This window comes from Trifolium pratense, linkage group LG7 (genome assembly GCF_020283565.1).
Source record: "Trifolium pratense cultivar HEN17-A07 linkage group LG7, ARS_RC_1.1, whole genome shotgun sequence".
Classification (NCBI taxonomy): Eukaryota; Viridiplantae; Streptophyta; class Magnoliopsida; order Fabales; family Fabaceae; genus Trifolium; species Trifolium pratense.
In genome coordinates this window covers 47,177,458-47,317,627 of record NC_060065.1, presented here as the reverse complement: position 1 = coordinate 47,317,627, position 140,170 = coordinate 47,177,458, and the positions used below count along the sequence as shown (strand labels likewise).

General features: G+C 31.3%; 10 protein-coding genes, 3 long non-coding RNA genes and 3 other non-coding genes across 19 annotated transcripts; 10 read left to right on the top strand and 6 right to left on the bottom strand.

The window, feature by feature from the left end:
- The first annotated feature begins 16,856 nt into the window (after positions 1-16,856).
- LOC123895493 lies at positions 16,857-19,769 on the top strand. The gene is made up of 4 exons (XM_045945854.1): positions 16,857-17,261; positions 17,987-18,097; positions 19,240-19,320; positions 19,440-19,769. Exons 1-4 carry the CDS (start codon positions 17,019-17,021, stop codon positions 19,512-19,514), a joined length of 510 nt encoding a protein of 169 aa, XP_045801810.1. The 5' UTR covers positions 16,857-17,018; the 3' UTR covers positions 19,515-19,769.
- A 3,500-nt stretch (positions 19,770-23,269) lies between these two features.
- On the top strand, positions 23,270-23,899 carry LOC123896527 (dehydration-responsive element-binding protein 1B-like). Its single transcript, XM_045946903.1, has one exon. The coding sequence runs from the start codon at positions 23,270-23,272 to the stop codon at positions 23,897-23,899; it is 630 nt and encodes a 209-aa protein (XP_045802859.1).
- Positions 23,900-25,129: 1,230 nt separating this feature from the next.
- On the bottom strand, positions 25,130-25,202 carry TRNAR-UCU. The gene has a single exon. It is a non-coding gene; the product is annotated as a tRNA-Arg (tRNA).
- A 5,149-nt stretch (positions 25,203-30,351) lies between these two features.
- On the top strand, positions 30,352-31,375 carry LOC123895492 (stress-response A/B barrel domain-containing protein At5g22580-like). Its single transcript, XM_045945853.1, has 2 exons — positions 30,352-30,514; positions 30,971-31,375. Exons 1-2 carry the CDS (start codon positions 30,387-30,389, stop codon positions 31,191-31,193), a joined length of 351 nt encoding a protein of 116 aa, XP_045801809.1. The 5' UTR covers positions 30,352-30,386; the 3' UTR covers positions 31,194-31,375.
- Positions 31,376-39,206: 7,831 nt separating this feature from the next.
- On the bottom strand, positions 39,207-40,429 carry LOC123895491. Its single transcript, XM_045945852.1, has one exon. It carries the CDS (start codon positions 40,150-40,152, stop codon positions 39,232-39,234), a length of 921 nt encoding a protein of 306 aa, XP_045801808.1. The 5' UTR covers positions 40,153-40,429; the 3' UTR covers positions 39,207-39,231.
- A 5,612-nt stretch (positions 40,430-46,041) lies between these two features.
- On the top strand, positions 46,042-46,115 carry TRNAN-GUU. The gene has a single exon. It is a non-coding gene; the product is annotated as a tRNA-Asn (tRNA).
- Positions 46,116-46,493: 378 nt separating this feature from the next.
- On the bottom strand, positions 46,494-48,609 carry LOC123895490 (probable ribosome biogenesis protein RLP24). The gene is made up of 5 exons (XM_045945851.1): positions 48,484-48,609; positions 48,046-48,154; positions 47,220-47,333; positions 46,991-47,127; positions 46,494-46,881 (listed from the first exon to the last, which is right to left on the bottom strand). Exons 2-5 carry the CDS (start codon positions 48,124-48,126, stop codon positions 46,725-46,727), a joined length of 489 nt encoding a protein of 162 aa, XP_045801807.1. The 5' UTR covers positions 48,127-48,154; positions 48,484-48,609; the 3' UTR covers positions 46,494-46,724.
- A 7,653-nt stretch (positions 48,610-56,262) lies between these two features.
- Positions 56,263-64,503, top strand: LOC123895489 (nucleobase-ascorbate transporter 12-like). The gene is made up of 10 exons (XM_045945850.1): positions 56,263-56,933; positions 57,062-57,159; positions 57,283-57,453; positions 58,047-58,147; positions 59,490-59,625; positions 59,714-59,764; positions 59,881-60,168; positions 60,522-60,756; positions 62,384-62,670; positions 63,948-64,503. The coding sequence occupies exons 1-10, from the start codon at positions 56,444-56,446 to the stop codon at positions 64,167-64,169; spliced, it is 2,079 nt and encodes a 692-aa protein (XP_045801806.1). The 5' UTR covers positions 56,263-56,443; the 3' UTR covers positions 64,170-64,503.
- A 9,015-nt stretch (positions 64,504-73,518) lies between these two features.
- LOC123895488 (arogenate dehydratase 3-like) lies at positions 73,519-75,794 on the top strand. The gene has a single exon (XM_045945849.1). It carries the CDS (start codon positions 74,391-74,393, stop codon positions 75,678-75,680), a length of 1,290 nt encoding a protein of 429 aa, XP_045801805.1. The 5' UTR covers positions 73,519-74,390; the 3' UTR covers positions 75,681-75,794.
- Positions 75,795-85,993: 10,199 nt separating this feature from the next.
- On the bottom strand, positions 85,994-86,074 carry TRNAL-AAG. The gene has a single exon. It is a non-coding gene; the product is annotated as a tRNA-Leu (tRNA).
- A 7,558-nt stretch (positions 86,075-93,632) lies between these two features.
- LOC123895487 lies at positions 93,633-95,989 on the top strand. Of its 2 annotated transcripts, XR_006804389.1 has the most exons (4): positions 93,647-94,027; positions 94,244-95,214; positions 95,340-95,416; positions 95,499-95,989. It is a non-coding gene; the product is annotated as an uncharacterized LOC123895487 (long non-coding RNA). The 2 variants fall into 2 exon arrangements; XR_006804388.1 differs by having other exon boundaries at positions 93,633-95,214.
- A 1,869-nt stretch (positions 95,990-97,858) lies between these two features.
- LOC123895486 (putative phytosulfokines 6) lies at positions 97,859-99,152 on the top strand. Its single transcript, XM_045945848.1, has 3 exons — positions 97,859-98,021; positions 98,108-98,181; positions 98,899-99,152. The coding sequence occupies exons 1-3, from the start codon at positions 97,925-97,927 to the stop codon at positions 99,004-99,006; spliced, it is 279 nt and encodes a 92-aa protein (XP_045801804.1). The 5' UTR covers positions 97,859-97,924; the 3' UTR covers positions 99,007-99,152.
- A 1,705-nt stretch (positions 99,153-100,857) lies between these two features.
- On the bottom strand, positions 100,858-109,245 carry LOC123895485 (protein ROS1A-like). Its single transcript, XM_045945847.1, has 18 exons — positions 108,606-109,245; positions 106,789-107,673; positions 106,390-106,480; positions 105,551-106,313; positions 105,372-105,451; positions 105,172-105,256; positions 104,994-105,085; positions 104,845-104,913; positions 104,717-104,753; positions 104,554-104,636; positions 103,802-104,230; positions 103,439-103,475; positions 103,305-103,362; positions 102,902-102,990; positions 102,748-102,813; positions 102,552-102,666; positions 101,976-102,014; positions 100,858-101,890 (listed from the first exon to the last, which is right to left on the bottom strand). The coding sequence occupies exons 1-18, from the start codon at positions 108,742-108,744 to the stop codon at positions 101,763-101,765; spliced, it is 3,285 nt and encodes a 1,094-aa protein (XP_045801803.1). The 5' UTR covers positions 108,745-109,245; the 3' UTR covers positions 100,858-101,762.
- A 7,371-nt stretch (positions 109,246-116,616) lies between these two features.
- Positions 116,617-123,316, top strand: LOC123895484 (protein TIC 100-like). Its single transcript, XM_045945846.1, has 11 exons — positions 116,617-117,337; positions 118,145-118,216; positions 119,005-119,094; positions 119,190-119,363; positions 119,556-119,646; positions 119,849-119,911; positions 120,008-120,074; positions 120,728-120,831; positions 120,921-121,047; positions 121,464-122,293; positions 122,749-123,316. The coding sequence occupies exons 1-11, from the start codon at positions 116,709-116,711 to the stop codon at positions 123,175-123,177; spliced, it is 2,676 nt and encodes an 891-aa protein (XP_045801802.1). The 5' UTR covers positions 116,617-116,708; the 3' UTR covers positions 123,178-123,316.
- A 3,972-nt stretch (positions 123,317-127,288) lies between these two features.
- On the top strand, positions 127,289-130,726 carry LOC123895483. 3 transcript variants are annotated; one of them, XR_006804387.1, is made up of 7 exons: positions 127,289-127,532; positions 127,639-127,747; positions 128,338-128,402; positions 128,501-128,653; positions 129,404-129,459; positions 130,073-130,142; positions 130,302-130,726. It is a non-coding gene; the product is annotated as an uncharacterized LOC123895483 (long non-coding RNA). The 3 variants fall into 3 exon arrangements; XR_006804386.1 differs by lacking the exon at positions 128,338-128,402 and having other exon boundaries at positions 127,295-127,532; positions 129,404-129,498; XR_006804385.1 differs by lacking the exon at positions 128,338-128,402 and having other exon boundaries at positions 127,299-127,532.
- Positions 130,727-132,341: 1,615 nt separating this feature from the next.
- LOC123895482 lies at positions 132,342-133,167 on the bottom strand. The gene is made up of 2 exons (XR_006804384.1): positions 132,680-133,167; positions 132,342-132,578 (listed from the first exon to the last, which is right to left on the bottom strand). It is a non-coding gene; the product is annotated as an uncharacterized LOC123895482 (long non-coding RNA).
- Positions 133,168-140,170: the final 7,003 nt, after the last annotated feature.

The following is a 140,170-nucleotide window of genomic DNA, read 5'->3' as shown; positions in this document are numbered from 1 at the left end:
TGCTCGTTTGAAACTAGGGGGACCAAAATCGCACAATTAGGAAACGTGATATGCCAAAACTGCAATTTAGCTTTATTTATATTAAGAGATTTGGAATCTATTTGGTAACAAATATCGGATAACGAATAAACTCAAATTTTGATATTGTCAAATAGAATCTTGGATGGTCATCTTATGCTCTCAACTCAAGTTTTATTTTTGTAAAGTTAAAAAAAAAATGCTACAAACCTTTACTTGGACCTTGAACGAGCAGGCAGTTAGTCTTGCGGAGACACAGTGTGGAAGACACTTCATAGTAGCCAATGATAGGCTTGAACAATAGTAAAAAAATGGTTGGATTATTTTTTAATTGTTGTTTTAAAACTATGATTAAATTATATTTTTGGCCTCTTAACCGTTTAATTTTTATAATAATATTTTTTTCTCATAACTTTAACCCATTTTACAAGATGTTCCCTATTGATTTTGCCCCATATCTATTTAGTAACATAACATGTGACTTGAAATAGGCTTGAAATTAGAGAATACATTGATGTGTGATTTGCGAGAAGATCGTGTTGTGATTTGTGATGAGAGTTGAGATGTGATCTAATATTTGTGATGATTTGTGATAAACCAGTTACTAAACAAATATTGCATGAGTATACCAGTTTAAGCTTTTTTTAATATTTAAATGGGTTGATTTTGTTATTTTTAAAATGGTTCGGACTATTAAAATTGGATAAGGTTTGGTTATCTGTAGATGTAAGATGTTGGTACTAGGTTGATCCAAAGTTTTTTAGGTCAACCTAGCCATATCCAACTTTTTATTCGGTCTGATTGGATTGAAACTTTTTTTTTTTTGCTATTTTTTACGGCATAAATTATGATAAAATAACGGCCAATTTGCCCATCTTGGCCACTGGGTCCAACCTATTTTGACAACACTCATTCTAACTAATTGATTAGACTTTTGTGACAAATTAGTTCTCTTTAAAAATTAATCTTTTAGAAAAATTTGAGTTCAATTTTTAAAAGCGATAATTCTTAATCATGCTTTAATTACTCTTGTTTAAACTCCAAATTATCATGACTCCATTCTCTTGTTCAATTTTATCTCTATTGTAATTTATTTGTGACTTTAAATCAACTTGATTTTATAAAAGTTGATTTAGTTAAAATTTACCAGTGTGATCTATATCCTTAGATTTTTTTACACTAAAAGCAAGCTTGATTTATAATTAATGTAAAGTTTGCAACCTGATACGAGACTACATTTATCAATTTTTTTATGAGCACATTTTATAATGATATTCATACTATAGTAGATCATTCTCTTTTATCATCCATCACTCATAATTAAAATAAACTTTGTACAAAATCGTAAATTCTTTCTCCGTTTCATTATGCTATATTCATTATTGGCAATCTGTGGCAGGTGGGCCGATTATGATTATTATGCAATCAAAGTCACACTACTTACATACAGTAATGCAGACGGATCTTTATGTCATATAGTTGCCACTAACCAAAACTACTCTACTCCCAATTGATATACATTCATTAGTTCATCGTTTGTTGTTTGTATTCTTAGGATAGTTAAAGTTAGTTTACACCTCATTCTTAGTTGACAGCTGCAATCGAGAAAAGATTGAAAACACTTGATGTTAGAACTGATCTCTGATTCAAATTAGACGGTTCAATGACCATATATTGGTGGTGAAAAAAAGAAGTTAGTTTACATCTTCCCGTCACTGTTATAACCAAAAAACTATTTTTTTAGGTTCATTAAAAAATTATTGTATCCAAAATCTATATTATAGATCAGACGTATTAACTTTCTAATGAGTTTAAAAAGTGATTTTTCGCTTAGTGTTAGTAACATGCTTTATTAGTGTTAGTAAAATTTCAATATTAATATAAACAGTATTTTTTTTTTGGTCTTTAACACTTTAGTTTCGGAGAAATAAACTTTAGGAATTTGAAATATAGGCGAAAAATAAGTATAACTAATCAATAATTATTTTAGTTAAGGTTTGACCTTAAACTCTCACAAGTTACAAACTATTTGTTATTAAGCGAAACTCATCAAACACTTGAATTCAATAACTTAGATTAATAAACTAAGGCATCTTGTTTATTTCTCACATATCTGACCAACTTTATCCTCAATTCTCAAATTATTTATGTGAAAGAGACCCAAAAGCTATTAGGCCATCATGAACTACACCTAAATTCAAGACCCCTTCTCTATTTTATGTCAATTGGAAATTCAAGACATCAACAAATCATCACCATAAAAGACAACCACTTAAAACCACTTACTCAATTCCAACTAAAAAATTGGACCAAGTACACCCAAAGGGTCAACAAGGGCATCACCATTCACCACTACCGTATTTGTTGCAATTAATATCTAATAAAAAATTGTTTATAACAAGCAACATCATCTAATGGATTTTATTTTATTTTATTTTTGTTTGGGTTCATTTAGCCGTTTTCTTTTATCATGAAAGAAACACAATAGAAGCTGCCAATTGTTAAACATGATTTTCTCTAAATTTTGTTTTGTTGATTTGTTTGCATGTCTTAATAGTCAATTTGTGCAATAATCAAGAATTTGTTACACCATCACTTTCTAGTTCCTAGTACTTACAAGGCAAATCGCACAAACATATGAAATCCACATGAAGATGTCACATATTAGGAATAGTTATTACTATTTGAGGGTGGGGGGTAGCCCAAAAAGCATATGCCACAATTAACTTGGTCCGGTGAAGGAGCTTGAGATATACTAGTTGTTAGATAATAAAATAATAGTCTATGTTATTGGGCCTATTAGGCCTATTAGTTTAGAGTCCATTAGGTTTTATTATATATTCTCTCCAGTAACCTTTTTGTAATGTTAAAGCAATGCAATAATATTCTATTGAAACCCTAGCCGTCTCTTTCTCTTTTCCTATTTGTATATCTCTAATTCTAACATTATATCTCTAATTCTAACATGGTATCGAGAGCATGGTTCGATCCGCCTTGAATCACTTATGGCTTCCGCCGTTGAATTCCCATAAGTGTTTGGGAATGTATAGCTGTTTTGTTCTTGGATTATTGTTGTGCTCTGCTGCTAAGAAGAAACGCATGTCATGGTGTGGTGGATTATTGAAGGTTTGCATCTTTGGGTTTTACACTTTTGCAAGGAAATCTTCTGTTTGTTTGAACTTTTTCAATTAGTTACCGAAAGCATGAACTTTATTGGCTTTGTCGCTGGAAGCCTGGAAGTAATCCTTGTTGATGGTTTGGAAAAGATTCCCTTTATGCAATTTATTATTTTGCAACCCATTTATTTGACTGCAGTTCGGTTGATTTGAGTTTGTTTTGTATTGTTTGATTCAGTTTGGTTGAGTTCTATTTGGTTTGGTTTTGTTTCTTTGATTGATTGTATTTTTTTGATTGATTGCACTTCTTTCTGTTTAATTCTTCTGATTGATTGCATTGCACTTCTCCCTATTGCACTTCTATCGTATTGCACTTCTCCCCCAATTGCACTTCTCTTCTGATTGTATTGCACTTCTCCCTATTGCACTTCTCTTCTGATTGCATTGCACTTCTCCCCCAATTGCACTTCTCTTCTGATTGTATTGCACTTCTCCCCCAATTGCACTTCTCTTCTGATTGTATTGCACTTCTCCCCCAATTGCACTTCCCCCTATTGCACTTCTCTTCTGATTGCATTGCACTTCTCCCTATTGCACTTCTTCTGATTGATTGCACTTCTCCCTATTGATTCTTATGATTGGTTTAGTTTGAATTTGTTCGATTGATTTGGTTTTTGGTTATCTTGGACTGCATTGGATTGGATGTTGGATTAATTTGATTTGGTTCTCCCCTCCTTGATGGTAAATGGCTGCTCTTAGTTGATCGTGATCTTAATTGGGTTGATTTGTTGTCAGGGCTAATTTGTAACAAGCTTAAGGCTTAGTAAGCTTTAGCTTGAGGGGTGATGTTAGAAGTTTATTTTATTTGGTAGTTTATTTTATTTTCGTATTTTGTTTGACAAACTCATAATGCTTCTTGTTGATGCATCATGAGTTTGAGAGTAGGTGTTAGATAATAAAATAATAGTCTATGTTATTGGGCCTATTAGACATATTAGTTTAGAGTCCATTAGGTTTTATTATATATTCTCTCCAGTAACCTTTTTGTAATGTTAAAGCAATGCAATAATATTCTATTGAAACCCTAGCCGTCTCTTTCTCTTTTCCTATTTGTATATCTCTAATTCTAACACTAGTAACTAGGAAATAGTCGCTGTTGATGGTTATGATGTGTGTAGACTCAACAAAATATAGTGATTAGGCAGACAGCTAATAAGTCTTAGACCATCCTTCAATAACATTGCACGTAGCATCAACACTTTCTACGCATTTCATCGGTAAAAAGAACAGGTTTCATTTCCTATTTCCACATCTCCGGTAGTAATCTATCAAGTACGAACACAATTATGTACGTTGTTAGGTGATTTCATATTATTAGGCTAAATTAACATAAATGAAAAGTCCTATCCAATAGGAGCTATGGTCGGTCCTTTCCCTCTCCTTAATCCGTTTCTATTCACATGCTTTGATCTTTTAACTAGGATTAAATTAGAAAGGAAGGAAAAACTTTTAGAAGATTGATACTTTTATCTTCACATAAGCTCTCAAGATTAACATAAAATTTTCCATACCTTTATCGGGTCTAATAGACCTTATGAAACCTAATATAATATATTGAGAAGGAATTGGGCCTATAGTTACACCACCAGAATAGAAGCATTGTTCAATCAATTAAGAATTCTCTATCCCTCCCTTCAACACTCTTACTCCCCGAAATTATATTTTTATCTATGTAAATAAAGTTATTTTTTAAACTTTTTCAGTAGTTAAAAATAATATTTAAATTTAAAACATTTCAAAAAATATATTCCGAACTTTATTCCCAATGATAAAAATATAATTTTAGGGAGAAGGGTGGGGATAAAAGAGTGTTGGTGGGGGAGAGAATTTTTCTCAATTAATGAGTACTTTTCCCAATTTAATTGATGTAGCTTTTGTTTGTATAACCCATTGGATTTAGCCTTAAACCATTTGAGTTGGACTTTTGGATATTATAGACAGAAGAACTACAAAAGAGAACAGATTGGTAGCTAGATGAAAGTAGTAAAAATGAGAAATAAAAGTAGAATGGTAGGCACTAGTCAGAGCGAAAATATAATATAAGAAAAAATATATGTTGTTTAAAATATCATATTGCCCTAACACTTTTTTAGCTGCATGAAACTGAGAAAGAAGTGGAAGAGTGTAACACTGAACGATCTTTTGCTGTATTTACATTGCATGTTACATCTTTGTTATATTTGTTTGCACAAGAAATCATAAAACTCCTTTTTACTTTCTCTTTCTTATTCATTTCTTATTCTTCCACAATCTCATTTCATATAAAAAAAAATCTCTCTTTCAGGAGAATCCAAAAAAGAAGGGGTGACATCTTCTTCTCTTGTAACATCTTCTTTTTCTCTTGTACCTTTCTTTTGCATTTTGAGTTTGAAGACTCTTTCACAAAGTATGAAGGGAGTGAAGAAGTACATTTTATTCAAGAATAACATTTTATTCAAGAATAGCTTGAAGTTGAATGGACCTTCCCTTGGTTTTGGATTAAAAAAAGAATCATCTTCTTCTTTTATAGGAAACACACTGCTATCAGATCCGAAGAAAAAAAGTTACTTTTTACCTCCATTAATGCAAACTTTTTAATATACTACAACCTTTGTTTGTGTTTCCTGTTTATGATCAACAATCATCTTCTTAAACTTTTTTTTTAGCTTCCTTTTGTTTGTGTTGCTTTGGATCTTCTTTCATCATTTTGTTTGTGTTGCTTTAGATGTGTTTAACATATTTATTTAGCTAAATAAACTTATTTTTCTTCAACTGTCTCTGTATTTGCTATCAACCTATTTATCTCATATTCTGTTTCTTTTTTCTTCAAAACAATTTTTTTGTGTTTAATATTTCTACTTTTTGTGATTATCTAACTATTTTACATGTTTATCTCCTATTTTGTTAATTTCTTTTTTATCAAACTATTCTTGGTTTACATATTTTACTATTTCTACTTTTTGAGTTTAGCTAACTATTTTACAAGTTTATCTCCTATTTTGTTAATTTCTTTTTTATCAAACTATTCTTGGTTTACATTTTTTACTATTTCTAATTTTTGAGTTTATCAAACTATTTAACAAATTTATCTATATTTTGTTAATTTTTTTATCAAACTATTTTTGGTTACATCTTTTACTATTTCTACTTTTTTTAGTTTATCAAACTATTTTATAAGTTTATTAACTCATATTCTGTTCATTGTTTTTATCAAACTATTTTTGTTTACAGTTTTTACTATTTCTACTTTTTTTATTTATTTTATCGAAGGACTTTACAAGTTTATTTTAAACATTGCACAATTAACATCCTCACCAAAGATTCAATTTAGTTCATAATCAGAACTTTTTTTAAATTAATTTAATTGATAAGTTCTTATTGATAATAAGGGGAACACGTTCTTATTGATAAAAAAAATGTAAATAAACTACTATATACAAAAAATAAGTTATTGTTGATAAAAAAAATTATTTAACTATCGTATACAGGAAACTGATAAATAAAATAAATAATACGAAGAACAAGTTGTTGCTGATGAAATTTTTTAATTAACAATTGTGCACAGGAAAGTTGATGAAAAATTAAATAATAAGGGGAACAAGTAGTAGTTGATAAAAAAATTTAAATTAACTTACTATATACAAAAAACAAGTTTTTGTTGATAAAAAAAATTAACTATTGTATATGGGGAAACTGATAAAAAATCAAATAATACAGGGAATAAGTTGTTGCTGATGAAATTTTTTAATCAAATATTATATACAAATAACAAGTTGTTGTTGAAGAAATTTTTTAATTGACTATTGTATACGGGGAAGTAGATGAAAAATTAAATAATAATAAAGGGAATAAGTTGTTGTTGATAAAAAATATTTTCTATTTTTCAATTGATATAAAAACAAATCATTTTAAAATACGCACGACACGCGTCGAAGGCGCGTCTCGTGAGGCAGGACGGGTATCCCCTAGTTATAAGAAAATGTGAAAGACGAATCTCATGTTCCTGGATAATAGATAGGCACACATTAAATAGGTGCACTGGCTCAACCTAAGAAGCATGGCAACGGTTGAACGCTCTCTCCAAGTCATTGTAATTTTTTAACCACAAGTCATTGTAATTTTTGGGTGGGAAAGGCACTGCCTTTGGCCCATCTTCATCCGCCGATCAATTCAACACTCCAGATCTTACCACGTGTCATTTTTTAATTTCTTTAAAAAAATCATAAAATAAAATTAATTCCTCCTTACTTGAGATCTTGCAGTTATCTAAATTTATATTGTACTATTTTTTGGTCCTCCTTGCTATAATTTTTTGGATCATCTATGTGCATTCCTTATAAATATCTTGAGATTTGCCATCCATGGTGATCTTTATCTCACTTAATATTAATTTATACAATTATAAATAAATGATATCTAATTCACACAAAAAAGAAGATAGATGTCAAATTTATTACGGATATTCCTCCGCATATTTCCAAAAAACAATAAAAGTACTCCTCTATTTTTAATAATTTAAAAATTGGTTCCCCACAAAGTATATTGATAGAGAATCTCCCACTTATTCATCTTAGAGGTGAATTTATAACCTTTAGATTATTTGTCAAAAAAAAAAATAATAACAAAAATCTTTGAAAAAAATTTGAAGAGCCATTCATACATTTGACAATCTATTTTAAATATTAAGTCACCATTCATAATTATTTTTAAGAAACCATTCATAAATTTGAAGAGTCAAATTCTGTCAATATTTTTTAAGAGCCAAATTACTAATTACCACAATTTTTAAGAATAAAAAATAAATATTTTTTTGGTTACCTTTTTTAATTTAAATTTACTTTTCAATAGAGTCAACAAGGATGACAAGATCTCATTCACACAACTCAAACCCATTCAATAAAAAAGATTAAAGTTGTCTAAAAGAGAAAAACTAAAAAGATTAAATTAAATAATAGGAGTGAAAATCAAAAGATAATAGAGGCATATATAAAAAAGCGAATCTAAAGAAGAATCTAGGAAGCACACAAACAATCGACGACCCATTTTATCTGCAACAATCCTCGCCTAATCCTTCGTTCAAAGTAAGCTTCTACTCTCTACACTCCACTTAATCTTACTATTCTTTCAATAACAAATTAATATCTCCTATTTTTTTAGCGTTTTATTGTTCTATCAAAGTTATCTATAAGTTTTAGCTATAAAATATTAGAGTATGCAGATTAGGTTGACATTAGATATATGCTATCGGCATAGATTTAAGCTATGTAGCTTCGACACTTCTGATAGAAGGCGTGTCTGACACGGGTTAGTGTCCAGTGTGGGACACTGACACGATGCAAACACACGTGATTATATTGAATTATGTCATTTTATCAAAATTTTATCGGTGTTTGTGTCTGTGACCGACACAGGATGCAAGAGAGACTTAGAAATCTCTGGCGATGTTAATCAACTAGTTTCAGAGACAAGGATATGTTTAAATATAGAAATAAATTATCAAACTAGGATTTGTTTGGATAAAAAACTCAATGTGCAGCTTATTGCATAAGTGCTTACATGATAAGCGTTTATGTTTAAGTTATCTCTATAACAGAAGATTAAATAAAGTTTTTTTTGAACAAGATTAAATAAAGTTAAATTGTTTTTGTATATGTTATAAGCTGTTTTCATAATCTATCATGGAGAATTTATGAAAATAAGCTGAAAACAGCTTATGAACATATCATACGTTGTTTTCATAAGTAGTTTTCCCAAATAGTCTTTCAAATACTCATACTCATACCATTAAATAAGTTCAAATAAGTCAATCCAAACAGGCCGCTAGTTTGTTACTATGTTGAACAAAACTGATTTTGTTAAGTGAATTACCAATTTAGTTATGAAATTGTAAGGGACAACAACTTGGTTATTCAAGTTAAAGAAATTTCAAAATGATATCTCAAATTGAAATTCCTTGATCACACCCGTCCCTTCGAGACAACGTCAAGGATAAATTGACGACCCAAACAGACTCATATGGTCAATCGTCAATGATTTTCAATCTCAGGAATCTTAATTTTAGGATCATTTTGGAATCTTAATTTTAGGAACTAAAATGATGATTCATTCCTAGTTCATTGTATATATAAAGCTTTTCTAAGATAATGTAATAAGTCACATAATAGGGTGAGGGAGGGTAAAATGTGGATTGCAGTAGTCATTGATCGGAAATTCAATAAGTGTGTCATAACTAACTTTATAGGTTATTAATATTCTACATAGTTCTTCAATTAATGGGTACAACTCTTCACTGCACCTTCTCGAGTGCACCCTTCACTTTAGAGGAGTGAAGTTTTGTCACAATATTTTGATAGCAAACTGGGGAAAAAAGAGTTCGCTTTCTAGATAGCAAACAACAAACTGAGTTCGCTACTTGGAAAGCGAGTGTGTAAATAGCAAAAATTGGGGATCTATCAAAGTTATCTATAAGTTTTAGCTATAAAATATTAGAGTATGCAGATTAGGGTGACATTAGATATATGCTATAGCCTATAGGTATAGATTCATTTAAGCTTTGTAGCATTGACACTTCCGATAGAAGGTGTGTCTGACACATGTTAGTATCCAGTGTCGGACACTGGCACGACACAAATGCATGTGATTACGTTGAATTATGTCATTTTATCAGTATTTGCGTCTGTGTCCGTGGTTAACAGGATGCAAGAGAGACTTAGAATTCTCTGTCAATGCTTATCAACTAGTTTCAGAGACAAGGATATGTTTAAATATAGAAATAAATTATCAAACTATGATTTGTTTGGATAAAAAAACTCAATTTGCAGCTTATTGCATAAGTGCTCACATGATAAGTTTTATGTATTCATAGCGGAATTTGAACAAATTGCTATTGTTCTGCAATACGCTATTTTGAACAAAATGTTGTCAAATAGCGGCTATGGCGGTGTTATAGCACTGTTGCATAGCAGAATTTGAACAAACTGCTATTTTCCGCAATTGGCTATTAATAACATTGTGCAGTAGTAGTAAGAGCTACATTTGTGTGTTTATTGTAATGACTAATGAGCCCTTTTCAACTTTGTTGTTTTTCCGCTTATTTTATGTCTGATTTGGCTTCAACAATGTATTTCAATGTTGTTATGTTTGTAAAGTATAGACGATTTATTTATGTATTGGGGTGAACATTTTTGTTTGTTTTCATGCCATATCTCAATAATTTTTTCCCTATGTCGGGAAAAAGCATTAGAAAGTTGTCAACTATAAACTAGATTATGCAGGATGTCGGATTTGGAACCACCCTTTAGACCACGAGAGAAGATTGTTGAGAAGCAAAAGTATTTCCAGAATATCCCGAAACACACATACCTGAAAGGGCGATTTGATAAGGTCACATCTGTAGCAATACCAGCTGCTCTGGCAGCAACTTCATTGTTTCTGATTGTAAGTTATAAATCTTTATAGGATCTATATTGTTTCTGATTGTTTCTCATGATGTATCTTTGTAACATTGTTCTATTCCTTTGTTTCAGGGTCGAGGGATCTACAATATGTCACTTGGAATAGGAAAGAAAGAATAACTAGTGAGTTCCTGATCGAGTAGATGGTTGTTTTGTGGATCATAAAAACTGAAGCGAACTTCCTCAATATGTAACATGTATTTTCTTTGCTTTTATATTTGGTGCCGTAATAAATGTGCTTAGTTACTGAGTTTGATCTCAAATGGAGGTTTAGAACGTGAATGAATATGGTTTGCTGTATGTTTTCTGTAACTGGTTGATGATTTAGTACTTGTGTGTTATGACTGAATGTTCAAATTCATGTTATATGATTAGCATCTTCAAATTCAAGTAAAAACTATGCAATATGATATGATATATGTTATATGCTACATTTAGTTGATTGCGTAGTTGAATGTGTCTCTTGTTTTGTGTTATAGTCCTTTCCAATGTTCAAACATTAAACCAAAGTTTAGCTATGAATTATTTTTACTGTTGATCTGCTCAATGACATCAACTGTGATTCAAATTGAAGTTTCTGGTTGAGATGTATTGTATGTTAAGCCTCGACACTATGAGGAGTATTTTATAGTTGTGATCCTGGTTGAATATGCAAGCGCATCATTCTGAGAGACAACTTTTCGAAGGAGATGAGTATTATACATACTCCTATTTCCCTCCCCCCCTCCCTCTCAAACTCAGGGATGTGGTGAAGTAGGCACTCTGATTATTTCTTGAATAGACTAGACTAGAATTTGAAGCTAGAAAGTTACTTTGTGAGGATGTTAATACTGGTTTTTGTGCCCTCCAAAAGTATATTTTTGGATAAAAACAATTTTTTTTTCTCAGTCTCAGTATATTTCTGGGCACATGTGTGGTTTTTTTAGAAACGTAGGGGGTGGGGAAAAAAGTTCTCATCAACTGTTTGTTCAATGGATGGAACATGAGTAACACTACTCAGCAAAATGCAAATCAAGGTCCAAGTGTTTGGTCCTTGATAGAAGAATAGCGTCGTGCTTGGATAGTATTGCACCTTGGTTGTCACAAAACGATCAATGGGGCAATGAAAAAAGTTGTAGAGACAAACTAAACTGCGATATTATTTGTTTCTCGCAATTGGATCTAGCAACACAAAGTTTAATTCTGCGGCTACGATGAAATCAAATTCAGATCAAGAAAGATACAAGATCTAGAAGTTGAGATTCCATGTCCTGAGACCTAGTTAGCATCACACAATGCTTGAAGCACAGTCTGTGCTGCACAGGGAGTACAAAAAATGGATGGATGCAGAATGCTACAGTCCTTAAAATCCTATTTTATTCATTTTAGTGTTCAAGAGAAGATTGAGTATAAATTAGCTCAACTTATTCCAGAAAAACAATTTTTAGTATGGTTTTAGTGACATACTGTACATCCTCCACAATGGATCTATACAGTTTCTATTATAACTTATTGGTTATCAATATTTTTAGTGTTAACCCTTCTGTTCCTAGGGAAATGAGTCCTAGTAATCTGTAGTTCGGCAAGCCTCACCTAGATTTTTTTTTTTTTTGAGAAATTGTTAGTTGTTAATATATTACAATGTTATGTTAGTTTTTCTCCTTGTCATGACTTGAACTCTAGACCTCCAACTTCTTAACCCTTAGTTCAACTAGTTTCCAGTTGAGCTACACATCCCACCCCGCCTGACCATGAATTTTTTTTATCCAAGAAACAAATTCGGATTCTCTCGAACGATCCGTCCTTTGGCGAATCTCGTTAATTTGCCTGGCCAATAATTTACCCTATTTTTCTTTAGGTCAAAAAGCAGATCAAAGTTTAATTATGACCCACTACAACCATTTGGTATGGCAATGCTGTCTAAATTGCAGCAGTTAGAGCTTTTACTTTTTGACACAAGTAGTTATAGCTTAGATATGTTTGTTGTGTATGGTAAATGCTACCTACTGACCTTGAAACTATTTTCTCTGAATCTCTACTATTGGAAATTGGAATACTTACAATTTTGCCTAATAAAGTACAAATATCGTACGCTAGCTATATTTGAATGCACCTCTACCTAATATCAAAGATTGCAACTTTAATTTAAGGGTCATAGTAACCGGTGCTTCGAGAAGAGAGTTTCATGCCTCCTTTATTCATAGATGGAACAATTCTCATGACAGCTCAAAAGCGGATCAGTACAAACCCATGTGATCCATATTTGTTTACATACCAGGCGTGCTTCATCATACCCTAACTACTCCTCCTTTACTGGCTTTTGCTTGTCTTTTACCGGCTTATTCATACCCAACTTCATAATTGACGTCGTACATTAGCTACATTTGACTGCAACTCTCAGTAATATCAAAGATTGCAGCATAATTGCAACCTTAGCTTAAAACATTGTTCTATAAACTGGAATCAAGGCTGTTTATTATCATGAGATGATTTAGTCAATATTTTTTATTTATTTATTTTTTATCATGAGATGTTTTTACAACATCTGGAGGCTCCTTACTAACACTTTCAACATAGCAGGTCTTATGCTACCAATTTGTGCTATTTTCAACAATTTTTTTGGTGGTTGGACCAAAAAAGGAGTTTATAATATTTAAATATTAACAAATCAGAAAAGATTTTTTGAATCATACATGGACACACAAAATTGCATTTGGTGTTGTAACTGGGTTGAATCATTCGATTTCAATCAAACAGCTGAGATTCTTTAAATGTATTAAATTGATCCGTAATTTAATTTGTTTGATTTCAAATTAAAGGTTGAGATTAAAAGCAACTGCAAATTGCATGAGAGATTACAGCAAATCTAGATCCATGGACCCACCTCTCTCTCTTGACACAGCTAATTTAACCTTTTAAAGCTATTTACAAAGAACTTAGGCCTCTTAAGAAACGTATCAACTGCATGATTAACCAAAAGAAATATACAAATGTAAAGTTTTATTCAAACTTAGAGGATCATTTGTCAGTCTGGAAAGTCATCATTACTAACTCCTTCATGCATTGACATGTGTTGTACTTATATCATTACTTAGATCGTTATGGTTAAGGTTATTTTCATTATTGGCTTATATCATTAAATCAAGATTAAAAATGGTTCACCTTAAAATATGCTTTCACAACCATTTTCTTTTATTCCTATGTATGATAATGCTTTGTGTTTCATTCTTCAATTCCTTAAGGTTATATTTGGGAGTTTGGATTTTAAAGATAAATACATATTTTTTATTTGTAAAATTAAATATATTATAAAATATTTCTTTTTTCTTTGACAAATATTATAAAATATTTCTAAAATCAATTAAAATGGTGTTATACTGCACATTCACTTTCATGAAAATTATTTCGGTTCAGTCTACCTTTTTAATCACCTCGAATAAACAACTAATTAGGATTTTACCGAGCAATATAAAAGATGACCACTTATCTTATACTATTAAAAAAATTAAAGCTAGACTATTTAATTTGCACCATATCTTAATCTCTCCTACAATGTACCAATTTCATGATAATTTTATTTTTTTGGTGATATGATAGTACATGTGTTGAGCAACCCTAGATCCTAATTTTTTCTTCTTCTTACATTGCCAAGTTGTAAGGCTACTTGCTTTCTGCTATCTACATTGTGTGTGTGACCTGGTCCTCATATGGGGTAATAATTTGTCATAAAGGCAACATGCTTGGTTGCTACCAATTCTCCTACTCTGTCTTGTTTCTTAAGGTTCTTCCACAAACATGCTTTTGTAGGTGAGCCCCTTTTGTCCACTATCCAACCATAACTTCTCCTTCAAGCACCTTTCCATTTTCATGAAAGCACATTCTATGATTACCAACTATGAAGTACATACTCAAATACTCGTCGACACTACTAATGTCAAAAACATAGAACGCCCACATGAATTGGTCTGGTGAAGACTTGAGATTTTGCAGTGTACTCTGCTTTTAATTAGGCCCATGCTAATAGACGATGGGTTCATTCATCAAATTTAATGTCTTTTAACCCACTCATTGATCATCATTGCTTCGACAAATTTGTATCCCACGGATACGTGCCGAAGGAGTGTATATAAGATGCGTCGAAACAGAGATTTTTTTGAAACATTTATTTGAGTTGTCGGATACATGTTGTAACTTGCACGATCGTTGTACACTGACCGATGTAGAATACGGAGACACGTCTAATCCGAGCCATGCTTGAGATTTATAAGTTTACCAACACTGCTTAGTCTTTAGGAACCTTAAAAGTATTTTACTCGTGTATTCCAACTGAATTTACTTAAGGAATTGTCAAATAAAATGGCAAAAGGTGTTCTGATTATATGAATTTTAAGTCATTAGTAAAAGTTTTGGTCCTTAGTTATTTATTTCATAAAAAAAGTAATGGTATGGTGAGAAGCCGTAGTAGCTTAACTTGCCACTATACCAAACCAATTTAAGAAAATTGCTATCTAACCAAAGCAGGCCCATCATGATTCTTAGTTAAGTATACTGACATTAAAATAATAGGAAAAGGGTATGGAAGGATTTAATTAAAATTTAGTAATTAGTACTCACTACGTATAATTACACTACTCATAACAAATAATTAAAATTTCAAAGGTGTGTGTAAGCCATACTTAAGTTGGCTTTTGAGTAAAGGAGGCAGGAAATATTTGTTTAGTTAAAAGATAAACCGTTGAGTTTAATATTCATACAATGACACTATAAACTTTTTTTTGTATGACATCCAATCATAACTTATTAAGTCATAATGTAAATTTTTTATTTTGAAATATCTGTACAAATATTTTGTACTCTCTTTCACCTTTTATATATAAAATATTTGTTTTCTGTTCATTTTTTTTTTTGTAAATTATGATTTGACATTTGTATGAGAAATGGATTATCTGCAGTTATAAAGGACCGCGAGAGTAATCTCAACTCTTGAAATTTTTTTGAAGATTTAGATCTCGAAATTTTATTTTCACCGTTGAACCATTTAATTTTTACACCACGTCAATGAAAAGTAAATGATGTTTTCTATAAAGTGACATAAAAGAAGGCATTGATGCATAATCATCAATAATAATTTAAGAAATTGAAAATAATTGGCTAAATTACACTTTTGGCCCCTTAAGTTTCAGAAAGTTGCGATTTTGGTCCCCTATATTTCAAAATAGCACTTTTGGCCCTCTAAGTTTCAGGAAGTTGCAATTTTGACCCCCTATGTTTCAAAATAGCACTTTTGGCCCCCTAAATTTCAAAAAGTTGCTATTTTGGCCTCCTATGTTTCAAAATAGCAATTTTGGCCCCCTATGTTTACCCCTTTTGCAAAATGAAAGTTCAAGACACTTTTCTAAATGGAAGTTCAAGACACTTTTCTAAATCAAAATGACATAACAAATCAAGTCATTACATATATGAAGTCATTACATAATTAAAAAGACATAACAAAAAGCACGAATAGTTTTCAATTTCCATTGTTTCCTATTTTTGGATTTGGAATTAGGTTTGTTTTTTTTTTTACGTATAGTGAAAAATCATTTTGAATAAACGTCACGAAGTATTTGGTTAATTCTTTAGGATTTGAAATTATATATGTGTGTTAGTGAAAAAATAATTTTTTTTTTTTTTTAACGTAGTGAAAGAATAAATTTAAAGCATGTGACTTCTTCCTTTTATTTTTTTATTCTTTTAGTTTTTTTAATTATAAGATGACAAAAAAATGTTGACGTGGCAGCTGAGTCACTTAAGTGACTTGCCACATCAACTTTGACTCGATCAAAATTGACCTTTTGCAAAAGGGGTACAGATAGGGGCTAAAAGTGCTATTTTGAAACATAGGTGGCCAAAATCGCAACTACTGAAACTTAGGGGGCCAAAATTGCTATTTTGAAACATAGGGGGCCAAAATCGCAACTTTTTGAAACTTAGGGGGCTATAAGTGCTATTTTGAAACATAAGGGGCCAAAATTGCAAGTTTCTGAAACTTAGGGGGCCAAAAGTGCAATTTAGCCAAAATAATTAAATGTGATTACATGTGTCAATGACATTAATTTAATATGTGTGTAAGACATCAGACACAACTTCAATCTGAAATATCATTATCAATGCTAATTTCCAAGTATATAATCTTCATTTTTGTAACAACTATTTATGTGATGTTTTCTATTCTATAATTCACTACTATGATAAAGAAAAAAAAATTATTCATACTATTAAAATAAGATACTTGGCTTAAAAGCTAGTTTTGTTTTATAAGCACCTAAGGCAGAGGAAAGACAGAGTTATCATTTCAAAGAAAAGAGAAAACAAGTAAGAACAGTTAGATAAAGAAAAAAGTGTCTTGTGACTTGAAATTTGTGGAGCAACAATGGCAACACCAAAAAGATCCTATGATCAACAACATCAACAAGTGAAGAACTCAGGAATGATTAGCAACATGCAAAGTCCAAGAAGAGATGAAAGGGAAGAGGAAATGTCAAGATCAGTTCTAGCAATGTTCAAATCAAAGGAAGAAGAAATTGAGAGGAGAAAATTGGAGGTTAGAGATAAGGTTCATGCTCATCTCGGTCGAGTCGAAAAGGAAACACAGCGATTGGCTGAGATAAGACAAGTAAGTTCAACAACAAATACTGAATTTGAGCAAAGTTAATTTCTTTAGTTTATACATATTTAAAACTTTGAGCAAAGTTTCAAATCACAGTCAAAGTCACGGTCGCACTGTAATTTTTGATATTGTAGAAAATTCCGGTTAAAGACCGGCCGTGTTGCTGCAATAGCGACCACCAATGTGACCACCAATGTGGTTGCCTTGACATCGCGGCCATAATTGCAAGCCGTTTTTTTAAAAACTTGAACAAAATTTAAGGATTAGCTACATTTGATCCGTAGTTAAGGAAGATTCTATTCACATGTCCATGGTAGTGTTGTATTTGTATGAAACTATTGAAGTTGTTCGAAGTTTGTTTGGAGTCTCATTTCCCTCAAGTTCTCATATTTGGGTTGTTGAGTGTATAAATGTGTTTGGGCATCTGAGTTAGCGTTTGGCGTGAGGGCGGATGTTGAAATTGTCTCCGGTTTGTTTGGAGTCTTACATTATTTGCGAGCTGTTAAGTCACTTTAGTGTATAAATTTGTTTGGGCAGCTTGCTACCCTCACATTTGAGCTAACTTTTGGGATAAGATTCAAACTCATTTAACATAAACAAGCTGGTTAGAAACAATTTGAAAAGAGAAAAAAAATGAAATATGTGGTTTTTATGCAAAATTATTAACATTTGTTATATTTAAGATTTTTTTTCATCTATTAAAAATCATCTTTGTTTGAGAAATTGATTAGGAGATTGAGGGATTCACAGATCCAATGAGGAAGGATGTTGCAATGGTTAGAAAGAAGATAGACATGGTTAACAAAGAGTTGAAGCCATTGGGTCAAACATGCCAGAAAAAGGTGAGATTTTTTAACTGTTTTAATTAATTTTTTAATTTCTATAGTTTCTTTACAAGTAGAAACATAGGATTTGATCAAGGAGACAAAGTGATCCCAATATGTTTTGCTTTTGATACAACCACTCAAGTTATGCTTATAATTTAGTCAATTGACCACCTTAATTATCTGCTTTAATTTTTTGTTCCCATATATTCTGTCATCAAAAGTGGGCTACAATATAAGATTATCTAGTTGTGAAAGGGGATTATTCATAATAATTGTGTTTGATAATTTGCATGTAGAAAATTGCTATTGAGCTATTCAAAATTCCTCATGCATCCTTTTTTTAATAAGCTAAGTTTTTTTTTTTAACCCTCTATTACCAAGCGAGCTACGATAATTTAGAGTTTGATCGCGAGATAAATAAAATTTAATCAAGAATCGTTTTCATTAGAGATCGAACTCATATTCTGTCGAACAGTTCATCTTAGAGGAGTTTATTAACCACCTGAGCTTAATGTTTTGGTTTCAATCAATTTTAGTTTTAAAGTATCACTCTCTCTTCAATTTACTTAGGCTCTGTTTGGTCAAAAATAGCGGATAGCTGATAAGCTAGCTTATAGCGGATAGCTGATAAGCTAGCTTATAGCGGATAGCTTATAAGCTAGTTTTTAGCTTATAACGAATAAGCTAACTGATTGAATTTGTAGTGTTTGGTAAAATTAACGGTTGAACTAGTTTATACGTATGAAATATCATAAAAAAGATATGTTTAATTAATATTTAATTTTTTTCAAGTAAGATGATAGGGGTAAAGTTGGAAGAAAAAATAATAAACTATAAGCTCATAAGCTACTTGAAATAACATTTGAATAATAAGCTATAAGCTAGAAAAATAAATTATAAGCTCTTTTTAAAAATTATTACCAAACAGAGTTTTTAATTTAGTTTATAAAGTATATTAAAATTTATCATGTTAGTCTCTAACATCTTAATAACAAAAACTAAATTATCAGAGTTTATAATTGATAGTTTATTCTTCTTTTTTTTTTTTTTCCATCATTATGCCCTTAAGTTAAAAACAAGACAAAAAGAAAACACTTAAATTAAAAAAAGTTTTGTGAAGCTTTTTTGTGAAACTATATATATTTTTGGCATCACAGGAGAGAGAATACAATGAAGCTCTTGAGGCTTTCAATGAGAAAAACAAAGAAAAGGCTCAACTTGTTACAAAATTAGTGGAGGTTAGTAATTATTTATTGAATTGCATGTTTAATTAAGTACACTCATAATTTCATACTATTTTTCTTCCTATCTAACTTTTTTTTTTCTTTCTATTTGCATTATGTGAACTTTGAATTAGCTTGTGACTGAAAGTGAGAGAATAAGGATGAAGAAGCTGGAAGATCTAAGCAAAAATATAGATACACTTCACTAAGATATGCTAGTGAAAGTAACCTTGTGGGTTCAGTGTGCTGTTGACTAGAATCCTTATCATTTAATGTTGTAGAGTTTGTGATTTCAATGTATTTTAATTTTTCTGACTTAGGGAAAAATTGTCTAATAAAAGTGTGTACTAAACACCTGAATTGCAAAATTTTTTTTCTTAAATTCGCCGTAATTAGGATATTTGACTCTTTGCGAAAACTATATACTTTGAATAGCTCTTTATATTATACTATTGTTTAATTGACTTGATTTAGTACACGGTTGATGCAAAAGATTTAAAATCATAGTTGCTTATGGTTAGAAGTATCCTCTTATCGGGAAATTATCCTTTCATGTTAGCTTATGTTTTAAATTTCCACCTTTAACCATTTTTTTTTCTTTTTTATCTTCAAGATCTCTCTTTACATTTGTTGGGAAATGATCCTTTCATGTTATCTTAATTATGTTTTAATTTTCGCCTTTAACCAATTTTTTTTTCTTCTTTTTTATCCTTCGAGACCTCTCTTTATATTTTAAGGGTCAAGATCTTCGCATTATTTTCTCATGTTAATTTTCACACAAAAAGATATCTTAATTTATTCTGTGATAAACATACACAAATGAAAATGACATTTTTTTGACATTGTTAGCATTGCTTGATCAACTTACATTAACATTCTATACATATTGGTACAATTCAAAATAGGAATCAATCTTTATTTTTTTTTGTAAATATATTTGTGCTCCAATGATAATTTGATACGACGTAATGAGAATGTCTAGGCACCAATATAAAAAATAGTTTACTAGACAGTCCTCTGTATCATTCATAAACTCTTATATCAGCATACACTCTATATTTTTATTTTTGTTACATACTTACTTGTTACAACTTAGTTGTTGCATACTTCCTCTGGTAATACAGATTAGATAAATTAATTATCCAATAAACCTGAAAAAAATATTTTTATTTATATATAATATAAGGTTGGAGGGAGTATTCTGATTTTATAGTGGGTAAAATATCACACTTTTTAAAAATAATAAAAGACTACGGTCAGAAAAAATAAAAAAATATTAAGAGACTAACTTTCAAAAAAAATAAAATAAGAGACTAATGGGCCTGGGCCAAAGTTGGAGTCCAAGTAGAGTGAACCCAAGAAGCCACCCCAGGAGGTTCATTAGGAATAAGAGAGGTTCTTTTTTTGTAGAATCCCCAGTGATTCATAAAATTCATACCAAAATTGTCCAGCTGAACAAAAAAAAATTTATCCATTCGAATGCGTGTTTTAATTTCCTTCGTTCGGTGGTGTAAAATTTGGAGGTAAGGGATAAGAATCGCTCTCGAGAAATATTAATGCACATGTTGTAGCCAAAACCAACAATATACTCCCTCGCCTCCGCCTTATGGGGTCAAGAGCCGAGCCAAGCCAAGCCGTATTGGTTGCATGACTTCAAGTGGATTAGGTTTAAGGTGACAAAAATTAATTTTGAATTCTCGTGCAAATTCAATTGTCCCTTGCTAGTTTAAATAAAAGTTTTTAGAGTATGTTAACTAGTATATCTAGAGCATTAGTTGTGAAAATATAAATAAAAAAAGATTTATATTGTTATGAAACTAAAAATAAAAATAAAAATAAAAATAATATTAAAAGTAATATTTTTTTAATATTGTTTAAAGGTTAACTACAAAAATTTCAAAACAATTTGATTATATTTGTACCTTAACTAATACTGCAGCACTAGTTAACATTTTTCGAATTTTTATTTTCTTCTTAGAAAGATCCAAAATGAAAATAATACTAGTCAAACTGAACACGTTCAAAAGCCCATACAAATATCTCCTTAATTTCTAAAAAAGAAAAAACACACGTGCACCGGTGTACGGTTTAATTCTTAGCCGGAATATTTATTTCCCTTTTTAGATATTTAGGACGTTATACAATACTACATTGACTTGACTATTTTTGGGTGTGTGCATAAGCATAACCGACCTCAATTGTTGATTAATTGGCATTGTTGTTACTAATCTTCTCAAAGATGATGATTCATATATTTTGGACACAAAAGAATTTTTTTTTTTATACTAAAAATAAGATGTTCATTCATTCCAATAATTGATAGAATACATCAGATGTAGATGTAAATATAAATTCAACTTCGCTAAAAACAATAAAATATGAATCTGCGAACAAACTCACAACATCAAGTTAATAGGATACAACGGCAAAATGCCTACAAGTAATATGATAAATTTAAAGTCACCAGAATGTCCATGCTTTCGGATCTGTAACGTTGACATCCAAATCATTGATTGAATCTGCAATTGATTGAAATTGATCTTTCAATATGAACTAAACAAACACCGTAAGACGACGGATAATCCAAAACGCCGCACCAATCGGACGACGACCAACATACTGCCGCACTTAGACGACTAAAATCACAACAAAAGAAAAAAACTAAAAAATTTGGTTATGTAAAAATCACTTATTAAGATTAAACGGGAGGAAAATAAAATGCGGAGGAGGTGATTTTAGGCCAAAAAAGACCTAAAATCACCCCTCACCACTCAAGAAAGAAGGAGGAGGAGACTTGAAGAGAAGAAGAATTAAGGCCGCCGCAGAGAACGAGAGAAAAGAACTAGGTGGACACAAAGAAAGTTGTTGTTTTAAAAGTATATCCACATTGCTTAAAAAAAATATTTATATCCACATATAATAAAAAAAAAACACATTATAATACTATAATACTATTAACTAGTATTTTATTTCACATATTTCTTTATTTGTAATAAATAGTCCAGCAATAATTTCAGTAAAAATTTCTATTTTCTATTTATCTTATATTCTTTCTATATAATTTTTTAAAAAAAATTTAAGTAATATTACAATGAAGGATATAAAACTTGCAACGTGGTTGAATTGAATAAGGATAATTTAGTAACTTTGATGGTAATAAATTTTAATATATTAGTAATAGATATAAATAAAAATAAATAAATATATAGATGTGGGTATGGGGCGATGTGGGTACTAAGGTACCTGTACCCGCTCATTTTTGTGGGTAATTACCCATACCCGTACCAAAATATGGGTTTTTACTCTACCAGTTATGGGTATTTTTCGTGGGTACCCACTGAGTATAAGTCAAATTGTCATCTCTAATTGGATTTTGGTTCAAAAAATATAAATGGGGCGAGTTCATGGTAGGTATCAATGTCCCTATTACCCGCCTCAACCCTGTCTTTTGAAATCGAAGAAAACTCAAACTCAGCCAACTCGAGTTTTCTCTGTCAAAGCGGGTAGGGTTTGGACGGGTACCCACATATATGAGTTTTATTATCATGCCTACGTCCATCTTCATATATAATGCAATGTTCTGCCAATTGAGTTAAGTTGACTAGATATTTTAAGTGCATATTTGCATTTCATCAATCAAACTAAGAACATAAAATAGAAAATGTCGTAAGCATTTTGTCTCAATAAAACGTGCCTAAACATAAAAAAAAAAGCTGGCCTACCAATTCCATTACATCATGTGTGGCACGTGTGATTTCCACTCCGACAATTCCTTCTCAAACTTTTTAAGACATCAAAATCAAATCTATATTCCATTCCATTTTTTCCTATAACATACTTTATAGTTTATACTATAAATATCACTAGCTATAAACAAATTAATAACACATTCAAGTATATTCAACAATTTCTTAGCCAAACACATTATTCTTCATTAGCTATATATTTGTTAACGTATCTAACAATGAACTTGGAGAATGAATCTACTACTAATTCTCATGCAAACACAAAAGCAAATCCATACACTCACAATCACAAGAAAAAAACAGGAAGAAAGAAATTCAAGCAAACAAGGCACCCAATTTATAGAGGAATTCGTCAAAGAAATGGAAAAAAATGGGTGTCTGAAATTCGTGAACCAAACAAGAAAAAATCAAGAATATGGCTTGGAACTTACGCTACACCTGAAATGGCAGCTATCGCACATGATATAGCTGTCCTAGCATTTAAGGGCACTTCAGCAATATTCAATTTTCCTAATTCTATTTCTCTTCTTCCAGTTTTGAAATCAACTTCAGCTAAAGATATAAGAGAAGCTGCAAAGACTTTTACAAACACTAGAGATGAGACTAAGTCTTGTTTGGTGGAATGTAAGAGCCAAGAAAGTGTTTTTAAGGGTGATAATATTGAGATTATGAATAATGATATTGATGAGTCTAAAACAATGTTTTTTGATGAGGAGGTTTTGTTTAATATGCCTTGTTTTTTAGATAATATGGCTGAGGGTTTGCTTATTACACCACCCTCTATGAAGAGTGCATTGGATTGGGACAATCTTGATTGTGAAATGGATTTGACATTGTGGGCAGATTGAATATAATTTGGCTACATTTTTTTTTTCAATTGATTTGTAGTGAATTTTTCTCTTCTCACCCCTCGTGTTTCTTTTCCACCCCTCCATTTTCCATTTTTGTCTTTGAATAAACACGGGGGTGGGTGGGAAGAGAAAAATTCATTTGTAGTTAGATGAGGAATTAGACTCTTCTTTGAGAAATTTTTGTTAAATATATATTTCACCGAAAATTTCAACAATTCAATTCCTACGAAAAGAAATGAGTGGTTGAGATTCTACTATATAAATTTACACAAGCAACTCTCTTTACATTTGGTATGTTTAAAAGGTTAAATTGATTTTTTTTTGGTTGACGCGAAAGATTAAATTGGTCAACTATTACAATTTGAAGGACTAAAATCAAGGGCGGATTTGGGTATTATCGTGCCCTGGCCCTGCCACGATTTGGGTATTATCGTGCCCTGGCCCTGCTTATCGCTTCATATCAAAATAATACTCATAATGTTTCTATTTCTTTATTGGGTTTGTTAACAAAAACATCATTGATGTACAAAAAAAAATAGCATCGTTGAAATTCACCCACAATTTTGAGGTCTTAATATATAAAGATCAATTAGAAATAGCTATCGACCAAATACCAAGACTATGACTACATATCAATCTCCCAATTTAGATTTTAGAATTCGAACAGTAAGATACACACTTCAAATTCTAAAACTGAAACGGATATTTATGAAAAAGTGGGAGACACGAACGATTTACCAAGAAAATAAAAACACCAATTTCAATAAATAGTTCATGTAAACAAAAACAAAAATGGTGGCTCTTCGCCCCCGAATTTCTCACACAAAAATACTCTAACAAAAGATATCTCCCAGTTCCCAATAAGATTTATACTACCGAAAAATATATTCCGATAAAATTTGAACTACCTAAAATATATCCGGGTAAAATTTATACTACAAAAAGATATCCCTCGATAGATAAAGGAACATAAGAACAATTCTGAACAATTTAAGGGAATGAAGAGCAACCATAAAAAAAAAAAAAAAAATTGGACAGCCCAATTCAACCCATATATATTGCTGGCCTATTGAACCAGCCCATTGACAACTCTAATTAAGATGTGATAATATAAGTGAGAATTTTCGGTAAAAAAGATGATAATGAAAAATAATTGAATATTTGTACAACTTATCAATGCAATCCGATTAACTTTCTAAAAAACAGTTCTTGAAAAAGATTAAGAAGCACGCCCAGTGGGACTCGAACCCACAATCGCTTGATTAGAAGTCAAGCGCCTTATCCATTAGGCCATGGGCGCCTTGTTGAAACTTCTACTCTTTGTAACTATAAAATAGTATATCCATTCATAAGCAATCAACAAAGCTGTATGTTGTATAAAATATTAGAAGCAGATTTTTGTAAACATTAAGAAATTACTTGCCTATTTCTCAAGAATTTATTTAATGTGCTCAACTAAAATAACTTGCACTATACATAATCATGTTTCTTACGATTGGATTAGAAAATCTCATGTTATTTCATTTAATTTAATGATGATTTTTGTTTTTTATTTAGGTCTCGTTTGACCCTACTTATTTTTTACTTTTTTTCATCTCCTTAAAAGTAGTAAAGAAGTAAAAAATTATGTTTGACTTAATTTCTCCTTATTTTTTACTTCTTTACTTTATTTCTCTAATTCTTTTAAGGAGAAATATGACAAAATATAATTTTTTTCTACTTCTCTATTTCTTTTAAGGAGAAGTAGAAAAGTAAAAAACAAGTAGAGTCAAACGGAATCTTAGTAGTGAAAATTAACTTCTACACGTAAGACATATTATCACACGTATGGATAAATCAACATTCTACGAATGGAATATTTTTTAATAAAGTTGGAGTTCGAAATCAAAATTTCTTATTATCCAAATTAAGAGAACTAGACTATTTGTCAAAAGAAAAAAAAATTGTGATATACATTTTGTTAAAAAAATATAGATGGAATTTGTGATATATAAAGTTGTGATTCCATTATTTCCTAAGGATGGAGTTTGTCCGGTTTGTCGTAAAGTGTGTCTTGACACTTTTGGGGACCATGCAGCACATTGTAGGGAGCTCTCAGATTTCAAATACAGGCATGACTTAGTCAGATATGTGCTTTTTGATATATTTAGGTGTGCGGGAATCTCTGTGAAGAAAGAGGCACCTGTGAACTTCTTGACCGACCCACAAGAAGGGAGATCGACACTTCGCCTAACGGATGTTCTCGTGTTTGGATGGGTAGGTGGGAAACATGCTTGTGTGGATTTGATTGAAGTTTCCCCACTTGTACGACTAGGGGTTGCAGATTTTACTGTAGGACAGACAACCCTCAAAGCTGCTTCAAGCAAAATGTCCAAACATGAGAAAACATGTTCTGACAATCAACACATTTTTATACCGTTTATATTTGACACTTTTGGCTTTCTAGCATCAGAGGTTGTACACCTTTTAAACAGAGTTCAAAAGGTCATGCATAGTAATGTTGTGTCGCCTAGGTCGATAAATGTAGTTTTTCAAAGATTGAGTTTTGCTATCCAAAAAGGTTTAGCGGCGCAGCTTGTTGTCCATCTACCTTCTGTTCATATGTAATTATTATAATTATAATATATATTACTAAAAATATATATATATATATATATATATATATATATATAGAGAAAAAATAGTAAAATAATAATTCAAATTTGAAATATAATCTCTCTTTCTACATTTCGCGTTGTTACGTGTCTGTTGTAACAAATCTAAATAGTCTGATTTCAAATAAACAGATAAAATACGATACTATTTTTGCAATAGAATCTGATACATCTTTCTACTAATTATATGTTCATGACAATATTAATGTTGTATCAAATTAGAATTTGTATCCTTTAACGTTAACAATAGTAAAGTATAAAGTGAAAAATTAATGGTTGTTATTGTAACAATCACGTGATTTGTTAAAACGAGTCATTCACTTTGAAAAATCGAATCATCAGATCACTGTTGGAAAAAGAAAAAAACTTGACTTTGCGCATAAGCAAAGCCTGTACCCGTCAAATATAGGTTGCTTGTGCCATTTTTCCAACATGATCTTTCATTTCTCCAAGTAAAAAAAATCTACTAACCCTTCACAGTGGAATTCATGTACCTATTCTTTGCAAACCTAAATTCACGCACACTCACAGTGTATTGTAGTACAACCTTCTATGATTGATTTAAGAAACACAAACATGTTGCCATGTTGGGCTTTTTAAGAAATAAACCAATTATGAGCAACTTTATCACCGATTGTTTTTCCTAGACTATGAAGGGGAGTTTCGCTATGTTAGATCCATATATTGGATTAGAGAGAGTAATTATATAAGTGAAGTGGAACACTATATTTTTCCTTCAAAACTTTAAAATATTAAGTTTAAGAATTTTCTCACTTGTTCAACTTCAACTCTTTTATTTAATGCGAGACTTTAACTCGTATTTGAGATATCACAACAACTTCTTGATTGCTTCTTAGTCGGACATTATTTATCTCGCGGTCGAATTCTAGATTATTGGACCCTCTTTTCCTGATAACTAGAGAGTTAATAAGAAAAAAAACTTCTTGATTGCTTAACCATAAGGTGTGTTGGCTATTTTGAGTTTGTTGTTGAAGTTGGCTTACTTGGCAAATCGTGGTTGCTTGAAATTAAGGGATGTTAGCAAAAAGAAGCAGCAACAACAATTTGACTGCTTACCATTAAAAGATTAATTTGCATAAAAGATTGAACTATTTTGTTCAAAATGGCACATAAAGTTGAGGGAGAAATATACTGTCAAATTTCATATTTGGATTGCTAATTAATATGCGTATGAATCTTTATTTTAAAAGTTAATGAGTTTTTTTTAGGACGAATCGTTCGAGAGAATTTAAGTTCAATTTCTTAGAACAATTATTAGTCAGACTTTACTTAATTCACAATCAAACTCTGAATTATCAAGACCACCTTACCATGGAAACCAGAGAGTTAATACCCAAAAAGAAAAATTAGTTTAAGAGATGAAGATTTTCAAACACATTTAAAAATCTAACATTCTAAAACCCAAACAATGTCGGACTCAAATACAACTTTAATGTTCACCCTCACGTCTGGTGTGGGTCTTGAGTCCAAATTTCACATTATATAATTCTTAACATAACTCTAATACTATCTTAAATGAATTTGAATCTTATTCTAAAAATTAATTCAAAAGATGAGTGTCTAAACATTTATACATCAGCAATCCAAGATCAGACACAAACAATGTAACACTTCAATTCAACTTCAACATGTTCAATTTATAGAGGAATTCATCAAAGAAATGAAAACAAATGGATTTAGATTTAACGCAGTTACTGCGTGGACGTGGTAACTGTTGTTGACTGTTTTATAAAAAATAAATGATTAAGATTAAACACAGTACTATCAAATTAGACTGAATAAATTTGAACTATTTGATCAAAAATCTTCGGTTGAGATCAACTACTGCATGAAAACAGTATATCAACCAATCATGATCCGAAACAAATGGGTGTGTCAAATTTGTGAGAAACTAAATTGTATCTTTATTTTATTTCAAATTTCAAACATGGCCTTATTTTATTTTTAGAAACTGGAATAACCTATCACACTTAAGTCTCTAAATTTAGAGCTTAGATAACACAACTACAGTAACTTTTAAGTCTTTAAATTTAGAGCTTAGCTACCACAACTAACTTAATTGGTTGACTTTACTATTCACCACACCCGATTGAGTAAGCAACAAGCAATAACCTCTGCATCCTTGTTCTGTCACATGGTGAGAATGATCTAAAGTGAGGACCAACAGTAAAGCTATCTTGTTTCAAGTTTTTGGGAGAGAAAAAAAAATTAAAATAGAGAATTAATTTTTATTTTAAGGTAATATATAAACTTTGAGAAAATATGAGCATTTAAATTATGAAAAGTGGAGTATTTTGTTTGGTAACTGGTGATTAGATCGGTTACCTAACCTTACTAGAGCGTTCAAAATAAGTTATAGACTTCCCACCACTATCAAGAGAGGCCCAAATTTAGGTTATATCTATGACAAAGCTACTACTATCTCTCGGGAACTTATACGATTTTATACTCATTGATTTTATTAAACACTGCAAATTAAATGTACTACAAATTATCCGCTATAAGTCCATCACCTATATCTTCAATGTTAGTATTCTAATGGGAATTGGATCATCTATTGCCTCATTTGTTCATCCCTTCTTCATGCTCTTCATCCAACTGTTGATAAAATTAGTTAATTAAAAGAAACAATTTTGAAGAGAAAGAGATAAAAACATTAATGAACGGATGAAATGATGACACCACTAATAACATAAAAGAACGAGTCGAAGAGGACCCATATCCATTATAATGACTACTCAACACAATTACTATTGATGTTTCAATTTTTTTGTGTGAAAGCTAAATCAGTCTATACACAATATGAAAGTTTCTTAGATACAAGTCTGAGCCTACAAGGTATGTAAAGATTCTTTACAATAGGTACATGTATAGCATGTCCATCCAACTATTGAATTCCAATAATTTAGAGATCCAAATTGCATGTAGGCAAAATTGCATTTAGTATTGCAGTCATAATAGATCTGATCGTCTAATCATGATCAGACGTTCTACATTGGAAAAAATTGATCAAACTGTATAACTACTATATATCTAGAGCGTCCGATCTTAATCAAACGATCATATATATGTCCTAACACCATGATTGCATGCAGTGTTGAGTGTGCATCCGATCCAAAACCATAATTTAGTGCACATGGTTAGGACATGGAGAAAAAGTCCAGCCACACACCCACAAATCTAATCACTTCTTTTATTCACATAGCCCAAAGGAAAAAGCAAGTGAAGGAAGAATAAAGGTTCTTCCATATATGATCATTATGTTTTCTGATTCATACATAATGAGGCCAAATATCACACTCAAATTTCTATAGGTAAAAATAAAACAAACAAGGACGCTCCATTCATGTGCCACAAGACAATGGAATTAGACAGTTTTTTTTACTGTTTGATATAAAGAAGTTGGTCCATGGTGGGTCAATAAAATGAAATGATGTAGTACCTTTCCTAAGATTAAGCTGTGGATACTGTCCCCTACAACTTTTTTTTTCTTATAATTGATTATCTCTAAAACACGTAAACATATATGATACAGACACTGACATGTTCATATCGGTAATTATAATGTAATAATCAAATGTAACTATACCTATCAGTGTCATGTCGGTGTCTGAGACTGATAAGTATTAGAAATCACGCCTCAATCTGAAGTGTCGGTGTTACATAGTTGATTATTTGCCAACATAGCAATGAAATGAGTCGTGGGGTTCTGACATTTGACAGATAAGACAGTGAGGTAATTTAAAGTTTGAACCATAAATTTTGCATATATAAATTAGGCTCCTAGTAACAAGCTTTACTTCACAAAAATGGTAGTCATGGAGGAATTCAAGCACTTTGTGATTGTTAAGTTCAAAGAAGATGTAGTAGTGGAAGAGCTCACAAAAGGGATGGAAAAATTGGTCTCAGAGATTGATCTTGTCAAATCCTTTGAATGGTATGTTTTATGCATTTACCTTATATCTCACCTTGCACTCTAGATCAATATTTTACTCTAGTAAATATAACTATATAAGATATTGCGCCCGTGACAATGCTTCGGTCACACTATGATCTTAGATATTACGGAGAATTGCAGTCAAATATTGTTGATGCAACATTTAATCTTGGTGGCGATGCAATTTTGGTAATATAAAAAGGACAAAACTTATATGTATTTCCTTAAAAAAAACATAATGTCGCGACTTAGATCGCAGTCGCAGACCTTTTTTTAAAACCCTGGTCACGGTCACGTGCACGGTTTCATTGTAATCTGTGATATTTTATAGAGTTATAGTTAAATATGGTCTCGGTTGCAGTTGAATCATCAAAAAGTTGTTTTTGTGGCTGAGATCTTGGTCTCGGTGTAATTATTTTACACTGACGGTGTATATGAATTACTCCTTATTAACAGGGGACAGGATGTTGAAAGCCTAGATGTATTGAGACAAGGATTCACTCATGCTTTCTTGATGACATTCAACAAGAAAGAAGACTATGCTGCATTTCAGAGCCATCCAAATCATGTTGAATTTTCTGAAAAATTTTCAACAGCTATTGAAAAGATTGTGCTTCTGGATTTTCCTTCCACCCTTGTCAAGCCAGTCAAGGAAGCAGAAGCAGAAGCAGCAGCATAATCTTGAAGAATGAAGATATTTCTGCAATAAAAATTTCATCTTCAAAGTTGAAAACATGTTATTATGTTAAGTGTGTGTGAATGTGGTTCCTTTTGCTCTCTGTGTTTGTAGTATTGTGGCTTTTGAATGGCTAAAGAAACTATTTTTGTCTTTTAATCAATGGATGGTTTTGACTTTTGAGAGTTGGTATTTGGTAATGCTAACTTTCACTAGATTATGCTTTATGCAAATATGTATAATTAGTACATTTTATGGGGACTTGGACAGTAAAAAAATTCTAAAAAGCACATAAATTGTAACATCAAAATGCATACTTTTAGACCAATGTAGGTTTTGATCCAATTGATAAGATTCAACTCAAATTCTACAAGGACCTAAGTTTAAACCCCGTTATAAATTTAAATGCATTTTGAGTCTTGAAACATTATCCGGCCTAGTGAGTCATCCGAACCAAATTCACCGGTTAAAAAAACTTACTTTTGTGCAATACAAGTGAGAAATATCATACTCACTTTTCAAACTACATAAATAGGCCCACTCCGAGGTAAGTTATACTAACGGCTCACCGGTATTTAAATTGTTCGAAATTTTAACGATGAATGACGTTGGTCATTGAAAATAGTTCATGATATTCCTTTTTGTAGTGTTTGAGATAGTGACCTAATTAGGGTCGATTTGACAAAAACAATAGAAAATTGGTGATGTCCTTTTATTAACCTCAAGAGAATATCATCATCGCTTGCTTGCCTTGCCTAAAAGTGAGAAAACAGAAAAAGCAACTTTAACAAGGAAGATAGATAACATCAATGTTGTGGAACATGCATAATATGATGAAAAACAATATTTTATGAAGGATGGCTCCAAGTATAAATCCACGAATTCATACAAAAGGATAGTGCACAAAAAAGGTATTTAACCAAACTTTTTAAATATTTTTTCCTGTGTATCTTTGCGCACAATTGTATAGAGTATAGACTAATCTTTTGAATTTTATGAAAACCAAATTTGACGATAAATTCTCCATAAAAATTTTAATACTGATGCATGTCCAAATCAAAAATCGAACTTAAAACCTTAATTATTTAGAAGACACTTGTGTTATCTCATTTAAATGATCTTCGATGTAATTAACCAACCTTGATGCCAACTTGGAATTTCAAATATGACCATCCAAATTTGAAATTTCCAAACAGTGTTGTCTTGTTCATATCATATCTATGATTTTTTTTTTATAAGCAAAAGTTGTATTAATAAGTAATACAAGGAGTACTCAAAATCTTACAATACAACACAACAGCTCTTAGAGTTTTTTAAGACACTTTAAAGATTGTGTGAGCCAATCTATAAACACAAAGTTACTATATCTACCAGAGCAACCTATAAACCAAAGCCAAGATTGAATTTGATTTGGCCAATTAACTGTCAACATTAGGTACTCCCCCTAAAAACAATATTATTCCTTAGCCTCCAAATACACCAAGTTGTAGCTAACCAAATCAAATGTTTTACCTTAGGATCCTTATTCAAATGAATTAAGTTACCAAATGAAAGAAAATATTTTCAACCTTCATCCTCATAATCTAACTGAATGCCTAGCCAATTGAAGATTTTATTCCAAACTTGTTTCACGAAAGTGCAGGAAAAGAAAATATGAGTGCAGTCCTCATCCTCTATGAAGCAGAACACACTTGATAAATCATGTGAATTGGTGAGGATACCTTTGGAAGCAAGACTGACTCTTGTTGGAAGTATCATGAGAAGTAGTCGCAAACCAAAAACACCTACTTTTGAGGGGATATCATTCTTCCATAATTTGTGCAAAGCTTCCAATAACTGGTTTGAATATTCATTGCTGCTCTCTCATATTGCAGAAGCATCTAAGTAGATTTAACAGAAAAGTTACCTTCCTCACCCGGAATTCAACGCCATTTATCGCCATCGTCTCCCGTTATCATAATACCATTCAACAAAATTTGCAGCTCTTCCACTTCTTTCATCTCAAATTCGCTCAATTCCACACTCCAAAACCAATTTCACTGACCATTATCCGAAAATCTGTCTGCTACAACAACATTTTTAAAACATTCTATTGCAAATAGATTCGGATAAAACTCCATAAGTGACACGTCTCCAACCCACTTCTCTTTCCAAAAGCTGATCGACTTACCATCTCCCAACACACCTAATATTCTTAGGAAACCAGCATCAGTTGAGTCACCCACCCTCGCCACATCACGCCACCAAATAGAATCAAAAGGTCCCATCTTGTTTGTTTCCCAACTCAACAGATTATCAAAACTAACCTCATACCAAAACTGCAATAGACCAGTCCATAAGGCATCAGGATATATATGAGAAGCACATTGATCATTGAATGTCATCCATTGAGTACTGTATCCATCTTGTAACTAGATATATCTATAACTGAAATTTACTTTCCATAAATATAAGACATATAATTACGCATAAATAAAAGATAAACGGACAATAAGTTATATTGCTAATCTTTTTTTGAAATATTAACTTAAGTCAAATTTAAAGTGTTAGAAAATATATTTATCATCAACATCTCTACATATTACAACCAAGACATCAAATTCGAGTGTTTTTTTTAACAAGTCAAAATGATATATATATATATATATATATATATATATATATATATATATATATATATATATATATATATATATATATATATATATATAATGAACTTAATGAAGCTTAGAATCAAAAGGTCTCATCTTGATTGTTTCCCATCTCTACATTTTGTACTTCATTGTCTTCAAGAATATTTTCACCCAAGACAATAATCCCTCAAAAATTTACAACTCTAACTGAAGCAATAATATGAGAAATGGGACCGATTCAACCGTATGCGCCTCGTGGCTACCAAGAAGTTCGTTGAAAGGGAATACATGATGGAAATGTCTAATCTCGCATCAAAATTCAAGGTATTAAGTTAGAGTTTCCAGAAATTTTGAATTATGCACTTGTCTTTGATTTCTCATAAGGATAAGTGGTTCCTCAATCATGAGTTTATATTGCATTTGTGCAAATGAAGAGAGGTTCTAGAGGGATATGATTGAAATAAAAGTCAAGTGCTCAATTAAAATTTATAATTCATTGAAATGACCTTAGACAAAGTATTGTTTATCTCAACCTTATCATTCTTGACAAATAATTGGCACTTTCGCTCTCAATAATTGAGCCCTTACTCACTTCATGTAGGAATAGCTTGATAATTTGATACACGTACATTTGGATCGGTTCCATTTTTCAATTTTTTGCTTCATTTGGGTTATAAGCAACAATGGTAGTAGAGTGTTTTTTTGCCCTTATATTAATGATAAGAAGAGTGTTAAAGCTAATTAAGTTTATTTAGTGCCAGTTTGGCCTTCTTATTTTTTACTTTTCTTCTTTTTTTTAAGGAAAAGTAGGGTCAAACACAATTTTAATAAAGTTATTAAAATAAGAAGTGTCTTTTTTGATGAAAAAACACAATATAAGTGACTTAAAAAAAGAATTTATTTTTATAAAAAAAAAATTATGATAATTATCTTTTTTAAGTTGTTATTATTAGTATCTTTTTTTAAGTTTGTTATATTATTAGGATAATTATCTTTTAAATTTAGATGATCATGAATTTATGATAAGTTAGTTATTAATCTATTTTACCAAACAGATTTAACTTAAGAGTGATAATTAAGTTCAAAAAAATAATAAATACCAAATAATTTTAACTTTAAGTTTAAAGCTTTTATTTCCAACTTTTTTGTTAAAGTAATTTTTAAGGCTTAAATAAGGGAGTCAAACGGACACTTATTATTTAGGCTGTGTTTTACCTACTTATATTTTCTACTTCTCTACTTATGGGTCAAACAAAATTTTGATAAAATTCTTAAAATGAAATTTTATTTTTTATTTTTTATTTTGTAAGGAAGAAAACACAATATAAGTGAATTTTTTTTTTAAAGAAAGAGTTTATAATAATTATCTTTTTTTAAGTTGTTATTATCTTTTTTAAATTTGTTATTATTAGGATAATTATTTGTTATTATATTTTTTATCTTTGTTATTATTATTTTTTTATGTTTATCCAAATATTGTTTACATCGTTTTTTAAATTTGTTATTAATAAGAGTTTGTTATCAATAATAAGATAATTATCTTTTAAAAATATATCTCTAAATAGTAGTATATATTTTTTTATTAAAAAAACATAATTTCATAAGTCTATTATTTATGATAAATTTATATTAAAATATTAAAACTTTTATAAAAATATTTCATCAAACAGATGTTATGTACAAAAAAAAATTATATTTTTCAAAATATATAAAATTAATTAGTTTTATTGAAAAGATAAGAGTAATTGAGGAGAGTATAATTAACAAATCGTACCCTTAAAATAGTAAAATAAAAACATTAAATTTGACGTGAAAAAACATTTAAAAAGGAACATTTTTAGTGGGAGTGGTTATGGTGCATAAGCTTTTTCCTTATACACCATGCATAAATAATGAAAATTGCTTAACGCACTCCCCAGATTGCTTAGCGCACCCCCATATGCTTAGCGCGCCCCCCAATTTTTTTCGCCCCCCAGTTTTTTCCTAGCACGCCCCCCATATTTTCTCGTGTGCCCCCAGTCCCCCCCCCCAAATTTCTAGCGCTCCCCCATTTTTTTTTCTCCCACAGATTTCTAGCGCACCCCCTAATTTTTTTTTCCTCCCCTAGATTTCTAGCACGCTCCCATTTCCAATTAAATAATTACTTTTGTTCCTTTGAAGTACATACTATAAAAACCCATTTTAAATTAATTGTGTTGGATGATTATATAGCCATATTTTAATTTAAAATTGCATACTAAAACATGTACTGTAATTATGGTTTAATTTATCACAATTAACATAAAAACTATTAAGTACATCTAATGATTTTGGATTACAACCTTCTGAAATCATTCCACCACAAAATTGTTTTGGCATGATTAAGTACATCTAATGGTTTTGGAGTACATATCTCTGAAACCATTCCATAGCAAAATGGTTTTGGAGTACAGATCTCTGAAACCATTCCACAGCAAAATGGTTTTGGTATGATTTTAGTTTAAAACTAACTACTAAAACATTTAACCATACATAATACTCTGAAAATTATCCTTGATCAATAAACTAAAATTCAATTAATCAAAATTAAAAAAAAAATAAAAAATCAGGGGAGCGCTAAAAATCTAGGGGGGTGCGCTAAGCAATCTAGGGGGACGCGCTAAGCAATATGATGATGCGCTAAGCAATCTGGGGGACGCGCTAAACAATCTGGTGTGTTTATGCATGGTGCATAAGCACCATAACTTTGCCCCTTTTTAATCCGAGGTATGTACTCAATCCCTTTAATTATTTTTTTTGTTTTTGTTTTCAAGGCCAGTTCAATCTGGTTCGGGGTCAATTCTAATATCAAGTGTAGTTCTAGCCCATTCCGATCGCAGTTGCGGGGAATCGAACTGTGATACTCCCTACCATGTTCAGCGCCAATCACAACTGAACCAACTAACACCTTCATACGGATCTATATATTATATACTAATTTTTGCTTTTTATTTAGTTGGTCGAATTAAAACTTAAAAATCAACATATATCTCTTATTGAGGTAGCAAATTTAGATAGAAAACTTATTAACCTTTGATTAATAAAAATAGACGGTTGAAATTTGATATCTCAACTCATGTAAATATATGCAGGTACCAGTATAGTGACAAAGAGAGGTTTAAGCAAAGTACTTGTTCACTCGCTGGTGTTGTGCTTGCTATTGGCTATCTTACTACCGGTATTAAAGATGATACCATCATTTCATAGTAAATTCATAGCAAAATATGGCACAATGATGATGGACTCAGGGACGGATCCAGAAACTAATTAAATAGGGAACTGACCATTTTTTTATAAGAAATATTACATAAAATTTAATTGTAATTTATATGAATAGGGATCAAATTATACCGATATAAAATTATTTTACACTGATTTATTTATTGGAATTAATTTAGACTATAAGTATACATACAAATTAATAATAATTATATATAAAAAACAACTTTGAAGATATAATATATACACCATTGGGGTGGGAGGGAGGGGCCGAAGCCCACCCTTGCCACCCCTTAAATCCGTACCTGACTGTCTCATTATTCCTGTTTTCTTCTTTCAATTGGTCGTGGGTGGCATTGCAATAGATCACCCTGTTAACAGCACCATCTATTCAATCTTATACATTCTACTGCTATCAAGTGATTCAAGTGTAATATCGGTCGTAGAAGTGAGTTTTGTTTCATGGAAAGCTGCTATCGCCATTTTGATCTTTTGGGTTATTGTGATCGCAAAAATTGCCAATTATAACAGGGAAGAGATCTATAATATATAGATATTGTAGTTTCAAACAGAATTAAGACATTGATATCAATTATTATGAGCCTTAACATAGTCTACACTGGTTATTTCATAATCCGTAGTATACTTAAGATTGTGAACTGAAGTCTGGCTCAAGTACGTCAATTGCTCAACCGCCCCTTAGTCTAGTGCTCGTGACGTGCTACGGGACCTCCACCGTATCGGGGGAGATCTTTAATCCTACACCGGTTAATGATACGATGGTTTACGGTATTTATAATTTCATTTTGAATTCTTTTGTATGGATCAAACCAGCTTTGAATTATTTTTATTAACAATATATAGTAGCTAGCTAATCTTGTTTATTTTTATTCATTTGTTTCATAAATGTGAGTCTCTTGATATTATGGGTGTTCTTTGCAAATTGTTCATCCCACTTTAATCATTTGTTAGTAGTTAATCTCTGTAGTTATAATTTTCTTGAGCTCTTTTTAGCCCTCTTTGCAATAAAAAAAATTATGTAATTTCTCTAATTTATTTTGCATTCTCATCTTTGTTGGTGAAAAAAAACTACAATTTAAGTATTTAACCAAAACATTACTACTCATGACTACACTATTTTGAAGTACCGACCATAACCAACCAACAATATTTGTTTAGTGGATTCTTATGATGTACAGTTATTTTTAGTCACTTTTGAAAAGAGCATAGAAGAATAATGTGGTCAAGATATTGCTCATTAGCAAGATTCTCACTCAACTTTATTCTCCTGTAAAGGCCAAAAGTTATTCAACTACTACCACCACAGCAGAATCCCTCAAAGTTGATAATAATTTAAAAAATAATATCGTTTAATGTAATAGTATCAATGTCAAATATTGATATGTGACCAATACACTAACACACCTAATTCTAATTCGAGAAATATTTGGGGTTAAGATATTTATAGTACTTTTTCCTTTCATATGACAAAATGTTTGGCAGAAATTTCGAGTGAATAAAACACAAACAAATGGAAAATAGATCCCGAATGGGGTTTACACACTAACAAGGGTTTATAGTAGAGAGTGCCCAGTTTAAATCTCCGCCCTTCATTTTTTCTTAACTTTATCTGTTACTAGTATAAACTAGTGTTCAAGATTTCGTTGGACCTCCACCGTCACTTGAGAGGATCCCGTCTCACACAAGCACAACAACCAACTAGTATTTTGTAATTAATTATTCAAATTTCTGTCGGCTAATAATTTATTGTATGTTTTCTGTTGTTGAAAAGGTCATCCAACTTGTGCATTACAAATACAGTACATGTTAAGGAATTTAAAAATGAAAAAACATGTTTTAAATTTTTCTTATATATGAAACTTTAGCAAATATTTAGTACTATGACAAAGATGATGTTAGAAGAGTTGGTAATAATATTATTCTCTCTAAGAAGAATTTTTATTTGAGTTTCATATCATATTCAAATAGCCTAAGTCATGATATACTTTAGGTGATAGAAGTCAAAATTCTAACTACAATAGCTTAAAAAAAAAAAAAAAATTAGCATGTAATATCCTTTCAAAAAGAAAGGTAATTAAGAAAGAAAGAGTCAAGGCAATAATGAAGAGAAAAACAAAACAACATGAAATAAAAAATCAAGTTCCATTATATTATGTGGTTTTACAAGCATAAATCAACAAGGAAAATTCAACACTATCTTTATCTTTCACTTCCAATTTCTCCTCTAACCATAATCTATTATCCAAACCACTCCTAGTCCTAAACATAAACACAGCATAACCATTAACACCTTTAAAAAACCAATTATGAACATCCCATAATAAATCCACTAATAACCCATCAACAAAAATTGTTTGATTCCCCCTAAAATTCCACTTCAACCTCTTCACACTAATCACAATCTTCTTATCAATAAAAACATTCAAAACATGTGATTTATTATTAAACCCTTCATTTTCATCAATACATTTAATCAAAATATCATGCAAATTTCCACTCACACAAAACTTAGCCTTAGTTGAAAAATAAAGTGTGTTACCTGAAAAATATTCACTTCTTGAAAAAAGTGAAACTTTAGCCAAAATGGTTTTTTTTTTCACCTTCTTTATTAAATTTTCTTCACTTATATTGTCACCTAAAATAAGACCAATTTCTGAATCTACTAAAATTGCAACATAAAATCCATCAATAGGTTCAGGACTAGTTTCATATCTTGCATTTGAAAGATCCCAAAAGATTTCAACTTTTGAATCATGAAAATGTTCCATTTCCATAAATTTGCTTCCTTTTTTCTTTCTGAAAAGCCTTGAGTTTGTGTTGAGTATGAATGTTCTTGAAGCTAGTGAATCTTCTTCATTGAAGATTATTTTGAGTCCTTGATTTGATTGGCTTTTACACCATGTGACTTTGATCAAAATTTGTTTTTTGTTGGAGAGGATTGTTTTGTAGATTGATGAGATTGAGTTTAGTGTTGAAGGTATGAGATTTTGAGATATGCAAGATTTTGATGAAGAATGTGACACATTTACTGCATTTTCACTAAAACAAGAGATTATGTTTGATATATTCATGTTGGAGATGAAAAAATGATATGCAAGGTTTTAAATTGCAGCTGTGTCGTGATTCTCAATATTGCATAGAATTGAAGATATTAAAGGTTAATTGGTCTCGATCACGGTCATGTGGCCGTGATAGAAACGTTACGACAAATAAAAAACTTTGATGCCACGGATCAAATTGTGCTCGGAGGATTTTGGAGACATTCAAGTGTTTGGTTTTATGGAAGAGAATGAAAATGAATGAGAGGAGGCAGGGTAAGACAATCTTGTTTTGTGATAGGACTATTACATTATCATTTGTATTTAACATGACACTCTCGTATCTCTTTCATACCTTATAAATTATGGGATTTAGATTTAACACGGTTACTGCGTCACACAATAATTGTTGTTGGCCGTCTGATCAGAAATGAAGATCCGAGATCAAATATATTATGTAAAAATAAAAAAAAACTGAGCTGTTGGATCACAATTCGATGACTGAGATCAACTACTACATGCAATTGTGTGTAATTGTTACAGCAGCTGATCCAAATCCTAAATTATATAATTTTAATAATGGTCCAAAATTATATAAACTCTAGCCGGCCCTATTTTCTTTTTCTCTGAGTTTCTTCTTCCTCTACTAGTTAGGGGTGATTTTAGGTCATATTTGGCCTAAAATCACCCCTCTTCACATTTTTTCTTGTTGTTTTTAATCTAAATAAGTGATTTTTTACATAGATTAAGTTTTTTAGTTGTTTTTCTTTTTTATTTGTGTGATATCGTCGTCTGAGTGCGGCGTTTGTGTTGATCGTCGTCTTGGTACGACGTTGTTGAATTCTCCGTCTTGTTACGGTGTTCGTTTAGTTCATATTGAAAGATCATCTTCAATCAATCATTTGGGCATCAACGTTGCAGATCCGGAAGCATGGATATTTCGGTGACTTTAGTTTTATCATATTATTATTTGTAGGCATTTTGCCGTTGTATGCTATTAACATGGATGCTGTGAGTTTGTTCGCAGATTCATCCTTTTTGTTTTTAGCGATGTTGAATGTGTATTTTGATCTGATGTACTATATCAATTATTGGAATGAATGAATATCGTTATCTTTTTAGTCAAAAAAAATAATGGTCCTTACCTTAATTATACTAATATTGAGGCAGAAACTAGGTAGTGTGTTTTTTAAATCTGTTTTGACAGTTAATTACTAGTACATGATTTAAAAATACAATGATGTAGAAATTGAAAAAGAAAAAGAAATAAAAGGCTTTATTACCGGAAAAAGTTGGTCCTCCACCTACCCTATACTATCTTTTAGGTACTGTTTGTGACATGATCATATGTTGCTTTAATTTCTTCACCAAAAAAACATGCTGCTTTAACTTTGTACCATGGTTGGGTGATTATGAAGAATCATAAATAAGGAGAAAGTGCTGAGTAATTTATGAGAAGAGAGACCAATATGGGAGAAGGTTGTCTCATGTGACATTTTCTCACAGTTAAATCTTGACCATTGCTTTATTTTGACAATTTTAATTTTAATTTAAATAAGAAAAATAAAAGGTGGATGTATCCACTGGACACCCTCCAGTTTTTTTCTCACTGGAGACAATCCATCTCCAGACCAATATATCATTCTTCAAATACTAAATATGAAATCTTATACACCCTCCATCACTATTATAAGTAAATAATCATATTTTAGGTTCATTGGAAAAATTGATGTATTTGGTCTATATCGGTCTATATCAATTTTGCAATGAATTTAAAAAGTAATTTTTTGCTTATAGTAGTGATCGAAAAGAGTAGTAAGTAATGATTGTTATCTCAATAAACATCATTTGGAATTTGAATAACAAAATTCAATAATTACACAATAAATTGGGACAACACCTCCTCAACCAAAAATATTTACTAATACAAAATTTTCACCACCATATGATAGTGATTATTTTCAGGGGCAAAGATAGAATAGACTAATAGAGGTTACGGTTCTTTAAAAAAAAAAATACTTTTTATACTAATATATTATTATATTATTCATTTAATTTCACGTTTGATTTTTCTACTTTATTAAACTCGTAAAGGTAGTCTCCTTTTTTTAATTTATAATTTTGAGCCTTTATTTTTATACCCCTTTTATCTCACTATTTTTTATTAATTATTTGGTTCTCAAGGTAAAGGGATTTCAGTAATCTATATTTCAGATGCGAGATAAATAAATGGTCAAAAATTATTTTTACCAGGAATTAAACTAAGTTCTCTCGAATGATTCGTCTTAGGTTAAGTGTTGTGGCAATTGTGAGGTAAATTAAGTCTCGCGTTGTTTAGAAAAATGAAGGTTAAACACTTTATAAAACCTAATGCCTTAAGGTTTTTGGTTAAGATGTGGTGTCTAACTCACTTGCATAGTTCAATTGAGAACAATGTGAATGATCTTCGGCTACCTTCTTCTGACCCAACAGGAAGTTCATTAACCACTTTACGTGATTAGATCCCACAATTTTGTTCTTCTTTATCTTTTGATGCAAATTTAGTGTTAGTTGAAAGAAGATTTAAACGTGAAAGTGACAATTCAGAAGTTATATGTAGAATCAAACAGCAAAGGGATTAATTCTTGTGTCTTGGCCTTATATAGTTCCAATAAATTCACTTCCTCCAAAAGAACATAAAGACCGGGTCATCTTTTACTAGAAAATTTGCATAGTTCCATTTGAAATTCTTTTATTACATACATACATATTTTTTTTTTGGTTATCGCGTTATTGTCAATTAGATATACATCATTTTATTGGAACTCAAATAAATATTGAGTGTGTACATAAATTAAAACAAAGTTGTGTTTAAAAAAAAAAAAAATCAGGATTGTTGTTGTCAAGACGGTGCACAGTCTCACAATGTTTTCAATCTCAATCGTTGATTTATAATTAGACGGTTTAAATTACACATCAACAAAATCAACCTCTCTTAAAATTAGATATTGGGTCTAACTCAACCTTACAAAATCGGCTTGTAAGGTGAGAATTGTCACTTACTTATAAATGTTGGTTTCAAATGGCATTCTCTAGTTTATTCATCACATAACAAGTCCTTATATAGGAGTACATCACACACAAGCAAGTACACACACTTACAAGTACTTAACTTGTTAGCCAAGCCACTTCAGGCCAAGCCAGGCCAAGCCTGCTTGCCTTGCGCGCGCGCCTAACCTTGCTCATTGGCACGGCCTAAGCCTGCTGAGCCTAACCACAAGCTAACAACACTAACAAACACTCCCCTAAACTGAACACATGTGAACAGTTTATACAAAAACAATAACAAACAATCATTCTAGGCTATGACCATCACATACACCTAGCTTATCCCTAAGAATACAAAAAGTTTCAAGCTTCAATGGCTTGGTCATGATATCAGCAAGTTGCTCCATTGTGCTGCAGTGGCTGAGCTCTACCACTCCTTCTCTAGTCAAGTCCCTCAAAAAATGATACCTCACATCTATGTGCTTACACCTCCCATGCATCACTGGATTCTTTGACAGCTTAATTGATGAGCTGTTATCACACTTTATTATAGTACACTCTTGCAGCTGGCCAAGCTCTGCAAGAATCCTCCTCAACCAGATACCTTGGCAAGCACAAGAAGCAGCTGCTACAAACTCTGCTTCAGTGGTCGATAGAGTGACAATGGCTTGCTTCTTTGAAGACCATGATACTGCACTTGAGCCAAGCATATACACATATCCAGATGTAGATTTTCTATCATCTAGATCACCTGCATAATCACTATCAGACCATCCAACCAATGTCAACTTCTCATTCCTTCTGTACCAAATGCCAAGTTCTAATGTCCCTTTGAGATACCTCATTATTCTTTTGACTGCAGCCAAGTGAATCTCAGTAGGCCTCTCCATATATCTAGCCACCAAACACACAGAAAATGTCAAATCAGGCCTAGATGCAAGCAAATACATCAAGCAACCTGTCATTTGTCTGTAATTAGTAGCATCCACCAATTTTCCACTTTCATCTCTGATCAATTTGTTTTCAGGCACAATAGGGCTACACACTTTGTTACATTGATCCATTTTGAACCTCAACAAAAGTTCTTTTGCATACTTCTGTTGACAGATGAAAATCCCACCATCAAACTGCTTTACTTCTACTCCAAGAAAGTACCTCATTTTGCCTAAATCAGTCATTGAGAACTTGCTTTTCATAGAGGTTTTGAATTCTTCAAACATGACTTCATTACTGCCAGTAAAAATCAAGTCATCCACATACAAACTCACAATCAACACATTCTTCTTATCATCTTGTTTTATGAACAATGTATGCTCATGAGGACACTTCTGAAACTTTTCTTGAGCAAAGTAAGATTCTATCTTACTATACCATGCCCTTGGAGCTTGCTTAAGTCCATACAAGGCTTTCTTCAACTTATACACTTTTCCCTCTTGCTTATTGTAACCTGCTGGTTGATCAACATACACATCTTCAGCTAAGTCACCATGTAAAAATGCACTTTTCACATCTAACTGATATACATTCCATCCATGTGAAGCAGCTAATGCAAGAATGGTTCTAATTGTATCCCATCTGGCTACAGGAGCAAATACTTCATTGAAATCAATGCCATACTGCTGACTGTATCCTTTAGCTACTAGTCTGGCCTTGTACTTTTCAACCTTGCCTTGTTCATTATATTTTGTTTTAAAAACCCATTTCACACCAATCTTCTTCATACCTTGAGGAAGATCTGTCAATTCCCAGGTTCCATTTCTCTCAATAGACTCTATCTCTTGATCCATTGCCTCTCTCCATACAGCCAATTTCACTGCTTCTTCAAAGCAAGTTGGATCCTCATTATTACTAAACACAGCTAGATTTTGCAACTGTTCCTCCTCTTGCAATTCAGAACCAGTCACATAATCTCTCATCCAGCCTGGAGGTCTTCTGGCTCTTTGCCCTACACCATCCTCTGTGTTATCATAGTTTTCTTCACTAGTAGTGCCCATGTCACTATCACTTTGAACTGCTGGTTCAGTAGTGACTGGATCAACTTCAGCAGGTTCAGCTTGTACTGAATCTTCAGCATCATTGTCTATTAACTCAATTTCCTTTTTGTCACTTGTTTCATTCCATCTCTGATACCAATTGTTGGTTTCAAATGGCATTCTCTAGTTTATTCATCACATAACAAGTCCTTATATAGGAGTACATCACACACAAGCAAGTACACACACTTACAAGTACTTAACTTGTTAGCCAAGCCACTTCAGGCCAAGCCAGGCCAAGCCTGCTTGCCTTGCGCGCGCGCCTAACCTTGCTCATTGGCACGGCCTAAGCCTGCTGAGCCTAACCACAAGCTAACAACACTAACAATAAACACTTGTCAATGACATCTCACAACCGATTTGGGACTTTTTAACCCTCTTTTATAGGTACCATAGAATTATCCTAAAATCCTAAAATATATGTACATGTCTAGCATGAAATATACAATATTACTTGTTGATTCTTTTTAGTGGTTGTATTGTATCGTGTCTACCTTAATTACTTGTTTTTTTATAAAACTTAACATCAAGTCTATTAGCGGGAATATTGGGAATTTTGATGATTTGATAGACAACAAACGAGGCCAGCTATCTCAATTAGAAATTTGTTTTTTATTTTTTTATAGAAATATTTTCTATATTATTTCTACTCCCTAAGTCCACTTTAATTCAAATTTGTTTGTCTATTTCTCTAAATAGAACTCTGTTTATTTTATTGTCAAAAAAAAAAAGAACTCTGTTTAATTTAAAATAATTCAAACTTGTCTGTACTTTGTGGGGTTATTTTGACATAGAAATGTTGGTGAGAGGGTGCGTGTATGATAGAATAATAAAAATGTAATTATTGTTTTCCAAATCAAAAGCTGGAATAGCTCAGTTGGTTAGAGCGTGTGGCTGTTAACCACAAGGTCGGAGGTTCAACCCCTCCTTCTAGCGTTTTAATTTTTTTTTCTCATTTTTTTTGTGGTTTGTATCTTTCATTAATGGTAGAGAACATAAGTATGCTCATAGAGCAAATATTATAAATTCTGAGTTATAGAATGTACATAGCATTTTAATTTTCTTCAAAAAAAGGTTGTATACCTGTAGGAGTCATTACAAAATAAATACATAGGTCAATGTCTCCTAACAAAGTAATTATCTACAACAAAGAACAGTCACAAAAATAGCACTTCTTTCAATTTAACTTGTTGTCTTAAAACGTTAATACTCTTGAATAAGAATTTTGTCACCTATGTAGTCTTCTTTCAATTTAACTTGTGGTCTCAAGACATTTATAGTACCTTCAGAGAATGAATATGCTATGGCCAAGAATTTAAGTAACATCTATCAAAATTTCTTTAGAACAGTTCACTATCTCACAGAACATAACCATTGTCTAAGAGACGTTACACAACATTTACTCAAAATTTCGTTCAAAAACCACAACATTCGACTTAAATTAATAATCACAAGGCAACCGGTAACTTGGGCCTTATGCAAGAAACAAATACAGCCACATAAATTAAACTGGCAAAAACAAACAAAAGTGCAACACTGATGGAATCACTCTTCCATGAGAGGATTCTCTTCTGGCAGTTGTTGGGTAACATTGACTGTGATCTTATCGCCTGGTGTAGAGTTAGGTTCTGTGATCAAAACGATGTCCTGCTTCAATTCCTTCTGTGCTTCCCTCCGTGCTTTATCCTTGTTGCCTTTCATCCTATTGAAGTTTTTACAAAAATGTCAGCAATAAGACAAACAAAAAAACCTTGAAATTGCAAAGCTTTCCAAAAGACATATATATAAAAAACAAGGAGTGAAAGAATGACCTGTTCTTATGGTGGCTCTCCTCCCTACTGACTCTGATCTTATCAATCTTAGGAATTGCCTTGAGTACATTCTCAGCAAGATTCCTGTCGTATCTCTCAGGCCTGTTTCGCTTTCTCTCAAACTCAAAGGTTGAATCCTAAAACAAGATATAATAATAGCTCAGAGGTTTGTCCAAACCAAGACAATTAAATTAAACAGATATGTAATAAGTAATATCAAGATAATAACCTGTGTCATATCCTTTCCATGAACTCGCCTATATGCCTTGGTCCATTTTACTTTCCGAGGATTTCTCTTCATTTTGAAGTTCTTGTGGCATTTTGATCTACAAAACCGAAAAATCTGCACATAAACTGGACGTCAGAAATCCAAATAATGAAAGTGTATGTGCGCCAGTGTGACTTTGGCAAAAGCTACACTATTAACACAATCATCCGTCAGGCCGTCACTGTGATTTCATCAAACAAACAAGAAATAGGAGCTTTGTTCTATTCTATTCTGTTTCACTCCATTTCTCACTTCGATCCAACATTTCATCTCATCTTATCCAATTAGAGCAGTAAGTTATGTAATACACAATTCATAAATTATTAATTTTAGTAAAAAATACATAAATTCAAGATAAAGTGAAAGATCATGGCTATATCTGGAAATGCCAAATTGAGCTTGTGCCTTACATCTTATACGTTCATATTGAAAAAAAACTGTTTGGTAACAGTTTTTTCTCATAAGCTTATAGCTTATAACTTTTTTTGTATAAGCTAATTCAACTAGCTTATAGCTTATCATATTTCTTCCAATTTTACCTTTATCATCTTACTTTAAAAAATAAATATTAATTAATCATATTTTTTTTATGTAATTTCATATTTAGAACTTAATTCAACTGCTAATTTTACAACAAACACTACAAATTCAATCAGCAAGCTTATAGCTATAAACTCGCTCATAAGCTATAAGTTATAAGTTCATCTACTATAGGCTATCTTATCAATTATCTACTATTTTTTTTGCCACACAGAGCACATAAAATATGGAGTGAATTTGATATTACCTTTGCATCGTTACGAACAAACTGAATTCCATGTCCGGGATATACAGTCGAAGAACAAAACCAACATTTCTCCAATCTCATTGTGCCTCCAGACTAGAGAAACACTTCACTGAAAAACCAGCAAAACGTTCCAAAATCAATATTAACAATTATAAATTATTATTGCACAAAAGCCTCAAAGAATGAAAAAAATTTGAAGCATAATGCTAACATAACAACTAGTTGTATTATCAGATTAAGCAAAATCCTAATCAGTTACATAACCTAAAAGGAATAAACAAGTTTAACATGTATTAAGCTACTACTAATACTGATATCATGTGAAACGGCGCCGTTTTAGCTTGGAATTGCTTTGCCGTTAGCAGTGGCGGCTTTCGCGGCAGAAAATCGCGATGAAGGAAAATTCAACAAATTGAAAACAGAGGAAAAGGTTCTCACCGGAGTTTGTTGTCTTTCGGGCGGACGGCGGTCAAGTCCGCCTGCGATTTCTGGCGGTTGAGTTCAGTGCGGTGAACTTTGTTGTTTTGATGGAGCTGGTGAATTTTGGTGATTTTTAGGGTTTTATAATTAATTGTTAATATTTTTATTATTATTATTATTATTATTATTATTTTCTTTTCTTCGGTGAATAATAATGGGCTACTTCAAAAAATAAATCAACTGGGCTTGGGTTACAATTGAGATTATGAAAGCTTATTTTCCCTATGTTTTTCTCTTTAGGCCCCCATGATTCTTTTTTCTCATGGATTTTACTTTTTACTTTGGATTTAATTGATATGCACCGACGGTGTAAAATAATTTTACACTGTCAACCAATATCAACCATGTTTTCCGCCACATCACCCCACTTTATTGATATGACATGACAAAATAATGGTTGTTTATTGGACGATTGTGTAAAACTATTTTACACCGTCGGTGCATATCAATTAAACTCTTTTACTTTTTTGCCCATCAATAAAAACTTCGGTTTTTACAACAATTTCTATTAACCGAATTTTTCCAGAATTTGAACTAGGAAAAACTTCAATTTATGCGAACCGAAGTTTTTATCAAGGGCAAAATTGAAATTTTTTGGGTATAAAAGATACGTTGGCGGCCTAAAAAGAAAACATCTTATTTTCCTGCCCTAATCTATTATTTATATATTTAGGAGTTTCTCTCTCATGGTCTTATTCCTATGTGGCACCATTTCCTTGATCCATGTCTTATGTGGCATTCTAATATTTCTCCAATTCCTATGTGGCTAACTATGAAGGCCTTTGCAATTTCTCTAATATATGATGATATCATTTTACTTAGAATCTTTGGCTAATTTGGAAATTCAATCATTTTTCAATTATTGTTTATAAATCGAATTTAATGCACCTATTAAAAATAATTTTAAAAGGAAATATTTTACTTGGTTGAGACTTTGGTGGTTTCTTTATATTTGAAGTTGCATTACCACGTCCGTTGATGATCATGCATTCAATATATTCCAATTTTACGAGATTCTTAGCTTATTTAAAAAAAATTAATTATTAATTATTGTCTTACTATATAAGTTTTTGCATTAGCTAGATCAAAATGGTTAAAATAAAAAAAATAATAATTATAGATTATAATATATTATTTCAAAAAAAAATCAATTTTTTATGAATTTCGAAAAATTACTAATTTCTATATTTTTTTTTGTTTTCACCACCAATTTAATCTGGTTCGGGACAAGTTCAACGTCAATCACCACTGACCAACTAACGATTGGTCTAATTTCTATATTAATTAGTTATGCAAATTTAATATTTTTTTTATTCATGTACGTCCAAATAATTCATTTGTGTGAAATTTTTATTTTTATTTTGTGTAAAACATTGATATATTCCAAAAAAGGAATCAATATATTTTTAATTAATTTTTAGTAATGGTTTTAACTACACATTTTGGGCAAATTACTTATATACCCATGTTTATTATTCTATATTAGAGGTATTTTGATGAACATTACAAATCAGATTTCAGGTATGTCTCTTTGTTATGTCTCTTTGTTATTCTATAAGAGGTCTTTGGATGAACATTACACATGTTTATAATTTTCGTGACTCTTCATTGTTTTATTTGTAGTAGTGAAGCCGACGATCCAAATTGCAATGTGTTGGTATATATCTTTAATTTACATCTTTCTACTACATTTTTTTGTTGATATAAGTTTTGTACTTAAATGATGTTTATAAATAATTATAATCGTACTAATTTTGAGATATAATTTTTTATTTCCAGATCCATGTAGAAGAATGACAATATTCCTTATACAAATTAGAATTTAGTAGTATCAACTAATGTTATTGTTCTATTAATATAAGCAAAATAAATCTGTATATTTTATTTTTATATGCAAAATAAACCTGTTTATTATTCACATAGAAAAAACTTGATATAAAAGAACATCGAAAAATGGCACGCTATGAGTCATCTATGGTTCTGAATTATTATTTATTTTGACTTTATGGTTCTGAAATTTTAAATTCAAAGTTAATGGAAAGAATGTTTTTTTGTTACAAGAATGAAAATTTTCAATTAATTAGAAAACATATTAATACCAATTTTGAAACACATACACTTAAATGAATTCAAATTAAATACCATAATGATTAAATATATTAATTATAAAACGTATCAATCTAATATTAACAGGGTCCATGATTTATTTCCTATTAGGTTTTTTCTTGGGTACAATGGCTATAAAAAAATTAAATACATTGAAGACATAACCAAAATGAATCATGATTATATGTGATGTGATAATAATAATATTCTATGATTTTGAAATTTAATTTTAAATTCAAAATAAATTGAGAGAATATTTTATTTTAATAAAAAATATATTAGAGAATATTTTATTTTAATAAAAAATATATTAATGGCAATTTTGAAATATTTCTACTTAAATGAATTCAATTCTTTAGAAAATATAACATAATTTTTTTTGGAAAAGCAATTTTTTTAATTAAATAGAGAAAAGAGCACAACAAGTGCTAAAACACAATACAAGCAAAGTCTAGTACATAAGAGCCTCAAAAAAACCAAAGCTCAACTTTAAGCATGGAGCTCATAAGCTCAGTCCTGTCCTTATATGATAGCAGAACATCAAAGAGATACAACATGTCCAGAATAAAACTAAAAAACACTAAAAAAACAATCTAGAAAAGATAACATTTTCGTTAATATTCATATTGTGTCAATAAAACATTAGTCAAAGCAAATATGAATTCACATAAAAGGAAAAAAAGAATGAAATAATTATCATTAAAATTATTGCACAAAATAATTAAGAGATCATTAAGATGGTCAATGAAAATTTGAATCCATCCAGAAAAATTCTTACAACAATTAATGGTTAGGCACATTCAATAAGATAATTACATGTAATAAAACCATAATAATAAACAAATATGTTAAAATTAAAAAGACAATAGACATAAATGCATTGTTTATCTTTTTTATCCAATAGCTCACTACTAATCAACCACTCTTATTTTATTATTATTTGTTTCAAATTCAATATTTTAGTTTTACGGTCATCCTTTCTCATGAATGCATTACACATTATTAATATTTTTGGTAGAATTACACATTATATTAATAACAAATTAATAATAAATAATATGTTTAAAGGTCTAATTAAATCTAACCAATAAATAATATTTTTCAAGGTCTACATAAAAGCCACACTCTATTAATACTAAATAATATGTTTGAAGGTATATAGATAAAAGTTTCACAGACATTCTAACAAAAAATATTGTATTTTTAAGCTCAACCTCCCTATAAAATAGGCTCATTGCTATGATTTCATTACCCGTGATTATTTAGATTACACATTTATCTTTGTTTTATTTACATATTTAAAAAAGTTCGATTTAGGAGTCTCAATTCTTTTCTCAAACGTGTATTTTTTTCTCATTTTTTATTTAACTTATTACGAGTGATCAGAGGAGTAGCAACAAACTCATGCAAACGTGTCTTTGTTTTTTTATTAGTAAATATTTTCGTGATATTCATATTTTGTCAATAAACACATTAGTCAAAGCAAATATGAACTCATAAAAGGGAAAAAAAGAGTGAAATATTGTCATTAAAATTGCAACGCAATAATTAAGGGACCATTAAGATGGTCAATGAAAATTTGAATCCATAAAAAAATAGCAAATATTGTCACCGATGTCTTTTCTAGAAATATTTTAGGAAATATTTTGACATCTTATTCTATTTTTTTAACATGAATACATTTAAATTTTCAAAAGAAATAATTTTTATAAATATTATTAACTAAATATTTTAAACACTTTATGTATGGCGTTTAAATTTTTATTAGTAAATATTTTCGTTAATATTCATATTGTTGTCAATAAACACATTATTCAATTATGAATTCATAAAAGAAAAAAAAAGAGTGAAATATTGTCATTAAAATTGTCGCACAAAATAATTAAGAGGCCATTAAGATGGGCAATAAAAATTCGAATCCACAAAAAAATAGGAAATATAGTCACCAATGACTTTGCTAGAAATATTTTAGGATGAAGGTTCATCCAAATTCTGATATATTTATGATGGGTGGAACATCCAAATTTTTATACATGGGATGAAATTTCTATAGGTTATATTAGTGACTAGACTCAATGTAGAGAAATAAAGAATTTAGGGTTTGAAGTTCGGTCCCCCTAATAATGTCAAAATTTACCAACTATATTCATAGACCACGGGGTTGAAACTTTTACAAGTATTTTTTTTTATTAAACTTTTACAAGTATATGAATGAATGACTGTTTAATATAAATTACTTATATGTTTAAAATTTAAAAAATTTAATTTTGAACGTAGAAAAATAAAAAATTTATATTTTTATAAGTAAAAACTAACCCGTGCAATGCACAGGTAATTTATACTAGTTATTCTTAACAACGGGTGTAGTATTCCCCCCCCCCCCCCCAATATTGTAACTAGAGCCTTCAAAATAGTCTAGCACATGTGGGTTATGCCTTGAAATTCATTCTACATTTTTTTGGCCGATCTCGACCAAGAGTAGCCCATATAAGTTACCCACAAAATAAAAACCTAAAAGAGTTACACTAACTAACAAAAATGGTTGCTACATTTCACATATACCTAAAATATCCTTATTTAATTTATTTATTTTGAAAAACTACACTCCGATCACAAATGTAACCAGTGACTAGTGAGAAAATACATATCCACTGCATTAGCAAAGTAGATGAAACTAAATAAAAGGTAATGGATAAAAACCAAAGAAAGAAGGGAACTTCAGCCCAACCACATGGGTGGTTGAAAAGCAGCAGAGGAAAATAAACATCGACACCAATCACAAAGCAAGATGTTTGAAGCCTCTGTAGCGGGAAGAGTAGTGTTATATGAACACAAAAAGACCGGACAAAAATACGACATAACCTTTCTCTACTCACAACACAATTATCGAGATGTGAAAAAAATATTAAAAAAAGCATAAAGTGAAACTTTATTGTATTTTTGTTAGAATATTATGTTGAAATAACATTTCACTTACTTTAATAAGGACTTGGTCCAAAATTATACTCCAAAGACGACCTTTCTGATTGAGGTGAAAAAAATGTTTGGATACTAAGAGACTAAATAATTTGATCGAAAAATAATCATCTTGCTCAACCGTCCATCACCACCTATGCACTCTTTCACCTGAAGACTGTCAGCAAGTCTTGAAAAACCGGCTTCTGCCAAGTAAAGAATAAATTATGCCAAGTAAGCTACCAACACCAACGTTAAACCACTTTTTCCCTAGCTACTTTTCCGATCTTGCATTCCTTTAGCTTCGATATAAGAAACAAGGAAACCATACAAAAGAATTGCATTGCACAAAAATTGTAATTAAAAGTAAGGGGACAAATAGAGAATCCATTGTTGTGACTTTACTTCTATATCGGACAACAAATTAATATGCTTCTTTTAACTAACAATTAATGTTCAATTAGACGCTAGACTTGTTCGTTCCATTGTTGTGTGTCCATTTTCCAACTCTTAGTGCAGATGTTGGACTTTGCATATTTTGATAGACATGAAGATGAATAAACACTAAAATTGTTGTTAATAACAACTATTGGTGTGTAGTGTTGGAGACGAGTGTGAACAACAAGCTGTACGAACTTGTTCATTCTCTGCTTTGGAAACTTCACCTGGGTCAACCACTTCCTACTATTTATGCCAAGTCTCAAACTAAGAACAACAACCATGGCAACTTTACTTCTCATCTTTGTTCTTATTGTTGATTTTGGTTTCAACTTGCTGGAATTATTTGTGAGTTTGTTGTAATTGATTTTTGGTGCCCACAAACTTTTTGATGAAATTCCTCAATGAAAGGTCATTTCTTGAAACATTTTGAATGTTAGCCTATTAAAACTCTTTTATGAAAGTTTTTTTTTCTTTCTCTCCTTTTTTGTGTTTTTTTTTACTCGCCTCTTTGACTCGCTTCAAACGCATGTCATCTAAAATGGTGAGTAAAATGAGTTCGGTAATGGCGAGTTGGAGTCTATGCCTTAACAGGCTTGATGAATAGCAAATGCTTATGCCTTAACAAGTTTGATGCTTGTTGGACCGTGCATTAGTATGGATAACTATCATACTATGGAGCACTATTACACTTTTCTCCACCTTTAACATGTCTAGCCCAGCTGGATCATCCAGGTCACACTGAGTTGCACCTTAGATATGACTAGCTCAACTAAATCACTCATGTCATGTTAAGCTACACCTTTAACATGCCTACCTCGACTTGGTCATTCAGGTCATGATGGGATCCTCGGTGAGTCTTTGGTACAACTGTGCAAGCTCGCCCAGTGGTCCTTGAAAAAGTGTTTCATGGCTTGTCACGTGTCTTGTACAAGCATGATGACGTGAGCAACGCATGCTCCAGTTTCACGTGTCCTACACGGATGAGTGACTTAAGCTGCACGTGATTTGTCTCCACGTGTTCTGTACGAACATGTTAGACATTGATCTCATAAGTTTAATTTTATTGGGCATGAACATGCAAAAAAGGCCATTAGTTAAAGTAGAAATGAACTATAAAAGGAGACGCATATGAAACTTAAGGAGATATTCATTCTAGGTTAAATTGCGTAATTCAAGCTTAGTCATTTTCTGAAGTCCTCTAGAAGTCTCTAGAGCAGCTCACCTATTGTAACTATCTTATGTTTGCTTACGTGAATGATTACAAAAAAAGAGAGTATGTTTTAGAACTCATATTTAAATAAATAAGTCGAATATTCCATTTTGACTGGAATACCTCTTTATTTATTTTTTCTCTCTATTTCTATAATTTCAAAGAGTATCGAAAATAATTGACCAATCAAAATTACAAATTTCATCATTAAAGTGGATAAGTGGGGTGTATGAGATTCAGACCCAACCCCTGTATATATAAATCAATGTGTCTGTCAATTGAGTTATGCTTACGAGGACGACCTATCAAACTTACATTATCATATTATTATTTATTATTTTAGTAGATAAACAAAATGACAAATAATTACAAATTCACACACAAAATAGAAGAACCAAAATTTGAATAAGTTGAATTAGTATTTATAGTAAAAAAATAATAAAATGAATTGGATACAAAATGGAAAGGATTATATTGTAAAAAAAATATGAGTTGAGTAAAAAATGGTGATTCCGTATTTTTTTGGGCTATTATATTAAAAAAAGAGTTTAATGGAAATAAGCAGATAGAGTAAAAAAAATTTACACACTCAATCAATAAAAATGCTCCAAATTCGTTGTCATATAAAGAAAGTGAAGTTACTTCAAAAAAAAAGTGAGGTTAAGTGAGGTAACGTGGCGAATAACATGATTTTGATCGGTTGAATGCGTAAATTTTTCTTTACTCTGGCTGTCTATATCCATTAAATTCTAAAAAAAAATCTTTGGGAATTCATTATGTTTTATTTCGATTAATTTTCTTTCCATGCAGAAAATCCATGTAGTATTTTATTACCACCGATCATTTCTCGAGAAGAAAAGAGAAACTAACGAGATCATAGCAAGACAAAAACGAAGAAAAAGCGCGTAAAAAAATCTACCAAATAAATGCATAAATTAAATTAAATAAATGCATAAATTAAATTAAATTAAAAACACATTCCTTATTTTTATTTTTATATATTTAATATTTAATATTTATTATTTACTTGTCTTTTCCGCTTTTATTCTCACTGCGTCACTACACACATTTTCTTCACTCTCTCTTTATCTGTTACCGGAGCTTTCTCTCTCTTCCGGTAACGGAAAACAAAACCCTCAACCTTCACCAGATCTACAACCGTAACCGCCATTGAAGCTATCATGCGCCATTAGCATCATTTCACCAATGTCCGAACCCGATCCCAAAACTCGTCAACGATCAGTCCAATGGTCACCGGCGACGACGTCACCGGAAAGTAAACCAATTCAACCTTCATGGGCGAAGAAAACCGGTTTCAAACCGAAATTCTCCGGTGAGACCAATGCCAGTGATTCTGGTCAGATAACCTTACCGCCTAAGTCGAGAGAATTAGAAGTGAGCACGGATCTCGAAGCTGGACGTGTTAGAGCTACTCCTCCGACGGCGGCGCCGGTAAACGGTGTGTTAAAGATTCCGCAACTTCCTGTTTCTAAAGATTTTGTAGCGAAGAAACGAAGAGACTCTGATGGAGTTCCGAGTACTAATGGTCAGGTGAAGGTTGGAGTTGAACAGCCGGAGAGGAGAACTGCGAGGAGTGAAGAAGTTACTGGTTCGTTGCCGCAGACTGTTGATGGTGATGGCTTCGTGGTCAGGCATTCGCATATGAAGTATGAACTAAGAGATTCACCTGGTTTAGGTAACGATAATAATAATAGTAAATAGTATAATTCAATATTGATGCTTATTTATGCTTTAACTTGGGTTGAAATTGAATTGAAAATTTTGATTCATGCTGATGAATTTTTGTTTTCATTGATGCTTCAGTTCCCATTGGTGTGTATGGTATTCAGCATTATGTTTCCATATTAGGTTCATTGATTCTCATACCACTTGTCATTGTTCCTGCTATGGGAGGTTCTCATGTGAGTGATTTCAGTTTTTTTTAACCTAAGTATTTATGCATTTATTTTGTGTATGATATATGATATTTTTGGCAAATGTATTATGTGAATACTGTTATCTGATGTGTTAGTGGCTGGCTATAGGAGGAAACTGCTGCCGTGGTATCAACTGTGCTCTTTGTGTCTGGATTGACGACACTCTTGCATACTGTTTTTGGGTCTAGGTTGCCGTTGATACAAGGGCCTTCTTTTGTTTACCTGGCTCCGGTTTTGGCGATCATCAACTCGCCCGAGTTTCAAGGATTAAATGGAAATGTATGTATTTCTTATCTATGTTTTTAGATGATTGTAATTGTTGGCTATATTGTTGTTCAATTTATAACCAAAATTGTCGGTTTTATATCGGTTTTCCTTGTTTTGTCGAACTTCAAGGATTGAATGGAATGTGTGTATTTTTTCTTTTTTTATGTTTCGGATGATGTTAATTGCTGTTCACATTATTCCAACTATCTGGCATTTTCGGTTGTATAACGGTTTTGTTGTTGGTCATTTGTGAGAAGTAACAGGCTTTGAATTTTACGTTATAAATTTCTTTAGATGATTTTAATTGTTGGCTACGTCATTGTTCAATTTTATCAAAATTGTTGGTCGTATAACGGTTTCCCTTGTTTCCTGGAGTTTCAAGGATTAAATTGAATGTGTGTATGTCTTCTTTTTATGTTTCAGATGTTGTTAATTGCTGTCCACATTATTATTCCAACTAACCAGCATTTTTGGTCTTATTAACGGTTTTGTTGTTGGTTATTTGTGAGATGTAATGGGCTTTGAGTTGTACGTTATAAGCTTCTTTGATGGAATAATTGGAACTAAGATTGCTTTGAATTGTACGTTTCTATATCATTTTTCAGAAATTTAGACATATAATGAAGGAGCTGCAGGGGGCTATAATTATCGGATCTGCTTTTCAAACTTTCCTTGGATACACCGGACTTATGTCACTGTTAGTAAGGTATGATTTTGGGATTTTTATTGCTCCTGTTTATTGGCCTTTAATACATGCTTCATTGTTTCATCAAACATCATTTATTATTGTGGATTGAGGCAATACATAATGTAGGTAACTGCTAATAATTGAGAGATTCAAGTAAACTCATAGGTCATAGTACTGTAAATTATTATATGTTATGTGGGTCATCTATTTGGATTTTTTAAAGGAAACTATTCATTTCTCTTTATTTTTTATTTATACATGATCTTTAATAACTAATACCTATAGTAATTGGTTGGTTGAATAATTTTCGGTTACCATCTATGACACTAAGTTCAAGAGTCTGAGAGCATTCTTACATGCAAATGTGCTATGTTAAAATTATTATGGTGCATGATTGAGTACGAATTTTCCGCTTTGTAATGGTTATGTTTAGTGTACCATTCCCTTCGATTTAATTTTGGAAGTGCATAGCTAGTTCTGGTGCTTCCAATTTTTGTTTTGTCTGTGTAATAATGAGCATACATATTTTGTTTTCTTCAATTACGTCATAGTCAACAATTGATGATATATCATCGCTCATCGCCTAGAACGAGGAGTTAAATGGGTTATACTGAAAAGTTGTGCAAGATTAATTGTAATAGAAACCCACTATATTGGGAGGTTTAAGAGGGCGGTAGCAGTGAGAAGGAGCATGGTGTTTAGGTTCCCCTGGCCTGATTTTAGTGTTTTCAACTCCAAACCCATCTAGTATCCCAACTGCGTTTAAATGGATTTCTTATGCCAATGTTGGTAAGCATTCTGTGCGGGTTAAACTATTTACATGTCATAAGTGTCAAACTTCAGAGCCACAGTAACTTTTTGTAATGAAATAAGCTGTATTTTTTACCCATTTTGGCATGTATCTCGAGACAAGATTTTCCACCCCTTTAGTGAGTGTTTGTAACGATGTCATGCCAGAGGATGGGTTCATATTTTTGTGCGGGTTAAACTAGAGCCACAGTAACTTTTTGTAATGAAATAAGCTGTATTTTTTACCCATTTTGGCATGTATCTCGAGACAAGATTTTCCACCCCTTTAGTGAGTGTTTGTAACGATGTCATGCCAGAGGATGGGTTCATATTTTTGTGCGGGTTAAACTAGAGCCACAGTAACTTTTTGTAATGAAATAAGCTGTATTTTTTACCCATTTTGGCATGTATCTCGAGACAAGATTTTCCACCCCTTTAGTGAGTGTTTGTAACGATGTCATGCCAGAGGATGGGTTCATATTTTTGGGGTTCACCTGGCAATGTCTCCTCTCACCATGATTTATTATCACTTTTGAAATTAAAGTAACATGTTTCACATCAAAATTTTCAGGTTTATCAATCCCGTGGTTGTATCCCCAACCATTGCTGCAGTTGGACTTTCATTTTACGGTTATGGTTTTCCTATAGTTGGCACATGTATTGAGATCGGTGCAGTACAGATATTAGTGGTTATTGTTTTTTCTCTTGTAAGTTTGTTGAAATCAGATTCCTACTTTGTCGATGGATTATCCATTACACTGTGCTGACATAATTTATATTTATTTCTTTCTGCAGTATCTTCGCAAGATATCTGTTCTTGGACACCGCATATTTCTAATATACGCAGTAAGTGTAATGCCAAAATATTCTTCTGAGTTACTCTTCCTCGGTGAAGATAGATTTCCGTGGTGTAACAAATGATTTCTTTTAAGAGATGTTACTTTTTTTTACCCAATTTACAGGTTCCTTTGGGTTTGACAATGACATGGGCGGTTGCTTTCTTGCTGACTGAAGCTGGAGCCTATAACTACAAAGGGTGTGACACAAACATACCTGCCTCAAATATAGTTTCAGAGCACTGCAGAAAGCACATTTCAAGGATGAAACAATGTCGAATTGATACTTCCCATGCATTGAAATCATCCCAATGGTTTAAATTTCCCTATCCACTGCAATGGGGTACTCCTGTCTTCCACTGGAAAATGGCTCTTGTGATGTGCGTGGTTTCCTTAATCTCTTCTGTGGATTCGGTTAGATTCTTGTCTTTTTTGCTTCTTTCTATTTTGTTTCCTAGACCTTGACTCAGAATATGTTAACTTGATCCCGTCTAATCGAAAAAACACCATCTGCTGGACCTCTTGCATTCTGTATGATGTGAATGCAATGTTATATGTAAAAAGCTGTTCTCTTTCTTTCAATATACTGTTTAGATAAGTCAAATAATAGAATATACTGATGGATGAAAGGTTAACAATATGCTATATCAATATTGGAACATCTTATCATGATTTTTTCTGTAGGTAGTATTTTTTTCTTGAAGCAAGTACATAGTATTATATAATCACTGTAGTGCTGTTGATATTTATTTGTTTTAACTTTGTAGGTTGGCTCATATCATGCATCTTCATTATTGGTAGCATCTAGACCTCCAACTCCTGGGGTTCTTAGTCGCGGAATTGGTCTGGAAGGTCTTTCTAGTGTGTTGGCTGGTCTCTGGGGTACTGGAACTGGATCTACAACTTTAACTGAAAATGTTCATACAATTGCTGTGACTAAAATGGGAAGCCGCAGAGCAGTTCAACTGGGTGCATTTATTCTGATAGTGCTATCTCTCGTGGGTAAGCATCTATTATCTTTCTGTTGTTGCATTTGCATCTACCTTTGTCAGTCCATCTTGTGATGAAAAGCCATTGGTGTAATATACCCTGGTATTAAACCCTTTCAGAACAATTAGCACGTTCACCGTGTATGATGCTTGTAGGCATCATTTCTAGAAATAGGAATATCTATAAAATGCAAGGCAGCAGTAGACAGAATTTTTTGAATAAACCACCAATTTAGTCCTTAAAGAATCACTCTTTCTCCAATTTAGCCCCTAAAGTATATAAAAAACATCAATTCAGTCCCTGCTATTAAGATGTTAAACACTAAATTGACGGATTTTTATATGCTTTAGGGACTATATTATGAATTTCATATACTTTAGGGACCGTTTTGAAGAGTAATACACTAAAGATTAAATTGATGGTTTATTTGAAATTTATCAACAATCTTGTCATGGTGTCCTAGTGAAATTTTTGATTTGATTTTTGTCCAGAGATTTGTAATGCTTAAATTTTACTATTGCTGCAACCTGTACTCGAAGCAGGTCTTGGTATGATATTTGATATGTGTGTGTGTGTGGGGGGGGGGGGGGGGGGGGTTCAATTTTTATAGGCTTCCTAAGTTCCTATCACATTTCAATTTCAATTATTATTCTTATATTAAAGGTTCTACTTCTAGTCTCAAAATTTCCATGACAGAAATTGAAAAATAGCGAAAGTATTGAGTCATTGTGACATTATTTGATTATTTTCTGGTGTTTATGGCAATTAGGATACAATAGTTTTGACTCTTGACCCCTTTGGTGCATTTTGTTACAACTTGCTAGTCCTATTAAAAGTTTCCAACCCTTATAATAAGAAGATATTTGTTCTGTACAAGCCTATATGGATTGCATTAACTTTTGTCATGACCTGTGAAAACTGTACTTAATAGAATTAATACACATTACATGTTGATTGAAAGGCCTTACACAAGTTTAGAAACAGTGGCCACTTGTTTTTTAAATGGTCATGCAGCCATGTACTATGATAAGTTTTTGCAATTTGTTGTGAATTTCTGGCTGGTGTTGAAGTCTAAATACTGTGGCGAAGATGACTAAATTCAATATTATGATTTTCTTAGTCATGTAATGAGGCGTTAGTTGGGGGGTTTTCAAGGGAATATCATTTTGGTCCTCTGTTCTCAACTTCTCATGTCTGCTTTAGATGAATCACATCTTCAATATGCAGAAACATTTAGCTACCTTGATTTACCCTTAAGCTTCTCTGTTTTGTGTTCTTTATTAGTTTTTTATTTTAGAGGATTCCTTTTCCTTTCCTCCCTCGTAGCAGTGCTTCATATTTCATCTGTCCAATAATAGTTTTATTAATAAAGCTCCATTATTGTGTTTTGTTTGGTGCTTATTGGACACAAAACAGCTGCTATTCTACATGTCTGTACTAAATACATATACCTGTTTATTCATTATACTTTGTCTATTTCTATTAGGTATTCAATTTATTTCTAGATTAATTTATCTCAGACTACTGGCTTCTTTTGTGATGCACAATTTTATATAATTTTCATTCTCTCATCGGTAGAAATTATTTTTTTTTTTTTTGCAAAGATGCCATGTTTAATTTTACTTTTACTATGTAATAGGGAAGGTTGGAGGGTTCATTGCTTCAATTCCTGTAGTCATGGTTGCTGGTCTCCTCTGCTTTATGTGGGCAATGCTTACAGCATTAGGCTTGTCCAATCTACGCTATAGTGAGGCTGGAAGCTCTCGAAATATCATCATAATTGGATTATCGCTGTTCTTCTCTCTTTCCATACCTGCATACTTTCAACAATATGGCATCTCTCCAAATTCCAACTTGTCAGTGCCAAGACATTTTCAGCCTTACATTGTGGCTTCTCACGGGCCTTTCCAAAGCAAATATGGAGGGGTATGCCTCTGTCACATTCCTTTACTATTCTGAATCGCATGCTTGATTTTGATGGTTGTCAAATTCTATGATTGAAATTTCTTAATTACAATAATACTCTATGAAGCATGGAATTTGACTTGAACACCGTACACGACATGGACACATCAACACCACTTATGTCCTACATATAGGACACCAACACAAAAATATAAACACACACAACATAAATTAGATGTGAGCATCATTTATAAATATCTAAAATGAAAATCAAGATGACCACCGAAGGAGATATGAAGAGCATAACGGATGAAATAGGAGAACGGAAAAGGGAAGCTGTAAAAGAAAGATCCAAGATGATAACATGTGTATGAAAGAAGAGTTGGAAATTTTTGAAACGGTCAATTAAAATACTATTATATTACAAAAAACGTAGGTATGTCCATCTTCGTTGTATTTGTGTTTGCGTAGTGTCCAAGAAGTGTTGGAGTTGTGTCGAAGGGATAAACCCAAAGGTTTTTTTTTGAACGCTTATCTGAGGAGTCTGGCATGCGCTGTCTGGATGTTGTATGATTGTTGGTGTGCGATGTGTCGGACACCTGGACACTTCTATATCTAGGAGTGTCCTTAATGAATTCAATACATTGTGTACACATTTATAGTCTGTTAGGCTTGAGGCTTAGGTGGCACTTCTAATGCCAGCTGTATCTAACTTCTAATGCCAGCTGTATCTACACTAGAATCATTACTAAGCCTATAGACTGCAATACATTGTAGTCTCTAATACGCTTTAACATAAATATTACAAAAAAAGAAGTATCACACTTCCAGCGATTGGGCTAGGTGCGTGCTATGAAAACCACATCATGGCATATGCAATTATGCGTATTTATCACCATGCTTTTGTAAATGAATAGAAATTAGCCTCATATTCAATAGTGAAATTGGTTGTTGCTTGTGTACATATGCTTTAAGATCAACTGTCTACTACACTTGGATTTTCATTAAGATTTCTGCCTGTATAAGTGCCTTTTCTGATAGCATTCTGCATGTTATTCCAGGGTTTCTAACTAGTAGCCACTGTTGAGTGTGTTTAGTAGAGTTATATAACTATATATGATAATATTATGTAATGAGTTCATGATGCAATCGGACTATATCTGACAAATATACACTTCGATAGCCATCTTAACTTGTGGTTCCCTTGTTATATTTAGCACTTGAAATGTATGTGCTATTGGATGACGTCAGTTTTTTCCTTCTAGAAAACACTTGTTAATAATATATTCCTTTTGCAGTTGAACTATTTCCTGAACACAATATTTTCGCTGCACATGGTGGTAGCTTTTCTCGTTGCCGTTATCTTGGATAATACTGTTCCTGGCAGTAAGCAAGAACGTGGGGTATATGTTTGGTCCGAACCTGATGTTGCTAGAAGAGATCCTACTATTGCGAAAGACTATGGGTTGCCATTGAGAGTTGGTCGAATTTTCAGATGGGTGAAGTGGGTTGGCTTGTGAATGACCGGGGTCTTGTTGGTTGGCTGACCATTTTCTGTATAGGAATGTTGTCAACTGTTCAAGGTACCACCCCAGTCTAGATCTCGTTTTATTGAATGGGTAGTATAATTGGTTGGTCATAGTTCCGAGTTATTTATTTGTGTACATCAAAGTTCCAGAGGGGTCTACTTGTGTTATAATTTATTAGATTAACCATGTATCTAGTTTTGATTCATTTATAATCTCCAGTTGGAGATTTTTTTAAGGCGGGTTTCGATAAATATCTTGGTCATGTATATATGAACATTTATTTATTATACCTGCCCAACAGGGACAGGAAAGTTTTTGTTTAGTATATTTATTCCGATCAACCTATTATCTTTCGTGCGTAGCTGATGCATTGCATGAATGCTTGAAAACTAGTCTTTGTTTGATATGTCAAAAGCTCTGTCGCAGAAATTACACACACGAAGCGTGTTTGATTCATAGTGTAAAATGTCATCCTCTGTCAAATTTGATTTTAGTTTCACCCCTAAAATGATGTGTTGCCTCTAATGTAGAGCTTCTAATTGTTAGCTCACCTTTTAACCTACATATGCTATAGATGTTATCAATTAAAACTGTTATCCCTATAGAGACTAATCCTGATCCAGGTTTCATCCATAAAGGGATCGTGATTGTGGATGAATGAGAGTATGGTTTGATTAGAATTGATTACAATCAAGCTAGGCAATGGAGTTTGTTTGGGAGGGCTGCACTTGTGCAGTCTATCGCGCATGTTGTCGGGGAGTGTGCTGGTGCTAAATGCTAAGGGGCTGTGGTGTACCTTCTTATAACACACTCCTCTGCACTTTTTACTGGCTATAGAATGACCTAGTTATTATTACTTTGGTGTTCGAGGGTTATCCCATTCTTTTTATGAATTCTGTAAATTTTGTATTTGCTCTTTTCTTTGCCTATTCAAGATTTTTCTTAACGCAAAAAAGAGAGGCAATAAAAGGAATCAAATATAGGAATTCAATTTTTAATTTCATTTATTGATTTTCGTATTTTTCTCTTCTCTATTTCTTTCTCTTAAACCAAACATATCTATACTAAGTTACTATTCTCTCATATAATAAATAAATGGTTGTGCAAGATAATACAAAAATGACTACTCAATTTATTTCAAGATTTTCAATCATTTTCAGAAAATTGAAAAATCAACTTTTTTATTCTAGATTCTTTTAGACGTTTCTTACACACTTTGTTTAAGCAACTTAAAAAAAAAATTGGGTCATGCTAACAGGTGCCTTAGGGCACTGGTTAAGGAAACAAAAAAAAATATTTAAGTTGGAAATAAAACTTTTTAAACTTTCGAGGAGTTGACTGAACAAGTTTCGATATAATATTACTATATTTGTTTTCTTAAAGAGTGTCCGGGGCACTTATTTTCCAAAAAAATTTAAGGAAAAAAAAGCTTCTGTTTTTACCTCAAAAAGGAAAACCTTCCCTGTCAAATCATTGGTTGAGGATTTGTTACTGTCCAAGTGGTGATTTTGGAAAAGCTGAAAGATAAGAGTTTTATTGCATGAAAAACGTGCTTGACAATCGCCCTATGACGACATCGGTGTAGGCGTGTACTGACAGACTTTGTAGAATTAACCAATGGCATGCATGTGACCACGTGTGCTTATCTCAACAATCTTTGTCACCAGTAGTATTTTAGAGAAGCAAATTCTACCATAATTTTTTTTAATTAACCTGGTTAATTTGATAGCACTATTTTGCGAGTTAAAGTCCGATAAAAACTTTGTTTTTTTATGAATCAAACTTAATTCTTTTGAATACTATATTCTAGGCAAGATTTGAACTCACTTTGTTTGAAGCAAATTTAAAGGTCGTTTGTCCCACAATAAAATCTTCTGACATCAATCTCATAAGTGGGAAACTTCAGTCAAATCCACACAAATATGCTTTTCACTTGTCAAACTGTACACTAGAACATCTGCTGGGTCAGTCAAAAAATTCACATGGGCATCTTTTTTCAGAGATTCACTTGTGCACTTAAAAATATCACAAAGAACATCCCTGACAAAAATACCTCGACGATAAATTAATTCAAAAGATAAAAAAAATTAGATTCTTTAAACAGGATTCATCTCTTCAATTGACTTCCCAAAAGTGAAAACTTCATCTTTAGTTTATTATACTTAAAATTTATTTTTTAGTTTATAATACTTGCATACACTACACACCAACTACTTGCATTACACTCCACTGTGTATATTGATGAGCACAACTAGGCTATCAAAATTTTATTTGTATAAGCTCATGTTAGGTGTTAGCAAAACGACTTAGTATCATCCTCATTTTTAATTATTTCCAATTTTTTTATTACTATATAGTTTCAAAAATGTAAATGCAAAAATGTGACATTAAATAAGATCAAATCACTTTTATACATTTTAAAATATTTAAAAACTTTAATAATAAAAGAAATGAAAATAATTGAAAATGGAGAGTATATCCCAACTCTCAACAAAACGCCAAACCACAATAGTTACTAGGTCCTTAATTGGTACTCCCTCCGTTCCTTTAATTTTTAAGTGTCGTTTTGATAGTTTAAAGTACAATTTGTCAATTATACCCTTACTTTCTCAATAACTTTACTTCACATTTTTCATAAAATATAATGATGAGAGGAAGAATGTATATGCTAAATTTATTTGGAAAGAGAAATCAAATGATGGATTAAATGATGAAGGTAGAATTGGAAAAAAAAAAAAAAAACACAACAATTCACTATCTTGGTTAGAGAACTTCATGCTAAAATAATGGCACTTAAAAAAAAACGGAGAGACCGAAAATAATATTGTAATTATCGCACTAATATATTATTGATCACACTCTGCCACTGTTTTGTGCCAAGTGATTATGATTGTTAAGTAAGCAAAATCATATTTAATTATGTATAAAGCACATGTTAAAATATGTAAACATAGAAATTTTACATTAAATAATAGTATTTTTTTTTAAGAAATTGAATACACAAGTTCTAAAAAAAGTATTTTTACATTTAACTTCTTTACTTAAGGGTGCATGTTAATATTTTCTTTATAGTTTGATATATTTAAATTATGGTACTAGCTTAATAATCTAAGTGATATTAATTAGAATTTTGTTTGGAAAATAAGCAATGAATATACGTATGTAGTAATTTTGAAGGAGCTTATATTTAAGTTTAAGGACACAATTTTTGTCAAAAGAGTAAAGAGTAATGTTAGAAATAATATAAAATCATTGATGTGATTCTATCTTAATAACTTAAGTTTTGGTATAATCGGTTATTTGACATGGTATCAGAGTCTCTATGACTAAGTGGTCTAGAGTTCGATCCCCGCTTTCTTTACTTTTTAATAAAAAAGTGGAATTTAAGCATATGATAGGTGGGCATATGCATTATCCACGCTTCAAGCCCAAATGAACTGTTGTGTGAGGGGACATGTTAGAAATAATATAAAATCATTGATGTGACTCTATCCTAACAACTTAACTTTTGGGATAATCGGTTATTTGACTAGCTATAATTTCTTAGATGACGGCATAAACCCACTTCTTACCTCATAGGTGTATGCCACACTCCACCGATCTCCTCTCCCAACATAACAGTCACCCAACCACTATCACTAGCAACACAACAAACTCCTCCCCATCAAACCACGCTGTTAGGATAGAGCCACGTCAATTATTTTATATTATTTCTAACAAGTAATTATATTTAGCCACTGCGAAAATAAGAAGTAAAGTGAGTATTACTACTTTCTAGCTGTCAAGGATTTAAGTGATTACAAGGAGATGTGAACACCAATTTTTTTCATGAATGTGTCAAAAGGAGCAGCTCATTCGACCATTCACTTATATGAAATCTAGAATAGTGTCTAAAATAAGATAATAGTGTTGGTCCCCGTGAGTTTAACTCGGTTGATATGAACATCACATTTTATATGCAGGGGTTGAAGTTCGAACTTCGGACACCTTACTTATCCACCTTAAGGATACTTTAAGAATATTATGAATTTTAAAAATCACGACGGTTACGTTAAAGAATCATATGAAAAATATCTAACTAAATCCACTTAAGTTTAATTATAAATTGAAAAAAAAAAACATAAATTGGCACTTCAAGCACCAATTATAAATAATAATTGTTGATGATGCCCATGTTACATTTATTAAGATTTATCAAAAATTGTTTATCACATGTTTCGGCTTATATTCTTATAATTGTTGATGATGCCCATGTTACATTTCTTTTTCATGTTCCCAAATGTTACATGGTTGCCAAATTTTGTGAATTGTAAATATATAACTTTGTACCGGTGGTCGTAGGCTGCCATGAATCCATGATGCATTTCCTATGCCGGCGGCGGATAGTATATTACAATTGTCTCTATCTCATAAAAAGTGTCTTATTTGAGTTGTGTATGATCTTTGAGAAAATGATTAGTTTTTTATAATTTTATTGGTTACAAGAAAATGATTAGTTTTGTTGATTTTAAAGATAAAATTAGTATATATTGATAAATAAAAAGAAGATAAAATTAGTATATATTGTCAAAATAGAAGATAACATTAGTATTATCATTTATTAAAGCACCTTATTAATTGTAGTTAACAGAGAGTAGTAGTTATGTGGGGACTAATCCCTATTTTCTAGCCAATACCAGGCAAAGGCGTTTTGGCTAGAGCTCCCAAATCTGTTATATATTTGACACAGGTTTTCTGTCTTTTATGTTTGGAGCTTTTAAAACATCAGTTGCAGTAGAAAGACTCCCTAATCCTCAAGTGGGTTGGAAGCACTCTCAATACCGGTTTCGGGGATAGAGGTCCCCGTCGACCACAACGACCGAAACAACGCGATAAATCCAGACCTAGAAAGGAGAAGGCCGGTGGTGGGGATTTGAGAACATTCTCTTTCTAGAGAGAACAAGTGTGCAGCAGAGCTAGGGCAATTCATCCATCTCATGGTAGTGAAAGACGATTCCTACTCCAAAACTACTGTGTAATGGATATCTCTGATGTCGAGACTGATGGAGCTCGAACCTGCAGCTTCCGCCTTGACAGAGCGGTGCTGGAATGAGAAAAAAATAATTAAATGACTGGACTTAGGTATATATAGTAAAAAAAATACTAATCAATTTTATAATTCTAAAATGATGATTATTTCTAGACAAAAAAAAATATAAATAAGACGGGGGATGTAATTTCATAAAAAAATATTTTTTACATACATAAAACAATTAGAGATTTTTTTATAAGACAATTCAATTTTTTTATGAAGAAAACAATTATTACAATAACAACATAAAAGGAGTCTTGTGAAAAGAAAATCAACTTTTTACCTAGTTGGCATAGTTTCAATTGCTTATTATCAATATAGTTTAATTTCAAAAGTAAAATCTCAGAATATAAATCCACATGAATTACTATAGTAATTTTTTTGGTTACATAATTAGTAGTAATTCGATAATGCTCCTCTCAAAAGTTTCATATTTTACATCATTTATCGGATCAGTTTATAAATAATAAATATTCAAACTTCAATTTTTTTTTTGAACGGCATTCAAACTTCAATTGTGTCCCCTTCTAACGAAGGTGCTGTTGTCCTGCAAAACCTTCAGAAAAAAATAAATAGAATCAAAATATGTTGACTTGTAACTTGGTTTTGTATTTGTATTTACATGTAAGTGCTCCTTTGATTTGATTAAAAGTAGGACCGATCATCCAAATTGTTTGAAAAGTCAAACAAGATCTAACCTTGATATTTTATACAATGATTTCTTTTAATATATATATTTTTCAGGAAGTTCTTATTTAATTTTAGCATTTTCATTAATCAATACATCTTTATTATTTTATGTTAACCATCATATATATTTTCTGAGGTCTTATAATTCGGATTTTGATTAAAAGATTAGTAGAATTCTTTTAAGAATTATTCTACGTAAGAATTAGTTCTCTCAAATAAGTTATCTTTAAAATAAACTAATTTATCACTTAAGCTCAATTATCAGATTGCAATCAATATTTGTATAATTTTTATTTTTTCTCGATTTATTTTTTCTGGATATTACATATAATATCTCTACCAACTGAGTTATATTATATTTATTTGCGATTCTCGAAAATGGAATATACCATGTTAAAGTTCAGAGAAACACAAAGTGACGGCTAGGGTTTCAATAATATTATAATAGCATTACTTAACAAAATAAGGATTACAAAATAATTTATAATAATTCCTAATGGACTACTAAACTACTAACATATAAAGCCCAATACTTAAAGCCCTAATAATATTATTATCTAACACTTCCCCTCAAACTCACGATGCATTAACAGATAATCATCGAGAGTTTGTCAAACAAAAAACAAAAAATCAAACTACTCTAACTAAATATTTTATTTCTAATACTACCCCTCAAGCTAAAGCGTACTAAGCTTTGAACTTGTTACAAATCAACCCGAAAATAAACTAAATTAACTAATAGCTTCAAATTCAACTTCTTCAGATTTCAGACTTCGAATTGTGAGTATTCCCTCACCGGATTCAATGTGAGTATTCCCTCACCGGATTCCATGTGAGTATTCCCTCACCGGATTCAATGTGAGTATTCCCTCACCGGATTCAAATTTCAAATTGTGAATATTCCCTCACCGGATTCAATGTGAGTATTCCCTCACCGGATTCAATGTGAGTATTCCCTCACCGGATTCAATGTGAGTATTCCCTCACCGGATTCAAATTGTGAGTATTCCCTCACCGGATTCAGATTGTGAGCTTTCGCTCACCAGACAGATTGCGAGCTTTCGCTCACCAGACAAATTACGAGCTTTCGCTCACCAAACAGACAGATTCATATTCATTACTAACACAAAGACTACTACCAAATGCAAATTCCATAATCAACAGTATAGGATACGGTGGAACTAACACAAATTGGGACAAACGTACAGCAAATACTTGGAATAGATACCAAAGCAACAAAAAAACAAACAAATCTTACAACCACCGATTTCAATCGGTGCAAGTGCAAAGGAATCAAATAAGGACACAAAGAGGAACATACTAACCGAAACAAAATTGCAACCTTTCAACAAAACTCCCAGGCAGTACCGACCAAATCAAAGAGAAGCTCTAAGACTTGCACACAAAAAAAAAAAATTCAAAATACACAAACCGAAAAAACAATTTCATTCCCAAACTTTTGAGAACTCGGCAGCGGAATAACAACCTACAATCTAAGGAGGATCGAAACAAGCTCTCGATACCATGTTAAAGTTCAGAGAAACACAAAGTGACGGCTAGGGTTTCAATAATATTATAATAGCATTACTTAACAAAATAAGGATTACAAAATAATTTATAATAATTCCTAATGGACTACTAAACTACTAACATATAAAGCCCAATACTTAAAGCCCTAATAATATTATTATCTAACAATATTATATTTATTTGGCATGCACAAATATTAATTTGTTTAAAATATTCATATTAGATAATAAAAGTTTCATATCCATAAAATATTACTAGTAATAGTACTCAACTAGTTCGATTTTTTAATTATGCTATTTTTTTTTTGATAAATTATGCTAAAATTATTAAATGAATCAATCGCATACAAATGGAGCTATATAGTTTGGATCAGCATTCCCTACAATCGAAAAAAAAGGTTCACTCAAGCAGTCACTCAGTGCATTGTAGAGACCGACCATGATGTCACTGCAAAGCTATAATATATTGCTTCACAAATTCATGGTCAAAATTCATTACATGCCAATTTCAATTTAACTTCTTTTTCAATTAATCTACACATTTTCTCTAAATGAAATATCTACTATTCTAATCTAACACATTTTCTTATACTCTCTCACTCCTTTTTATAACAACCAATTGTATATGCATTCCCAAATATACATTTTAAAAAAAATGTTTTGTCAAAATTAAAATTTTAATATAATTAATGTGTATATTGTTGGGTTATGAGATAGTCTGATTATCGGTTTCGACTTCTGAACAATTACATTACATAAATCTTAAGATATTATATTTGTAAATGCTCTCATTTTTTTTTCTTAAATATCACATTGGTCCCTGTATGTTCTCGTTTTTTAGTTTTAGTCTCTATATGTTTTTTTTTAAAACAGTCCTTGCATGCCCAATTCCTTTTGATTTTCGTCCCTCCCCTCTCAAAAATGCTGATGTGGCTAACGGCATGACATGTGGCATGCTGACGTGGCAAATGAAGGACCAAAACCAAAAAAATAATTTAATGAAGAACTGAAACCAAAAAAATAAAATCCCTAAAATAGTTTTTTTTTTTTTTTTTTTTTGAAAAAAAACAATTTTTTAACATTTTTTACTTTTAAAAAATCCAATTTTTTTTTTCAAATAGAAAACAAAATTTTAAAAAAATATATATAAGAGTGCTAAAATTTAAAATTCATAAGCCTATAGTGTAAAAACTTGTTCACAGTGTGCTAAAATTGGTTTAGGACATGCTAAAAAATCTGGCTAGAATGACAATGTGCTTAAAATTGCACATCAACTTAGACCTCGTTTGAATTAGCTTATTTTTGAGTTTATGCAAACAACTTATGCAATTTTTATGTATTACTCCATCCGTTTCAAATTACTTGACATTTTAGAAAAAAAATAATATTAAGAAAGTGTATTTTTGCACCTTATTTTCTTATTATACCTTTATTTTAATTCACCAATAGGGAGTATTATAAGTTTGTCAAGGTAGTTTATGATAAAATAACTTATAAAATACAATTTTCACTAGTGTGAGAAATTCAAGACAAAAAAAAGAGAAAAATTCAGAAAAAGATTGAGCCAATGAGGAAAAGAGAAAAAGTAAAGTTTTTTTATTTATTAATAAACAGAAATAGTTGTAGTATACGTGTTTAGTATTTAATCTTTACTTATCATTTCTCAAAAAATATTATGGGAACACAATTTTTTTTACACACGCTTAACACCAGAGTGCTTCCATAGTTTTGATTAAAAAGCAAGGGACAAAAGCATAATTTCCATTAATTTATTTCTTTATTTTCATTGAATCTCGACATTAGACTTTGTTTTATCATCTTCCTCAACGCCGAGTTGGGTAGCGCCAACTTGTGACCCAAGTGGGGGCACCAAGGTGATGGAACACATCATCTTCCTCAACGATCAACACAACTGTTTTATCATCTTCCTCAACGATCAACACAAACCAGGGACGGACTTAGGCAGGGGCAAGCAGGGGCTTGGGCCCCTCCCTCCCTCTTGTTCATTGTCTTACAATACTAATAATATATCTGTAGTCATATTGAATAAAAGGATTATACTCTCTCATTTCTTAGTCATATTTAAGGTCAGTAGTAATGATTAAGGAAATAAAAATGGAATACACTACTTTTAAAATTATACTATCAATTTTTTGAAGGAAATTTTTTTTGTCAGACTTTACTTAATCATCTTGCTACTGAATTCAGACTTTACTTATTTAACATTTAATATTACATTTTTCGGCCCCCTGTCTCATCAATTTCTGGATCCGTCCTTGAACACAACAAACCTTCACAACAGAGAGAGATGAGAGTGAAGTCTGATGAATGGAGAATGACCTTAGTTGATAACAGAGGTTGGTCGATGGCGATGATTGTTCAATATGTGGGGGGATGAGGTTGCTATGGGTTGTGGCCAGGTGGGTGGCAGAGATGCATCATCAACCATGTAAGTGGTCGGAAGCTCAAATAAGAGAACAACAAATAGTTCATATAAATAGTGCATGGTGCAAAACATACCTTACTATTGCACATTAGGCAAAGCCTAATAGACCATTATACATGTACCTTCAAATTGTGTTAATATTGACTATGAAAGTGAAGGAAAGGTAGAAGGAAAATCAATCAAAACATTTCTTATATTTATTTTTGGTACATTCACTTTTTATTTATTATACTACTATAAAATATAAAAATGTGTATGTAGACATATAATATTATTAGGGTAGGTGTGGTGTGAGATTTGACCGAACGACCACAAATACCATCCCTTCAAGACTTGGTACACTCTTTCAATAATATTTATACCCCTTAACCACCCTTCATTTCTTTCTCAGCTTGACGTTCCCTTCTCCAAAAGAGAACAACCAAGCTTTAAACATTCAATTCAATTATTTGCTTTTAACACCCCCCCTCACAAATATGCACACTCTATCTCCACCTCCGTCTTCCAACACTCTCAATTTCAACCACATAACACGGCCACGTTTAACCCCAAACCGGTTCGGTCCGACCCGTGTTTCTATCAAATGCGCTTACGGTTTAAACCAAGGAAGCTACGGTTTCGGTTCAAGCCGAGCCGATTGGCAAAGCTCATGCGCTATCTTATCTAGCAAAGTCGATTCACAAGAAAAACCTTCCACCGCCGCCGGCGCCGATAACATCGCCGCCATCAACGGTCATAAAACTAACATCACCGATCTACAACTTGTTCCAATCGGAAACATCGGCGGTGGAGAAATTGAAGCCGTTTCCAAGCCGCTTCTATCAAAGCCGTTAACAATCTCCGACTTAGCTCCAGCTCCGATGCACGGCTCATCTCTTCGCGTCGCGTACCAAGGCGTTCCCGGAGCTTACTCCGAAGCCGCCGCCGGAAAAGCTTATCCGAATTGCGAAGCAATTCCATGTGACCAATTCGAAGTAGCGTTTCAAGCGGTTGAGCTTTGGATCGCCGATCGTGCCGTTCTACCGGTTGAAAATTCACTCGGAGGTTCAATTCATCGGAACTACGATCTTCTCCTCCGTCACCGTCTTCACATCGTCGGCGAAGTTCAACTTCCGGTACATCACTGTCTCCTCGCTCTTCCAGGAATTAGAAAAGAATATCTAACACGAGTAATCTCACATCCACAAGCTTTATCTCAATGCGAACACACTTTAACGAAACTTGGTCTTAACGTTGCACGTGAAGCTGTCGATGACACAGCAGGTGCCGCAGAGTTTATTGCAACTAATAATCTCCGCGACACAGCTGCCATCGCCAGCTCACGTGCGGCCGAGCTATACGGTTTAAATATATTAGCAGATGGAATACAAGATGATCCGAGTAACGTAACCAGATTCGTTATGTTAGCAAGAGAACCAATAATTCCGAGAACTGATCGTCCATTTAAAACAAGTATTGTTTTCGCTCATGATAAAGGAACTTCAGTGCTTTTTAAAGTGCTTTCAGCTTTTGCGTTTAGGAATATTAGTTTAACTAAGATTGAATCAAGGCCTCATCGTAACCGTCCGATTAGACTTGTTGATGATGCTAATGTTGGAACTGCGAAACATTTTGAGTATTTGTTTTATGTTGATTTTGAAGCTTCTATGGCTGAAGTTAGAGCACAAAATGCGTTGGCTGAAGTTCAGGAGTTCACGTCTTTTTTAAGAGTTTTGGGTAGTTACCCTATGGATATGACACCATGGACTCCCTCTAGAGATGATTAATTATTTATTTATTTATTTTTCTTTTTTATTATTCCAACAAAAAATGTTAAGATATTTGTAAACGTGTATGAACCTTTTTGTGAATAAAAGACAAAAGCTCATTATTTATTTTAATGATTTTTACATTTGTATCATATATTTTGACCGTCTTTTTATTGTCCATGAACAAAATGACAAACATCACTGAAATTTACTCGTACATTTACAATGTTGTGCTTGAAGTAGATGAAGTTGTTTATAGTATGTTTAGATTTGCAAGTTTAAAAGTATGTCAATTTTTTTCACATTTGTGTACTTTTTATTTTCTAAAATTCATGGTAATTTTGTTTTGATAAACTTGAAACAAACAAGTGCTTAGTTAATAATCTATACATTGTGAGTTGTGATAGACCATGTACAAATTTTTGGGTTACCCTATTATATGTATATGTATGAAATTTTATTTTTTTTGTTGATAGACGAAATGACAAAGTTATTGAAAATCCGCACACACAAAGTGAAGTGACAGCGGTTTGAACCCCGGTCATGATGTCCGTCACTAGCAATTTTGACATTTCTGCCAATTAAACTAGAATTTGTGGTCATATGTCATTATGTCCGAAGGTTTTATCGCTAACAGCACTGACAGTCAAGAATTAAATCTCTAACCATTTATTTAAGAAATAAAACGCTTATTATTTGTATCAATTTATTATTGATGACCATCTAAATTGTACATTGAAGGGCTTGACAGTGAGATACATACCAAGAGTACATGATACACAAATGGAAAGTTAGTTGTCTTTTGTTAGCTATCTTTGTATTTGTTGTTGGTAATGCTGGTACTTTTCTTCTTTGAGGTAATACTGGTACTTTACTTTTTTTTGGTACAAGTAATACTGGTACTTAATTAATTGTCATGTACTTAATTCGTGTCTTGATGGCTTAATCATGAAATTTATGTGTAGATAGAGAAAGAATTAAATGAATTTTTTTTTTCTTGAGAAATAATGAGTTGGCATCTTACTAATTATTTGGTGTTTCTATACTCAGTCATGTGTTAAAAGAGTGGTGAGAAACTTTCTATATATATTAGTATGATTGTCACATTTCATTTTACTTTATTGCTGTTGTCATTTTCTTTGTGATGTTGTGGATGTGGCTCTTTCATATCTTTCCAATTTTTTGTTGTTATTATTTACTGAAAAATTTGTATAAAGGGAAAAGGCCAATTCAAGGGGAAAAAGAAATAAAATTAACCAAAGCCTATAGTATTTTTTTTTTCACTACAAAAACAAAACGTTACATACTTTGGTTAATTTTATTTTTTTGGGTTTAATCTTCTGATTTTCGGAATAATATGTTTCATTTATTCAGAGGTCAAATTACATTTTTATCGAAAATTGTTCTAATGAAAATTAAATTTAAATTCTTCAGAACGATATATTTTAGATAGAGTTTATTAATAATCGGAATTCAATTATTTGCTTATGTTATGATTGATTTATAAGCACACTTCAAATTTTATTTTCAATTTTTATATATCATGCCAGTGATGTCATACGATACTATAGATAGAAGGCTACTCCAACAACAATTATGAAACAGAGAATAATGATATTGTATTTTCTTCAAAATTAATGTAAATAATATTTTAATATATTTCATATTTATGAAAGTACTAGATCTATTGTTAAAATTGCATTTTAAAAAATTTGAAGAATGGAGGAAAGTGAATGGACCTTATATTTTTAAAGCTTCCTTACATTATTTTTCCTTTAAGAGTCGTTTTCAAAAATATAATAAGTTTGGAGTTGTACTACGTGGTGCTTGAAAATGTACGAAATTGCAAATTAATTATTGTTGAGTATTATGTAACTCTTTTATATTACTTTTTTTAAAAGATGCATAAAGCTATAAACTGGTGGACTTGATTTTTTAGCTCAAATGTTTAAGTTGGTCCGCCCAGTTCTGCCTTATTTTGAACAGGCTTAGGTAGGTTGGGTCAGAACGGGGTGGGCTACCCGCTTTGCCACCCCTATTCTGCATGCAATTATCAAGTTTAATTTTTTGAGTCTGGTGAGCTCTAAATCGATAACAAATTTTTTCTAAAAATTTTAATGCTGCTACAAGTCCAAATTAACGATTGTACATAGGACCATGATAAATAACATAAATAAATATTCTAAAGGACCACGTTTAATATGAGATGAATGTACTATTCATAATTATTAGTATTGCATACCCTACTATCTAGTGCTCAAGATTTTGGTCCATAATTTACACACACAAAAAGTGTCCATCTTAAATATAGGTGGAATAGTGGGTCATATGCACCACAACTTGCTGACATGAATGCTAAGTATATGAGTATTATTATTACCTCCCAAAAATAATGTTTATGACCCGTGTGGTTGGTTTGTATTATTGTGGAGCTTGAATGATGCACGATTTATATACTTCAAAAATAAAATCATAAGAAAACAAATGCTTAATGTTCACCAACCCAATGTGAAAACAATTCAATATTGATTGCTAAGGTAAACACTTAGTCAATATTTAAAATTCACAAAGACTTGTCTTTCTTGGGTTGGTCATTGTTTGTTTTTTACCTTTGCACCAACCCTTTGAATTTTTTATAAACCACGCTTTGGAAACTATTTTTTAATTAAAAAAGCCTACCATTTTTGACGTTGGGAGCTGTTTAATTAAACACCTGGTTTTTTATTGTAGACCCCAACAAAATAAGTTAAGAAAATTTGTTGAAGTGTTCCATATGAGTTACCATTTTTGAAAAGCAGTTATTCTTGAAAACCTATATGGTCCCGCACTCATATATGTGTCATATTTTTTAAAAATAAATCTTATTTGTGTTCTTATGTAATGATGATGTTCTGAATATCCAAACATAACCTGGAGTTTGAGGAGAACTCACAGTGATAGTAAATCGATGAAAGAAATGCTTCATAAATAGATGTGAATGTCAAAATCCGAACTGGAGTCGACGTCAATGGAAGGAGTGTATTATGCAAACACTGTTAGGAGTATATTAGCTCAGGGCGCACCTATGGGCTTCGAGTGATTGGGCCTGGCCTGCTAGCTTGTTGCTTGTGCCTTAAGAAAAAGTTTGGTATGCCTTATCCTTGTAACACTATATAATATGGGGTCTTCCCATACTATCAATGCAAGCTAACACAATTACTCCTTACAAGTGGTATCAGTGGGCCTTTAATCCAAGGACCTATTGATCATTGAAATGCAGTTTCAAGAAAGTTAGTTACAAAAACTGTTACACAGTTTCTTCTATCATCTTCTTTCATTCCTAAATCTGATTCTTTCTTTCATCCATGGCTGAATCAAGCAATTACATGAAGCCTAGTGTTCAAAAATTTGATGGCTATTACGATCATTGGGCGATGTTGATGGAGAATCTTCTCCGATCAAAAGAATTCTGGAGTGTTGTTGAGAATGGAGTTACAATCGCACCACCTATGGCAACTGCAGAACAACAACGCATTGCAGAAGAAAGTAAGCTTCGTGATCCCAAAGCCAAGAACTTTCTGTTCCAATCCATTGATCGCACAATCATGGAGACCATTCTTAACAAAGACACTGCAAGAGATATTTGGGAAGCAATGCGTACAAAGTATCAAGGTTCAACAAAGGTAAAGTGTGTTCAATTACAAGCTTTAGGTCGTGGATTTGAGATTCTTGTGATGAAAGATAATGAATCAATCAATGATTACTTTGCAAGAACCTTTTCCATTGTCAACAAGATGACGGCTCAAGGTCATAGAATGGAATCAACAAATGTGGTTGAAAAGATCTTGCGTTCGTTAACACCAAGATTCAACTATGTCGTTTGTTCAATTGAGCAATCCAATGATGTGACAACGCTTTCAATTGATGAATTGCAAAGCAATTTAATTGTCCAAGAACAGAGAATGAAGTTTCAAAGTGACAAAGATGATGAACAAGTATTTAAGGTAACTGGTGGTGGGCGTGGACGAGGCTGTGGCCGTGGTGGCACACGAGGTCGTGGCAGAGGTAGGCAAAGTAGCAACAAAGAGAATGTTGAGTGCTACAAGTGTCACAAATTGGGTCACTATCAGAGTGAGTGTCCCAGTTGGAGGGGAGTATGATGCCAATTTTGCTGAATTCAACGAGCATGAAGAGATTCTTCTAATAACTAAGCAAGATTCAACAATTCAAGCAAAAACTGAGGTATAGTATCTTTACTCAGGTTGTAGCAACCACATGATAGAAAATAAGGAATGATTGTTTGATTTTGATGATGCTTTTATAGAATCCGTAAGATTAGGGGATGATTCAAGAATGAATGTTATGGGAAAAGGAAAATTGAAACTATACATTGGGGGAATCACTTAAGTCATCAGTGAAGTGTATTATCTACCCGGGCTTAAAAAGAATTTACTAAGTATAAGACAATTGCAACAAAAAAAAACTTAACCATTGTCTTTAAAAATGATACTTGCAAAGTTTTTCATGAAGAAAGAGGCTTAATTATGTCAACTCAAATGTCTGCTAATAGAATGTATGTGCTCAATGCAACTGTGTTTGTCCATATGTATCTGAAAACTACAAATGGTGGCAATAAGTACTTCATAACATTCACAGACAACTTTACAAGAAAAATCTAGGTTCATATCTTGCAGGATAAGGCAAGTGCTTTCGAAAGTTTCAAAAAATTCAAAGCAGTAGCAGAGAAGGAATCTGGTTGTCAAATTCTTAGCTTAAGAACTGACAGAGGTGGATAATTTATGTCTGAAGCATTCAATAAATTCTGCATAGAACAAGGCATTAAGAGACAACTTACCACAGCCTACACACCTCAGCAAAATGATTTCTTTGAGAGGAACAACAGAACAATCATGAATATGGTTGAGTGTATGCTAAGTGATAAGAAAGTACCAAAGAAATTTTGGCCAAAAAGTGTTAAATGGGCTGTATATGTACTAAATAGAAGCCCTACATTGTCCGTAAAAGATATAACACTAGAGGAAGCATAGAGTGATATGTTACAAATGAAAGATAAAGTATCAAAGTGTTACAAATAAATAAGATAAAACATCGTGGTATAATTTTGCCTGTACTTGAAATTTTATAGTTGCGTGTTAGTTGGTGTCTGCCGCTTTGACAAAATGTTATCAATTTTTTTTCTTTCTTTCTTTGCTTTTTTGGGGTAATATTTTCTTTCGTTATTTTGAAGGTGAGGATTGACAGTGCACTATGTTAAGAAAGAGGGTTTGGTAGGGAAGGCACACATGGTGAAAGGTGCAACGTGTAATTAATTTGCTGACATTCCATGTTTATGACTGTTTATTTGTATATTTTTTTTTATAATATTTATGGTTTTTAATAAAAAAAAATCCACCTAAAAATAAATCAAAACAAAAATATCGATGTGTATAGTGGTGGTAGGTGTGTGCTTTTGTTGTGGTCAATACTCAACCAGCAGCACTAGCCAAGCCACCAACGATCCCATAGTTCCCATTTACTTTAATAATAACAAAGTGCTGGGCTTACCCACGGGATGATTAATATTGCACTCGGAATAACTATATAATAAGTGTGTTTGATATCGCATTTCAACATAAAATCTTAAGACATTAGGTTTATGAATCTTTTTATTTAGAAAGTGTTCAACCTTCATATTTCTAAGTAGTGTAAGACTTAACTCACATCACACTTGCCACAACATTCTCCCCCTCGAGTGTGACTCTTTCAATTTTTTATGTTCCTTCTCAGGCGGAAGCTTTTTTAGCCACATACGTCGTTGCCGCTACTCAACGAGACTCGCCGTCTGACCAACTTTTGTTAAGAATACTTTCAACAAGGAGTCAGTTGGACTCTTCATCAAACCATCAACTCTGATACCACAGTCGGGTCACGGGGGACAGTCGGAGGATGTCTACATTGGACTAAGAACAACTATACAAGTGAGTTGAACATCACACTTTAACATAAAACCTTAAGACATTAGTTTAAGGGTCATAAGTCATATTACTTATAAAGTGTTCAACCTCCACTTTTCTAAACAATGTAGGACTTAACTCACCTCACATTTGCACAACACAACACACTCTACACACTAATGATAAATTGATTCAATTAATAATTAATAATAAGTTTAAAATTTCTTAAGTAGATAGTTGGAGTATTCAATTTCTAATTTTTGAATGGAAAAGTTTGGATTTGGAGTGGAAAATCCCCCTTCCACAAATTTTTTGATCGAGTTGGTAGACGTTTTTCTTTAATTTCTTGCAATTTTCCTTTTGGAAAAATGTCTCAGAAAATTTTTCCAACAAAAAGACAACTAACCAAAATTGAAAATTCTCAAATATAAGTTTTTTTTGACGGAAAATTCTCAACTATAATTGTGCAAAGAAAAATTGTAACTCTCTCTAGACATATAAATATTCAAACCCTCGAAAAGTTAATGTTATTGTGGTGAAAAAACTCAAATTAACTATTTACTTTTTTTTTTTGGTTAAAAAACTCAATTTTTTTTTTTTATTTTTACTTTCAGCTATTCGACATTAGACTTGAATAAGTACAGACACAATATATTTTTCCTACATTTAAAGTCATACATTTTATTTTTTTATTTTGTTATCAACTTCATTCTTACAAAGAAAAATATCATCTCTATAACAAACCGGATTCGTAGATTAAATACTCTTCAACTTTTCTCCCTTCTCCTTTAATGGTCTCATGTAAGTAGGTTATAGTATCCATTTGTTTCCGAAGTCTTAGATGTGTCATGATATCCACTTCGACCTTAGTTACTAACAGAATATGCGTACGTTCATATATGCTAGTGTATAAAATGATAAATACAAATACTAACAGATAATAAATGAATAGCAATTTGTATATAGACTTGAAAAATAACCAGATTACATGTTCTCAAGCATTCCTAGGGGAGTTCATCTACTTGACCTAACCCTGATGGGATTTAGCTACTAAACACCGTAGCAAAACAATAAGGAAAAGAAAGCATAAAGATTACCCTTATGCCCTTGGAGCACCTGAGCCTCCTTGCCTCCTCCTTAGAGTTCTCATAACTCTCTTGTAAATATTGAATTGTTCTCAATATTTCTGAATGAATAATAGTGGAGGAGGAAGACTCTATTTATAGTTTTTCAGCTGGATTTGGGCTTTTTCTACGCATCCATCGCACCCAACGTGGCCACGATGGCATGTATTTTCGCCTCATCGTGGCCACGATGGATCATATCGTGGTGCGATGGAAAATTTCCTCATATTCTCTGCGTGCTTTTCAAGTCTTCATCGTGAGTGACAAGCTATCGTGGTACGATGGAAAAGATTTCCTGCAGATTTTCTTCAAATTAACCGCTTTCTTATCGCGCCATGTCAGACCTCATCGTATGTACGATGATTGAGCTACTTTATTACGTTTTTGCCATTTTTTGCTCATTTTTTCACTTTTCTTGCTTCTGGGCCAAATAACTTCACTTTTTCAGATTTTTGCTTGCTTTTGGACTTCAATTGCTATTAAAACTATTCTAAATTACTACTAAAAACAACATATAATTGGCTGTCATCATAGACTAAAAATAAAACAGTTGTTTTTGAAATGTAAACATGTGATATTTTTATAGAAACGAAAAAATATAAAATATTCATTGTTTAAATTATTAGTATCATCTATTTTTAGTTAGAGAATAATTAGGCCCAATTCAATATAGAAGATACAAATAATATTATACAATTTATAATATGAATATTTATACAATGATATATTGAGTTTGACTTATCGAAAGCTAAAGGTAGTTAACTTAGGGATTCTAATAGTATCCACTTTGACACAGTGAATAAAAATAAGTGTTAAAGAATATATATAAGTGAGAAAATTCGTGTATCCGATGCTTTAAATTTTTTAGTAAAGACATGAATCTAATTTAACTTGTGTGCGTGTTCCTAATCCAATGTGACAACCTCTTTTGCTTGGATAGATTATGTAATGCCTGGATCTTCCATGTACATAAGTGCAATACCAAACAGTAATAATAATGGAATGGGGACACTAATCTAATGATTTGTTTGTTTAATTATTGTTGGTTGGTTTGCAGCATATCAATGCATGGTGGAAAAAACAGTGAATGATAATTCTCCCAACAATTGATCACTAATTTAAATATCATTAATCACTAATTTTGAACACTTTATTGTTAAATTTACATTACTTTTAGATATCTACTGTAATTTTTTGTAACAATTTTAAATTATCTATTTTATTAACTTAAATTTCTGACTAAAATGTAATACATGTAGTTACATATGAGAGGATACATGAATTCTATCATATGAGAGCAGCAGAGTGTATCATCAGAAAAATATTCTTCAATTATTAGTATATTTTACATTAAGAATTTAGTGTTAAAGAATTTCACATTTGATAAAAGATAACTTAAATATATGTTTATAAGTGAGGATAATTTTTACCTTACAAATTAAACGCTAATTTTATAAGGTTAAGTTAGGCTTAACCCAATTTTTTTAAAAATAATATAAGAATCTGTTTAAGATTCGTTGGACCACCTACTTTCAAGTTTTTGCTATAGAACTACACATCAAGACTAATAGTGATGGATGTTAGGGTTGTGTTAAAGAGTCATATATAGATTAAATAAGAGATATTCTGCATATATATTTTTTATAAATTGGGACAATCCTCATCTTACGGATTATTTGTGTACGTGTCAACTATTTTAATACGAATAATATTTATAAGTTTGCATGATTAATATAAAAATTATTGTCAATATTAATATATTATACCTTTATACATATTCGTTGAAAAATATTAATCTCTCCAAGAAAAATATTAGTCTCTCCAATTGTTTGTCTCTCATGTTGACCAAAAAAAATACTCAGTCTCCTGTATTTTCATATATAGAAAATAAGGCAAAAAAAACAATTGCATTGGGCTTTAATAAGTGGTAGACTAATCACTATTATTTCTAGCCTTTCACATTGTATATTTTGTCTTTAAGTTATATATAGATTCCATAAACTTTCCAAATCCTATGTTCAAATGGAAAGAAAAGGAAGAATAAGAAAGGAAAAGTTAATCCTCAAATCACTTTAACAAACCTTACCCCAAAAAAAAAATCACTTTTACAAACTTTAATACTTTTTTAGGTTTTTTTTTTTTACAATTTTTTATAGTGTTGATAGAGAGAACGAGAAAGACTTTCATAGTCACATTACCATATAGACACACTCATTTTTTTATTATTATTTATGAAATAATTAAAAAATAATTTGAAAAATTAAATTTTGTGGATATCACTAAAAAATTATACTTGGTCACATGACCATATAAGAATAATCCCAAAAAATTAATAGTGACTTGAAAGAATTAATCTAGTAATGGTTGTTGTTGTACATATGTGAAGTCACATCCAAGATAGTTGAGAGTGAAAATAATTTTTTATTTGCATTGATAAATGATAGTGTTATGTCCCACCTAAAACACAAATTTAAGGTGGTTGTTGCAAAGAATAAGTTCAATGAAAATGGAAAAGTACTATTTGAAACCTAGTCACATGCCACTGTATGTGACACGCTCCTTCGTCCCAAAATATAAGTAAAAATGACTAAATAAAAAAATTGATGTATTTAGTTCAAATACATTTATTTTTGTTGCCCAAATTTTACTTATATTTTAAAACGAAGAGAGTATGTAATAATTTTGAATTGGATTATCTATAGTAGTGTTTGACATTGTAAATAATTGTCATCATTGATTTTAAATTAGATGATTCATATTATATAATTATAAAATATGTTGAACGATTGAAAGAAAAATTATGACGCAGTAAATACACAAAGTCTAATTTATGTACCTTCACTAATACTAATTTCTACCTAGAAAAACGTTGAGATGTCCCGATGGTTGGTTCAAGTTTTTTTCTTTTCTGCTTCAATTTTCTTTTTCTATTTTTTTTATAAAGTAGTTTAATGGTTAAAAATTCCACATTTAAGGTGGATAAATGAGATGTTCCTGATTCGAACTTCGACACATACACTGTAATAACAAAATGTGTTGGTTGACAAAAATATTCATAAAATGTGTTGGTTGACATAAATATTCATAAAATTAAAGGAGAATAAACATCAATTCAGTATTTTTGAGATTAGGGTGTCTTAATATAATTATCCAAAAAGAGGCACCAGTGTCTTAACATCAATTCAGTATTTTTGAAATGGCCCATTGAAGCTTTGAGCCCACACCACAGTTTCCTTTGATAAAAAAATTACAGAAATTTGGGAAATTTTTTTTTTGTTGAGAGTGGGATTTGAACCCACGCCCTTTCGGACCAGAACCTTAATCTGGCGCCTTAGACCAACTCGGCCATCTCAACTTGTTGGGATAGTTTTTGAATACATCGGTATTATTTCATTTATAGGAAAAATAATAATAAGAAAAAACATAGAAAAATTTCCCCAAGCATATGTTCTGAAGAAATTACACATGCCTGCATTGATTAAGTTTTTTCTTGAGCGCACATATGGAATAGTATAGTGTTAATTTGAAGACCACGGTGTGATATCTTCTTTTTCTTTTTGGGCTAAAGCATGTTAATTGTTATATTTGTATACGACCAGTCTATGGTGAAAGATCTTGTTAAGTCTTTCGTCGTGTACAAGTCGTAAATATTATTATAATTAATACGAATTTTATAAAATTTATCGTTGGATTGAAAATTTGTATCATATAGATTCATAGGTTTTTTTTTTTTTAAAGAAATTGAAAATAATTTAAAATGTTATTGAGAACCATCAAGATTAACGTTATTTAATAAAAACCCATAAAACGTTAATCTTGATGGGTCTCAATAACATATCAAATTATTTTCAATTTTTTTATAAAAAAAACTTATGGATGATCTATATGATGAAAACCTTTAATCCAACGGTAAATTTTGTAAAATTCATATTCGTTATAATAATATTCAGAACTTGTGCACCGTGAAAGATTTAATGAAGTCTTTCATGTTAGACAAAACTTTTTTGTACACTGGATTTGTGCATAATCAATAAACGAATAACTTCTCTTTGTTTTTGTTCATTGTCGGAAATGAATGATTTATGTATGTGGATAATATTGATATTGATAGTAGCAAAAAATCTATTGAAACCAAAGTAAGAAAAATAAAAAGGACCACTTTGAACCCAATATATATTTAGTCAAAGAGTTTTTCTTCTCACACCACCTGTGGGACGCACGCCCCCTGATATTTTTAATTTATCTCTCTCGCTACTTAGGATGCAAGTGTGTAAAACTGCAAAAAACTGAAAAACACAGTTCGCTACTTAGAGTGTGAAAAGCGCTCGCATCCTAAAAAACGAAGGGGTTAATTTGATAATTTTAGGGGGCACATAAGGATTTTTAGGGGGCGCAAAAAGTAAAAATCTTGCTCAAAAGACCCAACATACTTTTCATATCAAGCCCAAAATCTTTTTTTTTTTTTGTACAAAAGAGGGGCAAAGCCCTAAAAGAAACTAAAACACTAAACGAACACTCGGAGACATGCAAGCGTCGGAAAAGTCATAAAAAAAAGAGACTTTGTAACCTCTCGAGGAGGAGTCCCGAAATTATGCAAATCAAAAGAGTCCAAGGTTAGACGGAAGTTCACTAACCAATCGGCAGATCCGTTTCCTTCTCGCCAAGTATGGTTAATATGGACATGCCAATCCAAGTTCTTGAGAGCGTGAATGTGCTTGATTAGCATTGGAATCCTTCCGTTGACCTTACAATTTTCCGTGACCATGTCAACTAGCCCAAAATCTAATTTCTACAAAGGGAAATATGTTTTTCTCCTCTCCCTACATTCTCTATCCCCGACCCAACCTTTTTCTTTTTGCCAATTTTACCCTTTTTGAATTACACAATCCGAAGTAGATTTGTCTGAATTGTTGGCTAATATGAACTATTATGAGATGCGTAAACTTCAAATAAAAAATCTTGACCTCTTACACATTTGTATTGTACAATTCAGACACAAAATAAATTAGGATATTTTTATAGTATCCTTTTTAGTTTCTCTATCTTAATACATGCAAGATGTTTCAGTACTCCCCGACCATCATACACAATCAAAAGAAAATCATATAATATTCAAATATGATAAATCGATAACCATCACTACAAGAATGAAGCACTCTATGAAGGACATACAAAATAGCAACAAAACATTCATGGCAGGCAATTATCGATATAATTTGTGGCATAGTAGCAGTATTAATATGATTTTCTATATTGTTGATACATCATCGAGGTTGATCATTATTCATTTATTATTCACGTGTTATTATCTTGAATATATAATATTACTTACAATTACTTATAATTTGTCTCTATACTGATGATACGTCATCGAGGTTGATCATTTTCTATATGCGATTAAACCTGTCTCATTAATTGTTTCTTTTACTTGGTTATGCAAATTTGAAAGATTTTCATTAGTTTTTGTTCCTGATTGTTTAAAGAAAATTGAGGTTTATTTCATGTGTTGTGTGGTGCTAGTATTAATTAGCATTAATTTGTTTTAAATTTGTTTTACATTAAAAATTATCATAGTATAATTATCAAAAAAAAAATAAAATTATCATAGTATCATAATTCATTTGTTTTAAGAGCGGTCATATACCATATTAAATTGGTCATAATACTTTGTTAGAGTGGTAAAATACCATATTAGAGTGATCTTATTATCATTGTTGAACTGTTTTAAATTCTGGAGACGGTATGATTAATAATTTGCTTGCACAATTTTAAACGGTGTCATAAAATGTCTTAAAAAGAGTATGTGGTCCATAACTCATCCTACTAATCTCTTCGATGACTAAAAAATTATTTTTATTTTTATAACGGTTCGGTAATAACACGTCCTCTGGAAGCTCAATTGCATTAAAGGTGTTAGAATTAACTATTTAATTTAAGTTTATAAGTTTATGTAAGTTTGTTATGGTTGGGAAAACTAACTATGGTTATATAATTTATGAATATTATTTTACTTTTATTCACAAAAAAAATAAATATATTATTTTACTTTTAATTTAGAAATTTAAATGTTTCAAATTTTAATTGAAAAAATGATGAAAACACAAATCATATATCCCAATGTTTAATTATTATTTTTAATATTAAATAAACAATACACAATTTATTTTTCCTCATTTTCATGTGTTAAATATGACTCTTGAAATCATACATATCAATCACCAAAAACACCGCCAAACAATTACATGCATGACCCACTAACCAATTACGAAGTTTAAATTAAAAAATTCAAATATTAATATTTATAAATTATACACAATTCTCTCAGTCTCAGGTATTAAATATGACTCTTGAAGTGATGCATATCAATCAACAAAAACATCCATAACCAATTATTACATGCATAACACCATCAATATATTAGAATTCATTCTCCTTAGTTTCTCATATAATACTACATGCATAATTATTTTTTTATCTCTTTTTTTTTTATTCATATTTTCTTTTGTAGTTTTCTCTTTTCTTTTCTTTCCTTTCATTTTTTCGCATACATAAAATACAAGACAATTGTGTAAATTTACGGAGTACAATCATACTACAAAATATATATCATATAACTATTTAATCCCTCCGTCCCAAAATATAAGAAAAAGTTGGTCAACAAAAGTGAACGTATAATTAGGTCCAAATTTTGAACAAAATACATCAAGTTTGTTTGACTCGTTTTTTATTATATTTTAGGACGAAGGGAGTACAATACTATTAAAATAAGTTTATGTTCTTCCACTATTTTTATTATATTACATGTATTCCTAAAAAAAGTTTGTGCCTCTTTAAAAATGGGACCCTGGACGGTCGTCAATCTCGAACTGTTAAACTATTTATCTGGTGTTATCGTTGGTTGACAGCAAATACCCCTAAATTATAAAGGGGTAAACTAGAGCTCACCATTTTTCTTTCGCTTTTGCTCCATATTATATCATCTAAAATTCATTTTTACACTTTATAATTGAGCATTGTGTTCCAAGTTCTTTTTCCCTTCCTATTTTTGCTTGTTTTATCCTAGCTTTCTAATTCAGTTTTTTAAGAATACAAAAAAGTAGGTATTTGTGCTTAATACTTTCTTTTTAGTAATACTCTTATTGTATGTACGATATACTCACTAATTATAAACACCTTTTACAAAGAAAATAAATGACACTAAATATAAGTCATTTTTACAAATTACTAAATTTATTATTTGTTTCCAATCATAACTGGTATAACTAATCTTACTGATTTGTCTTGAAAGATAAAAAGTTGATACTGAACACATCTATATACAAAGAACAATTTAGTAATAAGCATACACAAAATGTAGACATTAATTATATTATCATGTATTATCAGCTTTTCTTAATGTATATGAAAAGTGAGAAAGTATATAAAAAGAACTAATGGAGTACCGGGTAATATACAACCAGGAGATAAGGGGAAACGATCATCTGGTTCTCGTGGAGCATACTGTAAAATATTAAAAACATGAATAAATATAATTAACTTTCATTTATGTATAAAAGCTTACTTTGTGATTGTTTTGGTACCTACGTTTGCAAGGAGATGGTGATTATCTGGGAGGACATAACTGAACAGAAAAAAGCATAAGGCACAGAAAAATGAAAGAAAGAAATGTGTAAGGCTTAGCATATAAAGATATAAGTTTAAGTAATTTCTCTGGCAAGAATGATGATTCTTCACTGCTGAGGTTGACTGTCATAATATCCCCAATGTCTTCATCTTCATTTGTATGACCATAGTAAGTCTCTTCATCAAGCTATGAATCTAAATCAATGTCTTCAGGCTCTGGTGATGCAGGCATCTCAACTATAGACTCACATTCTTTACGCTCTTCGGTAATAAATGTTGATTTAGAGTTGCTTAGCAAATCAGAGATGCATTGGCATGATCCGTTTTTGTCGCTACAATTGTTTGATTTTGCATATATATATTACATTTTTATATTGCATAGTCTAATTATACCAAAGTCAATCTTAAGGCTATAACCATAGTGTAATAAGATTACCACAGATTAAAAAAATATTTACATATTACAATCAACAGGGTGGTGCTTTTAGAGATAAGGTTGGTGCTTACGATTGTCTCAAAAGTTTTTTGTGGTATAGAATAGTGTACAATTTATGCACCAAAACAAATAAATCTAGATCTACATTCTACACAAAACTTTTCTAGAAAACGTACATGAATTGTCAAAGCTATTTATTTATTTCCCTTAAGCATCAAGCGAAAACGTACTCTTAAAATTTAATAAATAAATGCAACACATACCTTGCAAGAGAACTTTTTTTTTTTACAAGAACATAGTAGGTATTGAAATAAAGTACTAAGAAAACAAACAATAATCAAGAATCAATAAGAACAAGATACAAAATAAGAATCATAAAGAAATATGAATCAAGAACTAGAAGAGAAGAATTAAGGAGAATTACTATCGCTTCTTTCCATATTGACTTTGATTTTTGACGATTGGCTCTCTCTATGAATGGAAAAGGAGTGCTTCGGAACTAATGCGATTGGATCTCTCTCCCAATCCCCTTCTTAAGCTCTTTTGAGTGGTAACCGAATTTGTTATTTTATTAGCACAAAATAACAACTTTTTTTTTTTATCAAATTCACAATATATATATCTATCCAAAATAATTATACATCAATGAAAGGCAAACGGATCCAATTGTCACACATAACTCTTAAATCACACCAAAAAAGCTTTGGATTTATGGCACATAACAGCCACCAAAATCTTCCTCCTCTCTTCATTCTCTCTCTCTCTCTCCCCGTTGGATTATACAACCAGTGCGTTTTGATCTATGGAAAGATGGCAAGAAGGAAGAAAAGTGAGTTGAAGCACTACAAAACGAGAAGGAAAGAAAGTTTTTACTGCTTACTATATATTAGTCACTGAGAATTTTTTATCTTTTTTTCCCATCAAAACTAATTTCTTATTGCGAATTTAATTTACTTTTTAGTAAACCTATTAATATTATAATTTTCAGAAATTTTAAAAATATATGATTATCATTGTTGAATAACAATTGTGAATGTGATTTGTACAAAAAAAAAAAAAGTGAATATACATGATGCATTCAGATTGTAAAATTCAGATAAATTCCGTCTGAATTTTATAATTCAGAAGTGATAAAATTGAAATTTTGAGATGTGTTTGAGAGAGAGATAAATTAAACCTTTCATAAAATATGTTAGGCCTATGCAAAAATTGTAGCTGATTAGTTGCAACATAGAAGATTTTTGTTAGGGGTGTACGCGGGTTGGGTTGGGGCGGGTTTGGCCTAATCCGTTACTCAACCCGTTCAATACTCATTGAGTTGGTTCATCATCAAACCCACACTTTTACTATCAAATACGAATCGAATCAACCCGGTTATTAACATATTGGGTTGGGTTCGCGAGTTGTTCATAAAATTAAAAAAAAAAAAAATTAAAAAAAAGAAAAACATGTTTTAAAAACTTCTAAAAAAACCTATAATACAATTTATGAATTTAACACAATTGTGACATATTTCTAACACTTAAATTGAATAAAACACACTCATTTAATTTCAAATAAAAATTTATCCTTAATCATAACACTTAATAAACTAAATAAGAGTAGCAAATTCTCAAAAAATACATCATTTTCATGATCGGGTTGAATACACGGGTAGCAAATTTATCCTTCTCATTTTTGCTAATTCAGCATAGTTAAGATCTATAATTCTCAATAGACGCCTACTACTTAGGCACCGCTATGAGACTAGTCCTCTCAAGTTAACAAGAAGACATTGAATTGTTTTTACTATGACTATGACTAGGCTATTTCTAAAATGAGCGACTCCAAAACACTTTTCTTTTCTTAAAAGAGAATAATGTTAGCTCTTTCAACTTCATGTGGTCATCTATTGCTTTAATTAGAGTAATAAACTCAATTCCTAGAAGAATTATTCTACCTATAAAAAAAAAATATACGCAAGTGCTGAATCCAAATCCGACAATGGTTTTTCCTTTTGAATTCTTTATGTTTATAGAGCAAGAGTAGCTAGATTCAAATCTTCCAAAAGAGAAGCATAATCCTAGCTTCAATCTAGCTAGATATAAATTAATTACATGTAAAAAAAGACAAATCATAAACTCTAAATTCCAAAGTGGTGTAACAATCAGCTTCACCATTTTCAATATACAAAACATAGCACTTAAGTAGTGATAAATCGAATCTATGTCCATATTCCATATGCACATAGTTATCATGATGAAGCACTATCAGCATTATATAGATAAAAATATATTGAAGGTTCATAAACTTGCCAAGTATCACAAAATGAACTTGCACCTCACATGGTAAATTAGAGTTCTAATTAAATAATCAAATAGATTTGGCTCATATTTGAGTTGTGAACTATGATATCATACGCCAGTACGTTAAGATAAGAAAATGGAAAATGGATTGCACCAAAGAAAATGGTTTATACTAATATCCTACTTTATAACTTCACACAAATTTAAAAATATGCATGAGAACAATTAATAGTTGCCCAACCCAATATAGATAGAAACTTTTAATAAGTTCTTTTCTACAAGTGATCTACTATAGACCAACACTAGTACAAATATGACATATTACACAAGTAGTTTACATCTGACAAGCATATGTCAGATGTAAAATATTATATGGAGTAGTCTTTTCATCTGGTTTCAATATCCACAGATGTGAAAAATATATAGACGAAACATTTTACATCTGGCCACAATATCCCCAGATGCAAAACTAAACGCGGTGGCAATCCTGTAATTATGGTAAAAATTGTCTAAAATAATTTCACATATGACCATAATATCCCCGGATGTAAAAAGACTTCAAGTGATTTTTTTTGTTTGAATGGAAATTATTAAGTGTGGAAGGAGTAAAAAAAAAAAAACATAATATCTTCTCTCTCTCAGATGCACGCACGCGAAACAACCTAACTTCGGATTCACTCGATCTATCGCTCCCTCTCTCAATCACGATCTCACTATACCTCTCACTCGATCAGTTTCGTTCTCTCTCACCCTAGATTCACGATCGAACTCGACATCTCTCTCTCACACTCGTTCTCTCTCGAACCCTAGCCTCCAATCCGTTTCACTGAATCACAAATTCCAATTCCTAATTGAAGAATCAAGGCTTACTGAACCCAAATCGAAGCTTAGTGGAACGAATCAAAGCTCTCTCAGCTCGTTACAGAGTCATAATTCCACCGCCTCTTCTCTCGATCTAAAACTGGTGAGTTTTAACGATGAAGGGTTTTTAGGTTTTAGCATATGTTTATCTTTCATTTTAATCTTTGATCTTTGATTTTGATGACTAAGGGTTTAATCCTGTGTAATTTTCTGTAATCTCTTCTACTTTTGCTTTTAGTGTTGTGAAATTCATTGTTTTTTGCTTCTGACCGCCTCTGGTTCCCTTTACATAGATGTTCAATATTTGTGTATCTTGTAGCCACTAACCATTACATAGATGTTTGGGTGGGGAACCAATCTCTGGCGGTACGCTTCCCTCGGTTGTTTTCTATTTCGATTCAGCAACAATGTAAAGTAAGTGATATGGGGATGATGGATGGTGACGGCTGGAAGTGGAATCTGTTATGGAGGAGGAATTTCTTCTGGGAGGAACCTTTTTATCAGTAGTTGTTAGCAGTAATTGATGGTTTTCAGCCTACAGCACAAGATGATGGTTGGAGTTGGAGGCCTGATCCTGCGTCGGGGTTTACGGCGAAGTCTGCGTATCAGAATCTTATCTTGCTGCATCGCTCTGAAACTGAGATGGATCATCTTCGGAACTTTGTCTTCAGTAATATATGGAAAAGCGACGCGCCGTCAAAAGTTGTAGCTTTTTCGTGGCAATTGATGCTTAATAGAATTCCAACAAAGGCGAATTTGACGTTGAGAGGGATTGGTAATGATATGGTCTGCTCCTTCTATAATGTGACTGCTGAAAATACACTTCATATGTTCCTTCACTGTGGAACTTCGGCGAAAATCTGGTATGAGCTTGTGCAATGGATTGGCCAGGAGTTGCTGCTTCCACCGAGTTTTAGCCTCTCCTTCTCTATGATGGTAGGGTGTGGGACTGGTAAGAAAGGTAAAAAGGGGCTTATGTTAATTTGGCACGCGTATATTTGGAGATGTTCCTTCTTTATATTTATTTACTATTGATTATACTTAATCTGTTAACATAAGATATATTGAAAGAAAGTGATCAGTTCAGGCACACTTTTTTCTCACTATTAAGCTATATATGCTTCTCTGTATGACTATCTTGTGTTTCAAAGGGACTTGTTGATATGCGGATCTCTGAATGTAACTTATATTGTTCAATTGTCATTTTCTGACTCAAGCAGTGCTACTCTTGAAGTTTGTAGATCATGGACAATGGCTGAATTATTTACTACGTTAACAACTATCACATGGGTAAAAAACTACATAACCTTAAAGTCTATATATTTACACATTGTTATTTCCTGATGTTTGTTTCCTGTTCTATTTTACTTGAAGATACTGCTTCTGATGTTTTTCTAATGTTATTATTGTTGCAGATTATTAGGCTAACATAGTCATCAAACTAAAATGTTCCTAGAAATCAAAGAAAAGTTTAAAGAAGCTGATAAAAATGGTATTGTTATAATAATATTAAAGTTTTGTTTAGTTTTTTTGTTCATTTTTTTCCCTAGTATAAACTATTTGTGTACTTGTAGATCTTGAAGGCATGTTAAATATGAAGATTCAAGATTTGGATACTGTAGAGGAACTTAGAATCAAAAGAGCGGACAAACATGGAATTGTTAATTATGAAGATTTAGAGATTGCTATTGCATCCGAAAACGTTGTTCAAGTCTGTGGCATGAAGATTTAGAGATTGCTATTGCATCCGAAAACGTTGTTCAAGTCTGTGGCTTTGTCAACATCACCTTGGTAATCATAGTTTTGATAGTTGATTTACACTTGATGTATGTGTTAACTGTACTCTAGGCTATGTTAATTACTTAAGTTGATTAGGATGTATTCTAGCTAGCTAAAACCATTTTAATTACTTAAGTTTTAGTCATGTTTTAGTCATTTTAATTACTTAGCATGATATCTCTCTTTTATTCACCAGGTTCTTTAGGAAGTGTATTGTGATTTTGTTAGTTTTATGTGTGTAATTACTTATTGATTAATCAAAAGCATGATATCTCTCTTTTATTCATCAGGTTTGTGATTTTGTAAAACTAAAAAGGATCATGTTCTTGATTTTTAATTTAGGTCAGTTCTTGATTATTGTATGTTGTGATTTGTGAAGTTATGTTTTGGATGCTGGTATGTGGGTTGGATTTAAAAAAAAAACGTAGGATTTTAAAAAACAAAAATGCAGGATTTTAAATTTTTTTTTTTTAAAAAAAAGTGACGATTTTACATCTGTGGAAAGCTTGGCCATACGAAACAGAGGTAAAAAGTGTTGATTTTACATCTGGCGTAAGTCAGATGTAAAACGCATAAACTTACTACTTCTTGTACGTCTACATCTGACAGGCTTCAGATGTAAAATGGGTTTTTGGCCAGATGTAAAAAGTGTTTTCTGTACTAGTGCAATATCTAAAATTGTATCGACGATAAACGTTGTTTAAAAGTACTCCTATAAATTAATGGACATCTTTATTGTTACGATTAAAATTATGACTTAATTAATATATGTTGTGAATTTGAACCTCTTCAGGAAACAATAATTATAAAAGAGTGGAGCAAAGAATCCAATAGTAATCAACAACCTAGCAAGCCAAACAATTTAAACCAAACAAGCAAAAACACAAGTACAAAACCTCAAGCAAAACAAGTAAAGTGAGAATGAAGAACACCAAGAATGTACCCAAAAAATACCCGTCTAGAGGAGAGAGCAGCTCTCCATTCACTATAATCAATTTTTACAAAGAAATCTCAAATAAATTACATGAAATTAGCTTTAACAAAGAAGCCCTAATTTCTACCTATTTTTACCCAATCTCTCAAGAACAAAGATGAACAATGAATCTCACTCGCAAGTGTTTGTAATGTTTTCTCAACCTTAGATCTAATCCATAAAGCTCTCAATCATCAGTTTCATAAACCACTAATGATTCCCTATTTTCTTCTCTCTAAGTGTAGGCATAAGGCATGCCCAAAACAATACAAGTATGTAGGCACATGTTATAAGAAAATTTTAATAAAGCAACGGTAAAAGTAGTGGTAAAAGTAGTAGTAAAAGTAAAACATAAGGATGGAAATTGGAGAACAGCTGTGAGTGTGTACGTCCTAAGTAAGGGTTGACATATTACTGCTGTCAACCACTTGTAAACATTCATTGATTGATGTTGGGAATGCATTTGAGACTGTGCTTGCTTGGACCATTCCACTACTATTGCCGACAATGACCAAAGCAATTTCACATGTATACGATCAAATACAAATAATCTTCTGGTCGGGTCTCCTCACACCACCATCACCATGGAAAGTAGTAGAAGCAGTGTCATTGTAATTGTAAGAAACCAATTAGTACAGTCTTAATTTGGACAAAATATAAAAGAATCTTAATATTGTTTCTTTGATTTTTTTTTTTTAACTTCAAATTCGTTGTACCATCTTTTGAAATATTGTCCGTTTTAGATATAATTTTTTACGATCTTATATAAATGACATTTTGCTTTGTAGCTCTTTTACAAGTCTTTGTTTGTCTTGCGCAAAGAACTAAATATTTATAATAATATATTTGGCGTTAAAAAGATAGAAAATAGTAACATAAAAAAATTTAATAACATTTGAATGGTGGGTGCAAATTCCAACTTGTAATTTTTTTCCTTCTCTGAATTTAATGTGTGTAAATTTTCCTATCGTTAAAATTAACCATTAAAAAAGAAAAAAGATGCAAACATTTAAAATTTCACATGAAAATGGTGAGTGGACCAAAGTTATGAGGTATGGTAAATGAACCTACCTTTCTTTAGAAATCCCATGTGACTAACAGTGACCATATTTTGTTTGCATGTATGTATTTCTATATATATATATATATATACATATATATCCATCTTCATGTTGGTACCAACACAAAACTATCTCTTCTAAAATCCATAGTCCCAAAACCCATTTTCACTCTATCATTGAAGTAAATATGAGGCTAAGTTTTATCTTTGGAGCTCAAGTATTTTTCCTTTTCTTTTTACTTTCCTCTTCATTACTTTTTGCTAGGCCACTTACTAGTGAACAAGGTAAGCATGCAATATAATTAACTCTTATTTTTAATTTTCTTTTTATGTCTTTTATATATATAATAGTAATTGATTGATTTGTTCAGAGCCAAACACAAAATTTGATGAAGTCTCAAGGGAGGAGTTTGTTTTGGAGGTGGAAGGAAGTGATTCTTTGAAGGTAGACACAATTTTGTTTCATATTCAATGCTTGTTTTTTCCTACTTTTGAGTGAATTAAGTTATGTTATACCTTATTAGTAAATTAGGTGTCACTTCATTTCTAAGAATTTCAACTTAAAACCTCAAAGGACAAAGTTCAAATCCTCTAAAAAATGGTTGTAAAATGGTCATTTTACATTTCTAGAGTTGGATTCGAACACATGCTCTTAGGCCATCCGTGTCCCTTTAATTAGTACTTCATTCGTAACAAAGTATAAGTAAAATTAATCACGCGTTCTTGTTGATCTCATTTCTAAATTCAGCTTTATTATCTAAATTATCTATAAAGCATGGGCACCTTTGAGATTAGACGTGTTACGGTGTCCGACATACATATGACATTCGTCTGACATGTGTCGGACAACTCAAAATGGTGTCCGTATCAGAGTCTATCTATGCATCGTAGTAAATTACTCTTCACCCAACATTTAATTGCATACTATAAAAATGGTGATTAACTATGAAGGACGTTTTTGGTATTTGCTTTTGTTTTTCTTTTTGACAAATGGTATGCTATTTAAATATGATAAATATAATCAATTTTTACTTATATCTTGTTACAAGAAGTGCCCAATTTTGCATATATTTTGTTGTGGATGGAATAATAATTTTCTCCTTCTCCATTTGTTCATAAAAGTAGCTATATACCTTATTATGTTTGTTATGAAATCTCACAGCTGATGGAAATGGAGAACTGCAATATTGAAGATGAAGAATGCATGCAGAGAAGAATGACTTTAGAAGCTCACCTAGATTACATCTACACCCAACATCATAAGCCTTGAAATCATAAATCTTATTATAATTCAAAGAGTGTAATATTATCTTCTTAATTTAACTTTAGATAATATAAAGCTAGGAAATTTCTCATTGTATTTATTTTCACTATAACACATATCATCTCAGTTTAATGTAATGCAACTTCTATAAACATATATGTAACAGAAACTAAATTGATGACTATATAATATAATATATACGTGATAATAAGTCTCCGTAAACATAACTCAATTGATAATCGAAATATGTCACATTTGAATCCGAGATTCCCTACTTCTTCACCTTACGGTTACTCAAAATTCATATTGAATCTTGTTGTTGAGTGTTGACAATCGATCGAAAGAGCCTTGTCATTCAAAAACTTAGCATTTCCACGGAAGAACTTAATTCAGGTTCTCAAGAACTTGAGTGTTTACCTTGTTGGCTAAGCTTCTATTTATATTAGGGGTCATCGTATCCGAACCAATCCAAAAGTAAAACTACAAACCGAACCAATCAAAACCGAAAATCGCAAAAAATGCGATCAAAACCGAAAATCGCAAAAAATCGCATTTAGTAAAAATCGCACGGATCATTTTTCTTCTAAACCGCAGTTTGAAGTTTTCATTTCAGAAAATCAAACTAAACCGCAATACTTAACTCTATCAACTAGTAGTAATTGTTGTGAATTCGAACCGAAAACCAGACCAATAATACTTAGTGTGTGGGACAAATGAATTGAAGCAATCAAATCAAAATGAATGAGCAATAATCACAAAAGCTAAAACTACCGAAAGCGATAAAAGACGCGAATAATTTGTTTACTCAGTTCGTTCAATAATGACCTAGTCTGGGGGAGAGAGCTCTTTGTTCCACTATCAATGATTAAACTTGATTACAAAGATTCAATACAAAGAGTTGCAAGAATTTAGAGTTTTCCTAAATTCTACCATTTTCCTGAATCTCTCCCCGTGACCAAGAGATTCAATCAATAAGTGTTTCCCGGTGTTATAAGGATTATCCCAACCCTAGAGTATACCCCAAAAGAATCCTCTTTTAACCCTAGATTGATGTTGGTGAAGAAACCTTGCAAAACGCACTTTCTCTCTCTTCCTTGTTGCTACACAACAACTTGACTGCATATATATACTGCAAATGGCGCATGGGGTGCAGCTTCTGGCGCATCATGCGCAGAGGGCAGAGCCTGCCCCCATTCCTGCGCCTCACAATCCTGTTTCTAGCGCCTCATGCGCCCTTGACACCTGCAACCTCAAAATTTGTTTTATGCATCATTGTTTTCATGCTTTTCAACATCCAATTCAAAGGCAAATCCAATAGTAATCAACCTATTACCTAGTCCAACTTAGCAAGCCCAACCCAAATTGAGTCAACAAAACAATAGGTTGTATAACATATTACATATATATCATTTCACGCTATCCAGAACTATATTGTTGGTATTAAAAATAAGTTCTTATGTATATGTTTTTTTTATATGCATATTATATCATGTAAACAATAAAATAAATTAAAATTTCGTATGTTTATTTTGTAAGAAGTTGGTAATATTGTTATATTTTTTATACTGTGATAAACCGCACTACCGAACCAACCATAACCGTATTGGTTTGGTTTGGATGACTTTTTAAAAACTAACCGAACCAAAGCGTATTCATTTTTGTCTCACAGTTTGGATAGCTTTTATGCTCAAAATCGAACCAACCCACACCGCGCGCAATCCAAATTTATATGTAGGTCACGAGATTATTTATTGAGAATGCAATGTTTAGCATTTTTCGTGATTCTTATAGAACCTATATTTTATCACTTTGTCTTGTATTTGTGAGCTACTTTCATTGAAAAAAGTGATTACAAAATAACAAAACGAATATGGTTAGTCTCACTTCCAAAAAACTTTTAAAACCATACTACAGTTGTTCTGGGAAACGAATTCCCTCTTGCATTTTTTTCTACAGAACACATAGGAGATAATTCAGATTCGTTGTTCTCCAAGTACAGTTGAAGAAAACTTCATTGTTTGCCTACACTCACTTTTACTATTGTCAGGGGCTAAAAGTTCACCTGTGCCACGCAATATTTTTTTTAAGACTCGGTATCCCGCCAATGATCAACTAAGCTAAGAGATACCAATTTCACCGTCTATTGACGGAAGAGCCATTTGAAGTCAAAATTTTGTTCTGTATAAAGCGATCCAACACATAAAGTGGCATTGGGAAGGATTCAAATTTTGCTCATTCTTCACCACCAAACAACTCATGTTAGTTACTTTGTGTCTCAGAATTCTATGCCAATATTTTCTCTTAACTACTTAAAGAATCCAATGTTTATCCAAGCATTCCAAAGTGTTGCAAGGAGCACACTCCAAGTTCTGAAGTTTTCACCACCAGAATCAGTCATGTGGGTTACTTGTGTCTCACAATTCTATGCCAACATTTTATCTTAAATACTTAAAGAATCCAATGGTTATCCTAGCATTCAATGCCCAATTCTAATCTCATGAGCTTTGTTCTTATAAATTGTATTCCAAAAGATGTTGACTCAAATCACAAACCTTAGCAAAGCTACAAGCAACTTAAAAACAAGATAGCAAACATACAAATCAGCAATCGAATTCGAATTTCGAAAAGAGAACAATCAAAGCATACAAACTATCCTTGACAACGGTCAAATTTTTAAACGGGGTTCATTCAAAACCAAAGCACCAGATGCTTTGGCAAACATGAATGAATGAAGCATCAAGAAAACATAATCCATGAATTGCTTATGACTCATTTGGCAACACATTTTTATTTCCCTTTCCGACTTTGGTTGTTGTGTTGCGATGCAATATAGATGATATAGGCCTTGGAGCTCCAGTTATAGTATCAATGGCTCTCACACAAATGAACCCTATAAAATATAAATGGACATCACATATTGTGTTCTTATCATCAAGTAGGAATTTATACATAAGCAATTGATATTGTTTTCTTACCTTCCCAACACAAATTCTTAATTTGTTCCATTGATAAACCTGCATTGATATTTGATAGAATAGTTATTATAACTATTTAAGTAAAGTCAAAATATTCAAAGTTTCTTTTTAATATAGATATTATTACTATTTGATAAATAAAGTAAAGTCAATATAGATATTATTACTATTTGATAAATAAAGTAAAAATATTCACAACGTTTCTTTTTAAGTAACAGTTTTGTAGAAAATTTTAATTACTATTTGTTACTTTCAAAGTTCAAGCGACATTGATTCTTGTTTTGTCAAAAGTATCTTAAACGATTTATTGCAGAGAGAAAAATACGTGAAATAAAATAATTGTACTAGAGTCAAGACAAATAATTCCATAAAAAACAACAAAATTCATTCATTTCCTTGCTATACTTTAAAGGAAAATGTTAACGTGTGCCCTAAGGACACATGTTAAGGAGATAAATGCTAAAATATTCTTTTGAAAATTGTGTATTCATGTTTATTTACTAGAATCAAATGTTTATTTACTAGAATCAAAGTGTATCATTTTTTTTTGGTCAAGAGTGTATCATGTTTATTTACCTCTCGTTATTGATGAAAAGCTAGTGCCAAAATATGTTATCCGTCTTTCTAGATTCCATATCCAATTTCGAGGAACATTGATTGGTTGTTTCATTGAAGCATAGTCAGCAAAAACCTACAATAAAAAAAAAAATATTTTTCAAGAGATTATGTACTTTATGAGCCAAACATGCGATAGTAGTTTTAATTATTTCACCTCATTGGTTTGAAAGTATGTTCCATTCAAGGGAAAACGCGCTCTCATTGCAGTTCGGCATGGTATCTGTTTCATAGATTATTAAAGCTAGTAACTCTTTCATTTGTAAAAAACGGTGTTCAAAACTCAGTAGCAGTTTCAGAGTTTAACTCACCAGCAGTGTTCCAGGAACTGTTTGACTTTGAATATTCTCTTCCTCCTGCAAGCCGGTCTTGCTTGTTTCATCCGAGCTTCCTAATTCAGCTTTTTAAGAATACAAAAAAGTAGTTAATACTTTATTTTTAGTAATACTCCTACTGTGTGTACTATATACTCACTAATTATAAACACCTTTTAGAAAGAAAATACTAAATGTCACTAAATATAAGTCATTTTTTAAACTACTAGATAAATTTATTATTTGTTTCCAATCATAACTATAATTAATCCTACTGATTTGTCTTGAAAGATGAAAAGTTAATATTGAATACAGTACTTCCTATACAAAGGACAATTTAGTAATAAGCATACACAAAATGTAAGTGGGAAAGGGGATATAAAAAGAACGAATGGAGTACCTGGTAACCATACAATCAGGAGATAAGGGGAACGATCATTTGGTTCTCGTGGAGCGCACTGTAAAAAAAAACATGAATAAATATAACTTTCATGTGTTTATAAAAGCTTACTTGGTGATTGTATTGGTACCTACCTTTGCTAGGAGAGGGTGCTTATCTGGGAGGACATAACTGAACAGAAAAACGAAAGAAAAAAACGTGTAAGGTTTAGCATCTAAAGAAATAAGTTTAAGTAATTTCTTTAAATTTAAAATATCTATATGCTGTTAAAAAAATGCAATAATTAAACAAAACTATAATTTAAATTTCAACAATTGTTCTCCGACATCTGATATAAAGTTATAAGATAACAAGTTTGCAGAGTTATTCACAAGCATAGCATACGATTAAGAAATGCATGGTAACAACATATTAATTAAATAGAGATAAAACAGCTACAAATAATTTAAGAATATTAAGAGATCTAGCATCAGACTATAAGAAAGTGAGAAACTTACACTAAGCGCTCAGTTTTCAGGCGGCTAACATTTTTCATTTTTTGTGAAGGAATTGCAGCAGCTTGACTTAATACCATAGTTGATGATGTATTCATGCCATAATCAAACTCTTCAAAAGAATTATCAAGTATCTTTGACAAGAATGATGATTCTTGACTGCTGAGGTTGACTGTCATAATATCCTCAATGTCTTTATCTTCGTTAGTATGACCATAGTAAATCTCTTCATCAAGCTCTGAATCTAAATCAATGTCTTCTGGTTCTGGTGATGCAGGCATCTCAACTATAGGCTCACATTCTTTACGGTCCTCAGTAATGAATGTTGATTTAGAATTGCTTAGCAAATCAGAGTATGCATTGGCATGATCCGTTTCTGTCGCTACAATTGTTTGATCTGAGTTTCGATTGGGTGGTAAGGCAAGTTTTGTCCTGCATATATATTACATTTTTATATTGCATAGTCTAATAAGATTAATAGATTACAACAGATTAAAAATATATTTACATATTAGAGACAAGGTTGGTGCGGTGCTTTTAGAGACAAGGTTGGTGCTTACGATTGTCTCAAAAGTTTTTTGTGGTAGGTTTAGAATAGTGTACAATTTATTCACCAAAACAAATAATCTACATCTACATTCTACACCAAACTTTCCTAGAAAACGTACATGAATTGTCAAGGCTATTTATTTATTTCCCTTAAGCATCAAGCCAAAACGTATTCTCCAAATTTAATAAATAAATGCAACACATACCTTGCAAGAGAACTTTTATAATGTTCACACACGTCACTCATTGGACAAGCATTGCAATTCGGATTTCTCTTTGTGCAAAAAACCTACAGAATGTCTTAAGATGATTTTGATTTTCTTAATGAAAAGGTAAAAATATATGATTCTGAATAACTTTAATATGTACCTTTCCAAAGGTTATCAACTGATAATGCAATTCATACCTATACAAGGCAATATCATATGTGTCAGATATATTAACCTAATACAAAGCTCAAATAGATAAAAAAAATAAAAAAATTGCTCGATAATTACAATGTCTCATGATCAAGCGTGCATAGTCTTGGCCAAAGAAATTGTTGAATTTTGTTTGAATCTGGAAAACTGTTTCAAAACAAAATATTGTAATTAATGAAAAGTGATATATACAATAGTAAAAATAATAAACTGTTTGAGAGACTTACATCTCTAAATTATGTATTTGAATATATCCTGGCAATGGTTGCAGCGGAACCCATCCCAAACGTACAACAATTCTTGCAACATTTACATCCACCTTTCAAAATTGACAAATCTTTTATAAGTAAGAAACATGCACATCTAACAAAAATAACTCCACTCAGTGTCTTCTTATATTCTTACCGGAAAAGCAACATGATTAAGAGCTAAAAGCCTTATACATTCCACACTTTTCAATCCCAATCCATATATGTCCAAAAGAAATTCCCTATAACATGAACAATTTGTTTGATTAAAAAAACTCATGTTGATGCCTAATAAAGACAATTTATAACAAAAAGAAAAAAGAAAATTTGCAAAGGGACATAGATGTTTAGACTTACTTTACTTCCTTTGGTTCAATATTTCTTAGCCATTCTAAATCCATCCTTCCATCTGAGTCCCTTATCTTGTTCAACATAGCCTACAAAAGTACAAATATATAATGTACTAATTATAATTACCTCAATGATAACATGTCAAACGTTATGTGTTATTAACAACAAACTAAACATTTCTGTACCTTTATTTTGCCTCCAATAATGGTGTGTTGCCCACGAATTTTAATAGCTGCAGCAACGTCAACAAGTTTTGCAGTTCTTACTGCTTCGTAATCAATGGAATCCTCATGATCACGGTGTCGATGACTTTTCGTGTTCTTTTTTCTTAGTTCAGCCCAATTTTGTCTCTTCTTTTCCAATAGGATCCTATTTTCCTCTTCTCTCTCTTCTTTCTTACTTTTTTTTGTATCAGGAGTTTGTTTCATACCAAAATTCATGCCAAGAGAATCTGAGTTTCTCTCCATGCCATCAGCTTTGGAAGATTTGTTGGCTTTCTGAGTTTCAGTATCGTCAATGTTGCTTCGTTCACAGCTAACTTCAGAAGAGTCTGAGTTTCTCTCCATGCCATCAACTTTGGAAGACTTGGCTCTCTGAGTTTCAGTATCTTCGATGTTGCTTCGTTCACAGCTAACTTCAGAAGAGTCCGAGTTTCTCTCATCAACTTTGGAAGATTTGTTGGCTTTCTGAGTTTCAATTTCTTCATCGTTGCTTCGTTCACAGCTAACTTCGGAATAGTCTGAGTTTCTCCTCTCCATGGGACATGAATTATTTTCAGTTTCGCTGTCAACTTTAGAAGATTCAATGGCTTCCTGAGCTTCCGATTCTTCAACTTCTCTATCATTTAGATCAGTATCAAATTTAGGAGCTGAAAGAAATAGGTTGTTGCTTTGTTCACAGCTAACTGATTTAAGAGGGTACTTCACAGCAAGTGACATAAATGCATTGCTACATAAATAAGAGCGAATATTAATATTCAACGCCAAAGAAAAATTGGGTTAATTAATTATCTATTTAACTTTACCTTGACAAATGGTCAGACACATTTTGAGTTAAGAAAACTCCAACTACAGAATCCAAAACAGAACCTTTCCACGGTGTGAATCGTCTGTCACCTACAAAGTTTATGAATCTAATTATAATCACAACTTTTAAAAAATCAACAACAAATTGACAATTGGTGCAAGCATTTTACAAATATTAGGCTATAAAATTTTGCACTTCATTAAATTCGTCTAATTCAACTTATGGAAACTAAGTCATCATCAATTGTAAGATTAAAAACATTATCTTACATTTTTTATTTTTAAAATTCTCAATGGTAATAATAGAATATGAAATCGACAATATTATCAGACATTTTTTATTTTTAAAATTGTAGATAATATTAATAGAATATGAAATTGACTAGAAGAAAATATACCTTGGATGTAACGCATTCGATATAAGAACATATTAAACCTTTCCTGATAGAAATCTCTTGTCTCCTTCCAATACCGCTTCTGTTCATCACTTTGATTGGGCTCATGGTGTCCTCTTTCAGCAAGAAGCAAATTTGATACTCTTAACGTCTCTTCATCAAGTATTACGTCAACTCTAGATTTTTTATTATACAGAACTAATTCTCCCGATTTTTTGCGGGCAACTAGCTTATTGGGCTTTGGACGTTTTTGTTTCTTCAAAGAAACAATTCTCTTGATAAGAGATTTCATTTTTCTACTAGTTTTAGACATTCCGTCTACACAGAAATGTGTCCAACATTTTCTCTTCCTGATAAAAGTTGTTGACCTCTTCCCCTTTGCAAAAGGAGTCAAGAGTTTTACCAATTGTATTTTTTGCCTTCTAACTCTTTTCCGCTTACACGTTATTGGAAAATTTACCCCAACTCTTCTGCTCTCAATTAGAGTTAAACATGACAATGAAGTCATCTTCTGGTAACTTTGCAGTGAATTGTATCCGATGGCAGATTCATTGGTTATTGTTGAATTCTCAATTTCATGCTGATCAACCTTTGAATTGTTGAAATTTTCCAAAAATGAAAAAGAAATGGAATCTTCGTCAACAAATAATGGTCGCTGACACTTGGGAGTCTTTCTTCTGACGTAAGTTTTCCTTTGCTTCGGAGTTGCCGGTTTTGGAGTGTTGTTGCTTTCAGGCTGGGATTTCTTTGTTCTTTTGGCAACTTGAGACACCACTTTAGGCCGATATTTCGTCCTTTTAACTGGTTTTTGAAGCTCATCATTAACATCCTTTTGGCTATTGTTCCTTTTCTTAGAAAATGATGGTGGACATAATTCAACATCTTCACCTGTATAATCATAAAAAGGCTAGAACATTAAATAGCAAGCACATTCCAAAAACAATAGTGCAAGCAAATTCCAAAAACAATAGTTTACAATTTAGCATATATTAAAATCATTTAATATTGTTCCTATATCAACTATAGACTAGTGTTAAGTCATGGTTAGTCTTGATTAGTTCTCACTTCTCGATGATTTATTTGTAAATATTTAGAGTTGAGGCTACTAACATATAAACAGAATATGTTTTGTGTTTGAATGCATGTTATTTTATCTATCCAACTAGGAAACTTTTGGTGAGTTGAGGTATACTTATTCTAACCACTCTAAGGTTCAAACTAGGAACTAAATGTAACTAGTCAGAGTCGAGATCATAGGTAGGATCAGGAAGGGGTCACAGGATCGTGAACTAGTGGTTAAGAAACAAACTAGTAAACTGTTTAAACTTAGGTACTAAAAAAAAGTGTTTAAACTTTAAAACGTAACTTTTTAGTGCTTTTTAATCCCAAATCAGGAGTTTAATACCGCAACCAGCAAACACAATTCCAAATAAAACAAGGAAGAAAAGAAGGAAAAAGAAAACAGTTATGATAATTTTTTTTACAATTAGATTAGGCGTGTCAGACAAGTCGGTGTCACACACGCCGACATTTATGATTGATTAAATTAAACTATGTTATTTTTTCAAATTACTATCGGTGTCGACCTGCCGGTGTCTGTCTTTCAGAGACAACTACCAAGTTGGTTATGATGGGACTAGAGGGAGTATTTCTTTTGTCAGGTTCCAACCCTGATCATAACATCGGCCTAATAATTGACATCGGCCTAATAAGTTTATAACAACAATCGTTTTTACAGTTTTGCTTGCTCTGGCTTCCTTTTCTTAAAATTCACGCATAGAAGAAAATCATATCTTACACAGTTAAGGCATAAAACTTACATTGATGCAAAACGTCGAACACCTGGTCTGCATGGTCGGACAAGTCCTCGTTGCAGCAACTCACAGTATCATCATCGTTTTCTGAAACGGGACTGGAATCATTGAAAGGAATCGCCATTGGCGTTGAAGGTGAAATCATCGTTGTAATTATTAGGTAACAATGACGGCGAAAAGAGTAGGTAATAGGAAGTGTGAGTGAAAAGTGGAGAAGGAAGTTAAGAGATGTGTAAATATTGTTGAGATATTATCGGAGTGTGAAGTAGGATTCATGGTTGATAAGTTTGAGAAAAAAAAATTTACGACGATGAAAAGTTGCGCGCAGAAGATACCTGGTTTACGCTAAAAAAATAAAATAATCTATCCGAGGAAAAAAAAATCAGATTCGGAAGTATGGAAAATCTCTATTTTGTTAAGAGAATCACCGATGGTGGCGCAGAGTGTATCTAGGTTATTTTTGTTGTTTCTTTTTAATGGTATAAATGTTTTTTTTTCTTTCATATGCATATATATCTCCTGAGAATTGAACCCATGGTGATTGGTTTTGTGAATTTGTGGTTTTACCAAAAGGTGCATGCATGGGTGTGCACTTTTTATATAGCAGAGTTTAGGGGTGTGTTCGAAGGTTTACGGGTAGAGCCAGAAGTTAATTTTTGTGTGCATTCTTTTATTTTATTTATTTTTTGATAAGCTTGTGTGCATTCTTTAATTTTATATTAGGAAAATGCTAGACAGTTATTCTTCTGTTCAGATTAATTTTTTCTATTTATCTGACTTTATCAATCCGTAAGCCACTAGATTTTGGTCGAGTGAAGAGATATTTGAGTAGAGTCACTAGGTTGGTCCAGTGAAAAGATATTTGAGTAGTATACTAGAGGTTATGAGTTCAACCATCAGTTCATTATAAACAAAAAAAAAACTTTAACCAAAAAAATCAGATTTTATCGGTCTTTTGAATATACGACTTAATATACGGTAGTTTTTTTTTTCAGGTTTAAGCTCTCTTGTATTAAAAAAAATGAGATTAATTTTTAAATGTGTTAAAACTTCGATGAGAATTAACCTGAAAATGTGGTGTAATGCAATTAATGGGAGTAGTTGTTACTTGTTAGTAAAAAAAAAAAAAACTAATCAAATAATTGGATGGTTGCGTAAAAAAAAAATGAATAATTGGATGGCTATTCAAATTTAAATTTTAAATTTGGTAAAAATAAAGTTTACTAAATCAAATCAAATATAATCATTAAAAATCATAAAAAAAATATGTAATCATTAAATCAATATTTAACAAATAAAAATCTAATGCGTCAAAAAAAAAAACATCAAATAAAAAAAACCTTAATTCAATGGAGATTAAGTTTTTTTTTTTTAAGCAAATGGAGATTTAGTTAAAAATATAGTAATAATTTTTTTTGACACAAAAATATAGTAATAATCAAAATATAAAGAGTGGTGCATATTTACGAGATATATGCAAGCATACGGAAATCAAGCGGCGGAAAACAATATATAGGAGGGAGAGAATTATTATTAATCAATAAAAACAAGATTCATCCAATGGTTTGTAATTTTTATCAATCTATATTTTCCAAATATAAATATTTTCTATATATGACAATAATTTCTTATTTGTTAAAAAAATAAATAAATGTCTTATTATAAATGTCATATTATCCTATATATTATAAAATATATATGAAATCCTTACCAAAAAAAAAATAAAATATATATGAAATCTTTTTTTTTTACGAAAAAATATATATATGAAATCTTGACAACTTTTCTTCCAATTTTTTACCAACCAAGTATTTCACCAAAAAAAAATATTTTAAGTGGTTAATAATTTGCGTTTTTATATATTTTTTTTTGATTAAGTGCGTTTTTATATTAATTTTTTTGTTTACAATGAATGAGGATTGAACCCAGGACCTATAATGTAATATTCAAACCCCTCACCACTAGACCAAACCTAGTGACTTTATATTTTTCTTTTAAGTGTTACGGTGATTAGACTCAAAACGTTGGATGTAAAATTAAAAAAAAAAATGTTTACATTCAATCTGAGACTCTTTGTATAAAATAACAATTGGGTTGTGGTCCTTATAAATATTGTTCAATTGAGAAATATTGTTCAATTGATAATAACATTATATTTTATATATAGGAATTGGAGTTTCAACTCTAAACATTTCATTTATTCACTTTAAAAATAAATAGTATTAATATGCATGGTTTAATTTTATTATTATAAATTTTAATTCATAGTAAATAATAATAATAATAATAATAATAATAATAATATAAATAAAATGAATATATAATATGTATTACTAACCGATGGTGGCAGGCAGTGTCCGACTTGGCTCTACGGAGGTACCTCCTGTTAAAACTAAAAATAAAAATATAGTTTACGTCACAATAACCTTTAATTTATAAGAGACTAATATAAAGATAAATTAGTTTATGTGAGCTTAACTCAGTTGTTAGGAACATTACATTATATGTATAGGAATCGGAGTTCGAACTTCGGACACTCCACTTATTTACTTTTCTTGACCCCAAAAAGAAAATTGGATAAAAAAATGAATTAAATTATAGAATTTTACGTGATTATTAAAAAAAATCTTATTTGATTGGGTAAGAGGATAAAATTAAAAATAAAGAGGAAATCGGAAAGAAAAAATGTTATACAAAATTTTGGTATAAACTCATGTTGTCATAGGTTGTTTGGGAAAAAAACTATTGTTTGATTAGATAATATTGAAAAAATCATGTATGAAATGTTTTTTAATGACAATTTTTTTTTTACTTATTTTTTAATGACAAATTATTAGTATGTTAATTGTTATATTAATTTTGTTTTTCTTGCAGGACTAACCCTGAACCTCCATTCTTTAACTCTTAGCTCAACCATAGAAAATATGAAATGGTTTAATCAAGAATAAAATTGAAAAGAAAAATTGTACACAAACTTGTTTGTTAGTTTTTCAATTAAATTTTACTTTTCAAAAATTTTAATCTTTAATTTTTTAGAGATGAAATGGTATAAAAAGAAATAGGTTAAATTAAAATAATAACTAGTATTAAAAATAATTGCGTCAAAAACTAGTATTTAAAATAATTAAAAATCAATGAATACCATAGATTAATGTAATATATCATTTCAATAAAAAATTAAAATATATGTATGTGGTTTGGTTAATGTAACAGATTTTGACATAAGTATATTTTTTATGGAGATATATCCAAGTTAAATTTGAGTTTATGAAGAATTATGTGCAGAAAATGGTTGATTATTGTTAAGGATGCCCAAATTCAAACCGATCTAAAATAAAATCGCAAATCGAAAAGAAAAGAAAAAACTAAAAACTGCATTAAAATCGGATCTTATTGGATCTTACTTGGTTTTGAAAAATCAATACACCCAACAATAACTGATTTTATGCCGTTTTCATTTTTTTAATCGATTTGCGGTATTATCAACTTGGATTCAAACACCATAACAATAACTAGTCATTTTCTGCAAAATTGGGATCCTCTGCTGCCCCTTCTATTCAGCCATCCCTTCTGCTCTAGATCCTACGACTGATAAATTAATTATTAAAAGAAACAATTTTAAAGAGAGAAAAAATATGAATGAACGGCTGAAATGATGCAGCACATGCAACAGAAAACAATGGACCGGAGAGAATTCAGATCCATTTTATGCATATACCATTATCACACTTCGTCACAGTAGCTGATGAACAGTGTTTGATTAATTTATTTTCCAAGAACTAAATGTGAATAAAAAATTTACAAGCATAAAAAATATTCACAAAAAGTAGTTAGATTATAATTATTTTTACCATTTATCATTGGAGTGCCACCACCACCATCATCAGCATTTACAGTGTGTCGTTGGGTCGTGAGAGGAGCATTTGGAGGAGCACCCGGAAGCCACCGTTCGTGTTCACAGTCGTAGTACTCCATATTGAATAATTTTAGTGGCACTCTTGGTATGATAAACAAACTTTATATATAGTGATATGAAATTGTTTACCTTACCACATATGGATTGAAAATATAGTAAACAATCTATTCAAAATATGGTAGTTACCGTTAAAAACAAATATGGTAGTAACCGTTAAAAACACTAGTATTTTTAATACTTTCTTTTATAATATATATATATGTTAATTGAAAATATAGTAAACATTTGACCAAAGAAAAGAAAAGAAAATATACTAACAACCTTTTGAAAATATGGTAGTTATCGTTAAAAACTAACAATTTTTTTTTGTCAAGTAGTCTAGTGGTTAGAAAATCCACCTTAAAGGTGAATAAATGGAGTGTCCCGGGTTCGAACATGGGCTCCTGCACATATAGAGCTTGTTTGTTTGAGATTTTAAAAAAACAATGATGAGGGATCAAAAAATGGATTTTGATAAAAGCTATTGAAAATAGATTCTCATTTTGATGAAAAAAATGATTTTTTTACTAAAATCATTTTTGAAAAAATTTGAAACAAACACAAGTAAGATAAAAAATTGATTTTTTTTTTTGGAGAAAAATCTGAAACAAACAAGCCCATAATGCGATGTCCCTACTAATTGAGCTAAGCTTACAGGGACACACTAACAAATATTTTAATACTTTCTTTTATGATGCATGTTAATGATTTTTATTCTTTTTATTTCCAGGTTACTAATTTTCTTCGATAAATGAATGTATAGGACACACAAAATCACTACAAAAAACGAACATTTAGTGGCTACCACAAAGTGAAAAAACGGCCACAAAATTTAAAAACTGACCAATTTACCGGCCATCACAAATTAAAAAAATAAATTTTCTTAATACTTATGAGCTAATAATAATCAAACTTCCCGTCAAAAAATGAGCTAATAATCAAACTTATTATTATGACTATTTGCGTAAAGGACCTAAATTCTCATCACTTGAAAAATAATTTATTCTTTTTTTTTTTAATAATTTGTTTATATAATATGGTCAAAAAATGACTTTGACCTATTAATAAACTACAGTAATATTTTATTATTTTAATAAGCTACTTATCAATGTTTTGAAATTTTAGTATTTTTAACGAGATAATTGTCCTTTGACTTGCTTTCAAAAAAATTATCCTTTGACTTTATCGATATTGTTTTAAAAAGGTGACAATCGATATTAAAAAGAGAAAATATTTTAAATTTGTTAAATAACTTTAGTGGTTTGTAAAATAAAAGGCATATTAAGGACATTGCATTATATATATATATATATATATATATATATATATATATATATATATATATATATATATATATATATATATATATATATATATATATATATATATATATATATATATATATATATATATGCAGTGTCAGAGTTTAAACTTATCACTTTAAAAGCTAGCTAGTTATTAGACCAAAAATAACACTTTGGTACCCTAAAATATTGGTTGGACAGATCCAATGTCTAACCCTTTCTTGTTCTTATATTATTTGGTTCGATTATTTTGAAGCAATTTTAAAACTTTTAAATTAATTTTTGTAACCACTTTGCCTATGGAGTATATATCCAACAAATTTTTTAAATTAATCTATCCTCAATTTTTTTTAGGTAATTTAGTGGCTAAAAAATCACTTTTTGAGATGAATAAGTGAGTCTCATATTTTTTTATTATTTATGAAATGGGTTCCTATCTAGCATATACTGGTTATTTATTTTTTTAATTAAAATATTCAATTTGCCAATTAACCCCATTAAAGCACCGCCATTAAAATATAACAATGTAAAGTTATTTGTAAATGGCGGTGCTTTAATGGTAGTGTGAGTCTCGGGTTGTTTGATGGTCGTTAATGTTTGTTGTGTGAAGACAAACTTCTAGATTGAAGTTATTTTGATGAAGACAAATATATGAAAAGAAGAAAAATATTGATTATGTTCAAGTGCTCAAGGTTGAAGAAATTCAATTTATCACATGAAGATGTTGGTCTTCTGTAATATATCATAATTTCATTTGTATAAATATTTATTCAAATTTATTGTTGAACTATCGTTTAATATTACTCAACTTTTTTCATATACCTTTCATTATTGCAATTATCATATTTTATTTTATCATTACATCTTATAGCTAATTAGACCCGTGCATCGCACGGGTCAATGTTCTAGTTTGCACTATATAATCTTCCCATTAGGGTTGATGTACATTTTTGTGTGACGAGAATGTAATGTGATATGACGAAACTCTAATTTTTTTGTTTATTAGTATTTTTTTTTATATGATTTAAAAATATAAGTTTAATTTAAAATGGTCTGGCCTAGTTGAACCCCCGCCCCAATCTTACTAGTTGAACCTTGAACCGATATACTCCGATAAGTATATTGGTTCAATGACTGGTTTGGTTCTGACTATCTTAATTAAAACACAAAAAGGTGATTTTTGGATGTGGTTGTAGTTAATTAACTCAAAATTGATGGTGTTTCATGACTAACTAAAAAAATACTTAATTTTTTTTTTGAGTGAAGACTCATTTTGGTCTCTCACAAATTTTTGAAAAGACAATTCATTCTCTAAAAAAAAAAAAACTCAAATTAATCATGACATTTTCAAATTATGAAGTTGAACATGAAGATGGAGATGGTGATTTAACTCGAGCTGAATGATCCATCCATTGAAAAATGTTTAAGAAAATCAAGGAAGCTAAAGTGATTATGTAATATTGTACTTAATGAAGCACGTAATATGCTTGTTTTGGTTAAACAATGTAGCACTAAGATATTTTTATTTTCACCACCAATATTTGGTTAATTGGACCATATAATTTGATTTGGGGATTAGTTATGTATCAAGTCATTTTAGTCTCATCTCGATCGCAGTTACGATGAATCGAACCGCGATCATCCCTACCAATTTCAGCATCAATCACTACTGGACCAATTAACGAATATTTGTTTTGATTGGTACAATTTTAGTACTTTGATGTGCTAAATCTATATCTATACTATATATCTATTCTATACTATATATAAAGAGGATACATGAGTTTTTGTGTGGACTTTTCATAATACCAATAATATCCTTGATTTTTTTAGTAGCAACAAAAATATTTTATTGACAAATTGACCATAACATAAGACACTTCTATTTTTTTGACATAAGTTAGACACATGTAGGTTATGTTATCGGCATAAAATTATGTAAAAATTCTGTCCAAATAATGTGCTACATTTATGTCAAAATTTTGTCCAAATAATGAGCTAAAATAATGAGCTAAAATTCTGTGCATAGATTTGTCAACATTTATGTACATAAGTTGTTCTCAACACGTCAAAAAAAAAAAAAAAACTTGTTCTCAACATGTGCAGTGGTCACAAATTGTGAAAATTTATGTCTTCAATTATGTCCATAATATCTCAACATTAAGGATTTAAGGTGCATCTTATTAGGTGCATAATCTGTCAAAATAAGTGTGCATCACCTATTTTCTCAAAAAAAGTGTGCATGACCTATATCATTTTCCATAAATGAGCACAATATATTTGGTCTCAAACAAAATATTTTCCATTCATAACTCAAAATTAAAATCAATGTCAACAATTATACTTTGTTCTTTTAGTCAAAAAATAAAATAATACTTTGTTCTTCTCATTCCTATATTTAATCTCCATTTAGCATTTCTCTTCAATTCAACATCCTTCCTAATCTCTACAACAGTCTTGCAAGTAGCACATTCAACTAATGAGAAATCGTGTTTCAGGATATCGATTTCTTAAGGCAAAAATTAAATCAATACAAAACGGTGGTAGTTTCGTACATAATGAAAAAAAAAATAGTGTTGGTTTGCTACTTAATTTTTAAAAAATGCTCCCGGTAGTAAAAACCCAAACCATTAAATAATCTGTAAACAAACTCATAATATCCGAGTTAACATCATAAAACAGCCTAACTTCGATCATTAAGTTAAACTCGAGAAATTAGCCAATGCCGCATCTAACTCCTCAAAACACACTCTCACTCTCTCAAACAAATACTAATAGCTGACTATAAGTGTTTGTATCTGCATTTCCCGCACACAACAAACAACAACCTTATCTTCTTCTTCATCAACAATGTCCTTCTTTCGCCGTTCCCAAAAACCTTCACCACCATCCACCTCCGACTCACCACCTACCTCCGACCCAAAAAACTCCTCAGATTCCGATTCCGACTCAGAAGCATCCTCAGACTTAGAACCAGCCGATGAAGCCGAAATAGAAGCATATCTTGCTGCATTCCGTGCCGAATACCAGGCCGAACGATACGATGACTCCGAATTGGACCCGGAAAGAAACTTCAAAGACGTCATGGAAGCATTTCAAGCCGAAAAAGCTCAGAAAAAGCTCGAAAGAAATATACGTAGACGTCTTGAAGAATTCAATCCATTTGATTTTCCTCCTGATAAAGAGAATTGGACAGAAGAAGATTTGAGAGAGCTTTGGGATGATGCGAATCATACAATTACTGGTGCTGGTTGGGACCCTGAGGGTGCTGATGAAGAAGAATGGGAATATGTGTTGGATATGGTTGATAGGGGAAAAGACGTTCCTATTGCTCCTTTTTATCTTCCTTATAGGAAAAATATACCTCCTCTTCCTGATAATCATTCTGCTATTAAAAGTCCTATGGATCTTATTGAAGAATTGGATAGGATTGAAGAGTTTCTCAAATGGGTTAGCTATATTTTTGAAGATGGTAGCTCGTAAGTAGAAAAGATTCATCTTTTGATTTTTTTAGTATTTTTTGGTATTTTTTAGTACATAGTAGTTCTATGAAACATGTATACTCTTCAGATTAGGCGTGTGCTGGTGTCGGAGACGACACTTATCCAACATTGACACTTATGACATTGGTGTGGACCTGTTAGTATCTGTGTCGTGTCTGCTGTTTGTGTCGGGGTTTGTGCTTCATAGATATAGTTTATCCTGGTTTTGTTCGGTATTGTTCACCAACAACTATAGTGTAGTGGAATTTGAACAAATTGCTAGGCCAAGTTTATCGTACACAAGTGAGACAAGTATGTGTCTCCCGATGTCAGACATGATACTTGTCCGACACCGACACTTATTATATTGAATTATGACATCGATGTGGACGTGTTAGTATCCGTGTCGTGTCCGGTGTCTTGTGTCAGTATTCGCGCTTCATTGATATAGTTTATCTTGGTTTTGTTCGCTAGCAGCTACAGTGTAGTGGAATTTGAACAAATTGCTAGGCCAAGTTTACAGTGCACAAGTGAGAGAAGTTTTTTACGATGCACAAACTTGTTTTCATTGTTGGATCAATAAATCTCGCAACTGGATCAAGTGACATTTTGTTTCGATTGCGACACTTACTAATTAAATGGTGAAAACAAGTTTGTGCATGGTGAAAGACTTGTTTCACTTGTGCATGTTAGGTAAAACCCAAATTGCTATTGTTATGTAATATGTTGTTTAGTATAAAATGTTGTCAAATAGCGGCCATTATTATTGTTATTTATTATTGTTTTGTAATGTTACATTTTCAGATATGAAGGCACCGTTTGGGATGATGTTGCTCAAGGAAGAGGTGTTTATTCTAATGAAGATGGACTTGTCAGGTTTGTTTTTGCTATATTGTGGTGGCATTTAGCAAGTGTTGTTAGTTATGTGTAGGTGGTTTAAGTGATAATGTTAGTGAGAGCTTAAAACAAGATAGAATGAGATGTAATTGTCTGGCCCTGTTTGGATAAACAACTTAATTAAGTGTTTATAGCATAAATGCTTATCCTATAAGTGCATATGTGTAAGTTATTTTTGTAACAAAAGATAAATAAAGTCAAACTCTTTGCAGGTAAGATATAAACTGTTTTCATAAGCTATCCCAAACAGTTTTTAGAAATAAGTTGAAAACAGCCTATGTGCATGTCATAAACTGTTTTCATAAGCTCTTCTAAACAGTCTCACAAATGCTTATGTCAATAGATAAGCTTAAATAAGCCAATCTAAACAGGCCCACATGTGACATGTTTGGGTTGGAGGCGACTTTTTAGGATGTTATGGCATTGGCATTTACGGTTGTGAATGGTTCTCTGTAGTAAAAAATTGACTTTAGAGCAATCTTGACCATTGATTATAATCTGATTGTCGAAATTGATTTGTTAAAAATTTATGCTACAAGACGTCTCTTTTTGCATGAATGGTGCTTATTTGCTCGACTGTGTGACCATGCGAGACTGCGACTGCAGGCCATCCAGGTCTTGTTATTTAAGCATAGCACTTTTCCCCCTTCAGGATACAATGCATTAGTTGGTCATGTTTTCTGCGGTTTTCATCACATCTTTGTATGTCAGTACATCATGCAACTCTTTTTTTGTCATGGATATTTCACAATGTAATTTTTTTGTAGGTATGAAGGTGAATGGCATCGAAACGATCCAGAGGGTCATGGTGTTGTTGAAGTTGAAATACCTGTTATAGAACCTGTTGCTGGGTCTGCGTATGTATTTCTGAAGTCTTAGACTGTGCCACAGTTTGAAATTACGTTCAATTTCTTGTAAACAAAACCGTGACTGCTTTTACTGATTTCCTCAGACTTGAAAAAAAAATGCGAGCTCAAGGGAGGATAATAAAAAGGGATTTTATGTCCCCAGAAGATAGAGAGTGGCTCGATAAGGATACTGAAGATAGTTTTCATCTTACACGTGGATACGCCGAAATCCCCTTTTATGAGAGAAAAGAATGGCTTGAAGAATTTGAAAAAAAGCCGTAAGTTCAATTAGTGATTCCTCTGTTTCCATTTCCCCGCCCCACCAAATTCACTTTATTTATCTTTAAGATATGTGAATCATTGCAACTTCTCACTCTAGACATCACGCATGCTGCTTTGTCTCTTTTTTGTTTCTTGCCTTTGATACATTGTTACCGGTCTGAAAAAAGTTTATATTTTTTCATACTCAGGGAGAAAGGTCGCTATCGTTATGCTGGTCAGTGGAAGCATGGGCTGATGCATGGATGTGGTGTATATGAAGTTAACGAGCGTATTGTATATGTAGGTCCATGGATCAGATAAAGTTTATGTGTCAACTGTTAACTCCAAATCTCCAATCAACAACTTCCTTATTGCACAAAATAGCATGATTTGCTTTAACTTTCTGGAAAGAGTCGTAAATTACTTATGGTTATGGAGACCTTACTTGACTCACGTAGAAGCCCTATTTTCTTTCGTAGTTATATTATCTGTGCATGTGCAGGGTAGATTTTATTTTGGAGAAATATTGGATGATGACGAGGGATGTGATGATGAAACTTCAGCGGTATTAAATACTCTTCACCTATGAAAATAATAATGATAATCTAAGAGGTTTGGAAATATCTCCTTCTCTGACTTTCTTAAATTCTGTCATCTTCAGCTGCATGCTGGTATAGCTGAAGTTGCTGCTGCAAAGGCTCGCATGTTTGTGAACAAGCCAGATGGAAGTATGATATTTTCCGAGATGAAACTTTATATTGAAAATCTCATATTCATGGTTTTGTTTTTGGTTATTGAATTTCCTTTGTCTGATTGATAGATCTATTCATAAGCACACATGTACTATGAATTAACCAGAAATAAAAAGGGACAGAGTGGGAAAATAATAGGCCTCTCTGCAGAAGTATTCTCAAATAGCGGTTGTAGAGTAGAAGAATTGGAAAAGCTGATATTGTTCCTCATTACGTTATTTAGTACAAAGTGTTATATTGTTTTGTTTGGTGTATATTTTAATACCACCTAGCAATTATGGACATGTCATTATTTTTTGGTATTACTTTTAGCATTGATACATATGCAGTATAAACGATTTAAGTTTTATCGTTGCCACTACTATTTTTATCCCATCGTAATGGTTTCAAGGTCGCCATTCCATGGAATTATCCTGGATGGAGAACTATGCATCACATAAAAAAATATGTAAATGATCAGATTCACCTCTCTAACCTTTCTCAACTATTAAAGATGGTTTGACATGCATGTTGAATATTGGCATTACTATTAGAGTCTTTCATCTTTTGTTGTTCGGTTGAATATTTACATATGTTGAATATTTTAATCTTGTTATTTTTCATTATCGTTAGACATTTTGTCTGTGCAGTGGTTAGAGAAAAGAGGGGTCCATATAATGATCCACAACATGCATACTTGTACGAAGGAGAAGATGTGTGGATGGCCCCTGGCTTCATTAACCAATTTTATGAAGTAAGGCTCACCAGAAAACCTTTACCTTAATACATTGCTTATTTTCATTTTATGCAAACGATACGGAATATGATTCTGTTACGTTACAGGTCCCTGATTACTGGAAAACATATGCAAAAGAAGTAGATCAAGAAAGAGAAATGTGGTTGAACTCTTTCTATAAATCTCCTCTTAGGATACCTATGCCAGCTGAGCTGGAATATTGGTGGGACAAAGGTATTTAGAGCCCATTTGTTAAAGTTTTTTTTTGTGCGAAAGAATCACTTTTAAATGTTATGATACGTTTGTTACAGATTTTCAAAAAAATTATAATCTGAAAAATATAAATTGAAACTGCTTCAAATTAGAAACTGTTTTAAGTAGCTTCTCTTAAAAATAATTTTTGATGATTGATTTTTTTTTTTTAGTATTTGTCATTATGGTAAACAAACATAAAATATATTATGTTTTCCTTCTAAAATCTTTAAAAAACCAATCTCCAAATTATTGAATTTCAGAATCAATTTTTTTTTTATAATCCGTAACAAACAGGTTTTAGTCTTTCTATTTTTCGGTATGAACAAGTACATAATTGGAAATGAAGAGTTTATTTTTAAAAAATTAATTAATTCTTCCTCCAAATCCTTGATCAGAGGAGAATCACGAGCTTCCTGAATTTGTCCTCATTAACGAGGAACCTAAGCCTGATCCTGAAGACCCATCAAACCTAATATATACCGAGGATCCTCTCATCGTTCACACTCCAACCGGATATATTATCAATTATGTCGAGGATGAGAAACATGGAATACGTATGTTCTGGCAACCACCTATGGAAAATGTCGAGAACGTAGACCCGAAAAAGGTAGAGCCAGACCCGACAAAGGCAAAGTTCCTACCCCTTGGTTATGATGAATATTTTGGGGTAGATAAGAAGGAAAAGAACATAGGGGTGCGTCTTGTGCTTGCAATTGAAAAAGTGACCAAGCAGTGGTTTGATAAAGTAGGAAAATGGACCGAAGAAAAGAAGAAAACTGGTGAAATGAAAAAGGAGGCAATTGAGAAAGAACTTGAACTAATAGAAGCTGAATTATGTTTGGAAGAGACCATTGAGGACATGGAAGATTTATTGCGCAGAAGAGAAAAAGAGGAGAAAAAGAAGTCGGAATTGGGTTTGCCAGATGAAGATGATACGACGTCTGCATCCAATTTGGAGTTGCCAGATGAAGATGATAGGATTTCGGTAGCCAATTTGGGTTTGCCAGATGAAGATGATAAGATTTCTGTTGCCAAACAAGAAGAAAAAGCTCGTGTAGATGAGGAGGAAGAGGAAGATGAGGAGGAAGAGGAGGATGATAATGCACCTTCTAGTTTTGGGTCCATTGAGCAAGAACAAAAGACAGATCAGCAGAGTGGAAAACCTGGCAAATCACCATTTTCTACAACTTCACTAACATTTTCTTCTAGCAGCCTTATCTCTGCGGTGAGTTATGATTTTCTACTTTCGTTTTATGCATGTTTTTTCTGTTGAACTCTGTCATTATGCGACTACCCTTAATCAAACTTGCAAAACCCTAATTCCAGTATCCAAAGATTGATGCTTTCTCGTGTATATTAGGCGCTCTTGAATAATCAGAGTATTGTAGTTTTCATTTGACAACATCAAACTGAAGTTTTATTTTCTTCAACAACATTAAGAAGTTTAATAAATTTTTAAGACAACTAATATGCACCCGATTTTTGTTAATTCTTTGATTAGACAATTTAACAAGTTAGCTTATAGGTTATCCCGGTATACTTGCATCGCTATGCCTAAGAGCAAAACATATATCTTGGTCGTCCCAATTGCACCTCATTTCAATATGTAGAATTGAAACTTGTTTGAGTTGTTTACAATCAAGATCTTGAATATTTTAGCATGGTCATTTGGCTTGTCAGGTTCCATCAAAGCTGCAACAATCATTTTCGTTCTGGAACAAGGTTGTATCAAAACCAGGGTTAGTTCCGGTGCAGTGCATTGATCGCATCAGCGATGCGCAAAGAGTTGGTTCTGTCAGTTTCCCTCTCGTGACCGGCCAAAAGGGTAGGTTGAAAGCCGCAGGTAAAACACATCAAAAAGTTGAGGCAAGAAGCTATTTAGGTCGGAAATTTCTTGAAGCATCCTCTAGGTCTCATACTCGACCGTGTAATATGGCCACTGCAAGTTCGAAAAGCAACTCAAAGGAGCGGAGGATGAGTGGTGACGCGTCGTTGCATGCAGCACCAGAGGTGGATTTAGACAACATACTATCTTTGCATTCAGTTTCGTCAATGTATGATTGTTATCCAAATATCCAAAGAGAACCCCATTTCAAATTTAAGTTTTGAAGACTATTTTTATTGTTAAGTAGGTCCTTTGTGTACCAAAAATGAGCTAGCATAGGCTTTGCCGCGGCATAGAGACCGAAAAGAAATGAGAACTGTGTTGTAATTTTTGTCTTTCAAAATTTGAAAATTATCTGCCGAATGTTGTCTGCATTATGCATTATTCTTTTGCATATACCTTTTAGATCTCAAATTTAGAGGACTAGCAGAGGAAAAAAGAATCAAAGTTTTAAGTAAATGCCACATTATCTCTATTATGATTTTTTCTCAGTAGACGAAATGACAAGCACCTTCGAATCTTTCATATGCAACTGCAAAATTCTGAGTTTCCATCTAGATAAAAATATTCAACTTTATAATAACTATATTGACAGTTGAATTAGACTTTATTGACATGCATTATAACTTTATAAGATTTTAATAACGATAAAGCTATATCAAAAAGTTAATTTCATAATTATTGCTTTTGTTTTATCCTCCTAAATCATTTTCTCTCAATTGTGAGGATGATGGTGCTACTTGCCTGTTACATCTTGGTAGCATTATAGTCTTGGCCAATTTGATTGGCATTGTGACAAAAATGCTACTTGTGTTTCAAATCATTGTCAATTTTCACTAATTCGCGATTAGCACATTAGTTTAACATGTCCTTAAAGAGTCACAACAATGAACAATCAATTATCTAATGCCATGCTTTCTTCAAAAAATTATCTAATGCCATGTTTGATTAAAAAAATTATATAATACTCTCTTTGTCTCTCATTTATGACATCTATCAACATATTTTGTGTATGATTATTATTAAATTAGTCTTGGTATATATGTATTGTTTAGATTGAATTATTTGAATTTATTTATTAGTATTTGCGATATTATTTAGAAGAACTTATGAAAATAGCTTACGACATGTTCATAAACTGTTTTTTGCTTGTTTCATAAACTCTTCATAATAGCTTCTGAAAATAACTTATAGATTATATGAAAACATTTTAACTTTATTTTAAACCCTTATATAATATGCAGTTATGCTAAAAGCTACAAAATAAGTTGTTTATCCAAACTTACCATAGATGTATATATTAAATATTTATTTTTCATTTATCAAAACAAATTGTAATAGTATTAGTTGTTAGATAATATATACTGTTATTATTAGTTAGGGGTAAGGGTATTTTTAGACTTTTTCACTTCTATTTCCTTAGTATATATTTTTATCGTAAAATTATGCATTTAAGCTATTTTGGTATTCTATGAAACTCTAGCCTTCATTGTTCATTTATCTACTTTGTATCTCAAATTCTAACATAGTATCGGAGCATGGTTTGATCCCCCTTAATCCACTCGGTGCTTCCTTGGGAATGCATTCTGTTTTTATCTAACATCTGATATAATTGAAAATAGAACAATAAATCTATCTAATAATTTGCAAAAAAAAAAAAACACTTACATTTAGGATTTTTCTTCTAAAGAGGACATATAATCACGAACAGTGAGAGTAGTAGCTAATCGGTTGCTTTCAATAATTTAAGAATATCTGTGCAAGATATTATTTATGTTTTTTTTTTTTTACTAAAAATAAAGGATATTCATTCATTCAAACTGATAGAGTACATCGATGTAATACAAATTCAAATTTGCTAAAAACAAAAAGGATGAATCTGCAAACAAACTCACAGCATCCATGTTAATAGCATAAAACGGCAAATTACATAAGCCTACATATATCACTATATTGAAGTGTCTGGAATGTCCATGCCCCCAGATCTGCAGCGTTGATGACACAAAAGTCGACATTGGATAGATTTGTACTTGATCGGATCTAATCCTTCAACCTGAAACAAATGAACACCGCACAAAGACGGGAAAACAAAATACACCGCACAAAGACGGCACAACAAAATACACCGCACAAGGACGGGATAACAAATAACACAAAATCAAACAAATATGTGAAAAATCACACTTATTTAACAACGAGAAAGAAAAAACAATTTGGAGGGGTGATTTTAGGTCAAGATTTGACCTGAAATCACCCCTCTTTGATAAATTAAGAAGAAGAAAAAAGGTGACGGCTAGGGTTAGAACTTAGGAGATGAGAGAATAGAAAAAAGGTGACGGCTAGGGTTAGAACTTAGGAGATAAGATATTATTTATGTTTGAAAGCTTATTTGCATTTTTGTGCTAATCTTATCATATAAATATCTGTATTGGTATATAAGTATTTGAGTGAGCTTATAAAAACAAATTATTATATATATGTTGATAAATTGTTTTCAACTTATTTTAATAAGCTTTTCACGACAGTTTCCCTTTTTTTTTTTTTTTTGCATATAGAAATAACTTGAACATAAGTGCTCTTATAATAAATCTCAATTAAATTGTTCACTATACTTAAAAGTGCAACAATCCATTTTAATTATGTCCAAAGGGAAACTTAGAGTTGCATGACTGTTAGCTTATATTAATTGGATAAATTTGTATGATTAAAATAGAGATGTTTGGTGTAACAAAAAAAATATAGAGATGTTTGGTAAATTTTTTGTCTCATGAACATCTAACAAATTTTTTTTCAGCTTATAGATTTTATGAGACGTTATTTTAAGTTTTGTTTGAGTTTAATCTTTTAAGTCATTTTATATATAAAAATTACTAGAAATAATGTCCCTTACTATATTACGTAGTTTTTTTTGGAACGGCGACTTTTTAAAGTAGTAATAAGTAAAAAAAATCAAATTGAAACTCTGACCTATACATATTACAATATTTCTACTAACTGAATTATCTTCAAGTGACAAGTGATGTCTCTATTTATTATCGAAGGAGAACTCTTATATACCACTACTAGAAAAATCTTAAATACCGACGGAAGTTAGAGACCGAATTTGTTTCTTCTCTAATAGAGACGAAATTAGAGACGGAAAAAAGCTGTTAGAGACCAAAATTAAAATATATGTATTAGTCACGGATTTTAGAGACAGAAATTTCTGTCTCAACAAAGTTTTGTCTCTAAATCCGTCTCTAATTTATTATTTTTATAATTATAATTGAAAACAATAGTTGGAGACAAAAATTAGAGACAGATTTTTTCCGTGTCTAATAGTTTTCGTCTCTATATCCGTCTCTAATTAGTCAACTTGATATTGAAATAGTCAAACATTTGTAAGAGACAGAATTTATTCGTCTCTGAATTAATCTGTCTCTAGAATCCGTCTCTAAACGAAATAACATTTTAAATTCATCCCGCCATAAATTTCACGCCAGTTTTTTTATTGCCCGCTCAAAATTTTAAACAAAATGATTTATTTTATTTTTTTTATAATTAGACTTTTTTAATGTTATAAAACACATTTTTCTGAGTCACAATTTCCCCTTTCTCTTCACGATGACTTAACGCTCACAAACTCATTAACTCAGTCCCTTTTCTTTATCCGCTGATCTAACTCTGTCGTTCAAACTCAATCTGCTAACTAGTCACGATTTCATTTTCTATCACACGTTATCACCACCGCTAGTCACGATTCTCACCACCTTCGATCACAATTCAGAGGTAATGCTCTTCTCTTAAGTTTCTTGATGTTTTCTTTCTCGCCCATCTCTTAGATTTCTACAATATTTTGGGAGGCATTTTTAGTGGAGGGTTTACAAAACCCTTGCAAATTGAGGGGAATAAAAGAGAAACTCTCGAATTCTTTTATTAAATTTCAGGGGTTTGTTTTAGAGTGCGTTTGTACTTTAAGCTTTAAAAATAATAATTTTGTTTTAAATTTTTTTATAAAATTCTAAAGATAATTTCCGTTCGTTTACTATCATAAATTTTTATTTTTTATTTTTAAATGTGAAGCACCTAAGTTCCTTATTTTAAAAAAAATATATTCTAAAAAAACTATTAATATTAAATTTTTATTTTAAAATTAAAAATAAGACTTTAAAAATCTATTACAAACACTATCAAAATAATAAAATAACTTTTTTTAAAAAATATATAATTATTTTCTTAAAAAAATCTAAAACAAATTCCCTCTAATTTCTGCAAATACGGAGTAAAATCTAAAAACAAATTCACCAAGCGCTCTCCAAATTTTGGTTTCCCCGCTTTTCACTTTACTTTTCCCCCTCTTTGCTTTCAATTTTTTCTTCTTTCTTTTGCAATTACTCTTAAACCTTTTGCTCTCAGATCATTCTTTCCCAAAATTATTAAAAAAAAAAAAACCTTCTTTCCCAATCTCTCTTCGAACCTGAAGTATATACCTCTCCTTTCAAGATCCGATCAATCCACTGCTTTGTCGAAGCTTGATTGGAACATTAACGGCAAATACAACTGATTACGCGATGGGACCATGACAACGCTGATGGTTCAGGTTTTCTCTCTTTTCTCGTTAAACAATAGATCTAGGTTTTCTGAGTTTACAGTTTTTCTATTAGTAGGCCCTTTCCTCTTAATCTCTTAAACCCTAAAACATCCAGGAATGCAAGAATTGATGCCGCGTAAGCTAAGAGGAGAATAGAAAGTTCGGTAGAACACATATTTGAAGATGTTTTGGGCGTTAGGGTCAGATTTCGAACGACAACAATGGTTTTCTTCTTCCTCCACTCATCTTCCTTTATATTTCTACGATTTTCATTTGGTATTTCTCAAAATCTGTAGGTTTTGTTTTTGGATTTAATATTCTTATATCACTAGCTATCTATCAAAAGTTTAGGGATTTTTTGGTTTTACATTATGATTCTTACTGTTCTTCATGTTGTTTGCTTACTCTGCTTGTTTAAAAATTATTCAGTGTCCGTGTACTATACTCTGCTGTACTGAATAATTGTTAATAAATAGTTGGTTTCGGGTGTGTTGCTGAAATTGGGATAGAGGTTAGTGAAGTTTCAACCTTGTTTTGATTGGAAAAAAAAAGCGTTTTGATATGAAAATCTAGGTGAATTAAATTTAGAATGTGGGAAGATGGTTTATTGATTATTGGATTGGTTTTGACATATGATAACCACATGCCTTGATGAGCAACATTGTTTTGATCAAGTTTCGTTAATTCATTTTCCACCGATAATATTTGATAATATGTTTTGATCTCTCATGATACCTTATGATTTCCCCTGTTTTACTTTGCTTGTCTCATGATACCTTATGATATCTCTCGACAATCATACAAATAACTTCAGAAGTTGAAGGCTCTCTTATCTGAGGTGGTTGATTGTAGTGTCTATGTGACATGTTAGCTAGACCGGTACTAGATTGCAATGATTCTAATTTTGTTATTGATTTTATTATCATGTATCTACCTTGTTTGTCTAAATTAATGTTTGAGTGGTCAATGCATTGCAGATCATTAGCTGTGAAGGATGAGATATTCTGCTTGTTTGAAAGAGCTCTAGACAATTTAGGGAGCTTGAGACAACAATATGGACTTGCCAAATCTGGAAATGGCGTAGACGGAAGATCCACTGCATGTTATGATTTCCATTGCTCCTGCTTCTGGTAAAGGAACTCAATGCCACCTTATCACCAACAAAGTGACCTATATATTATTGACTATGAGTTTGAACCTGATTTAATGTTTCAGAGTTCTCTGTACAATAAATTAGATAAAGCCACCTCCACTGTTCATAACTGACAAACATAAATAAACACTATAATGATTGTCTCTGTTGTCTTTTTTAGTATTATTTGATACAGCATACCTTTGTTAACTTTAACTGATGTCATACTGAAGTTGCATTAGGCTGTCTAGTTATTATATGTATTGGAATTAATAAGATTGAACTATGAGTGAAGGGATCTGATTAGATTAATTTTCATTTAGGATTGTTATCAATTTGAATGCTAATATATGCTAGTATATGACATGTATCCTTTAGCACTGATATATATATATATATATATATATATATATATATATATATATATATATATATATATATATATATATATATATATATATATATATATATCATGTTTTGATCTTATGCTTGATACCTTATGTTTTGTGGCATTGCCTTCACTCTCTTAATAAGAACTTTGATAAGTTGTGTTCCTTTCATGTTCTAGAGATTCTATTTTGCTCATGTTGGGTTTTTACTATTGTGACTTCCATAAATAAACTATTATGCTTATTGTTTCTAAGTTTTGTTTTGAAGCTGCATGTGTAGATATCCCTTTTTATCTTTTCTTTAATTATTGGTTCTGTTTTTCTTTTTCCTATTGTAAATGATGTTCCTCTTTTGACAGATTATTTGAAGGATTTATGCAAAGTGAGTGTGTGGAAGAGTGAAGCAACAGAGCAGGTATGGCCAGTAACTCTGCTTCTGGTGAACCTTGTACATGTAAGACTAGTGGAATTTGTTTGTTTGTGTCTATGACTACTTTAACTTTGTGAAAAATGTGAGTGTCAAATTTGTGTGTTTTTGTTTGCTCATTTCTATGAAGTCTGAAATCAATTTTAGTTTTAGTTTTACCTTGTAAGTGTCGTTTATCTCTCTCATTCTCAAGATAATGGGTTTTTTTTTATTGGTGCTTCACATGCTTAAAATCTTTGGAATGATCCTTGTATCTGTTTGCAGTGAAGAAACTGAATGTTATAGTTTTCAAGGACTAGAGTGATGCACAATTTCTTGAACTGATATCCAACATCTAATAAATTCAGCATGCCAATATTGCAAATGTAGAAAACTATATATTGAATATTGTCATGTTCCAATATTTAATTATATGTGCTTCTTTCTGGTCAATAATTAGTATCCCAAAACGGGTTTTATACCACAAGCGCCTAACATCTAATTGATCGATATTATACAATGATTTGATTCTAACCTCCACATCATGTCATTTGGTAAGTATCCTATCATTTGATTATATTATTTTAATAAACCTAAACACTTTTTCAAATTTATACTCTAGACTTCCCAAAGAGTTCCATGACCAAGTGAAGGATACAGGAAGGAAAATTTGTTCCAGACCAACTTAAAAGGTATGCCATTAAAACTTGTCAGCTTCTTTCAAATTCTATATTTTTAATTCACATAATGTTAGTTAGTTCCTACACTTATATAATTTGACAACAATTAATGTAGTTAATTCATGCACATATTATGCTAATTGCTAATATTTGATTTTGAATTGGTTTCAGAGAGTTACATAAACTTTGGTAGAGCTAGAGGAAGAGCTAAGAGTTGCTTCTCTACATGATGAGAGGAGATGGATCTGCATAAACTAAATTGTTTGAGAGAAACTCTCAAAGAGGTGAGGATAGCAGACAACATAGCCAACAATCTGATGATGATAGTATATACATGAAGTGGTTGGAGGCATTAACAAGAAGGGAAACATATTTGGATTAGGATCTCAAGCAGCCACTATCAAAGAATCTTTGAAATCCAGTGAAGTTTAGTTTTAGTTATTTTCCGTTATGTATTTTCGTTAAATCAATTATATGTATTTTTTTTGTGTTGGACAATTTTAAGTCTGATATTATTATGTAGTGCTGTAGTAGCGCATTTGATACTTTGTAAGAATGACATACATTTTTATGTTAATTTGCAAATTTGGTGTCGATTTTTTTTTAATATTCTCACATTCTAGAATTATATGAATTACATAGAGTAAATAAAAATTAATATTTAAAAAATTGTATAAGCATTTATAATTACTAAACAGACAAAAAATAATAATTATTAGATACGGAAAATGTGTTGTCTCTATGGAGACGGAATTCTATGTTTAGAGACGGAATTTTAGAGACATAATTATTTGAATATAGAGACGGATAATTCTGTCTCCAATAGAGACGGATTATTGTGTTTTGAATTCAATGTTTAGAGACAGATTTTTATTTGGTAGTGACGGATAAATTCCGTCTCCAATCAGAGACAGAATATAAAATCCGTCTCTGATAGTTTAGAGACGAGGAAATCAAAGACAGAATCAAATCCGTCTCTAATTCTGTCTCTAACATGTTTAGTGACGGAATATTTGCATTTTAGAGACAGATTTTGCCCGTCGGTATTTAAGATTTTTCTAGTAGTGTACATCCAAATTAAATTACTAGTTGTCACGTACTATAATTTATAGGTCATGCTGAGACACTAGTTAAGAAACTAAAAAAAATTAAGTTTTATATTGAAAACGACACATTTTATATTTTTAAGAGTTTAACTACACAAATCCCAATATATTTTTACAACTAGTGCATCGGGAACACTAGTTAGTGTTTTTTTAATTTATATATCATGATATTTTTTCAATATTTCCACTTATTGTGTAAGTGATTGATTGATTTGATCTAGGATAATACGAAGATATTTTATTGAGATTGATGTTGGTGTCGTATATTTAGCTATTTATCATATAATATCTACGTAGTATAATTCTTAAGCTATAATTGAAATGAGATCTTCTCCTTCATTTTCATTTAGATCGATCTCTCTTCTTTCTTTTTATCTCTCTCTTAATCTTAATCTCACACACACTCTCTCTCTCTCATGATTATTTTTAAATTTTTTATTTAAGAAAGATATTAAAATTAAGAGAGAGATATAAAGGAAGGAGATGTAAAAAAAAGTGAATGAAATAATCTAAATCCAAAAAAATTATTTATGATGAAATTATAAGTTTGAGTTGCTCTTGGAAAACAACTAAAGTTTGAGGTGGAAATATTAAAAAAAGTTGTAATAGAAATTAATTAAGGTTTTCGAGCTAAGGGTTAAAGAAGTTGGAAGTCCAAGATTTAAGTCCTGATAGAGAGGGGAAAAAAAACTAATATAATATTGTAATATACTAACAACTAACAATTTGCCATTAAAAAAAATGGTTTGCTTCTTAAGAAGAAAAATAGAAATAAGTTGTTCTCTAATTACTACAATTGAAATAGTGACAAATAGATGAAATTTGGTATCATTTACGAGGAAAAATCTGTATCTAACTCCAATTTATGTTGTTTTTGGCGTATTGCAATTTGCTGTAGTAAATAAATACACAACTTTCACGCAGTTTTTAATCTTGACGGTTAATTATTGATTAGACGGCTCAAGTTGATAAAGTTATAAAATCATTCAAAATTATCTTATTCGTATATATGGTAGATCGGAATATGGTCCAAAATCTAAACTGTGCGAAAACTGTGATATTTTTTATAGCAGCAAATTTGCTTCTGTCTTTGGGCTAATACGAATGAATCAAAGGGTAAAAAAATTCATAATAATAGAAACCTTATACATACAAATCAAATTGTAATTTTTTTATTTATTATGAGAAGCTAATAAGAAAGTAACTTAGAATTATTTTTAACTTAATTTGTTACACACTTACACTTACAAGCAATAACATTTTTTGCTAACACATATCGGAGTTTTATAATTGAGACATCTATCATTTGCACAATCCGTATTATTTTTGCAAGGGAGTAAACCTGTATTTCAAATAAGAATAAATGAATATTATTAAAAGGGTATGAAAGATTTTATATATGATAAAGAAAAAACAATGAAATGTATGTGAAAATGAACTTACTATGTTGGCCAAGTTCATGAACCATAATTAGGGTTAGAAAGATCATTAAAGCATAAACAATATTTTTTTGAATTTCACCCATATTATGTCTCATTAATTTGCATGTAAAAAACAACTATTAAATCAATTTATAAGTAAAACACCTCATGCTTTATTAATTTTAATTAAATTGGTTTTAGCCCTTAAGTAGTTGCAAGTGACCATTCATATAATCAACATTATTATAAATGTCTCATAACATGAACAAACTCATAACAACGTCACATTTATCTCTAAAAGCTCACTCAATTGATTACTTAACTTTAATAAATATCTCTCTTAAAATTTTGATGACGATTAAAAGTCATTAATATTTTACTAAAATTTTAGTTTATTAATAAAATGCGATAAAATCAAACCCAAAAAAAAAAAAGCGATAAAATTCATAAAAGTAGAAATATTCATGACATGAAAATCAAATTGTAAGCTAATTAGAATTGACATAAAAATTTGTACCGAAAAAGAAAAAGAATTTTTTAACTTAATTATCATGTTGAGGGAAGCAGTAACATTCTTTCCAAAGACACATCGACCTTTTAAGATCCTCAGGACATACATCATCACTTGCACAATCTTCGTTAGTTTCGCAATGGCGAAGAGCTATATGTCAAAAAGAATAAATAAATTAATATTACTAGGGGTGCAAAAAAAAATAATTATATATGATAAAGAATATAATTTGAAATGTGTGTGAAAAAGGACTTACTATTATGGCTATTTACAAGTAGAATTAGGGAAACCAATATAATGAGAGCATAAACAATTTTTAAAATTTTAGCCATATTTGTCTCTTTAGTTTGCATGTAACAAAAACAATTATTTGTTCATTTTATAAGTAAAACACCTCATGCTTTGTTTGTTTCAATTAAATTGTTTTTACCTCTTAGGAAGTTTCAAAGAAATCATTCATATAATCAACATTATTATTAAATGGCTCTTAAGTACATTGATGTGTCACATTTATTTATCGTTAAAAAAAATAAAAAAAAAAGTAATATGACGACTATATGAAGAACAACTTGGTTCCACAATTATTTCATGCTTCCTGAATATATGTTTTGATGTTTTTATGTTTAATTCTAACGTTTCTTTTGACAAAAGTTGTATAACAAAGTTTTTGGTAATTCAAATGGACCCTTCTTAACAAGTCAGTAATGAACATATTTTGTATGGATGATACTTAGTGTGATCACCATTGTTCATCTAGTGATGCCAACAAATTACTCCCTCCGGCTTTTTTTTTGTAAGGAAATATACCAATTTGCACAGTGCACACTTTATTAATAAATTGCTTTTTTGTCTTGATTTCATGTAAAATTTCTATTACAATTACTAAAATAACCTTGTAATATACTCCTTTCGTCCCAATTTGATTGACACAGTTGACTGTTTCACGCATGCCGATGCATAACTTTGACGATTAATATTTTTAATTGTATAATAGTAAAAATTATAAAAATTTGATATTTTGAAAATATTCATCGAGACGAATCAAACAACATCTTATATGATACTACGTCCGTTCCTAATTATAAGACACTGTTTGACAAAAATGTACTATACATTTATATTGTTTTGACCGTATTTTTTTTTAATAATATATAAATGTAAATATTAACATGTAAGACCTTGTTCAATTTGTTTTGATGAGTATTTTCAAAATATTAAATTTTTATAATTTTTACTAATACACAACTAAAGATATTAATGATCAAAATTGTGCATTGATGTACGTGCAGTAGTCAAACAAAGTCTTATAATTAGGGAATGAGGTAGTAATATTTATTTTTGTTTATTAGTAGGAAAATAAGAACAAAAAAACATGTGTGAATAGTGCACAATAATCAACTGTGTCAATCAAATTGGGACGGAGGGAGTATTAAATTTGCATTGACTCTACAATCATCATAAAAAGTAGAATAATTAATGAGTGTAATTTTGGAAAAGCAGTACTCCCTCCGTCCCATTTTAAATGACATTTTTTTTACTTTAATTTGTCCCGATATAAATGACCTATACAACTTTCAAAGCCATTTTTTTCAATTTTACCCTTTAATCATTATTACTAGTAATGAAAAAGATCACATGTGCAGCTATGAAAAGTGAATAATAAGGGCATTTTAATAATTGCACAACTCTCTCTTTTTTATTTATGCACTTTTTTAAAGTGTGTAAAATGGTCAAATATGTCGTTTAAAATGGGACGGAAGGAGTATTAAATAAAGTTGATTTTGGTAACTTTTACTTATATTTAAGGGCAAAAAGTTTTGTTTACTTTTACTTATAAATAAGGCCGGATGGAGTATCACACTAAAATTTAGTGGACTAGTGGCGGAAAAAGAATCATTAATTTTGTTAAGTAAATGCTTATTGATTACTCCAATAAAAGTTGAGTGTGTCCACAAGTTCTTACTCCAATAATATTTTAGTGAACCGCACGCTTACTCAATTGAGATTTATTTTTGTTATCCTATTCATTTTTACGCGCGACCTATGAATTTATCAAAATATTCCCGTCCGTTATTTAAGTAGTGGACACCCACCAAAAACATCATATCTTTATAATGTTCGCTACTTAAGTCGCGGACAACATTTTTCAAAAAAAAATTATTTTAATAACGTCTGTGAGTTAAAAGGAAAAGGCGTTGGGCGTTAGCTTTCTTTCGGAGGGTTTGGTGTTGCCCCCCTCTTTTTGTAATCTTTTTCTTTTTTTTTATCTTAATATATATTTTCATGGGGCCTTCTTCCTTGGCAAGCTTCATTTGCTTAAAAAAAAAAAAACATAGGACGTACGAGTAACCAGTAAAATGACAAAAGAATATCTCTACCCAATTACCTACCCTTCTCAACTTCCTCCCAAGCCTGCATTTTATAAAACAATATAAATTATTTTTATTTAAAAAAAAGAAAAAAGATAGGCCAAAGTAACAACTACACATACCCAATTACCTACCCTTCTCAACTTCCTCCCAATTGCCTACCCTTATCAACTTCCTCTCCATTTTTTACAAATAATTGAACACCACAAGTACTGGACCAAAATTTTGTGCAGTCACCGGATCAGTATCAAGCCAACAATTTTAAGAATCAGAAGATCGTGATTTCATAACCAAAATATACAATCAAGTAAAAATTAAAAATTGTCTTTAACATGATCTGTTTGATCTTTGATCAGATGATTCTAATATATTGACTGCAGTCGGCTACATGAAACATTGACTGCACTTAATCTGGAGTATAGTTTTATTGTATAAATATTTAAATTATGTTATAAATTCTAAAATGACGTGCATTTATATTATTTACTTCAAAATTATAATAATGAACATCTTCATTTCTTTTATGGTGTGTTTGTTTTGAGAGAAGTTGGGGAGAGAGGTGTTGAACTTCATTTGTTTGGAACGAAGAGAAATAAAGATTTAATGGTCTTCTCTCATGTGGGAAGAAAGTAGAAAGAGACAAACTATTACACTCATTTTCCACTAATGTCCTCCTCCTGATAGTAGTTGAGATGTCTTTAGATAGGGTTATTTTTGTCAATCGTTAAATAACTATAGTTCACATTTTTTATATTTCTCTTCTCTTTCTCTATCAAACAATAAATTAAATTTACTCTATTTCTCACCTTTTTTTTTTTTTCTAACAACTAAACACACGCTTAGGTGTATTTCTTTTAGAAAATGGAGAGGATCCTTACCCCTTCACATGGATCCCATAAAAAAATGTGGACCCATATAAATTTTAACCAATAGAAAAGAGTGTGTTAGAATGTGTTTATTAAAGAATGTGTTGCTAGCACTCCTCATAAAAATTACTGCACTGATCATATCAATGCGACTTTGGTTTTTGGATAAATGGTTAAAACGCCACGAGGCCATACTAAAAGTAATACAGTAAGAACAACTTCAATGATGATTTTTATCTAAAGGTTTTATTAAGTCATTTTAAAATAACTCACTTATTTTTTATTTTAATAATAATGCAACTTTTAAGAACTCAAATTGGGTCCACAACTTTAACTCACATATTAATATTTTATGTGTACTTAATTTTATTTTGGCTTAAATGCAGTTTTATCCCTCTATTTTGAATAAATCGGAATTTTACCCCCTTATTTTAAAATTCGGGATCGAATAAAAAAAAATTTATTTGTCACTCAAAACCGAACCAAACCACAAATAAATTTATTTTTGGATCGGATGAATTTTTAACTTAAAACGGATCAAAACGAACTGTGAGATACTTCCAAGAAATGGTGGTTTGCCCCCATCTTAATTATTATAATGGTCAAAGGGAAAGTGAAACTTAACATCATTCTTTGCAAGTTGCTTATAATCCATCATGTTTGGTAGTAGGATACTATAACATCAAGGGCACCCACACCGGTCACATTGTGAACTGCATGTTCTTGTCCTTCAAACTAAATGAGAAAAATGCCCCCATTATTTAGAAATTATGAGAATGCCTCATTCAATGCATCTAGTTAATTACTATTTTCATTTATAAATAAATATAAGAAAAAATTAAATAACAAAAATTAATATATTTGACTTATAAAATTTAGATTAAATATATTAATAACTTTTGTTGACTCAGTTTTTTTATATATTTAAAATCGGAGATAAAATTATTTTAGAATAAAGATGAACCATTGTGCATCCAAATTAAATTACTAGTAAATTATATTAATTTTTGTTTTAAAACAACAATCAAGGCTATTCCATACAAATTATTATATATCAATTTTTTTCGGAAAAATAATGGTTAATTTATATTTATCTTTTTGTCCGTAAACAGTGGAAAACACCACGCATACACACAAAAGTAAGGTCTAAATAAAAATATTCAGCTTAATATTATTAATATTGTCAGTTGAGTTAGACTATACAAAAAATTTATATGAATTTTAACTATCCATTAAAAAAATATATCAGAAGAGTGTATTAAAAAGTACATTACATTATAAAAATAAGTACATTACATTCTAAATTCCTTAACATAAAATAGTTGGAAAATATGCTAACATTGTATATAAACTAAATACAATATTTTTATCAAAGAAAAAATTCATTCATATATAAACCAAATTATTGTACTACTACGTTTCTCTTAAGATGAATTGTTTGGAGATAACCTATGCTTAATTCTTGATAGGAACAAATTTTGATCTTACTTAACTCATGACCGAACTTCAAAACAAAAAACAACCCATTAATATGTAAGAAAATTATGGCTTAATTACACTTTTGGTCTCTTATTTTTATTTTAGGTTTCAATTTGGTCTCTTATCTTTTAAAAGTTTCAAGTTGGTCCTTTATCTTTTCTGCAGGTTTCATGTTGGTCCCTCCCGTCAAATTTTTCACTATTACCGTTAAATTTGGACACGTGGCAAACGGAAACCACACTTGGAAATATGACACGTGTCCAAATTTAACGGTAATAGTGAAAATTTTGACGGTAGGGATCAACTTGAAACCTGTGAAAAAGATAAGGGATCAACTTGAAACTTTAAAAAGATAAGAAACAAACTTAAAACTTAAAATAAAGATAAGAGACTAAAAGTGTAATTATTCATTCACATAATTTTTAACTTAATCAGTAATAATCTTGATAGCAATAACATCCTTTCCATACGCACGATGAATTTTTATGATTGGGACATACCTCAACCGCACAATCCTTATTAGTTTCGCATGAGCGAAGGCCTGCATATGTAAAATAAAATTATATGAATGTTATTAGAATTGAAGAGGATGAAAGATTTATTTTATACATAAGCTAGATAAATAAATTAAAATGTGTTTATCAAAAAGTACATACCATTGCCGATTACAACAAGAATTAGGGAAAGAAAAATCATCAAAGCATAGACGATTTTTAGAATTTCAACCATACTTTGTCTCCTTAACTATAAATTTACATACAAAACAAACAAACAATTATTTGATCACTTAAGTAAAACATGTCACGGCTTGTTACTTTCAATTATATTGTTTTTACTTTTTAGCACTTGCAAAAAGCTGCAAAAAATCATTCATATAAATAACATTATTATGAAATGTAGGTTATTAATATTTTACTAAACTTTTATTATTTTATTTTTCCTTTAGCCTTCCATGATAGAAATGGGGTAGATCCAAAAAGAGAAAAATAGTGTGAAATATGATAGAAATAATTGTAGAAATAAGGGATTACAGAGGTTACAACATACTTATTTATAACCTAAGAGATTGATCATAATTTTTTTCTGTTGTGAAAATATTATAGGACCAAAGTTAATACGTATCAAATGTGAAAAACGCATGAGTTTATAAAATGGTGTTTTGTCTTGCACAATAAAGTAAAGGGAATATGTTATGAGAAGTAGTGTGGGTTTGGATTTGTTCTATTTATTTAATTTTTATTTATTGTTACTTATTAGAAAGATATATACAAAAGATTAATGAGATCATATTCTAATAAATAAACTCTAATAATGAAACTCATTTATCTTTTTATGATGAGATCTATTCTATTTGGAAAGAAAGGTAACTCAAGAAGCTCGTGTTCATTTGTAAAAAAAAAAAAACTTGTGTTCAGTTTATGTTTTATCTTACTCATAAATGAACAACAAACGAATAATAGATAAATTAAGCAAACCCAGACTCAAGTTGTGTGTGTGTTTTATCGAACGTATATATATTAAGAAATTCAAGCATGCTTATCAAAAGAAAGAAAAAAAATCCAAGCATGAATTCAATTAAAGAAGTTTGTGCAAGACGTGTCAAAAAAAAAAAGTTTGTGCAAGATATTACTTCTGTTTGAAAAAGTTTATTTTCACTTTTGAGTTAACCTTATCATAAAATCATTATGCTCTTAATTAAAAAAAAAAAATCATGAAAGTTTATTTCAGTAACCATTTTTAAGAATAGATTATGTTCATAAGTTGTTTTTAACTTATTTTAATAAGCTTGTTCTTATAGCTTATATGAATAACTTATAAGTTATAACTTGTATTAAAATAGCACGTTTAACCTCATAGAAATAATAACTTACACATATAAGTGCTTTTATATGATAATTAAGTATTTGAACACTTGTTCAATTATTAAGTTCTCAATACTGTTTACTCTAGTACAACAATTATGTGGAAAGGGAATTGAAAGGGGACCCTGTCCCTTACACTTTTAGAATATAACATTTGTGAGTAACATCATTCTTTGCAAGTTGATTATCCATGCCTTGTAGTAGAACACCACAATAATGAAGGACCACTTTGTCAACAGTCAACACATTCAACTTGTCATGGCCTCATGGGGCATGAATGACCAAACTATATGAGAAGCCAATAGGAACCTGCCCAAAAATCCAAACCCCATTATTGAGAAGGATGCCTCATTCAATGCTTCTATTTATTATTGAAGGACAAATAATAGAACCATTATCTCCATCCAAATTACTTAGTACTCCTAT

Bases quoted from the DNA above. Each gene is read 5' to 3' on its own strand.
- LOC123895489 (XM_045945850.1), top strand. From the start codon at position 56,444: ATGTCCGAACCCGATCCCAAAACTCGTCAACGATCAGTCCAATGGTCA. The intron at 56,934-57,061 runs GTAACGATAATA...TTGATGCTTCAG, and splicing joins AAGAGATTCACCTGGTTTAG to TTCCCATTGGTGTGTATGGT. The intron at 57,454-58,046 runs GTATGTATTTCT...ATCATTTTTCAG, and splicing joins TTCAAGGATTAAATGGAAAT to AAATTTAGACATATAATGAA.
- LOC123895491 (XM_045945852.1), bottom strand. From the start codon at position 40,152: ATGAATATATCAAACATAATCTCTTGTTTTAGTGAAAATGCAGTAAAT.
- LOC123895488 (XM_045945849.1), top strand. From the start codon at position 74,391: ATGCACACTCTATCTCCACCTCCGTCTTCCAACACTCTCAATTTCAAC.
- LOC123895485 (XM_045945847.1), bottom strand. From the start codon at position 108,744: ATGATTTCACCTTCAACGCCAATGGCGATTCCTTTCAATGATTCCAGT. The intron at 102,991-103,304 runs GTACTCCATTCG...ATTCTTAAAAAG, and splicing joins CCTGATTGTATGGTTACCAG to CTGAATTAGGAAGCTCGGAT. The intron at 102,814-102,901 runs GTGAGTTAAACT...TCTATGAAACAG, and splicing joins CAGTTCCTGGAACACTGCTG to ATACCATGCCGAACTGCAAT.
- LOC123895493 (XM_045945854.1), top strand. From the start codon at position 17,019: ATGGCAACACCAAAAAGATCCTATGATCAACAACATCAACAAGTGAAG. The intron at 18,098-19,239 runs GTGAGATTTTTT...TTGGCATCACAG, and splicing joins GTCAAACATGCCAGAAAAAG to GAGAGAGAATACAATGAAGC. The intron at 19,321-19,439 runs GTTAGTAATTAT...ACTTTGAATTAG, and splicing joins TTGTTACAAAATTAGTGGAG to CTTGTGACTGAAAGTGAGAG.
- LOC123895484 (XM_045945846.1), top strand. From the start codon at position 116,709: ATGTCCTTCTTTCGCCGTTCCCAAAAACCTTCACCACCATCCACCTCC. The intron at 117,338-118,144 runs GTAAGTAGAAAA...TTACATTTTCAG, and splicing joins ATTTTTGAAGATGGTAGCTC to ATATGAAGGCACCGTTTGGG. The intron at 120,832-120,920 runs GTAAGGCTCACC...GTTACGTTACAG, and splicing joins TCATTAACCAATTTTATGAA to GTCCCTGATTACTGGAAAAC.
- LOC123895490 (XM_045945851.1), bottom strand. From the start codon at position 48,126: ATGAGATTGGAGAAATGTTGGTTTTGTTCTTCGACTGTATATCCCGGA. The intron at 47,128-47,219 runs GTTATTATCTTG...ATCTTGTTTTAG, and splicing joins ATGGAAAGGATATGACACAG to GATTCAACCTTTGAGTTTGA. The intron at 46,882-46,990 runs GTCATTCTTTCA...AAACTTCAATAG, and splicing joins GAGAGCCACCATAAGAACAG to GATGAAAGGCAACAAGGATA.
- LOC123895486 (XM_045945848.1), top strand. From the start codon at position 97,925: ATGAGGCTAAGTTTTATCTTTGGAGCTCAAGTATTTTTCCTTTTCTTT. The intron at 98,022-98,107 runs GTAAGCATGCAA...TGATTTGTTCAG, and splicing joins GCCACTTACTAGTGAACAAG to AGCCAAACACAAAATTTGAT. The intron at 98,182-98,898 runs GTAGACACAATT...GAAATCTCACAG, and splicing joins AAGGAAGTGATTCTTTGAAG to CTGATGGAAATGGAGAACTG.
- LOC123895492 (XM_045945853.1), top strand. From the start codon at position 30,387: ATGGTAGTCATGGAGGAATTCAAGCACTTTGTGATTGTTAAGTTCAAA. The intron at 30,515-30,970 runs GTATGTTTTATG...CCTTATTAACAG, and splicing joins CTTGTCAAATCCTTTGAATG to GGGACAGGATGTTGAAAGCC.
- LOC123896527 (XM_045946903.1), top strand. From the start codon at position 23,270: ATGAACTTGGAGAATGAATCTACTACTAATTCTCATGCAAACACAAAA.